The 127,825-nt window shown below is 37.8% G+C and overlaps 2 protein-coding genes and 1 pseudogene across 10 annotated transcripts; 2 read left to right on the forward strand and 1 right to left on the reverse strand.

Annotated features, from left to right (window-relative positions):
- Positions 1-17,274: 17,274 nt before the first annotated feature.
- CISD1 (CDGSH iron sulfur domain 1) lies at positions 17,275-38,098 on the reverse strand. 8 transcript variants are annotated; one of them, XM_017889905.1, is made up of 4 exons: positions 37,853-38,037; positions 31,011-31,218; positions 29,917-30,122; positions 17,275-19,291 (listed from the first exon to the last, which is right to left on the reverse strand). In XM_017889905.1, exons 2-4 carry the CDS (start codon positions 31,048-31,050, stop codon positions 19,202-19,204), a joined length of 336 nt encoding a protein of 111 aa, XP_017745394.1. In that variant the 5' UTR covers positions 31,051-31,218; positions 37,853-38,037; the 3' UTR covers positions 17,275-19,201. The 8 variants fall into 8 exon arrangements, with proteins under 8 accessions (XP_017745394.1, XP_017745392.1, XP_017745399.1 ...); XM_017889903.1 differs by lacking the exon at positions 37,853-38,037 and adding an exon at positions 33,970-34,052 and having other exon boundaries at positions 31,011-31,105; XM_017889910.1 differs by lacking the exon at positions 37,853-38,037 and adding an exon at positions 33,970-34,046 and having other exon boundaries at positions 30,944-31,105.
- Positions 38,099-39,157: 1,059 nt separating this feature from the next.
- Positions 39,158-116,595, forward strand: IPMK (inositol polyphosphate multikinase). Of its 2 annotated transcripts, none has more exons than XM_017889901.1 (6): positions 39,158-39,703; positions 64,962-65,056; positions 72,064-72,160; positions 89,058-89,230; positions 109,156-109,237; positions 111,410-116,595. In XM_017889901.1, exons 1-6 carry the CDS (start codon positions 39,514-39,516, stop codon positions 112,030-112,032), a joined length of 1,260 nt encoding a protein of 419 aa, XP_017745390.1. In that variant the 5' UTR covers positions 39,158-39,513; the 3' UTR covers positions 112,033-116,595. The 2 variants fall into 2 exon arrangements, with proteins under 2 accessions (XP_017745390.1, XP_017745391.1); XM_017889902.1 differs by having other exon boundaries at positions 64,962-65,047.
- LOC108540731 (translationally-controlled tumor protein pseudogene) lies at positions 91,861-92,954 on the forward strand (annotated as a pseudogene).
- Positions 116,596-127,825: the final 11,230 nt, after the last annotated feature.

The raw sequence follows: 127,825 nt of genomic DNA on the forward strand, positions 1-127,825 counted from the left end.
GTGATCTGCCCGTCTTGGCCTCCTAAAGTGTTGGAATTACAGGCGTGAGCCACCACGCCTGGCTGCTGTATGTTTTCTAAACATTTTAAAGTTTGCATTTTATATTTAGATCTTTAATTTATTTAAAATTTATTTTTGTATGGAATGATAGTTATGTGATTTTATCTTTTTCCATATGGTTAGACAATTGTCTTGCTACTGTTCATATTTATATGGAACTATTATGAACTCGCTATTCTTTTTCACTGGTATTTTTTGTGTCATATTGAAATATGCTGTTTCAATTATTCCGGCTTTATAATGAGGTTTGCTTTCCTTGTAAGATAAGCGTCCCTTTCTTATTTGCCTTGAAAATTATGTTGCCTTTCTTTATTCTTTGATATGAATTTTAAGATCAGCCTGTCAATGTGCATGAAAAGCCTTGAAGAGATTTCAGTTGTAATTGCATTAAGTGTAAAGATTAATTTGGGGAGAAACTGACATCATTATGATGACAGTTCTTACAATTTTTGTATACGCTGTGTTCTTCATTTACTGAGGTCTTCTTATGTGTTCTTTACTAAAATTGTATACTTTCTCCATAAAGATCTTCACATCTTTCATTAAATTTATTTCTTGGTATTTTCATAATTATTGGTTGTATACGAATATAATGGATTTTGATATCATGAACTTGTATTCAGCAACCTGTATGATTTTCTATGCTCCAATGATTCCAAGATGTCCATGTCAACAATCTTTAGGGCACCATATGTATCCCAAAGTCAAGAGTAATTGTAAGGTGACAGCTAAGACTCTGGAGATCATTAAGTGACAGACAGACCACCTACAATTGTATTCATCCTTATCAATCCTTTTATCTCTTATTTAAGTTTCTTGTTCTCCCTTGACCAACTTCCCCAATGACTGACTAGGACCTTCAGGGACTTGTCTGTATATAGTTTTTAAAATTTGCTTTTAAAGAGATGGGATCTTGCTCTGTTGCCCAGTCTGGCCTCAAACTCCTGGACTCAAGCAATCCTCCAGCCTCAGCCTTTGGAGTGGCTGGGGCTACAAGTGTGCACTACAATGCCTGGCTTGTACATAATTTTCATAGTCAAATAATACTACAAGGTTCTGAAGAGAAAACAGCTGTCCTCTCTTTGTTACCCAGTTTGGAGAAAATAAAATTTAATAGTTTAATTATTATAATCAGAAAAATAGTATTCACAGCAGAGCTACACACAACTTTTTATTGTCTTATACTTACTTGTCTTGGAGTTAATGCATCTATTAACTTTAAAATTTTTTCACTTTTTTTTTTTTTTTTTGCTTCAGTTTTCACATTAAAGGTTTACCTCACAGGTCAATCATGGTCTATTGGTTCACATTTAGGAGTGATGATGGGTATTACTTTAGGGTTATTTATTTGTGTTACAAATGTTAGTATTTTCGCTTGGCTACTCTGTCAGGCTACAGTGGAGAGGGGACATGGGAAGGAGTTATAAGCAAGCTGTCAGTAAAAGGGTTATAAAGCTCACCGTTTAATAGACAGATCTTAACTTTGCCCTTTGGTTTTTAATTCAGCTCTTCACTATATCTAGGGTGCTGGAATCCAGTGTCCCTCCATGACAACTTCTCCCCAGGGTAAACCTCAAATCGTCTTTCAGAAAATGTGCAGAGGGACAGCTATCTGCCCAAGTGAGTATGACAGGGTATTTATATAAGAGGTGTCTATACCTCCTTAGTCAGATGGTTAAGCTATCCTGTTTTCAGTGTCAAGCTTCTCCCACCATGTTCAAAGTTAATGCTCAGTTCCTGAATCTCCGTAGGGTTTATGTTCCTTCTTCATATTTTATATGAGATTTTGAATTAATTTTTTGTTAATACAGAAAAATTGAAAAGTAACATTATATATGTTTGTAATACTTGCACATATAACCCTCTCCTCCTCCCAATTTCTTATTCATCTTTTGACTTTATTTCTTGGGTGTTTGGTGTTTGTGATGCAGAAGGTTTTTTTTGTTTTGATTTTTAAAATGAACTCGAAAGTTATGGCTTCTGTATTTTGTGTTATAAAAGTCTTTACTACCTGAAGAGTTAAAGAATATTGCTCTATATTTTCTTCTGGAGCATTATAGTCCCTCTTTGTCTTCACAGTTTTGGGGAGGTACATGAATCTGAAATTTATTTTGCTGTAAGATATATCAGGTAGTGGTAGGTATCCAATATTATTTTTCTTTCCCAGCTGGCTATCTAGTTGTTTCAGCACAATACTTTGGATTTCTTATCATTTTTATGATGATTTGAAATGCTACTTTTATATTGAATTCTCATTTGAATTAAGGTCCTTTCTAAGTTTCTATTCTTTTTCACAGATTAAAAAAATTATGCTCCATTTATCACATCATTCCAATCATTATTGTAGTTTAAATATAGGTTTAACTATCCGGCTTGCTAATTTGGGGTTTAATAATAGGTTTTGCTATCCTCCTACAGCAATCTGGAGAACATCCCAGTAAATGCTCAGGTCAAAAGCCTTGCAGTAATCCTTTTCTCACACACTACATTTAATCCATCAGCAAATCTGGCCCATTCTACCTTCAAAATATATCCTGAATCTGACCAACTTTCTAGCACTCCATCCGAGACAAAGCCACCATCATTTCTGTCCTCTGGATTGTTGCAACAGCCTCCCAAATGATTTCCTTGCTTCTGTGTTGGTGTCTCTACTATTTAGTTTCCACATAGAAGCCTGGGTCAGAATAAAAGCCACCATCGCTAACACAGCTCTAATGACCTCTTGGACCTCATCTCCTCCCACTCCCTCTGTCACTCAGCTCCAGCCCCACGGGCATTTTAGCTATTTCTTAAGTGAATACATCAACAAACTAAGCATAATTTACCGCAGAATGCCTTTACACTTGTCATTCCCATTTCCTGGAACTTGCTTCCCTCTGCTATCCATTTAGGATGGTGGCAGAGACGCAAGACAGGGAGAAGGAAGTGTAAATACGCTATGCCATAATTTCTTAATAGGTAGTAGCTAAATATTATCTAAACAAATAGGGCCAGGCACAGTGGTTCATGCCTATAATCCCAGCACTGCAGGAGGCTGAGCACAGGCGGATTACCTGAGGTCAGGAGTTCTAGCCCAGCCTGGCCAATGTGGTGAAACTCCATCTCTACTAAAAATACAAAAAATTAGCCAGGTGTGGTGATGGTGCTTGTAATCCCAGCTACTCAGGAGGCTGGGGCAGGATAATCACTTGAATCCAGGAGGCAGAGGTTGCAGTGAGCGGAGAACACCCACTGCACTCCAGCCTGGGTGCCAGAGACTCCATCTAAAAACAAACAAACAAACAAACAAAAAACAAATAGAAGAGTATGTATATTTCACAATAAAGGTAAAACAAAAATACAAACTTCTCCAATTGTCAGAAAAAAATGTAACAACACAAAACAAGCATAGAACATACAGTGAAATATCATTAAAAATAAGCTAAAATAAGAAAGAAATCATTAAAAAATGATAGAACTAACACTCATCTGTTATATCCGTAAATGTAAATATGCTAAACCTATCTATTATAAAATAATCTGCTTGAATTATAAAGCGAAGAGCATTTACATGGTATACTCTGTATATAAAGAGAGCACTAAATTAAAATTACTTAGAAAACTTAAAAATAAAAGAATGAACAAAGACATTCTAAGAAAATATAAATAGTAGGAAAGTAGAGGTTGCAATATAAACATCAGGTGAGACTAAATTCTGGAAAATAATTACAAAGATGGCACCCTATAAAGGAAGCAATACACAATGATTTTACAGATATGTCCAACTTACGTATACATTTTGACTAAAATGTTGGAAGTTGGAATTGGGATAGGGTGGGCAGTGGTAGATAAACTGGAGGCCCATGTGCTGCTCTCTATGGCCTTGAACCATCATTGAAGAACCCCTTCACTTTTTAGGCCATATCCAAGGACTGCTTGTCTGGTTATTTACCTTTATTTTTCTTTAAAGTAATTCATCTCTTAACTGAAATAGGTTTATTTAAAATAAAACTGGTAAATGTGAGAGTTAGTACCTTATCTTTAAAAGACAGCTGTTTTTCCATTCTGAGATTACAGTCCCATGTTACCAGATTATTCAAAAGAAGCTGGAAATCCATCTTTTGGATAAAATCTTCTGATTTGTAAATGTTAGCTTCATGGGACAAACACAACTTGCCTATGATTCTTTTGAGCATGAGTCCAACAGCTTTCAGTCTTTATGTTGGTGGGTACTGGGGACACACAAAGGGAATCCTTCTCCTTGTCTTCTCTCTGCAGTCTCGGCCAGTGGCTCCCACAACTCAATGCCTCCTTCTCTCTTCTCCCTTCATCCTCAGCCACTGATACACCCCTTATGACATATCTGAGCTTTAAACTCCTTAAGGGCAAGAATTATGTCTTACTGCACTTTCCCTCCTAGGGCCTACCAGAATTTCTGGCACATAACAGGTGTCCATTCACTCATTCATTCATTCAAACATGTGTTAGATAGCAGGGAAATACATAAGACTTTATAGCTTAAGTAAAAAGGTTTATAGTCATTGTAAAACTATTGACAAAAACTATGCACAGTTCTGAGGGCTATAAGGAAGGGGCACCTAATCCTGACTGAAGGAGTAGGGATGGCTCTCCAGAGGAAGCAATATGCAGATTTACCCAGAAAAAAAAAAAAAAAAAAAAAAAAAAAAACCAGCCTGGGCAACACGGTGAAACCCTGTCTCTCCAAAAAAATATAAAAGTTAGTTGGGTGTGATGGCACATGCCTGTAGTACCAGCTTCTCATGAGGCTGAGGTGGGAGAACTGCTTGAACCCAGGGTGTTAAGGCTGCAGTGAGCTCAAGATCATGCCACTGCACACCAGCCTGAGTGACAGAGCAAGACTGTCAAGAAAGAAAAGAAAGAGAGAAAGAAAGAAAAGAGAGAAAGTAAAGAGAGAAAGGAAAGAAAGGAAAGAAGGAAGGAAGGAAGGAAGGAAGGAAGGAAGGAAGGAAGGAAGGAAGGAAGGAAAGAAAGAAAAAAGAAAGAAAGAAAGAAAGAAAGAAAGAAAGAAAGAAAGAAAGAAAGAAAGAAAGAAAGAAAGAAAGAAAAGAAAGAAAGAAAGAAAGAGAAAGAAAGAAAAAGATGGATGTGGGGAGGTGTTGCAAGAAAAAAGAGCAGCTTGGTGTGGGATCTAGATTAGATTGGAATCACTGATTTCTAGGGTATGGGTTGCAGATGAAGCACTACAGTGCCAGAAGGATAGTCAGGCTTGGTCTTGAAGAACTACACTGAATGACCTTGATCTACATTAGCATACTATGCAACCTAATGCCTCTTCTTTTCCCCAGTGGCTTCCCACCCCCTCAGCCCCTCTTAACTTCCTCTTATTCTTGGACTGGGCACATCTCATCTATTCTTTGTGTACCAGTTCCAGTGCCATTTTCTCTGGAAAGACAGTCAGTCCAACCACCCTGTAGCCCCCAAGAGCAGAATTCGAATAGACTGAACAACTGTACCTTGCACATACTATTATTTTAACACTAGTTATTCTGTTTTATAGGTATTATTATTAGTTTTCCCACTAGGCTGGAATTGTTTTAAATTTTAAAAATTAATCTTTGTATCCAAAGCATCAGTATGATACTTTGTATTTGTTCCCTGAATGAATAGATACCTGCATATGAGTGTTTCTGAAATGCAAAAGGAGTAAGATTGTCACTGATGTCAGAGGAGAGATAATTTGAAATGGACATTAAGAATAAGTAATGTTTAACATAAAAAAAGTATGAGAGAAGACATATGCAAATGGAATAGCATAAGCAAAGATACAGAGGCCAAAATGTGAAGGCAAATACTGCAAAATAATGAATAATGACAAGGGATGAAACGTAAGGCAGGCATTAGGGGGTATTTAATGATAAGAAAGTTAAGTTAGGGTTATATTATGAAGGGTCTTGAATGTCCAGTGAGGGGTTCAGATTTAATCCATTAGTTCATATGGACATTATTCATAAATGTCGATTTTCAGATTTTTAAAAAATTAAATCAAGTAATCAAAAGACAACGGGAAGACAAATGCAAATGTATCCTACTTTGGATATTTATTTGCGGATTGTCCAGGAATCGAAACGTGGGAGTTCCGGCTGTTTAAGAGCCCTTCTCTCTGAGCTCAGTTTGTATCTCTGAGGTCATGATGTCTAATATAGGACTAGACATTACAGTGAATATTCAATCAGTATTATTGGCATCCTGAATATTGATTGCTACTTTGGTAGAAGGTTAGATAGTAGTCCACTTTGAGAGGGAACAGAGTCCTTGAAAAATAATTGATGGAGAGTAAAAAGATTGTGCCATGAAGTAACTGGGAAGTAAGCACTGGGAAGAACTGAAATTGAGAAGAAGAAAAAAATAGTAATAATAAATAATAATATGGCAACTTAGCACTTATTATGTACCAGACATTGTGCTACGTGCTTTAGGTATATTATCTGCCTTGTTCCTGACAATAGCCTTTTGAAGTAGCTATCACCTTTCGTATGTTACACACACAGTCTGAGGTTCAGAGATTCAGAGGTTCATTTGCTGAGGGTCACACAGGTGATAAAGTGGGGTGGAGCCAAGATCTGCAGCCAGCTTTGTCTGATAATAGTCGCCTCAAAGAGTAGAAAGGTAGTAGAAAAAGAAGCAAAAGAAATGTTGTGATATCTTTTTTAAAAAAATGTATAAAGGATGGAACAGAAAAAAGGCAGGGAGAGAAATTCTGCCGTACCTTGAGGAGGGGAAAAGGCAAAAGGAATTTCTGATAGGGTTGGGACATCTGCTTATTCCTCTAAGGTCACTGGAATTAAAAAGGACTGCCAGCAATGTCTCAGGGAAAAAAACACTTTCTCAGAAATCTCTGCAAAGATTATCTGTTGCTAGGATTAGTTTCCAAGTCAGCTGGTCCTCAGGGATTATGTAGGTGAAACTTTGATGTGAAATCCCATTTTGCCCAGTTTTAGACAGACTGTGATGGAGTGTGATGTAAAGCTTACGGTTTATGTGTGAAGAAACATCTGAAGAAATAAGATCTGAAGAACAGTTTTTAAACAACATAGTATTAAGCAGCAAGCTAAAGATTTGTCTACGTACATTATTATTCAGGAATAAAATTGTTGGAGATCATATGATTAGGTGGAAGACATATTGTGGTAAAGCAGGATAATATTATAATCCAGGGCAGATATTTGGTATGTGGACCTGAGAATATAAAGGTTTGGTGGCACTGTGACCAGTAAGTCCTGAAACAAACACTCTGAAATCTGATATCCAGTTAGAGACTATTTTAGATGTTGTGGAAGCTAAAGTCTGTATAATGAATGGAAGTCTAGAGAGCATGTCAGTTTGGGCCAACTCATGCTTAAATGCCTCAGATAAGAAGAAAAGGGACCAATTCACATATAAAATCTATGCCAAACAGCCTATTGTCTCTAGAGTCAGAATAGAACAAACAGGAGGAGAACAAAATAATCAAAGGAAAGTAGACATTACCCATATCCTTGCAAAAGGTGTGTAGCCTGAGGGATCAGAGCTACATAAATAATAAAGAGATAAATAAGTGGGAAAAATTTGTAGGCTTCAGGAAAAAAAATTAAGGGAAGACCTTCAAACAGAAGCATGGAGATAGAGGAAGGGACAGAAGAGAAAGAATGAATTAAAGTGAGTTAAATTCACATTTGGGCATGATACAAGAGGTGATCTGTTGCTGCAGAAAACATATAGGACTTCGCGTCAACATTGTATACCTTCCTTGTTAATGGCGTGACCTTTGCAAGGCACCTAACTTTTCAGGCCATCTATAAAATGAGGACCAAGAAACCTTACCAACCTTACAGATTTGCTGTGAAGATCAACTGAGATGATATATGAGAAGCATTTTGCAATCGCTATCAAACCCTATGCAGAAATAATAGTATTCATTTGTAGGCAGGTTCTTATAAAATCTAGTTTAAACTGATGGTGCAAGTGATTAAGTGGGGTTGAAAATTTAATGGCATTTGCTTAGGAGGAAGGTTGTCATGGAATTCCATGTCACACTGAGCTCTGCTTTTATTGCTTTGGGCTGTGTTCAAACATTGAGAGTGAGCCTATTTGCTTATTTGTGTTAGTGCCATTGAACAGACAAGTATGACAGGTGTTTCCTTACAGGTCTCTTCCTTGTGTATACTATTATAAAGACCCAGTTCATGTTGGACTTTTTCCATGCAGTGTTTTCCAACTATTAAAACCTAAAGAGTTCCCACCTCTTTTCTGGATCTCTCTGAACTTTCTGCTTATACAATATCTTCCAATATAAATTATAATCAGGCTGGGTGCGGTGGCTCATGCCTGTAATCCCAGCACTTTGAGAGGCCGAGGCGGTGGATCACTTGAGGTCAGGAGTTTGAGACCAGCCTGGCCAACATGGTGAAACCCTCTCTCTACTAAAAACACAAAAATTAGCCAGGCATGGTGGTGTGCGCCTGTAATCCTAGCTACGCGGCAGGCTGAGGCACGAGAATCGCTTGAACCTGGGAGGCAGAGGTTGCAGTGAGCTGAAATCACACTACTGCACTCCAGCCTGGGTGACCAAGCAAGACTCGGTCTCAAAAATAAATAAATAAATAATAATCCCAAAGCCATGTTTACTTGTTTTCTAATTGCATACTTTACACCTTGATTTGTATCTGTAAAGTGACTTTTTAGCTTGCGGTTGGTATTTGTAAGACATAAATACTACAAATATATAAATACACAGAGAGAGATATACAGATAGAGAGTTGACTCTTCATTTTTTTTTGTAGTTAACATTTTTTTTTATACTTTAAGTTCTAGGGTACATGTGCACAACATGCAGCTTTGTTAAATATGTATACATGTGCCATGTTAGTGTGCTGCACCCATTAACTCATCATTTACATTAGGTATATCTCCTAATGCTATCCCCTTCCCCCTCCCCCGTCCCGAGTTGATTCTTCATTTTATCTGAGTGAGGAATTATGAATCCTTCTTACCCAGCAGGAAAACAAAACAAAACAAAAAAAACAACCCATTAAATTAGAAGAGTAAGGGTAGAGAAATGTGCTTCACCCCGGAAATGTACTAAACATTTCTGATAATTTAAGATGTATTTGAAGGCGATGTGAGATTAGAACTTTTATTTGATATTACATGTGGAATTTCTTAGATTTCTCTGCCAATGTGCATTTTTCTGTCCCACTGATAAAAGAACAGTCTAAGATCCCCTTGCTTTGATCAGCTTACAGTCTGCTTTTTGATTCTGCCCTTAGGGTTTATATTCGACTCTTTCTTAGCACACCAATAAAAACTTAGCTGGTTGAAATCAACTTGCGTCTTTGAAATCAAGTGGCACACTTGCATTCGTCAACAGTACCACTGATTTTCTAATCTTGATGAAGTGTTAATGAGAAACTTCTACAAAAAAGAGAGTTTGACCCACTCCCACCTATTACCTTGCCACAGAAAACTGTTGTCAGGCCTCCCCCTGGAGGACATGGTAACAAGTGCATAGAGGTCCCTAAAACTTGGATTTCTCGCTAGGCTTTCCTCCTATGGAGCAGATATTAATAGAGGAGGCTAAAGGACAAAATAGGACCTAGAAAAAAGGTAGAAATGTTTGAGCTACTTCTCTCAGTTCAGATTTCCAACCTCCTCACCTTTGTGTGGTGTGTTTATTGCTTCTGTCCTTCTCCAGTTTCTTCTTCTGGGTCTTCTAACAGTATTAATCAAAGGGTATAACAAAGAAAGCAACCTTAGTCCCCAAACCAACTGTAGTTGGTTGACTATAGTTACCACTAAGCTACAGTTTCTAATAAAGAAAATGGCTTCTTTGAATGGAAACATTCATGACTATGCAGTAGTCATGATTCCTACTTATTCTGATACACTGTTAAACAGCTGAACCAAAATGGACAGTAATGAATAATGGAACACACTTACCAGGTATTGTGCACAGTGTAAAGTGCTTCCTGTGCATTTCACCTTCATGACAGCTCTGTGAGATAAATCTTCTTATCCATGTTTTATAGGTTCTCAAAGAGGCTAAATGACCTGATCTAAAGTCCTTATCTCTTTGCTAGGGATTCCCCCAATGTGTTCAGTAATGAGCAGTGAATAATGAAAAGAATGGCTTTGATATACACACCCACTTAGCGTTCTTCTTCAAAAATCACATGGTGGTATAGCTTAATTTATTTATTTTTATTTTTAATATTTTTGAGATGGAGTCTTGTTCTGTTGCCCAGGCTGGAGTGCAGTAGTGTGATCTTGGCTCACTGCAACCTCCGCCTCCTGGGTTCAAGTGATTCTCCTGCCTCAGTCTCACGAGTAGCTGGGATTACAGGTGCCCACCATGACAACTGGCTAATTTTTTGTATTTTTAGTAGAGACAGGGTTTCACCATGTTGGCCAGGCTGGTCCTGAGTTTTTGACCCCAAGTGGTTCACCCACCTCAGTCTCCCAAAATGCAGGGACTACAGGTGTGAGCCACCACGTGTGGCCAGTATAGCTTAATTTAAAACATCAATATTTGTACTGAGATCATGAAACATTTGTATCCAGGTCAGGTATTTCTTCAATAGGAAATGAGAGTACGTAACCACCAGTGATTTAACATTTTAGCCTCTCTGGTGAGGTAATCATGTTTGTGTAAACCAAAAATTATCTAAGACAGGTCTCAATCAATTTAGAGATTTATTTTGCCAAGGTTAAGGATTGTGACCCATGACATACCCTCAGGAGGTCCTGAGAACATGTGTCCAAGGTAGTTGGGTTACAGCTTGGTTTTTGTGTGAAGTATACATTGGTTCCATCCAGAACATCAAGACAATTCAGGTCATAGGTGGATTCAAAGATTTTCTGATTGGCAATTTGTTGAAAGATCTAAGTTATTATTTACAAGCTGAGAATAAACAGAACAGAGTGTCTGAGTAAAGATAAGCAGTTGGGAAGATCAAGGTTATTATGCAGATAAAGCCTCAAAGGTGGCTGCTCTTAGAGGCAATAGATGGCAAATATTTCCTCTTCAGATATTTAAAAGATATTAGAGACTCTCAGCTAATCTCCTCAGGATCAGAAAAAGATCTGGAAAGGGAAGGGGATTCTCTATGGAATGTACATTTCCCCCACAAGAGGCAGCTTTGCAGGGCCATTTTAAAATATGTCAAAGAAATACATTTTGGGACAAAATACTTTCATTTCCTTCAGGGCCTGCTATTTGTCATGTAATGCTATACTAGTGTCAGGTTTCATCTTTTTTTTTTTTTTTTTTTTTTTTGAGACCGAGTCTTGCTGTGTTGCCCAGGCTGGAGTGCAATGGTATGGTCTTGGCTCACTGCAACCTCTGCCTCCTTGGCTCCTGAGTAGCTGGGATTACCATGACACCTGGCTAGTTTTTCTATTTTTAGTAGAGACAGGGTTTCACCATGCTGGCCAGGCTGGTCTCGAACTCCTGATCTCAAGGGATCCACCTGCTTTGGCCTCCCAAAGTGCTGGGATTACAGGCATGAGCCACTGCACCTGGCCAGAATTTCATGTCCTATTGCTACTAAGAGTCTGTCAGTCTTAAGATCTCTATTTTAATGTTAATGCTGGTTTGTTGTGTCTAAACCCCAAAAGAAAGAGACATAATGAGGCATATCTGAGCTCCCACTTCCCAACATGACCTGATCTAGTTTTTCACGTTTGTTTGGCATCCCTTTGGCTGAGAGGGGGTCCATTTAATTGGCTGGGAGGCTTGAAGTTTTATTTTTGGTTTACATTTGAATACAAGACCTTTTAAGTCTTGGCCAAGGCAATGTGAGCTGCCTCTTCTGTTTAATCCTGATATTGAGTCAGGAGTGACAATTAGATTTCATCTTGCATATTCAAAGTCAGGGGAAAAAATGCTATTAATGATATTCTACAGGAAGGCACACTGCAGACATAACAAGTGGTGGAACCAATCACATCCAGCTTGGAGAGGGCAAAGTGTATTGCTTTGAACTGGTCTCCAAGCTTTGAAACTTGCTGCCTCCATTTCCCTTCAAAAACATAACTCATTCTTTAGTTCTTATTACCCTGACCTGAGTGGTTCTAGATTTATGCCTCTTGTACTCATATAGCTTTTGTACTTCACTCTCCCACCTCATAGCTCTAATCATATTAAGAATGACCTTTTTATTTGTCTCTAACACTAGCCTTTTCTCCTACTAAGAGAAATGTGTGTATGTGTATTGATGAACTCCATGAGGGCAGAAATTGTTTCCGTCTTGTACTTATCGTCTGGCAAACAGTAGGTGCTTGATAATGTGAAAGAAAAGTAGCTCAGAGCAGTCTGAGCTATGTGAGGTATGCAGAATTAATCAGGTGAGAGACAGGAATAAGAGACTTCAATCACACCCTTACCCACTGTTATGGTCAGGCTTTGTGTCCCCACCCAAATCTCATCTTGAATTGTAAACCCCATAATCCCCATAAGTCAAGGGAGAGACCAGGTGGAGGTAATTGAATCATGGGGGTCATTTCCCCTATGCTGTTCTCGTGATAGTGAGTTCTCAGGAGAGCAGATGGTTTTATAAGGGGCTCTTCCCCCTTTGCTTGGCACTTTTCCTTCCTGCTGCCTTGTGAAGAAGGTTCCTTGCTTCCCCTTCACCTTTTGCCATGAGTTTGTTTCCTGAGGCCTCCCCAGCTGTGCTGAACTGTGAGTCAATTGAGCCTCTTTGCTTTATAAATTACCCAGTCTTGTGCAGTTCTTTATAGCAATATGGAAATGGACTAATAGACCCACCCACTCATGCCTTGGGGCAATTTTTAAAGGGCATTTTACTTTTCCTTTCCTTTCCTGTAATTTCCAGACTAGCTAATAAGTTACCTAAAATGTTATCACAAGTTGCACAATGTAACCCTCACCTGTTATCTTCATATTACTGGAATTTGTGATAGGAAGAATGATGTGTAGCCCATCAATAGCTTATTATGGTTAATGAACCAATGTAAGAAGTGCCCCCACCCCTGCCCCTACCACACACAATTTTTTTTCCTTTAAAAACCCACTTGTAACTGCTGCTAATCGGGGTATATATTCAGGGCAACTTGAATCTGTATCTCCTGGGTTGCAGTCCTCAAATAAACTTTTTGCCTATATTAATTTTGACTCAGTTTCTTTCTTTAGGCCAACAATAACTATTTGTAGAAATTACTATAAAATGGCCCTTTTTTTCTCTCATGCATAAAATTCTAAAATATTTTTTTCCAAAATTGTTTTAGGATGTTAACAAGTTTGCCAATGTTCAATCATTTCTCCATATTAAAATTATGTAGGAAACAACTCTGAATCATTGTACTACTTTTAGCAAGTGACATGATTTCAGGCTAAGGAGGCTAAGCTTGTCTATATTATGTGTGAGATACCATGATAGATATTTAAATTCATTATCTCTAATGCTTGAAGGGTAAGGACAATCTCCTTTTACATGATAAAAGGTAAATAGGATGGAGAGAGAGATTATTAGGAATTGGTTCACATGATTACGGAGGCTGACAAGATCTGCAGGGTGAGTCAGCAAGCTGGAGACACAAGAGAGCAGATGGTTTAGTTTTAGCCTGAAAGTAGGCAGGCTTGAGATCCAGAAGATTGCTTATTTCAGTTCAAAGCCATCAAGCAGGAAGAATTCTCTTCCTGGAGAAGGCACAGAATTTTTGCTTTATTGAAGCCTTAAAGGATTGAATGAGGCCCACCCACGTTAGGGACTGTAATCTGCTTTACTTAGTCTACTGATTTAAATGTTAATCTCATCCAAAACCACTCACAGAAACACCCAGAAGAATGTCTGAACCAATATCTGGGCACCTTGTAGCCCAGTCAAATTGCAACATAAAATTAACCATTAGAGAGAATAATTTCTTCAAGATCTCAAATAATGAGGGGCAGATCAGGGATCTGAATTTAAGTCTGACTTAGAATTCCATCATTGTTGCTCCCACATTGCCCCAAGGACAATCACCAGGACTTCCAAGCTGACAAACACCAGAAACTTCAGTCTTCTTCATAGCAGCTTTCTCCCACAGCATGGCCACAGATTTGAAATAACCAAGTACCATACCTCTCCCCAGTTATGATAGATGTATCATGTACACACTGGTTTAAAACAAGCTGACTTGGATAGTTGTTTTGTTGGTTGGTTGGTTTTTATACCACAAGTTTAGCCACAGAAGTGTTGATTAGGTAGACTACTTTATAGCCAATCATGTCAGAATAAGATAGCTATTCAGTACATTTTCCTAACAGGCATGTTCAAAAATTTAGAATACAGGATGTAGAGAAACAAATAAGAAAAAAAAAAAAAAAAGGTAATCAGGTTTGGGGACAGAACAAGACAAAATATTGACTTTTGGCAGCTACCTTTGTATCCTTTAAAATCTTGCATTCAAATCTATTAAACAAATATTTACTGAACATCTGCTGTGTACTTGTAACTGTTCTGGGTACTGAGACTACTGTAATAATCAAAATTTTAAAAATTATTTTATTTCTCAGGGATTAAAAAAGGTGAGTGCTCAAACATTATAGTTACTTTCCAAACCAGATGCCAAAAGCATAAGGGAGTCACAGAAACGTAAACTGCTGCAAGTGACCAAACTTTTTGGAGTACAAAGGTACTGCAAGATCAGGGACATATACCAAATGCATATACTGGATGGCATTGTTAAATTATGAAATGTAATTCATATTACATGGCTTCATATTTTCATTATCAGAGACTCAACACTAGGTGGCATCCAGGGTCAGGCTGAAAGCAGTAACTAGCAATGGAAAGCCAATCGTATTAACTTCTGTGCTCGATGCACCTTCCCTGTGGATTCTAAGAGAAACAGTTTTAAAAGAGAAAGGGGTGATGTTGCTTTAAGTAATGATCAAAATGTTCTTTGCCGGGAGGGATGTGAAAGTGAAGAGATATAGAAGGTACATGTGAAGGCTACAGGGCAGACTGCATTGGAAAAATGAAGGCTGAGACATTTTAAAAGTTTAAAATCATGGTATTCAAGGAAAACACACAGCATTATTGTTTAGAATAAAGAGAAGAAACCTGTTAAGAAAGTTCAGGATAAAAAAAAAAAAGATTACTGTGCAGATATGGATGACATAAGTGGAACTCTACTTTTCATAGTTGGGAGATTCTGAAATAAATTTAACAGACTTTGCTAAGTTTAACTGATGATAAAGCCATAAGAGACATAATCTCTTGTATCTCATGTCTATCTTGTATAATGAGTTAGATAAAGCACTGCTTATGAAATTGTTGGCAAGCAGTATCACCAGCAGAAAAATCATTTACCTCCCAGTAATGAGCATTCAGGCAGGTGGGCAATGCTCAAAATTATTTTAAATGAAAAAGCTGGGAATCTACATAACACTGCATATTTACAAATGAAAATGATGTCACAATTAAAGAATAAACTATTAACATGAATTGACTTCTGGTTATCTGTAAGGGACAGGTTGGAAGAACTAGAAATACATCATCCACAGAGATACAGGTATTAAAAAGAACATCTACTTTATACAATATCTAGCTGACAACATTCTAAACTCAGCATTTTTCTGTTCCATGCTTCGGGTTGAACTTTTTTGTTGTTCAGGGATGTAAGAGCTAACACCATAGCAACACTTCTAATTTATAATCTTATATTTCTTCACTGATTAGACATTTTTTCCCCTTTAGGGTGATCCTGGCAATTTCAGTTAACACATGTTAACAATCGATCTCCCTGTTGTGTATTTTATTTAATCATTTAATTAAAGTTATGGGTTGGGAAGACATTAGGATGTATATTGCCTTTACCCTTGGTTTGGATCCATGATGGTAAACCGAATGGAAGTAAAGACTTTTTTTTTTTTTTATAGTAACTTTCCATGAAGCGTCAACACATTGTGCTAATGAAAAATTCCATATAACACAAACTAAATCTCAAAATAAAACTGTTATTTTAATACCTTAATAAGTCTCAGAACTTTAGATAGGATGTTGGCTTAGTGGTTCCCAGACTTTTTTTTTTTTTTTTTTTGAGACGGAGTCTCGCTCTGTCGCCCAGGCTGGAGTGCAGTGGCCGGATCTCAGCCAAGCTCCGCCTCCCGGGTTTACGCCATTCTCCTGCCTCAGCCTCCCGAGTAGCTGGGACTACAGGCGCCCGCCAGGTCGCCCGGCTAGTTTTTTTTTTTGTATTTTAGTAGAGACGGGGTTTCACCATGTTAGCCAGGATGGTCTTGATCTCCTGACCTCGTGATCCGCCCGTCTCGGCCTCCCAAAGTGCTGGGATTACAGGCTTGAGCCACCGCGCCCGGCGGTTCCCAGACTTTTAAATTCCATGGAGCAGTGAAAAAAAAAAAGTAGGGACCAACATTGCGCTGCCACCTTATTATTTTGCCAAGCTACTACCATCAACATTTCATAAAAGACACTTCAATACCACAAGAGCTGAAATAATCATAATAAAAAATCAAATTTGAGCTTTCTATCAGTATTATTTACATTTTTCCTTTGAGGAGAGCTGAAAATTTAGTCTTGGTCTAGAATCTGGGAACAATTGCCTAAAATGCCATTTAGTCCATTCACTTCACAATTTAAAAGGCTGAGAGGTGAGTGGCTTTGCCTGAGGTCAGCTAGTATTAAAATCAAGGAGAAAAAGCACGGCTTTTGACAGCTAGAATTACACACCCTCACAGATACCCAAGCACAAAATACTGTACGTTGCTAATCAGGAGTCATAGTCAATGCCTATCTTAAAGCAAAATAAAATCAAAAACCTACCTAACGTAAAATCAAAAAATCTCACCTACTTTGTAGTAGAAATAGTAGGTATACATGGTTGTAGCTGTTTTTGTCAAGAGAATAAATCATAAATTACCATAATTACATAACCTATGCCATAAATAGTGTGAGCTTCTAATTCTCCAAAACGTTTCTCTGTCTCAATTATATGGTCTACAGATGCCTAATAAATGTCTGTTGCATGAACAGATGAACAAGATTTTTCACATTAGAAACTTCTCAACCTAGTAAAAACTCTTCAGAAGTAATCAGAATATAAATGACACAGAAAAAAAGGATGAAAGTCCCACTTGTCTTGCCTTAACGAAATGAAAAGCACTTAGAAGCATTAAGGTGCTTAGCTAGAACAGTAATTGCACACGATGATTTCTGTGTAAAAAAAATCTCATATTAACCTAACCACACTCACTTTGGTTTTTAGGTTAAATAACCTGAAAAGGTTTTCATCATAAATGAATGCTAGTTCAAGAGCATGTAAAAATTTTAACATGACCTTGAAAATACATTTACTTAATTATTTTGGCCTTTCAAAATGCTCAAGATCTATATTTCACAGTAAGGTGGTCATTTATAATTTTGCCATACATATACACACACTCATATAATCCTACAGTTTTGAGAACTGGTACCAGGTTCCCCCTGACATTACAAAAACGCATGACTAACAATATAATTTCAAATTCAAGATAAAGAACAGTCTGTTAAGTTAGAAGGATGTCCCTTTATCAGAAACATTGGGAGCTGATGCATTTAGTTTTCTATAAAACAATTCATCTTTAAAAGCATGATTGCTCTGTTTTGCTGACATGCATACTTATTTTAAAAAGGAGGTGGGCAAAGAAAAAACTTACCCTAAGAATCTAATAGAATCAGTTTGTAGGATTTTAGATTTTATGATGAATATGTGACTTAAAGACATGTCCAAGTTAGTTACACAGGCTTCTTAAAACCACTGTACAATTCTGTTACCATCTTTTATCTACAGTAATACACAAAACTATGTATTTAAAAATAGCCATGATGATATATTACAGAGGAATGTTGATGTCAGGTTTGATTCCTGTCAAGGTAAATGGATTTTATCAAGTACAAACCTGTGATCGACTACTACTGAGAATTCAGGTAAACTAAAATAAATAATGAAGATGTTTACCAGCTTAATCAATTTCAATTATGTTTGCCCGATTTTCTATATATTTTGCCATGATTTTCCTTCTAACCTATGAAATTCAAAAATCTAATCTCTCTTTAAAATATTATGAATTATTTGTCTTAACTCTTTTATTGCTAATTATTTTGTTTTTATATTTTCTTTTTTCTGAATCAACAATGAATGCAATGTTTCTGCTCTGAGTCTTTGAAGAATATTACATAAACAAACACTTGTCTTCAAACTTTTACTTTTAAGAAAAAGATCATACAATTTAAAAGCCATGTGCTTCATTAGCTAGAGTGGGAAAAAAAAATCTTCCCACGCCTTTGATCTAATCTTGTGACTACTATTTCTGTCAGGATATGTGGCTTAGTGATCAAAAGGCTTGACATTATGTGCTCCAATTCCTTCAAAGTCCTCAGTTCAAGTGCTTACCATTCCTTGGGCCAGAATTCTGGAACATTAGATTTTAAGACATTCTTCATGACTAATTTAAATATAATATCACTTTTAACTAAATTTTCACTATTAGCTCCTTTAATGGATCCATCTTCATTAAGTATCTATGAAGATGAATACGAAGAAGTTACCACCCCTTTATTATTGACCTTACTTGTGAAATTAAGCAGAATAACATTCATCAATCATTTTGATTGAAAACTGTGAAAAAGAGAAGCCATACTTTCTCAGTGTCATTACCAATGTCAAGAAAATCAAGGTCACAACAGGTCTTTCCTAGATTGTATTAAGAAATTTATATAGCTGAATTACATCATATTTAGTTTCTAGGTTAATATGAAAAGATGGTAATTTTTCTTTGAAACTTACAAGTACAATCTGCAAATACATAATTTTGAGAATAATTTAATATGTTGACTTCAAGATACAACTATATTCTATGTAAGATACAACTCTATATGTCAATATTTTAAAGAAACGGATCCTTACAAGACCAAAATAACCCACAGGCCACGAGGTTGGTTTTTCCTTTTTTTTTTTTTGTTTAAACAAATGTGCACCACGATGTTTCATCAAGACAAATGCCATGAATGTGAAAGCTGCAGTTTGCAATACACCACATTTAGAACCCAGCGAAGATGAATTAGACAGAGGTGGTAGTCATTCTAATTAAACAATCAGGTAACTTCACAACAAGCTGATTTGCAGCATCAAAAGTGTCCATTTAAGTTTCTTTTTTCTTGATGATCAGAGGGCCCACATTGTCTCCAGTCTCTTCGTTATGTTTTGTGTGAGCCCCATCACAGAATGGGAACTAGGAAGAGAAAGAATGAATGTGAAACATCTAATCTCAAAATCAGTATTATGGTTGGCAGAGTGGAAGGTGATGCTTAATTCACATAACATCACATAAAAGATTTTCTTGGCTGTCTTATATAGGCTTTCTTAAACATCATATGTAAACTATACTACTTAGTAGGAGGAAGAAATTGACTTGAGCATAATACACCCATCATTTATTGAATTTCACTGTGATTTTGATGAGTGTTGAAGGCCTTTTTTATGTTTATATATTAGTTACATTCCTTTCTAGTGAATAGGTCTATTGCCTATTTACTTCTAAGAGTTTAAGTTCATTTATTTAAAATCAATTTGTGGTCAGGCGCAATGGCTCATGCCTGTAGTCTTAACACTTGGGGAGGCTGAGATGGGTGGATCGTTTGAGGTCAGGAGTTCAAGACCAGCCTGGCCAACATGGTGAAACTCTGTCTCTACTAAAAATACAAAAATCAGCCAGGCATGGTGGCGAGTGCCTGTAATCCCAGCTTCTCGGGAGGCTGAAGCTTGAACCTGGGAGGTGGAAGTTGCGCTGAGCCAAGATTGCGCCACTGCACTCCAGTCTTGGTCTCAAAAAATATTAAAAAAAAAAAAAAATCAATTTGCATATTATCCCTTTGTTATTTTTGCAGCCATCTTTCCCAAATCTTTTCATTTTGCTTTTTTTTCATATTCTCAATTTCTCCACTTTCATACAAATATGTCAATATCTCCCTTTTTAACATCATTCATGGAGACAGCTTTCTTCTAGAGATGTGACAAATACAAATTTCCGTTCATTTTCATGATTTCACATTTTAGATATAACTGACATTTTGGTGTCCAGTGGGAGGGAAAGGGACAAAACTAAATCTCTAACACAGTATTTTGCAGAGTGTGGTCCAAAGAAGCTGAATTCTGCAAGACACTCTGATTTGGTTTCATTCTGTGTTTAAAAAACGTATCATATAGCCCATTTGAATCACAGCACACATTATTTTAATTTTGCTATAAAAAACACAATTTTATCCCAGAGTTTCTCAAGGTGACTGGACTATGGACACTTTAAATTTTGATTTCTATTATCATAGCTTTCTGTAGAACACACTTTGCAAATGCTGTTCTAAGATCCTGTTGCTTCAGTATTACTGGAAAGTGTTGCTTCCCACACTAATACCTTTATTCATAATTTTATCAAAATAAATTATACATGTAAAAGCACCTATTTATAGGTTCTATATTATGTTGATCAGCCTACTACACTGGGATATTTGTATTTTAAACATTTCAGTGTTTTGTAGGGCTAGTTTTCCTTCATTATTCATCTCTGTTAACTTTATTAAACTTTATCACTTTATTCCTCTAGATAAGCTTGAGAATGTTTTTTGCCAAGTCTTAATTTCTTTTGTAGTTTTCATTCTTAGATCTCATGTATATTCTGTTAAGACTATTTCTGTCATATTTTTAAACACTATTATAATTAGTTATTTTCATATCTGAGCTCTTGCTATATAAAATCATTTTTGACAAGTGTATCCTTCTCTATTATAAAATGAAAAAATAAGAATTTAATAATATTTTACTTAACTCCTCAGGATTTTACACTTAGAAGGTATAATCATCAGTAATTTTTTTGTTTCTCTATATTTGTATCTTTTATTTCTATTTCATGTCAAATGACTAGAGCTAGCAACTTTACATTAATCTTGGTGTTTTGAATGTATCTGCAATCTAGAATCTAGAGTTTCACTGTTTAGTCTAAGGTACGCTGTTGCTGTTGCTTTGAAGAAGGCTACTCAGAAGAGTAAAGTAAGAGGAGTCTTAGCCTTATGAGTAACAAGTACCTCATTATGTGCAGTGAAGGGAATATAATAGATCAGTGAAACTCGACGATGGTATTTAATCTTAAACTTTGATATCCAAAAGTCTACTCCATGTTAAAGTAATCAAATTTTAATCTATCTGTAAATAATTGCAAGAGGCACTAAATTAGCTAAAAATTACAGAAAAACTCAAGTCATTGGCATATCTTATATTTCCAGATATAAATTCTATCCTGTCATAGAGGGCAGTGTAAATGTAATATATGTAAAGTTTACATTATTTCTCTTTTTGAGGTCAATAAGATGTGGTACACAGTATATTCATATTAGAAACAACCCCTTGATGCAAAAACATATAGTTAAGCTTTCAGTTTTTTCTTGGCATGGATGAGGAAAGAGGCTATAAAAATTAAACTAAAATGTATCCCACAGCAAAATTTCAAAGTGACATATGTTTAATAAACAAACACAGATGATTTTACAGTGAGTATAAAAGTTTACATTGTAAAGATTCTATTTTTATAAATAGCACACACAAAACACTTCACTGTAAATCCACACAGGCTACATTTCTGAAAAATGAAATATTTCTAAATGACTTACTGAAATGGCATGTTTAACTTTTCTTTTTTAATCTTATGTTGAAAATATTAGAAACTAACATTTTCTCAAACTATTTTCTTCCATACACAGAGTAGGAGAGAAATCTATAGAAAAATATCCAAAGAAAATCTTACAAAATATTAAGAAGGTCATATATTGAAAGTGAGAATACACTTTTCTAATCACCCAATTCTGCCTAAAACTGAAATTAGCCTGTTTCTTCATATTCTTAAAAGCAAACACATAAACAAATAAACATTTCTTTAAAAAGCAAGTTTATCCTGGTTATTAGTTAATAAACTTTCATGTGATTAAAGTGTATAAAGCTTTTATGCCTTTAAAATGTAAACTAGGCATATAATTTTGTTCAGAGACATATTTTTTAATGGTACTTTTTATACCACTTAACCCCAGTTACTGCATTATGTGTCTTGCTTTATTTCTGACCTAAGCAGAAAAAGATAATGTGTGGCGGATATACACTTTTTTTAAAGAGATTAAATTAGATTGCACAGTGGTGCAATTGCAGCTCACTGAAGCCTCAATCTCCCAGGCTCAAGTGAGCCTTCCATCTCAGCCTCCTGAGTAGCTAGGACTATAGGTGCATGCCATCCCACTCAATTGATTTCTACATTTTTTTGTGGAGACAATGTTTCACTACATTGCCCGTTACATTCCCAATGTGTTGGAATTACAGGCCTAAGCCACTGTGCCTGGCATTATATACTTTCAAATACAATGTAGGAAGTACAGTAATTTTTACATTAAATAATGTACAAAATGAGAATTTTAGTAACCCTTTTCATTAAAATTTTGAAATTTGTTAAATTGTTTTAAATTATGAAAAAAACACACAAAGAATATTAAATTCAGTTCATGTAGTATTGACACTTAATTTGTTCTAAGATGTCAGTGTTTGTTTATTAACAAATCCTGGAAAAAGTCTATAAACTAAATTTCCTTTATGTCCAGAAAACATCCTTTTATGTTTTTAACCTAATTTGAACACTACAAATCCCAAATATCTTTAAAAGTGGGGAAGAAAAGGTTAGAAGAAGAAGCTGGAATAAAGGTTTAGTAGAAAAAACACTGGAGATCCTTGCTCTCCACCTGGAAAGCTAGCAATGCTGTTTGGATCTTCATAAAAACACAAGATTTCTTTTTAATGGTCCCACATCTCAAGTTACATCTCTGTTTTGAGGGTAATTCAAGGTAGAAATAAATGCTCCTCTTTGACTTATCTCTTCCACCTGAAACAATTTTCTTTTAAAGACTATCTTCCTTCTCTGAACTTTGTACTTTGTATTAGTTTTGATTTTCTGTCCTAAGGAAGTTGCCTGGCACCATTTTGGCTCATTACCATAAACTGTCCAGAAAAATATGCTTGTTTTGGTTGAGAAAGAAAACTGAAGTAATGAGATTTTTTGAGACTACCCTAGAGATTATGACATTTTATACCATTCTTATGTACCTACTTCAGTAAACCTAAGACAGTAACTATAATATGAAATTAAGATTTTTGTAAGACTGTCTTTATGTGGATTGGCCAAGGAATGTCACCAACATTCAGAATATCGTTTTTATGAAGAAAGACTCAGTAAAACCCACTTCTAAGCCATTAACAGGATGATTTCTCTTTTCCCCAATATCCGCCCCTCCCCAACAACAACAACAACAACAACAACAACAAAACAACCCAGGATCAAGCCTACTACCAACGACAAAAGTATCAAACTCAGATCTTACACTGTAAATGAAAGAAAATGAGTCTAAATATGTCCGGTTCCATTTCATTTCAATTTCAGTTGAGCTCCTGATGTTAACTGGGAAGTCTTTCCTCTCTTTCTTCTTAGTCCGTATTCTTTTGCTGTCCTTGTTTGAACTGCCTCCTAGGTGGCCATAATACAACTCAGCAAATGATGTAACCAACCTGAAGTTGCAGGGAGAGGAATCTAGCAATACTACATCCCATAACCTTCCCTCTTACATCAGAGTCCTTTCATCTTTTTGTTTCGAAAGCAAGACTCTCTCTTCCTTTTTAAGGCTGAGTTTCACATCTGTGTTCTTACTCTCATTTCCTTCCAGCCTTTGTCAAGATACCACAGTCTCAAATAGTATTTTTCCCTGTAGTCATTTTAATCATTTCCTCTATACTGGCTCATTTCATTCTCACTTCAAATATGGACAGCCCTTTTGTGAAATACAGTCGGCCCCATCTGTATCTGTGGGTTCCACATCCATGGATTCAACCAACTGCTGATAGAAAATACTCGCTAAAATAATTGTATGGGTAATGAGTATGTACACCTTTTTCCTTGTCATTATTTTCTAAACAATACAGTATAACAACTATTTACATTCACACTGTATTAGATATTATGTGTAATCAAGAGATGATGTAATAATTTAAAGTATACAGGATTATGTGCATAGCTTATAGGCAAATACTGTCATTTTAAATCAGGGGCTTGAGCATTCTTATATTTTGGTATCCATGGGAGGTCCTGGAACCAATCCACGGACACTGAGGGAAGACTGTACTATAAAATAAACCAATTTCTGGTCTGGACACAGTGGCTGACACCTGTAATCCCACCACTCTGGGAGGCCAAGGTGGGTGGATCACTTGAGGTCAGGAGTTCAAGACCAGCCTGGCCAACATGGTGAAACCTCATCTCTACTAAAAATACAAAATTTAGCCAGGCATGGTTGTGCATGCCTGTAATCACAGCTACTCAGGAGGTTGAAGCACGAGGATTGCTTGAAACCAGAAGGTGGAGGCTGCAGTGAGCTGAGATTATGCCACTGTACTCCAGCCTGGGTGACAGAGCGAGACTCTGTCTCAAGAAAAAGAAAAAAAAAGCCAAGCCAATTTCTGAAATATCAGATGACATACCAATGCTGGCAAGAGAAGCACTGGACAAAAGGGAGGGATATGTTTTTAAAAAAAGTAATTTCTGTACATTACTAAGAAATCTGATTCATTGGGATTGAGAAACCTGCTCAAAATGTTACAGACACGTAACAGGTTACTAGTGATTGCACCTTAAGAATGAATTAGAATTGAAGTTTGTATCGCATATAACATTTTTTCCATTGGTAAAATGATGTTTAAATTTTGTCATAAATACAACTGGTTTGTATGAGGGTAAAATTACTGACTATAAACTAAAGGTAGCCACTTAATCAAAGGTATTTATTAGCCTTTGTGAACTGGCATGCAAGTGTGTGACTTGGCACCTGTGTGATAACCTTAGAACCACAGGAATGTGGGGAGTTTCCAAAAGTGTCTGAAGAATATTAACATTTATTGCCGGGCGCGGTGGTTCAAGCCTGTAATCCCAGCACTTTGGGAGGCCGAGACGAGCGGATCACAAGGTCAGGAGATCGAGACCATCCTGGCTAACCCGGTGAAACCCCGTCTCTACTAAAAAAATACAAAAAAAAACTAGCCGGGCGAGGTGGCGGGCGCCTATAGTCCCAGCTACTCGGTGAGGCTGAGGCAGGAGAAAGGCATGAACCCGAAAGGCGGAGCTTGCAGTGAGCTGAGATCTGGCCACTGCACTCCAGTTTGGGTGACAGAGCGAGACTCCGTCTCAAAAAAAAAAAAAAAAAAAGAACATTTGTTAACTTGGATAATATTCAAAGCAAACTGTTAATTGATTAATGCAGGAATAAGTGCCCAAGATGCAATGAAAATTCAGAACTGACAAATTCAAGACACAAAGAGGATCACTAAATGGCATGAAAGATAAGCCAGAGGGGAAAAAAAAGGCATGAGAAAACTGGAAATAAAATGACTGGTCTCATTCCCTCTCCTGAAGTTCACCTACAGGAAATGGCAGTCTCTGGCCTAACCATCTGGAAACTCTAAATTGTAAAATGAAAGAATAATCCTGGAATGTTTTGAATTATAAAGTCTAATAAACATTTACACCACTAGTTTGTGTCCATGGGTGATTCTTCCCAAAATATTTGAGATCTTAGTTCATGAAAGCCCACATTTACTTCATTGGATTCTTTGCCCTCTGGGAAAACCGAATCAAAGCAAACACGCTTTACTTGATCTCAAAGCCAAGTTGTAGTGTTCACTCAAGCAATTATCTTACTTTTCCTTCCATTCACTGTTGCATCTACTGAAAATCTGACATAGACTTCTGTCATTTCTTTGTTAGTTAATTCACACTTTAACTCACTTGGACATAGCTTCTATTCTAATTACTCTGTTGAAATGACACCAAAAGGGCAATTGCTTAATCTGATAGTCTTGTCTATTCACATAGTTGTCTTTGCATAGGCCAATGTTCAGTACTAAATCTTTGAAACTTTTCCCTCTTCTACTTTGAAGCTATGGTATTTTTAGTTTTATTCTAACCTCTCTGGCCCATTCCATCTCCTTAAATGGCTCTTGTGCCCTTTCCAAAATGCAGAAAATTCCCCAAGATTTCATATTTAGCCCTTGATTTTTATCCATATCAAAGATCAGTTGCATTCCTACACTTGACTCATCAGTTTGCTGATCTCTGTCTCCAACCCTGATGTCTCACATTTCACGTTGTCTGCTGTGTATTTCCATTCAACTACCACCTCAAATTTGCTCTCTGAAACAGAACTTATAGCTGTCCTGGAAAATTAGCCTTTCACCTCGAATCTCTTATTTCTGTTAATGGCATAACCCTCTTCTAATCCTACATGCTTAGATCCTTCAATGAGCTTTAGTTTTTCTCCCCTAGTCTTTCACACAGAAGTCAGTGCATTTCGCTGATCCTTTCCCCGAAATGTTTCATGTCTGCTCATTTTTCGCCATTTCCATAGCTAGCACCCTGGTAAAAGTATCATAATTCTATGTTTGAAACCCCTGTCAAGGAGCTCCCATGTCTGGAGTCACAAACTCCTCACACTGTCCTCAAGACTCTCCTTAATTTAGATTTATTCCTTGGGGGGAGGGCAGTACAAGAACCAGACTAGATTCTTTATCCATTTCACCTTTGTTCACAAGTCCTTTCTTGCAGATTTTGAGAGTCTCCAATATATGCAGTTTATTCAAATGCTACCAGTTTTTCTCAGAGCAATTTGACTCCCAAGTATATGACTATGCTTTACCAGAAGATGTGGTCTATTTTTAATTAACACACAAACAAACAAACAAACAAACAAAAGAGACTGGGTCTCACCATGTTGCCCAGGCTGGTCCTGAACTCCGGGCCTCAAGTGATCCTCCTGCCTTGGCCTCTCAAAGTATTAGGATTACAGGTGTGAGCCACTGGATCCAGCCTCATGGTGTAATTTCTTCCTCTTAGCTTCCATTTATTTAGACCACTTACACTGCATGTACTATATACATCTGTGACATCTGTTTTACTCTTTAATGTTTCTCACGCATGCACATATAGTAGATAGCAAATGAACTACTGAAGATCACTGACTAAAGAACTATAAAACTCCAACTTAGAAATTCCACAATTTCTAGATGTATTACTAGATGTATTTATTATTTTCTAGTAACCTCACTAGTACTTATCAACAATTCCAAATTCCAAATGAATAGTGCTCTTCATAATTTGTTGTAATGGGCCTATTAATTTTTGGTTTATATTCAATATACTCATCAAGGAGTTTTTGAACAAAATGGCATAACCTAAGTACTTTATCACTGGATTGTACAACAGCAAACCTATTGGGAGAAAGGAGTGAAATATGCTTTCTACTGTGCGTTCAGTAACCCTTATCTGAAATACTTGGTCATAAGAAAATGAAAAGAAAATGTTTAGGACCAGAAGTTTTGGATTTCAGATTTTTTCAACTTTTGAAATGTTTGCATATGCCTAATGAGGTTATCTCTGGGGATGGGATCCAAGCCTAAACACAAAATTTACTTATGTTTTATATATACCTTATACACGTAGCCTGAAAGTAATTTTTTTTTTTTTGAGATGGAGTCTTGCTCTGTCGCCCAGGCTGGAGTACAGTGGCTAGATCTCGGCTCACGGCAAGCTCCGCCTCCCGGGTTCACGCCTTTCTCCCGCCTCTGCTTCCCAAGTAGCTGGGACTACAGGTGTCTGCCACCACACCCAGCTAACCTTTTGTATTTTTAGTGGAGATGGGGTTTCACCGTGTTAGCCAGGAGCCGATCTCCTGACCCTCGTGATCCACCCGTCTCAGCCTCCCAAAGTGCTGGGATTACAGATGCGAGCCACCACGCCCAGCCGCTTGAAAGTAATTTCATACACTATTTTACACAGTTTTGTGAATGAAACAAAGTTTGTATACAATGAACCATCAGAAAGCAAAGGTGTCACTATCTTAGTCACACATGTGGACAATCTCTGGTTATCTTGCATCACCATCATTCCCGACTACGAATTTATATGCTACTGATAAGCAAACATTTTCTCGCATGTATTCACATGTGAGTACTTAACAGTAAAAAACATACCATACCATTAATTCAGTTAAAAAAAAAAAAGTGCTCCGGGAAATTCAGCAGCATAGTAGCACCACCAGAATACCAACATCAGCAGCTGGGGGGCCTTTTTTCCCTTTGGGTCACTGAATTAACTGTGTCTTGTGTGCCTGTGTTTTGACTTCAACTGGTGAACTGTCACATGAGGTGAGGTGTGGAATTTTCCACTTGTGGTATCATGTCAGTGTTCAAAACATTTCAAATTTTTGAGCCTTTCAGATTTCAAATTTTTGGATTATTTGGATTAGAGAAATCCAAATAAGAAGGTATAGCTTAACCTGTATCTAGTATGTGGCTTCTTCCATATTTGTGACAAGTTATTTGTGAAAATGACCCTCTACTATGGGAAGAGATCCCAAACATAACGTGCTTTCAGAAACAGATACATCATTTTTATTGATTTTTTTGAGGGCCCTTAAACGTCATTTTTTTTTTTTTTGTAAAATCCATTGTATTTTATTTTTTGAGACAGGGTCTCACTCTGTTGCTGGAATGCAGTGTGGTGCAATCACAGCTAACTGCAGCCTCAATCTCCTGGGCTCAAGTGATCTTCCTGCTTCAGTTTCCTGAATAGGTGGGACTACAGATGCATGCCACCATGCCTGGCTATTTTTTTTTTTTAAGAGATGGTCTCACTATGTTGCCCAGGCTGCTCTTGAACTAATGGGCTGAAGTGATCTGCCTCAGCCACCCAAAGTGCTGGGATTACAGGTGTGAGACACCACGCCCTGCTGAAATCCATTTTATTTGAATGCTAAGAGTGGTAGTACAGTGTTTATACCATATTTCTCACAACACACCAGAAATCCCGAAGTCATTCGGTGTACAAATCCTTTTGAGATGCTTGATACAGTATTTTATCAACTGTGGATCACTAGCTGCTATCATGTCTAAAACCTGCAGGTTTCATAGATGACATTTCCAAAAGGGACTTGATAAAACACAATTCTCATATAAGAAAATAAGATTTTAGGATCCTATATTGTTAGATATTTAACTGGAGGAGTTGCAGCTGAAAGAAGGTATAGGACATTTACCAGGTAAGTTTTTACAGGTAATTTTAAAGAAGTTTCTTTTCAAATTTCTAACACTTGTCTTAGTATCTGGTGTTTGAAAGCTCAAAAAAATATTTTACTTCTTTTGCTTCTCTTTGTGATTAGGCTGTATACTTCACTTTCTGAGACAGTGGAAGCTAAGAAATCCTAAGAGCAAATTAAAGGGATTTTTCTCTTTTCTTTGGCCAAGAGTATAGTTAAATCTGCCTGAACTCGATGAAGGTACAATGTAATTCTACTGCATACTGGTTAGATATTTTAGAAAATATATTCCTTTAAGAGTGTATGGAAGACAAAGAAGAATAGGATTCAAAAAAAAAGAAAAGAAAAGAAAAGAAAAGAAAAGAAAAGAAAGAAAGAAAGAAAGAAAGAAAGAAAGAAAGAAAGAAAGAAAGAAAGAGAAAAGGGACATTATAACAGGTTAGGTGTGGTGGCTTATGCCTGTAATCCCAGCTACTCGGTGGTTGAGGCACAAGAATCGCTTGAACCCAGAGGTGGAGGTTGCAGTGAGCCGAGATCCCACCACTGCACTCCAACCTGGATGACAGAATAGACTCTGTCTCAACAACAACAAAAAAGGGATATCATAACAATATCTGGTGATACAAGTCTGATAGAATAATTTAAAAAGAAATATAACATTTAAAATGGTACTGTATGAAGAAATGGCTTTCCTCACCTTTTTGGACCTCCAACAACGGCAGTACACAGCTTTATCTCCCAAATCCTCCATGTCAAAAGCATGTACTATCTTGGGGTTGTCTTTCTGGATGTGAAGGTTTATCATAGCTTTATTTCGATGATCTTTAACATAAAATCTTTTGTAAGCTAGATAACCAATTGCAGCTGTCCCAGCAGCAATGGTAACTGCTGCGATCCATTCAACTAGAGCAGGGAAGGAAAAAAATAATTATCAAAACCAAAATATACACTAATAATATCACATGAATGTTCAGAAAATCCAGTTTTTGAGTATTAAGCATCCTAATAGTCCAAGGTTTTTAATGTTAACAAAATGACCAGAAAACACTGGTATAATAGTCCTTTGTTATGACTTTCCCTGGCCCTTACTGAAGCAATTGTGTATTTTCTGCTGAGTGATGACAGCTACATTAAGAAGAAGAAACTTAAAACTATTATTTTAGAGCCGGAGTTAAAAAAAACCCAAAGCTCAATAATCATTTAAAAAGTGTTTATAAGTAGATTTTAAATAACATGTGAACTTGCAGGTACTTATTGCTTAAAAAAAAGAAAAAGCCCTGAAACATAAAAATTCAGATTACAAATAACATTTTGTTATGTTAACAAAATGACTCATTTGAGTTTAAATAGTAAGATCCCTTAGTGATTTTAAATGATTTAATATTACCAAAACTCACTTGCAACTATTGGCAGAAATTATAGAGAAATGATACCCAAGCACAACAAAACAAAACACCTTAATGCTTAAACACTCAAAGAAATATATGTAGCAGTGAGTTCCAGTTCAAATTCATTCTTTCATTCAAAGTCCTTTAAATTTCAAAGGTTTTTCTCATTAAATAAAAATCAGATGTTCTAACTCATTTTGTAGAAAACATGATTAATATAAGTATAGTATATTCTCTTAAATAAATCTCAAATTATCTTAATTTCTAAAACATTCATTTTTAAATTTAATGGCATTTGTTCTGCTTTCTAATAATAAAAAAAACTGTTTGACTAACAAGCCATCTAGTTATTCTTTTCAAGCAGCTTTTCAAGTCTTTAGAAACCCAAGGGCTTAACAACTACCCCAGCTCCAGGCAATGTTGGAGAGAAGAAAGTTCTGCATAATCTGGTTAGCCTCAGCCTCAGAGGAGAGTTGTCTATTCCCAGCATGGAGTGGGCTGCAGGAAGAAGTTGAACAGGGGTCAGGATAAACACACTGGACTCCTTCCCAGCACTTCCTGAGTCAGATCTTCAGTGTTTCAAATAAGTTCCCAGACTATCAAATAAAACCCTAGAGAGATAAGTACAAAAAAACACATTCCAAGGCCAAATAAAAACACATAATGAATAATTAGTTGTATAGTTTACTTGCACTATTGAGTCAAATTTCTTATTTCACCATACCTAATAGTGCATTACATAAAACTGGAGCTCAGTCTTCTAAAACTGTAATAGAAAGGATCATTCTCAGTCTCTTGTATATTTGGTCTTCTTTTCTAGTTTATTTAATAATTTAGACTTTATCTAAATTATTCCTGCATTTTGCTCATCTCGTAAGAGAGCATAATTTCCGTCTCTTCTGGTTTATCCTCACTTTCTAATTAACGTGTTCCTTGGATTTTATTTTCAACCACGGTAGTACTTTTCTTAACAAATTAATTTATACTGTTGTCCTTGCCATAACATTTCCATTCTTTCTTGCTATAATTCCCTAATAGACATTAACATTTCGTCTTTCCCAGGTCCTGCATGACTGAGAAGACAAGTTAATATATCATCTGACAGCTTCAAACCTTTGGCTTCATCAGAAGACGTTTTTTAAGTAGGTACACATTATGTGTAGATTTATCTCAAATTTTAGTGCCACTTCATGGCATTACCCTGTGGTTATTCCAAGCAGATCTGCAACTTTGCTATGACTTCTAGCTAGATTCATGATCTTCCTTTCTAATGTTATTTACCATGGAACTTTCTTGAGAAAACATTCCCTCTGCCAGGAGCTGCAGCAATCCACTTCTTAGCTAATGGAAAGCCACTCTGAATAGCTAATGTATCTATCACAAAATGGGCTAAAATGATGCTTTGCATACTATATGCACCGTAACATTTGCTGAACATCGTCTTTAGTACAAACCTAAAGGGGGGCAATATCCTAAAAGACTAAAATAACTTCCTTAATGCCGTCGATTTTAGTTACACTTTACTTTTTAGGTGAATTATAAAGTACTTCATGACATATTTGTTGGGATGGCACCCGCATATTGCAGAAAGTCCTGAGAGATCCAAAGAACTACATTGGCTAGTATTAATTTGTTTCATGATCTAAAAAGAGAATACTATAGGAATTTCTACTTGAAACCCATCATGATAAGTGAAAACAATCTCTCCTAGTCATTAAAACATTCTTCTTGCATTTTTTTTCTCATATAATTTACCAACTGCACCCACAGGTGACTTTTCTTTTTAAGCTTCACCTCCCTTGGATTTTGTGATGGTGGGAGAGATGACAGAATAACTGACATGGAAAAGGGGTAACACCAAAGGCATCATTGAAAGAAATGGAAACTGACTCCAGATCCCCAAGATTAGCTGCCCCATGGGGGCATCAAAACACACATGGGGAATCAAAACACACACTTTGTGCTCTACCCCCTACTCCCCAGCAAGGGTCACTTATGACCCTGTGCAAATGTCACAGTACCATGTGCTCGAGCAAAATAGCTTTGTATTTGCTCTGAGGTCTTGAGAAAACAATTCCCATTTCTTTTTTTTCCCTTCCCAAATTCTAATTCTCTAATCTCATTAGGGACAAATGCAATAGTTCTCAGAAGTTTAAAAAAAAAAAAAAGTTGCTATTTTATCATTTCATGACTGCAGCCTGAATCAGTCTTTTCTGGCAAAAAGCTGTGGATGCCACTGACAACTCTAAAGGAAAAGGAAATTATACATAGATGGATATTTCTGTTGGCACCTTTCAGATACTGGTTCAGACTTGGGATCTAGAAAAATCCTGAGCATTCTTTGTTTTTCTCTTTTTTTGGAGACAGAGTTTCTACTGCCCAACCTAGGGTATAGTGGCGTGATCCCGGCTAAACCTCCAACTCCCAGGTTCAAGCGATTCTCCTGCCTCAGCCTCCTGAGTAGCTGGGATAACAGGTATGCACCACTACGCCTGGCTAATTTTTTGTAATTTTTTTTTTTTTTTTTTTTTTTAGTAGAGACGGGGTTTTACCATGTTGGCCAGGCTGGTCTTGAACTCTTGGCCGCAAGTGATCCACCAACTTCGGCCTCCCAAAGTGCTGGGATTACAGGTGTGAGCCATGACACCCAGCCCCTGAGCATTATTTCTCCCTCTTCTGGATCTCCCTCACGTTTTTTTTTTTTTTTTTGAGATGGAGTCTTGCTTTGTTGCCCAGGCTGGAGTGCAATGGCACAATCTCAGCTCACTGCAACCTCCGCCTCCCGGGTTCAAGCAATTCTCCTCCCTCAGCCTCCCGAATAGCTGGGATTATAGGCGCCCACCACCACGCTGGCTAATTTTTGAATTTTTAGTAGAGACGGGGTTTCACCATGTTGGCCAGGCTGGTCTTGAACTCCTGACCTCAGGTGATCCGCCTGCCTTGGACTCCCAAAGTGCTGGGATTACAGGCATGAGCCACCATGCCTGGCCCTCACTTTTCTTTTCTATAGACATTTCTCAAGGAACAGTTAATTCCTGTAGTTAGGTCAAACCCCACCCTACCAGACCTTGTGTAACCTGCTTTGTATCTACACAAATACCATTAAAGATCACAAATGTTGAGAAAGGTAACACTTCTAATAATTTCTAAATAATCCTCCCATTTGCTTATTCTTCCATTGGCGTACTATTGTATAATACTTGGTTTTCTCTTTAAAATTATTCAGAGAGAGAGAAAACATGGACTTGTTCCCAAACTCAACAGCCTTGTTTATAACCCAATCTTTGGCTTTTTTTGTTTTTTCTTTTTTACCGTGAGCATTATTTTGCTTTAACTCAGAAATCTCTCTCAGCTTCTTTTACCTTAGCCCCTTTTCTGCTCTAAACTGCCCTCTCCAGCCAACCATCAACTGCCATAGAATCATGTTTCTCCTCTTCTGTCAGGAGAGGGGGAGGGGAGCTGTGTTTAAACTCTTCCTTCCCTTAGATCTCCCATAGGCTGGCAGGCTGTGCCTGGTAATTTTTTTTTTTTTCTCAAGGCCTGGCATATAAGTGGTATTCAATAATGTTGGTTGAGTCAAAAGAAATAATGGATGACTACTTTAAATTTGCAATTACTATGTGCAATTTTTCTGTCCTTACACTGCATTGCTCTTACACTAAATGACTTATCTTTACCTTCGTCTTAACCTGCTGTATTAGGGTGTGGAATTTACTCTCTGATACATATATTAAAAACAAACAAACAAACAAAAAACTTCGGGCAAATGTAAGAAGCTATGTTTAAAAAAACTTTATTATGGACCATTTCAGACACACACAGGGAATACTATAATGAACCCCATTTACCCTCAACTAGCTCTAACAACCATCAATTTGGCCAATCTATAGCTCCAAACTCCCCCCTTATTTTTCTTTCTTTTTTTTTTTTTTTTTGAGACAGAGTCTTACATCGTTGCCCAGGCTAGAGTGCAGTGGCGTGATCTCAGCTCACCGCAACCTCTGCCTCCCAGGTTCAAGCAATTCTCGTGCCTCAGCCACCCGAGTAGCTGGGACTACAGGTATGTGCCACCATGCCTGGCTAATTTTTTGTATTTTTAGTAGAGATGGGGTTTCATCATGTTGTCCAGACTGATCTCAAACTTCTGACCTCATGATCTGCCTGTCTCGGCCTCCCAAAGTGCTGGGATTACAGGCGTGAGCCACCGCGCCCAGCCCTCTTATTTTTCATTTATTGTTTATAACTTACAGGAGCTATCCCCTTTATTTTCAGTATGATCCATACATTCCTTTTCAGACAAAAACAAACCCTTAAATAGTGACTTTAAATGACTTGGTGAATTTAGTGAACCAAAACAATATTCTCCTATGTTGAGGTTAAATTAATTAGAAAATTAGTTTCAATAAAATACACAAGAATATAAAAGAATAAGAATTTATGAAAGTAATTTTGGTTACAAGCATTGTAATGATCAGGGTTTGGGATAGATAATGAAATACAAGATGAAGAGACAAATCCCTATGTTGCAACTTGAGGGTAAATTAAAAAAAAGTGATTTCAGGGGAAGGCAGGTTAAGGAAGCCCTTTTAAAATTATCTAGTTTAGTTGGGTTTTTTTTTTTTTTTTTTAAGATGAGGGTGAATTATGATTGACTTTAGGCTGAAGAGAAGAAAATCTTCATGAGGCACTAAATATTTACGAGCAACAGGTATCATTGAGGCAAAGATTTAAGCAAAATAAAATGGCATCTGGAGGGCATGGAGAGAGAACAGCCTAAGAGTTAACATCTTCCTTGCAAACAGAAGGGAAAGGGTTAAGGGTGAAAGCAATCAGTGAGTGCTAGAATTATCAAGGAGCAGGATGATGTTCAGAAAGGTCATCTATTTGGATATGAGGAAGAATCATAAGAGACTGGACAAGTAGGCAGTGAAGGCCACTTAGTACTAGAAAATATAATAAACTAATGGTCTTATCGACCATACTGGTATCAAGAGCTATCTCAGTGATGAGGATCTTAAGAGTATTTCAGTTCCAATCATTCATTCTCATTGCCTCTGTGTAATTCCAGTCCTGGCCTGGTCCCCGTAAAATTTTATTTATAAACTACCTTTTATTTTTCTTCTGAAGATGAACAAGAGTTATGCATATATGTACACACTTTATATTTAACATATATTTATATAGTGCTTACCATTGTCACATACCATTCTAAGCCCTTTATAATTACAAATTCATTTAATTGAGAAGAGACATGATATCTTCCCCTCAATTAAAAGATCTAAATTGCTTTTCAATCTGTAGGAATAAATTTGGTTTAAAGTTTGAGAGTAGAACCAAACTTGTGTGATCTAAACATTAAAAGTTAAATCACTTTGACATTCTCTGTCCCTACCCTGCCTACCTATTACTATATTGAGGAGGGAAGTGTTGATAGAAGAGATTTACACAGGCCTCTCCCTACAGTCCTCATGACAACCTGTATGCTTTTTGGTGAAATAAAAAAGTAGTCATGGCAGGGTGTGGTGTCTCACATACGTAATCCCAGCACTTCGGGAAGCCAGGGGACCAAGGAGAAAGGACGGCTTGAGCCCAGGAGTTCAAAGTTGCAGTGAGCTATGATCACAACACTGTACTCCAGCTTGGGCCACTGAGTGAGACTCTGTCTCAAAAAATAGATAGTAGTCACTCCTCATAACAAAGCTGAATACTTCCAGTTGAAGCCAATAACCTACTTCAGTGATTTCCTATTCCTTAGGCAATGGAAAATGATTGGGAAAGTTGCCTTTGAATTCCTCTATGGTTAGACTTGAAAAACAAAACAAAACAAAAAAACTTGTTTAAAAAAGAAATCTTGCAGACTAGCCTGCAGATAGTGGTAAGTCCTAGAGGTTCACCTGTTTCACATTTCAATATGCAAACTAAATAACGTTTAGTGTTCATGTACATAAAATGATCCCACATTTTAAACACACATTGTGGAATCTTTTGGTCCACCTCAAACATGTGCAGTCTTCCTGTAAAATTAAAAATATCAGCGGCACAAGTCACACGAACATCTCATTTCACAAGTCTTACTCCCAAGAGAACATAGTTTTCCAAAAAACAAAAACAAAAATCACACCCTATTTTAAATGCACCAAGCTGCCTCTATTAAAAAAAGTCTCAAGATAAGTATCCTTTAAAATAATTTTTGCAAATAATAATCTCTGTATCATTAGTAACTTCGAAATGTCATGGAATATCACCCTTACTTAGCCAGGTAAATTTTGTCAACAGAAGTGGAACTCTTCAATTTTTGGAAACTACCTATTAAAAAAGTAGGGCTCAAGTTAGTAGGGACTTTACATTACCTGGCACTACAGATGCTCAATATTTACTGAACGTATTTTTAATTAACCTCTGGACAATCTCTTTGCCTTTACTCAAAACCTTGCGAAGTTGTGTTTTATAGAGGGGCAAAGATCACACATACCGTGTGTCTGGTACACAGTATTATATCAACAACTATAACATCACCAAGAATGGTTATAAAGTGAAACTCCACACTAAATGACTGCTTCTAAAGTCTCCTAATTTTATCATAAGGGACTTTCTGAGAAATACTGTTTCCAAACGCTAACTACTAGCATAGGGGAAAGAAGACTCAGAAACCTGAAGGTTCAACGAACGCGGGTTTCAATCCATTATCCTGGACTGCTGCCACCGAGTGCCAGATGCCAGGGGCATAACAAAAAACTGGGAAAACTGAAGACCTCGGATTGGGTTTCATCCCTGGAAAAAAAAATCTGCAAAACTAAGATGTGATTAGTCATGCAATGCTTCAGGATTCCAGGAAATCGACGTTGTGGCCCGACGCTGACTGAAACAGGAGAAGGGTAAACAGGTTTGCTGTTGTTTTCTCCCACCTTTCCTTCTTTTCCCGGCTCTGTGACTTAAGGATATGAAGGCGTCTTAGAAGAGAAGATGGAAAGCTAGCGGCGCGGTCATTAGGTGTTACGGTTTGGCTAGTTGGGGGAAACGTGGACTCTGGTCTGGCATGGCCCCAAACCATCAATCCATCCCTGACCTCGCCCCCTTTCCCTATCCGGGCCGGAGCTCGCAGTCGGGCCGAGCACTTGCCCTTCTGCATCTCAAGGTTATAGGACCAGCGGGCGCCTACGGCAGTGGTAAAACAACCCAGCTGAGCTGCGGGCGCAGCAAACGGTGAGCCTCACCAGCCTCACCCGCTCCCAGGCCCCACTTCACCTCGTACGCTGGAACTGGAAGTCAGACTCATGGCGCCGTCGCTTGCAAGGCGTGTGCACTAGGATACCGAGCACAAACGGGTTCGCGCGGCCGGCGAGACTAAAGGTGCCAGCGCCGTACTAAGGGCACCGACTTTGCGCTGCTACCGCGCAGGCGCCGCGGCGGGTCGTAAGCACGTGTGTGAGCTCGACCCTGGTAGGTGCTGAGCATGCGTGGAGCTGTGCCCTGGGCCTTAAGGAAGTCTGGACTCCAGATTTTGACAGCCACCGGAGCGGGGACGAGGAAAAGACTTAGGTAGCAACAGAGTTTGCGCAACGCCGAGGGGCGCGGCCCTGAAGCGGAGGGGCAGGGCCCTGGGATTAGGGAATCCAGGCCAGATTTTACGTCTCTTCCAGGTGTGTGGGCTTCTGGGGGCAGAGACAGGTGTTAATAGGACACTTACTTTAATCGGATACCTAAGATTTGACCCCAGTTTTTCTTGCTTGGGGCTTGTGACGATTTACCTTCAAGGCCAGGTCCAGCTTTTATATAACACGCCAGTGGCGGACATACAGCAATCAATGACTGAGTCCCATTCCAGAACCTCCCTTAGCTACCGGTGTCCATCCCTTTCTCCTGCTTTTGATATAATTATCTACTCAGGACCTTGGAACCTGCACTGTCTTAAAGGTCGAGTTGGAGAGAGAAAAAACTTGCTCCTTTCTTTAAACAACGTGTTCACTTAAAAAAAAATTAGGATTTTTCTCTTTTACAGTCTGAAATTAGTGTCGGTTCCAATTTTATTTTATTTTTATATGTTTTATTTTTTGGTAAGAGGGGTTTAGAGACAGCAATCCGGGGAGGGGGGCTGAGATTAACTAGAAGGGTATTTTGAAGGCGCATCTTCTAATAAGCTGCCTGCTTTAACTTCTGTTGTTTTTGTGCGGGGTGGGAGTTGAGTGCAGTTAGGGGTGGCCTTTAGAGCCACCCTTGGTAATGCTAGTGCCTTGCAATTCTAATGCCGCACTGCTCCGCACACTTGGAAGTCCCTGGCTTCTCTGAGCTGACGCGCTGAGAAGCGTGTTGAATGAATGAAGCCACAGCAGCACGCGTGACTTCGAAATGCCCGCGAGGTTGGGGTGAGAAGGAACACGAGTGCGCTCGCCCCATCCCTGCTCGCCGTCGCCAGGTCCCGGCAGCGCCGCGCGCCTTCCCATCTGATGGCCGGGGGGTGTCCTGTCGGACGACCTCTGGGCATGCTCAGTAGCGGCGGTGCGGGCGGCGCTGACGCGCGCGCGGCAGCTGAGGGGACTGGAGGACGGCGGGAGGGGGCGGGGGCGCAGGAGGTGGGGCCGCCGTCGCCGTCAGGGCCCCAGGGAGCGCGGGGCGCCGCTGCTGCTGCTCTTCGGCTCGGTTCTGTCTACCGGGCAGCGCCTGGGCCAGCGGCTGCGGCGGCAGAGAAGCAGGAGCGGGAGCCGCGCTCCGCCGAGAGTTGGGCAGAGGAGCGCCCGCGTCCCCACGGCGTCATGGGCCCCCTCCCCAGGCCTCAGCGGGCACCAGCCGCGGGAACCCCCGGGCCTCCTCGCGCCCTAGCCTGAGCGACCCCCGGGTTCTCCGGCGCTCCCTCCCTTGCCCTGTTTTTTTCCCTGCTCTCGCTGCCGCTACCGCTTCTGTTCTCCGTTATGGCAACAGAGCCACCATCCCCCCTCCGGGTCGAGGCGCCGGGTCCCCCAGAAATGCGGACCCCACCGGCGATCGAGGCCACCCCTGAGGGCACACCGCAGCCGGCGGGCGGCAGACTCCGCTTCCTCAACGGCTGCGTACCCCTCTCGCATCAGGTGGCCGGGCACATGTACGGGAAGGACAAAGTGGGTAAGTGGGGGTGGCACGGGGTTCGCCGCTCCCCTTCCGCCTCCGCGAACCCCCTGCCAGCCGAGGCAGCCTGGCGCTCCCGGGCCCCCCTGGTGTGCACGCCAAATCCCCGGCCTCTTCCGCTGTCCCCCGAAGCCTCGCCACTCGAGCACAAGGGGCTCGGAAAGTGGGACAATTCCTAGGGTGTGGGTCGTCAGGCTTGCAGCACTGGTGGCAGGGAGAGGCGTGCCTGGTCTCACCCACCCCCCGGGGAGGTTGGGTGTTGATTGGAGACCGCGTTGTTAGTGAAAATAAGGAACTTCATTTTTACTGGACGGGGAAGTAAATTCTCCCTTGAGCACAAGGTCTGTTTATTATAGGCGAGTAGCTATTGCAAAAGAAAAGGAATGAAATGCAGATGATGCTAATCTAGTACTTCTCTGCTGGGTGCAGCTGCATAGCTGGAGGGGAAGAAAAACACTGGGCTTTTTTGGGGGGGAGGTGAGAAGGAAAGAAAGCTTGTCTGTGATTTTTCCCTGTCCCTTGAGGAGGTTTTTCTGGTGTCTCCTTGATTTCTCTGGGAGGCGTGGTTCCAGTAGTGCAGAAACTCGGATTCCTGGTAGGAAATTCACACGGGTATGGTACTAGAATGATACACAAAATGTTCAACTATTCTTGTTCATTTTATAAGGCTGTACCATGGCTACTGTAATACATTTTCTGAGTTCACAAGTTTAAAGCTTATCTCAGCTTAGGAACGCTAATTCATCTAGCTTACTCGTAGTGGTTTCCTGGGCCATGATTACTTGGGTAATCTGATGGATGAGTATGTGAATATTGTGGATCTTTGACCCAGAAGAACCACTAGATACGATTTAGTTTATGCTGGTAAAATGATTCGGGTTTAGGTTGCTAATACTGACATTTTTAGACAAGGTGACTAAAACCAACCCTGGTTAAGAATGACGTGCCTAAAGTCACGTTACAATATGTTAAGAATTGTGAAACCAAGAGTTCTTCCTTGGAGTACTGTTTTTTTTCACCATGTATTGTGTTTGCTGAAACAACTCAAGACTTTTAGAAAATGGGTATTAATTTGAGTATATGCTGTTTCTCAAAGCGACGTTTTCCACTACTTTTATTTTTACCTACTTTGTTTAATTGTTTGTGTGCCTTTCTCCCCACTAAACTGTGAATTCATAGAGGTTAGAGAGGGAATCTGTATTCTCATAGCGTTGTGCACGGACTGGGTGGGACTCAGTAACAGTCGGGAAATATTGAATAGTGAAAATTGACGGTTCTTTTACTTCACTGAGGTAAAGAAACAGCCTCCTCAAGGTGCTCAGTATAGACATTTCCTCCTGTGTGTCGGTGTCTTGTAATGAGAATTTGAGAGTACTCATGGGGTTTCAGTTAATAGGGGAATGCCTATTGATTTATATTAATAAATTGTGATTTTAATATTCCTAATAATATTCTAAATGCCTGAAAAAGTAAATGTTTCCCTAAAGGTCCCTAGAGATTGACTTATATGCAAAGGAGAATAGATTTTAGAAATCTCAACATAAAAACAATCTAAATGATAATTGTCACTTAAGAGCATAACCACCGCTTTTCACAGTATGTAATAGTGATCCCATTCAGAGAGTTATTGCAAATAGTGGCTGAAAAGTTAATTTGTCACCCAAATTGCCTAATTAAATGAAAAGTTTAGATTCTGGAGTTAGTACTCCTTAGTTTTATTATTTCATTCCATGTAAAATAAACTTTTTTTTTGCAGTTTCAAAAGGGTCTTTTGAGTAGGGACAGTCTTTGTGTCACCATAGTAGAATGGATTGAACATACTGTGCTATCAACCTAATAAATTGTTGAATTTAATTCTCAGATAGTTATACAATCCTGCATGTATTGTTAAGTAAAAGGATACTTGAATGATGATTATCTTCCCTATTTGTAAAATGGATAAGATGGTCACTAATTCAAAGTTCAACAGTTTTATTACGTTTCTCCACTGTCATAAGTCATGTACAGTTTAAAGAATATAATTTAGATCATGCTTTGGTCTGTCAATTGAAGTAATTCTCAGGATAAGCTTAAGGACATTATGTTGGTATTTTTTTGTTTTTAAATTTGTGTTACCATCATTAAGTAACCAGAAATGTTCAATTTAGGACTATTTTACCTATTTCCAAAAGGAGTTGTTGGCTTTGCTAGTTTAAAAATTAAACTCATGGAACTTGATAGAACAAAGGTGCTTGAGCAGAAAAATAGATCTGGTTATATATGCTAAGTTACAAGCATATATTGGTAGTTCAGATATCAGTTATATTTTACATTCTTCACTAAAACCATATTTCATCAAAGTACATTTAAATCTTAGTTCTAAGAATACAAAGTATTTTGTTTTTTAAATTGTAAAAATTGTATAGTACACGGATCTTTTAGGAAAAAAATTCAGTTTGAGTAGTGCCCTTCCCCCTACTCGTTCTCCCAGGGGCAATCACTGGTAACTACTTCCTGTCTATCCTTTCAGGCCTTTGTTTCTGGGCACATACATAAACACATTAGCACAGTTCTGTTTTTTCATACAAATAAATCTATCAGCAACTTTTCTCACTCATTCTGTATTATATCATGTATTATACCTATATTTTTGTACTTACGATATACTTTATTCTTTCTAAAAATTGTGTTCTACAATGTGGATTTATCACTATTTATTTCTTTAATAGTAGATTTTTAGACTTTTCACCATTTGTTTGCTGTGATAAGTAATGTACTTATTAAACATACTTGTATATTATAGCATACCTTGCACATTGTGTACCTATCTCTGTAGGAAGTTTTCACAAAAAAAGATCCATATAATTTCCCAAAACTCACCAAAGTTAGCATAAATATTTTTCTGCGTAACATTCTTTTAATATCAATTTCTTTAAAAAGTCCTTAAAGTTTTAAACAAATGATGGAAATCTGATATTTATTTCTTGATCCGATATAGGATGTAGAAATGCGGCAGTCTGTAGGGAAAACAAGGATTTAAACTGGTAATTGTGGGGGAGAAAGACCTACAATTATCTTGGCTTAGTAGCCTCTTTTGATTAGATATCCTCTGAAACATTGACCTAAAATTATTTCAACCCTTCGGAAAGGTTGCAAGAACAATAGAAATTAACATTTTGCCAAATTTGTTTTATTATCTCTCAATGCAAATAATGTTTTCTTAACTATTTGCAAGTAGGTTTCATACATTATGTCACTTTACATGCTAATACTTCAGTGTGTCTTCCTTAAGAATGAGGATATTCTCTTCTGTAGCCACAGCACATTGATCAACTATGGGAAGTTTAACAGGGATATAATACTTCAATCTGTAGTCCATATTCTCACTTTGTCAACTGTTCCAATACTGTAATGTCTTTTGTCATATTTGTTTTTCTCAGTACAGGATCCGGTCCAGAATCATTTATTGCAATTAGTTGTTATGTCTTTTAGTGTCCTTTCATTTGTAACGGATCCCCAGCCTTTCCCTGTCTTTCATGACGTTGTCATTTTGAAGAGAACAGGCCAGTTATTTTATGAAATGTTCTTTAATTTGGGTTTCTGATAGTTCCTTATGATGGGATTCAGGTGATACATTTCCAGCTGGAACATTGTATAAGTGGAGGCTAACAATAGCTGCCCTTTAGTAGTGGATTAATTCTGGTTGTCTGATTCAAGTGGAGTCTGGCTTCTTCAGTATATAATTTTGTTTGTTTTTTGAGACAGGCTCTTGCTCTGTCACCTAGGCTGGAGTGCAGTGACATGATATAGTTCACTGCAGCCTCAAACTTTAGGGCTCAAGCAATCCTGCCTCAGCCTCCTGAGTAGCCAGGAGTATAGGTGCACACCACTAGGCTAGGCTAATTTTTTTTTGAACGGAGTCTCACTCTGTTGCCCAGGCTGGAGAACAGTGGTACAGTCTTGACTCACTGCAACCTCTGCCTCCCAGGTTCAGGTGATTCTCGTGCCTCAGCCTCCTAAGTAGCTGGGATTACAGGAGTGTGCCACCACACCCGGCTAGTTTTTGCATTTTTAGTAGAGACGGGGTTTTGCCATGTTGGCCAGGCTGGTCTCGAGCTCCTGGCCTTAGGTGATCTACCCACCTCCGCCTCTCAAAGTGCTGGGATTACAGATGTGAGCCACCGCTGGGCCAGGCTAATTTTTACGTTTTTTGTAGAGATGGGATCTGGCTTTGTTGCCCAGGCTGCTCTTGAACTACTGGCTTCAAGTGATCCTTCTGCTTCAGCCTCCCAAAGTGCTAGGATTACAGGAATGAGTCACCATGCCTGACTTCAGTATATAGTTAATGTTTTCTGTTCTACAATTAATAAACTGTATGTGAGGAGACACTTTACAGTTATGCAGCTATCTGTGTTCTCATCAACTTCACCCCTAGATTTGGCATCTGTTGATTCTTGCCTGAAGCTGTATTTATTCTGATAGTTACAAAATTGTGATTTTTTCCCCCATTCTTTCACTCCGTCTGCTTTAACAGCTAGCATTCTGAGAAATAGCTCTCCCTTTACCCCTAAGTATTTATGTCCTTATTTATAATCAGTTTGCATCATGGATTCCTATTTGATAACATGTATCATTACCCATTATGGAACTTATTTATTTGACTTTAATCACATCTCAATGTTTTTAAAAAAGGAACTTATTTATTTTGTTGCTCAAATTGTCCCAAATTTGACCATTGAGAGCACTTCCTTTCTGTCATAACAGGTTTTTTAGAATTATCTCATAACTATCGTCCCCAGCCCTAGAGTCAACCATTTCTCCAAGGAGGCCTGGTTTCTTTTTGGGTGGAAAATGGTATTTAGAAACCAAGATCTGTGTTGTAATAGCTGTTGGAGTATCATTTCTTCCAGGACTTTTCAATGGATATGATTTTTAAAGTATGTATAAATATTTTGGAAATTGTAATTTCATATTTCATTTAAACCCAAGTTCTTCCTTTCCCTTGATTCTAAATTTGTATTTCCCTTCTTCTCTAGTAAGAAACCTGGCTCCCAGTGTTATTAATATGTTTATTCTTTTGCTTAATTTTTTAATTTTCAGAATTTCTACACCCATACTACTTCAGAAAACAAGCCTAGAATAAAGAATTCAGGATGAGTTTTGTTTTGTTTTCTTTTATACTTTTAAGTTCTGGGGTACATGTGCACAAGGTTCAGGTTTGTTACATATGTATACATGTGCAGTGTTGGTTTGCTGCACCCGTTAACTCGTCATTTACATTAGGTATTTCTCCTAATGCTATCCCTCCCCCGCTTCCCCACCCCACGACAGGCCCCGGTGTGTGATGTTCCCCACCCTGTGTCCAAGTGTTCTCATTGTTCAATTCCCACCTATGAGTGAGAACATGCGGGTGTTTGGTTTTCTGTCCTTGCGATAGTTTGCTCAGAATGATAGTTTCCAGCTTCATCCATGTCGCTACAAGGGACATGAACTCATGAATTCAGGAAGAGATTTTCTTATACTGAGGGTATAAACTGTGTTCAAAAATTACCTGGGGCTTGGCGTGGTGGCTCATGCCTGTAATTCCAGCACTTTGGGAGGCCAAGGCAGGTGGATCACTTGAGGCCAGGAGATCGAGACCAGCCTGGCCAACATAGTGAAACCCTGTCTCTACAAAAAAATGCAAAAATTAGCTGAATGTGTTGGTGGCACCTATAGTCCCAGCTACTCAGGAGGCTGAGGCAGGAGAATCTCTTGAACCTGGGATCGGAGGTTGCAGTGAACCGAGACTGTGCCACTGCACTCCAGCCTGGGTGACAGAGCGAGACTGTCTAAAAAACAAACAAATAAACAAACAAAAGTTAGTTGGATTAGGTTTTTTGGTTTTGGTTGTTATTTCTTTTCTCTCTTTTGCAGTAGTAGTATTCATTTGAAATACAGTTGGGTTCATTTGTTTCTGTTTAAATTCATATCCCTGCCTCCTCAAATTTTGTTTGTTTAATTATATATTTGAAAGCTCGTAACATTAACATGCTTCCAAAAAACAAAACTTTACAGAAAAGTATAATTAAAATTGTCACTCCCTTATCACTCCACCACCCCATCCATTCCTCAGCATCTCTTGTAGGTAATCAAGTTGATTGTTTTCTGATTTATCCTTTTTGAGTTCCTTTTACAGATATGTAAGTTTTATCTCCCTTTCTTTCTGATACAAAAGCTAGGATGCTTTATATACTGTTTTCACCTGGTTTTAAGAGTTAAGACTAAATCCTAGAAATTGATATGTATCAGTTCTTAGAGTTCCCCCTCATTTTTTTTTACAGCTCAACTGTGCATATTCAATCAATTTCCTGGATTTGCTTTTTGCCTTTTATTTTCATTGGCTTGTTTATCCTACTTCACGATCTTGATTCAAGTTGTTTTGTAGTAAGTCTTCATGCATTCCACTTACTATTTCAAGATTGTCTTGGCTTTTTCTGGTCCTTTGCATTTACATACAGATTTTAAATCAACTCATTACTTTTCCCCAGAAACCCGATGAGATTTTATTTGGCATTGCCTTGAATCTGTAGATTGCTTTGGTGAGAATCGATTTCTTTACAATATTGAATCTTCCAATACTTGAACATGGTATATCTCTCTATTTAGTCCTTTAATTTCTCTCAGTGAGTCATAGTTTTCAGTGTACAGGACTTACATATTGTTTACTAGGCTTTTTCCTTAAGTATTTGCTTTTACTGTAAATTGTACTGCCTTAAGGTTTTTTTTTGAAAAAAATTTAAATTTATTAAAAATATGCCAGAATAGTACAGTGAACTAATGTATGCCATTCATCTGGATTTATCAATTGTTAATACTAATTTTGCCACATGTGCTTTATTACTCTCTGTATATGATGATTGTGCATAAACATTTAAGAATAAATTTTAGACATCATAACCTCTTTCCTCTAAATAATTGTATATATGCCTAAAAATAAGACAATTTTCTTACCTAACCATAATAAAATTACAAAATTCAGAGTATTTAGCATTTGGGTTTTGCCATTATTCCAGTAATATCACTTACAACACTTTCCCTCATCCAGGATCACACATTACATTTCGTTGTTATGATTCTTTCGTTTCCTGTTATTGGGAGCACTTCTTTCTGTATCTTTCATAACCATGGAATTTTTGAAGAGTATAGGTATATAACATTTTAGAATGTCCTTTAAATTCACTTTGTCTGAATGTTTTGTCATGATTATATTCAGATTATGCATTTTTGGTGAGAATATTATATGACTATGTCATGTCCTCAAAGCATATCATAAGACATAAGATGTCAGTTGCATTATTGGTGATGTAACTGATCACCTGGTTAAGTGATTTCTGCCAGGTTTTTCCACAGGAAAGTTATCATTTTTGCTGTTAAGTAATTTGAGAGGAATATTTTGAAACTGTTATATATTCTGTTCCTCATGAAACTGTACCTTGATTGATAATATTTGACAGACTCACGTAGTACTATGATAATTGCAAAACAGTAATATTCTAACTAGCATTCCTGTTACATTTGTTTTCGTTTTTGTTTTTTGAGACAGGTTCTTGCTCTGTTACCCAGGCTGGAGTGCAGTGGTACAATCATGGCTCACTGCAACCTCTGCCTTCCAGGCTCAAGTGATGCTCCACTTAAGCCTCCTGAGTAGCTGGGACTATATGCATGTACCACCATACCTGGCTAATTTTTTTTTTTTTTTTTCTTGTAGAGACGGGGTTTTACCACGTTGGCCAGGCTGGTCTTGAATTCCTCAGCTCATGCAATCCACCCGCCTCAGACTCTCAAAGTGTTGGCATTATAGGCCTTAGCCATTGTGCCCAGCCCTCATTTCTATTACATTTGTTAGTTGGCATTCTATATTAAGGAATAGATTTTCCTCCTGATTCATTCATTGATTGTTAAGGTGGATTTTTTTCAAACTTCAGTGGATAGATATTATCCATTGTTGCTGCTTGATGTTATGGTTGTCTCAGATTTGAGCAGTGGGAACTTCAAGCTGGCTCCTATGTGTTTTTGATATTTCCTGTTTTTTCTTTTAAAACATTTTTTAACTTTCTGGCATAAAAAGATATTCCACATTCCTTTTGTGTTTTCCCTGTCTTGGCCCTGAAATGAGCCATTTTTCTTCAAGAAACTCTTGTTCCTTTAGGGGTAAATGGTATTTAGAAACTATGGTCTGGCCACTAGGTGTGCTCATGGTTTCTTGGGTGTGATTGCTGTTTTTCCATTCACAGACTGGACTAAGAAATGTATAATTTCATATTCTTAAACATTTGAGTTAATCCCTCTACCTATAATTTAAATTCAACACCAGGAAGTTCTTTTTTGTCTCCCTCTATTCTGTATTTACATCTCCCTTCTTCCTCAGTGAGAACTCTGTCTTCTCAAAACATCAGTATATTTATTCATTTTGAAATATTTAAACCAACTTATGTTCCTGGAACGATCTAAAAGAACCATTTTTTAAAATTGCATTGATTTTCTTCATTGTCCATTTCTTAGTTCTTTGATTTTCCTTCCTATCTTTCTATTTATTTGGAATTAATACATTCTTTTTTCTGACATTTTAAATTGGAGACTTCCTTTTTCTTCTAATACAAGCATTTAAAACTGCACATTTCCCTTTAAGTACTAAGCAATACATTATCTGCATTTCACAAATTTTGATAGAGTTTTATTATAATTTATTTAAAAATACTTTCTAATTTCCCTTGTGAATTTTGATACATGAATAATTAGAAGGGTGTTGTTTACTTTCCAACTATTTGGTATTTTCCCAAGTATCTTATTGTTACTTCCATTGTGGTCAGAGAATATTTCCTATATGAATATTCTCTGTGATTCCAATCTTGTTAGATTTTAGACTTGTTTTATGGTCCAGCACTTAGTCAATCTTGGTGAATGCTCCATTTACATATTAAAAGCATGTATATTCGGTTGGATATAGCATTCATTCCACAGGTGTCAATTTGGTCAACTTGTTTGTTGCTGTTCAAGTTTTATATATCATTACTAATATTCTATTTGTTTTTTTTTTTGGAGATGGAGTCTCACTCTGTCTCCAGGCTGGAATGCAGTGGCATGGTCTTGGCTCACAGCAGCCTCCACCTCCTGGGTTCAAGCGATTCTCCTGCCTCAGCCTCCCAAGTAGCTGGGATTACAGGCACATGCCACCATGCCCGGCTAATTTTCGTATTTTTAGTAGATGGCGGTTTCACCGTGTTGGCCAGGCTGGTCTTGAACTCCTGACCTCGTGATCCACCTACCTTGGCCTCCCAAAGTTCTGGGATTACAGGTGTGAGCCACTGCACCCGGCCTATTCTATTTGTTTTATCAATTGTTGAGAAAGTAATTATGAATTTGTCCCTTGTGGATTTGTCTGCCCTTTCAGTTCTGTCAGTTTTTGCTTCATGTATTTTGAACCACCAAATAATTTTAATTTAGTACACACATATTTAGAATTTTTGTATCATCTTAATGAACTGACCTTTTTATTGTTATGAAATGTCTCTCTTTATATATAATGTTCTGTTTCTTGTAGTCTGCTGTCTCTAATACTATGTGGTCTGATATATAATATTACTATATCAAACATTCTTATGAGCAATAATTGCATGATATATCTTTTCCATTCTTTCACTTTTAACTCATCTGTGTCTTTAAAAAGTGTCTAGGGGTTTGATATTTTTCAGTCTGTTTCGGATTCTCTGAGCATCTTTGCTGTATGTTTTTATGTTTCTTAATACTTTTAGAACATTTCAGGCATTGCCTTGTCAGTATTTTCTCAGTCCCTTTCTCACATTTTAAAAATGTTCTTTATTTTATTATTTTATTTTTTTATTTATTATTGTTTTTGAGACAGAGTCTTGCACCATTGCCCACGCTGGAGTACAGTGTTGTAATCTCAGCTCACTACAACCTCTGCCTCCCAAGTTCAAGAGATTCTCATGTCTCAGCCTCCTAAGTTGCTGGGATCACAGGCGTGTGCCACCACGCCTGGCTAATCTTTGTGTTTTTAGTAGAGACAGGATTTCACCATGTTGGCCAGGCTGGTCTCGAACTCCTGACCTCAGGCTATCAACCTGCCTTGGAGTTCCAAAGTGCTGGGATTACAGGTGTTAGCCACTGGGCCTGGCTGTTAAAATACCTTGTGTTTAACTGAGATTAAACAAAATCTATTATTCTCTTAGTATGTATATAATGTATATACTTTCTTGTATCACAGGTTTTCTTTTCTAATAATAAAAGCAAAATATGTTGTTTTCATTTGTTTTATTCCGTTTGATTTTAGAAGCAGGGTCTTTTCCACTCAGACCAGAGTGCGGTGGTGTGATCACAGCTCACTAGCAGCCTCAACCTCTTGGGCTCAAGTGATCCTCCCATCTCTGCCCCTCAAGTAGCTGAGACTACAGGCATGTGCCAACATGCCTGGCTAATTTTCATTTATTTTTTATAGAGATGGGATCTCACTATGTTGCTGAGGCTGGTCTTGAACTCCTCAGCTCAAGTTTTCTTCCTGTCTTATCAGGGGAACCAACCCCTAGTATTTCAACATAAGTTCTTTTCTATTTTCCCTAAGTGTTGGCTGGTCTGAGAAATAAAGAGAAAGAGTACAAAGAGAGAAATTTTACAGCTGGGCCTCTGGGGGTGACATCACATGTCGGCAGGTTCTGTGATGTCCCCTGAACCACAAAACCAGCAAGTTTTTATTAGAGATTTCAAAAGGGGAGGGGGGTACGAACAGGGAGTAAATCACAAAGATCACATGCCTCAGGGGGCAATAAAAGATTACAAGGGCAGAAGGGCAGAGCGAGATCACAAGGCCAGGGCAAAATTAGAATTACTGATGAGGTTCCATGTCCTACTGGGCACGCATTGTCTTGATAAACATCTTAACAGGAAACAGAGTTCGAGAGCAGACAACTGGTCTGACTAGAATTTGCCAGGCTGCAATGTCCTAATCCTAGCAAGCCTGAGGGCACTGCAGGAGACAAAAGCATATGTCATCCATTATCTTCAACCACATAAGACAGACACTCCCAGAGCGGCCATTTTAGAGACCTCCCCTTGGGAATGCATTCCTTTCCCAGAGTTATTCCTTGCTGAGAAAAGAATTCAGCGATATTTCTCCTATTAGCTTCTGTAAGAAGAGAAATATGACTCTGTTCTGTCCGGCCCTGCAGGCAGTCAGACCTTATGGTTATCTCCCTAATTCCCTGAAAATCGCTGTTAACCTGTTCTTTTTAAGGTGCCCAGATTTCATATTGTTCGAACACACATGCTTTACAAACAATTTGTGCAGATAACGCAATCATCACAGGGTCCTGAGGTGACATACATCCTCAGCTTGTGAAGATGATGGGAGTAAGAGATTAAAGACAGATATCGGAAATTATAAGAGTATTGATTGGGGAAGTGATAAATGTCCATGAAATCTTCACAATTTATGTTCAGAGATTGCAGTAAAGACAGGCGTAAGAAATTATAAAGGTATTAATTTGGGGAACTAATAAATGTCCATGAAATCATCACAATTTGTGTTCTTCTGCTGTGGCTTCAGTCGATCCCTCTGGTCGAGGTCTCTGACTTCCCACATCACTGTCTCAGCTTTCCTAAGTGTTGGGATTATAGGTGTGAGCCACCACACCTGACCAATATATATTTATCATAGAAATTTCCAGGAGAAATTTACAAAAAAGAAAAAACAAAGAAATATAAATTACCTAGATGGTGATATCATCAAGACGGCAGAATAGAAGATCCCCTAGCATCACTGCTTTCATAAAAATACAATTAGAAACCATTCAAAGACAAGAGCACCAGCCTGAATACACCAGAACTCGGGAGAATCAGAGAAATCCCCTGTATCCACAGACCTGAGAGAAACCTTGGCTGATAAGAGAAATCATCATTTCAGATTGTGCCAACCCCTCCCCGAAGCTGGCATAACACCACTCAGAAAATTTCCCTAGACCCATGGTTTCTGAGGTGAGAGGAGAGAATTGGAGGTGGATGTTTGATCTTCTCACTGGTCTGGGAATCTTCATGGAAAGCCCACTCCAGCTCCATCTCATAGGTACCATTGGAAATGCCAGAAGGATTGAACCAAATGGAGTGTGTTGGGAACAAAAGTGGGTCAATGATTACAGTGACAGGTGTGTGGATCTTTGTGGCTACTCAGTACTCCAATCAGCTGGGAAACCGTGTTGAAGAGACTGGCTGATGCCATAGAGCTGTAGGGACATAGTATGTGGGATAGCCTGAATCCCAGGCTTTCCACAAAGCCCAGGTGCTTACATGGAACCTTCCCTATATAGAAACAACTAACAGTCATGCTTAAGTTCCAGTGCCCACTTAAGTTTTCTCCAGTTTAAGAAACAGTGGTAGGGCAGCAATGTAGTTCTGTGGCAGTGTTTAAGCTTTGGTGCTCACTTTAAGTCTTCCCTAGAGTGGGAAACAATGGCAGGGCAGTGATTTCATCCTGCAACAGCATTTATGCTTCAATGTTCATTATAAGTCTTCCCCAGAACAGGAAACAATGACAGGGCAATGAATTAGTTCTAATGCAGTGTTTTAGTTCCAGTACTTACTCTGAGTCATCCACCAAACAGGAAGAAACAACAGGCCATGTTTAAGTTCTGATACTAAAAAGTAAAGGTCTAACTAACAGCAATAAAGAACACCTGCAAAAACTAGACGAGTTAACTGTCTCTTCAAATGTGCAGGCATCAGCATAAAGATGCAAGGATTGTGAAAATCCAACAAAGTATGATACTACTAAAAGAAACCAACTCAACTCCAGAAATGAACTAGAAGAATTGAAGATCTACAATATTTTTGAAAGAGAATTTAGAATTACTTTTTGAAGAAGTTCAGGGAATCACAAGAAATATGGATAGAAATCTGAATGGAATTTGGAAAACACTCCCGAAATGAAATGAGAAGTTTGACAAAAATAGAAGTGTTTTTTAAAAAAGAGAGAGATCCCATAAATAAAGAGTACCATAACTGAATGAAAAAACTCATTAGAAAGTTTTGACAGCAGACTTGATCAAACAGAGAAAAGAATTATTGAGCTTGAGGGTAGAAGCTATGAATTTACCTAAACAGAGGAGCAAAAAGAAAAGAATAAAGAATGAAGAGGGCCTACAAGAATTATGAGACATCAATAAGGGAAGCAACCTCTGATAATTGGAATTTTTAAAGGAGATGAGAGTGAAAAAGGCCTAGAAGGCATATTTAAGGAAATAATGACTGAAAATTTCCAAAATCTGAGGAAAGATGACAACATCTAGGTAAAGGAAGCTGAGAGATTACCATTCAAATTCAACCTAGAGAGGGAATTCCCCAAGGCACATTATAATCAAATTAGCAAAAATCAAAGACAAAGAAAAAATACTAAAAACATCAAGAGAAAGGAAACATATCTCCGTCAGTGGAGCCCCAATATGGCTTTCAATGGATTCCTCAGCAGAAACCTTGAAGGCCAGGAGAGACTGGAATGCTATATTTGAAGGAAGGGAGGGAGGGAGAGAGGGAGGGAAATTGTCCACCAAGAATATTGTACCCAGTAAAGCTATTTTTCTTTTTCTTTTTTCTTTTGGAGATGGAGTTTTACTCTGTCACTCAGGCTGGAGTGCAGTGCGTGATGGCTCACTGCAGCCTTCACCTCCTGGGTTCAAGCATTCTCCTGCCTCAGCCTCCTGAGTATCTGGGACTACAGGCACATGCCACCATGCCCAGCTAATTTTTTGTATTTTAGTAGAGACAGGGTTTCACTGTGTTGCCCAGGCTGTTCTCGAACTCCTGAAACTCCTGAGCTCAGGCAGTCTGCCTGCCTTGTCCTCCCAAAGTGCTAGGATTATAGTCTTGAGCTACTGTGCCCGGCCCAGTAAAGCTATTTTTCAAACACAAAGGAAGGATAAAAACATTTCCAGACAAACAAATGTTGAGGGAGTTCATCAATGCCAGACCTGTTTTGCAAGAACTGTGTATTAGTCTGTTTTCACGCTGCTAATAAAGACATAACTAACACTGGATAATTTATAAAGGAAGGAGATTTAATTGACTCACAGTCCCACATGGCTTGGGAGGCCTCGCAATCATGGCAGAAGATGAATGAGGAGCAAAGTCACATCTTACATAGTGGCAGGCAAGACAGCTTGTGCAGGGGAACTTCCATTTATAAAACTATCAGAGACTTACTACCAAAAGAACAGTATGGGGGAAACCACCCCCGTTATTTAATTATCTCCATCTGACTTTGCCCTTGACATGTGAGGATTACTACAATTCAAGGTAAGATTTGGGTGGGGACACAGCCAAACCATATTAGACTGCTAGAGGGAGTTCTTCAGTCTGAAGGAAATGGATGCTAAGATGTAACAAGAAAACATCTGAAGTTAAAAAAACTCATGGATGAGACTGGGCACAGTGGCTCATGCCTGTAATCCTAGCACTTTGGGAGGCCGAGGTGGGTGGATTACCTGAGGTGAGGAGTTTGTGACCAGCCTCACCTGGTCACATGACCAGCTCATGACCGGCCAACATGGTGAAACCCCATCTCTACTAAAAATACAAAAATTACCCGGGCGGGTGATGGGTGCCTGTAATCCCAGCTATTCAGGAAGCCAAGGCAGGAGAATCACTTGAACCCAGAAGGCAAAGGTTGCAGTGAGCTGAGATCGCACCATTACACTGCAGCCTGGGTGATAGAAGGTGACTGCATCTCAAAAAAAAAAAAAAAAAAAAGAAAGAAAGAAAACTCTTGGATAAAAGTAGAACAACTGTTTGGTATTATGCTTATTATCTGTGTGATGAAATAATCTGTACAGCAGACTTTTGTGACATACAAATTACCTACAGAACAAACATGCACCTGGACCCCTGAGCCTAAAAGTAAACCTTAAAAAAAAAAAAAGTGAAACAATCAAATTCAGAATACTCTAATACTGTAGTTATGGTAAGTAAAACCACTTATATCTTAAATATGAAGACTAAAAGACAAAACTCTTAGTAACTCCAACAATTGGTTAAGAGGCAATATAAAAAGGTATAAATTGAAGCATGAAAGTCAAAGTACAGGGGGTGATATGGTGTTAAAATACAGAGTTTGTTTTTGATGCTTGTCAGTCCACATTGAGTTGTTACCAGTTTAAAATAACCTGTTGTAACTACAAAATATTTTTTATAAGCCTCGTGGTAACCACAAACCAAAAACCTGTAAGAGAGACACTAAAAATAAATGGCATAGAATCAGAACATACTACTAGAAAAAAATCCTTAACTATGACATTAAGTGGGAAAAAGGAAGAAAAGATCTACAAAACAACCACAAAACAACTTAACAAAATGACAGAAGTAAACCCTTACCTATCATACCTTGAGTGTATTAAATTCCCCAATTAAAAGACATAGAGTTGCTGAATGCATAATGAAACAAGACCCAACTATATGCTGTCTGCAAGAAACTCACTTTACCTTTAAAGACATGCACAGATTGAAGGTAAAGGGATGGAAAAATATTCCATGCAAATGCAAACCAAAAGAGCTGCAGTAGCTATGGTTGTATCAGATAAAATAAACTTTGTCAACAGTGTTACAGAGGACAGAGGAGGCCATTTTCTTACATAATGGTGAAGGAGTCAGTAGTATGGCAAGAGGATATAATCATTGTAAATATGTTTGTATGCAACACTGGAGCACCCAGGTATATAAAACATATTAATGGACCTAAAGGGAAAAACTGACTGTAATAGAATAATAGTAGGAGACTTCAACACCCCACTTCTGGCAATGGACATGTGATCCAGATAGAAAAATCAACAGTCTTCAGAGTTAAATTGGACTGTAAGCCAAATGGACCCAACAGATATTTACAGAATATTGCAGTAAACAGTTGCAGAATATACATTTTTTTCAATAATGCATGTGGCATTCTCCAGGACAAATCATATGTTAGATTCCAAAGCAAGTCTTAACAAATTTTTAAAAATAATACCAACTGGGGGCAGGGCACGGTGGCTCACACCTGTAATCCCAGCACTTTGGGAGGCCGAGATGGGCAGATCATGAGGTCAGGAGATCGAGACCATCCTGGCTAACATGGTGAAACCCCATCTCTACTAAAACTACAAAAAATTAGCCGGGGGTGGTGGCGGGCCCCTATAGTCCCAGCTACTTGGGAGGCTGAGGCAGGAGAATGGCGTGAACCTGGGAGGCAGAGCTTGCAGTGAGCCGAGATTGTGCCACTGCACTCCAGCCTGGGCAACAGAGCAAGACTCCATCTCAAAACAAACAAACAAACAAATAGTAATATCAACTATCCTTTCTGACCACACAGAATAAACCTAGAAACCAATAATAGAAGGAAAGATGGAAATGGTACAAATTTATGGAAATTAAACAACATGCTCCTGAACAATGAATGGAGTCAATTAAGAAATTAAATTATAATATTCCTTCAGACAAATGAAAATGGAAACAGCATACTAACACATGGGATGCAAGAAAAGCAGTTCTTTGAGGGAAGTTTATAGCAATAAACACTGATGTCAAAATGTAGAAAGACTTCAAGTAACCTAATGATGCATCTCAAGGAGTTAGAAGAGCAAGAACAAACCAAAACCAAAATTAGTAGAAGTGAAATAGACGAAAAGTTTCTGAGGATGGTTTGACATACTATGGCAAATGGTACATCACATTCACAGAATAAAAAACAGAAACTATATAATTATTTCAATAGATGCTGAAAAAGATGTAATAAAATTCAACATCGCTTCCTGATAAAAACTCTCACCAAACTGTGTGTAGAAGGAACGTACTTCAGAACAAATAAAGGCCATTTGTGAAAACTCACAGCTAATATAATACTGAATTGGGAAAAACTGAAGCCCTTCTGAGATCTTAGAAGAAGACAAAGATGCTCATTTTCACCACTTCTGTTTGACATACGAGTGGAAGTCCTGGTCAGAGCAGTTAGTCAAGAGAAGGAAATAAGAAAGGAGGAAGTCAAATTATCCTTGTTTGCAGACAACATGATCTTATATTTAGAAAAATCTAAAGACTCCAACGAAATACTGTTAGAGCTGATGAAAGAATTCAGCAAAGCTGCAAGATACAAAGTCAACATACAAAAATCGTCATTTCTACACATCAGCAGTGAACAATATGAAAAAGCAATCTCATTTACAATAGTTAACAACAACAACTTAACAACAACAACAAAAACCCTCAGAAAAAATTAAACCAGAAAGTGAAATAACTTTACAATGAAAACGATAAAACACTGCTGAAAGAATTGAAGAAGACACACAATATGAAAAGATATGTTATGGATTGGAAGAATTAATATCATTAAAATGTTCATACTACCCAAAGCAGTCTACAGAGTCAATGTAATCCCTATCAAATCACCAAAGACATTCGTCAGAGAAATAGAAAATTGTCCTAAATTTGTATGGAACCACAAAAGACCTCAAATACCCAAAGAAATCCTAAGCAAAAAGAATAAAGCTGGAGGTGTCATACTACCTGGCTTCAAAATTTACCACATAGGTCTAATGTCCAAAACACCATGGCACTGACACAAAAACAGACACATAGTCTAATGGAACATAATAGCGAACCTGTAAATAAATTCACACATTTCCAGCCAATTGATTTTTGGCAAAGGTGCCAAGCACATACATTGGGGAAGGAATGGTGTCTTCAATAAATGGGGTGGGAAAACTGGATATCCATAAGCAGAAAAATGAAACTAGATCTCTATCCCTTTCCATATATAAAAAATGAATATGTATTTGATTGGATTGGATGTAAAACATGAAACTACCAGAATAAAATACTGAAGAAATGCTTTAGGACAATGGTCTGGGCAAAGATTTTCTGGGCAAGACCTCAGAAGTACAGGCAACAAAAGCAAACATACAAATGGGGTTACATCAAGCCAAAAAGCTTATGCACTGCAAATGAAACAATCAACAGAGTGACAGCTTATAGAATGGGAGAAAATATTTGCAAACTATCCATGTGAGAACAGATTAATAAGCAGAATATATAAATAACCAACTCAACAGCAAAAATAATCCAATAAAAACTGGGCAAAGATTCTGAATAGACATCTCTCAAAAGTGGACATACAAATGACCAATTGGGGTATGAAAAAGTGCTCAACATCACTAATCATAAGAGAAATGCAAATCTAAGAACCAATAAGATATTATCTCATGCTAGTTAAAATGGTTATTATTAAAACGTCAAACTGAGCATGGTGGCTTATTTCTATAGTCCCAGCCCTGGGAGGCTGGGGTGGGAGGATTGCTTGAGCCCAGAGGTTGGAAGCTGCAGTGAGCTATGATTGTGCCACTGCACTCCAGCCTGTGTTACAGAGTGAGACCCTATCTCAAAAACAGTAACAGCATATACATTTTTTTTTTTAAAGTAAAAGAACAGCAGATGCTGGCAAGGATGTGGAGAAAGAGAACACTACTACACAGTTGTTAGGTATGTAAATTCGTGTAGCCACTTTGGGAAATAGTATGGAAATTCCTCAAAAAACTAAAAATAAATCAGCCATATGATCCAGCATTCCTACTTGTGAATATATATCCAAAAGAAATCAATATGTTGAAGAGGTATCTGTACTCCCATGTTTACTGTAGCTGTATTCACAATAGCCAGCATATGGAATCAACCTAAGTGTCCACAACAGATGAATAGATAAAGAAAGTGTGGTTCATAATGGAATATTATTCAGCCATAGAAAAGAATGAAATTCTGTTATTTGCAGCAACGTGGATGGAATTGGAGCTCATTATATGAAGCGAAATAAACCAGGCATGGAAAGACAAATAACACATGATCTTCTTCAGATGTGGGAGCTAAAAACATTGATCTCATGGTGGTAGAGAGTAGAATGATGGTTGCCAGAAGCTGGGAAAGGTTGTTGGGAGGAATGAAGAGAGATTGTTTAACGGGTGCAAAAATACACTTAGAAGGAGTAAGTTCTAGTGTTTAATAGCATGAGAGGGTGATTATAGTTCATAAAAATGTATGTTTCAAAATAGCTAGAAGAGAATATTTGAAATGTTCCCAACACAAATAAATTATGCATTTGAGGTGATGGATACGCTGATTGCCCTTATTTGATCATTACACATTGTAAGCACATATCAAAATACATATATGTGCACACACATAAGTATGTACAGTTATGTATCAAAAAACAAATATTTAGAAAGTGCCTTCCGCAGACAGAAATTTTAGCGTGCATTTATTTTGAATATTTGTAATCCTGCTGAATATACAACATTTTAATTTTGGTGAAAAGCACATGCAGTTTGCCACCTTAGCCATTTTAAATGTACAGTACTCTTAATTATGTGCACATTGATGTGCAACAGATCTCTGGGACTTTTCATCTTCTTTTTTTTTTTTTTGAGACAGACTCTTGCTCTGTCACCCAGGCTGGAGTGCAGTGACATGATCTCAGCTCACAGCAACCTCTGCCTCCTGGATTCAAGTGATTCTTCTGCCTCAGCCTCCCGAGTAGTTGGGTTTACAGGCATGTGCCACCACCACCACCTTTGGCTAATTTTTGTGTTTTTAGTAGAGACGGGGTTCCACCATGATGGCCAGGCTGGTTTCGAACTGCTGACCTCAAGTGATCTGGCTGCCTCAGTTTCCCAAAGTGCTGGGATTATAGGCATGAGCCACCGTTGCCTGGCCTACTTTTTCATCTTTTAAAACTCATGTCCACTGAACAACAACTCCTTTTTTCTCCCTTTTCCTGGCCCTTGGCAGCTAGCATTCTATTTTCTGTTTTCCAAGATTTTAACTGCTTTAAATATCTCATATAAGTGTAATCATGTAGTATTTATCTTTTTGTTACTGGTTTATTTCACTTAGCGTAATGTCTTTAAGTTTCATCCATGCGTTAGCATAAGACAGAATTTTTCTTTTTTTTAAAGGCAGTGACATTCTATTGTATGCATATACAATGCATATCCATACTTGCAATGCATATGCATGTATATATACAAAATAATGAATGACATTCTATTGTATGCCTATACAACTTTTTTTTTTTTTTACCCATTCATCTGTCAATGGACATAGAAGTTGCTTCCACTTCTCAGCTATTGTGAATAATGTTATAATCAACATGGGTGTGCCTTTCTCAGATTTTTTTCCTAGGATAGTGTATTAGTTCATTTTCACACTGCTATGAAGAACTACCTGAGACGTAATTTATGAAGAAAAGAGATTTAATTAACTCAGTCCCACAGACTGTACAGGCGGTATGGCTGGGAAAGCCTCAGGAAACTTCCACCAGTCGTGGTGGAAGGCAAAGGGGAAGCCCACACCTTCTTTACATGGCTGAGTAGGAGGGAGAGAGAGAGAAGGGGGAAGTGCTACACACTTTCAAACTACCAGATCTTATGAGAACTCACCATCATGAGAACAGCAAGGGGTATATCTGCCCCCATGATCCAGTCACCTCCCACCAAGTCCCTCCCCCAACACAGGGGATTACAATTCAACATGAGATTTGGGTGGGCACACAGAACCAAAACATATCAGATAGTTATCATTATCATATACTGTTTGATATTATTCTAAAGATCTGGGATGCTTTCTTCTGATTTCTCCTTCCTTTTTGTTTTTTCTCCCTTTGTGTTTCAATTTGTATAATTTCTATTGACCTGACATCAAATTTACTGATTCTCTCCTTGGTTGTTTTGAGTCTAGTGATGAACCTGTAGAAAGCTTGCTTCATGTCTGTTACCATGTATTTTATTTCTACTATTTCCATTAAACTCTTAAAGTTCCTGTCTGATGGAAGCACTTGTCTTTTCATACATGTTGTGTACTTTTTCTCTTACAGCTTTAACATATTAATTATGGTTAAGTTCCCCTGTCTGATAATGTTAGCATCACTGTCATTTCTGATACTGGTCTGTATTTTCCTGTATCTCTTGACAGTATTATTTTCCTTGCTTTTTTTATCTGTTGTAATTTTTATTAAATTCTAGTGGGCATCATGGGTAGGACTGTAGCAAACTGAAGGCAACAGTATTTGTTACTGAAATGAATATACCTCTTCTGCTTGACTGATAATGTTGGTGATTTGAACCAATCTAATGAGGAGTTTAGATAAATTTAAATGTTGTTGTTATAATTGGTTTCCGTTACGGACTGAGTGTTTGTGTCCTTCAAAATTCATATGTTGAAGCCCCCCTCCCCTGGAAATGTAAGCATATCTGGAGATTGCACCTTTCTGGAGGTAAGTAAGGTTAAATGAGGTCATAAGGGTGAAGTCTTGACCCAACAGAATGTGTCATTATAAGAAAAGGCACTAGAGAGTTAGCTCTCTGTCTGCCATATGAGAACACAGTGAGAAGGTGACCTTCTACAAGCTAAGAGAGCCCATACTAGGAACCAAATCTCCCAGCACCTTGGTCTGGGACTTCTAGCCTTCAGAAATATGGAAAAATAAATTTCTATGGTTTAAGCTGCTCAGTCTATGGCATTTTGTTATGCAAACTCCGGCTGACTAAAATACTGTCAGTGCACCACAGATTTGAAATTCTGCTAGTGTCATCTTTTGTTCAGGGTGGACCTGATTTGCCAGAGGATTTTTCTCAGTATTCCTGTTTAACCCTCTGCTTTAGGTCTTCTTTGTGCACGTAGGCCTCAGAGGCAGTTTTCTTTATGTTCATGCCCCTCCCGCAAATGTAGATTACTATTATTTTTTACTTGGTGATAGCTACCCTGGTGCTAGACTGAAGAGGTATCCTCTATTGTCTTGGCCCAGCTTCAATGTTAGGTATGCTCTGTGATCCTAAGTTTTGGGGAATGAGACTTGTTCAGGGATCCTGCCCCTCTTTCCTGTAGAAGTCAGACTGCCTTGTGTCTTCATCAGGTCCTTTGCATGAGTTTCCTTCTCACCCCCAGCAGTAGGAGACCTCTAAAGCTAGGACTGCATATGATTTCCTGTCTTCCTTCACCCTCCCAGGGTTGGAGAAATTTTTTCTTTATTCTTCTACCATCCTCAATGGCTTGTCACCTGTTTCTTGGGGCAACATGATTTGCTGCTCTTACCTCAACAACTTAAGACTTTTGGATCCAGAGAGGAATAGGGTCTTTTTTAGTAGTGGTGCCTCACTTCCTCCATGGCTGTACCTCTGATGGTCACTTTTTCTGGCTTTCTGCGTCTCTCCAGTCTTTTTCTTGACAGCCTGGAAGAAAATGTCGCAAGTGTTTACAACTTCTTGGAGTTTTATACCCTCACTCGAATCTACACTTTGCCATTAGCTGTTTGTTAAAAATTTTAGCTGTATTTTTCTAACCCCCCTGTAAGGTAACCCCACCTTCCCATTCCCCTCCATGGGTGAGCCAGCGCTCTCATTTGTCTTTTTTTTTTTTTCATGGTGTATGTCTTCCTTTAGATTTCAAGTTTGTTGGTTATTATCTCAACACTTTGATGGCTTCCTGAAAAATTATGATTTTGTAGATTATAAGTGGGAGCAATGCTTCTTCCAGCTTTCTGTATCCTAGGTGGAAACTTGAAAGCCCAGATTTTTTTCTCTGGCCCATTCTCTTTTCTTTTTATAGTACCCCAACTACACGTTTGTTAAAAACTCTTGGTATTACCTTACAGGTTTCTAATGCTGTATACATTTTTTTTTCTTTTTAGATACTTTTCTGTATTTGCTTTAATTTAGATATTTTGTATTGGTCTTTCTGAATGTTCTTTGCTCTTCTGTGATTGCTTATCTGTTGATTAAATCCCATTAATTAAATTTTTTATTTCAGATACTGTGCCTTTTCAGTTTTAAGAGTTTTTTTCATAGTTTATTTATCTCCTGAAGTACCTAATCTCTTTAGCATTTACGTTAATCTTTTTCTGTAGTTTCTTTGGCATATTTATACTTTTTGTTTTAAAATGTTTGCTTGCTAATTACAATGACTTGGTCATCTGTATGTCATCTCCTGTTAATGTTTCTCTTGATTGTGCTTTATGTTTTGCTGATATACTCGTGTCATAATTTTTTCTTGAATCTAGGGCATTTTGTTTAAAGAACAGTGGGAAGTGATGCATACTATTTTTTGTTTTGTTTTGATCCCCCATGGAGTACATGCCCTTTCTGGTGTTTAGGGTGAGGGACTGAGTTTAGTTGAGCTAGTGTTAGGCTGCAGTCTTAGATTCAGTGTATCTGTTAATTGGCTCAGCCCATTCCAAGGTGCCTCATTTTTTATCTTGACAGTTTTTGAGCTGGGGGTGGGTATTTGGTTGCAGGCTGAGAAACTGTTGGTTGACTTGGTTTATTTGGATCCTGGAATTCACTCACCCAGAGAATGCCAAGATTACCACCTTCTATCTTCTCAAACGTGAGGGGTTATGTTGCAGGGTGAGTAATATGGGAGACATATTGGATCAAGCAATTTCTTTTTGTGTTGGGATTATTACAGTCTCTAATCCATCCTGCTATCCCACACAGTTGTCTACGGCTTGGCTGATTACTGCTTGCCTGATAAAATGTATTTGTCTAATGGGAAGATCACCTGTATCTAGACTGAGGTGTTTGCTCCAAGGCAGGGAAGCTGTCATGGTTCTCTGCTTATTTATGAAAGTTCAATTTTTATTTTCCTCTGGAATACTATTCATCAAAGCTTCTTTACTCATTTTAAGCTCCACAGAAAATGTTATAACCATGGGAATAAAGGCCTTTCTTGTGCTCCATCCAAACCTTCAGGAACAGAATTATTCAGAAATTTTTAGTTATAGTGGACTACTCTTTGAAGTCTTTTAACTGTTTACCAACCAGTCTTATACAGAAAGATTAATATTTACCTTCCTTCTATTCTGTATCTAGGCCTTTTTAAAATTTTAAACAATTGTTTTTAGAGAAGGGCTCTTGCGCTGTCACCCAGGTTGAAGTGCAGTGGCCTGATCATAGCTAATTGCAGCCTCAAACTCCTGGGCTCAAGGCATCTTCCCACCTCATTCTCCTGAGTAGGTGGGACGATAGACACATGCCACCATGCCCAGTTAATTTTCTTTTTTAAATGTTTTGTGGAAACAGGGTCTACTATGTTGCCCAGACTCATCTCAGACTCTTCCAGCCATGGACTACCAAAGTGCTGGAATTACAGGTGTGAGCCAGCATGCCTGGCCTATTCTAAGTCTTAAGATTAAAAAAAAAAACTTGATTTCTGTATCTCTTGAGACTTTCTGCTTCTGTTGGCTGAATTCTGCATTTTTTGGCATTATTAAAAATTCTAGATCCTTTTGTAGTTCATAAGCACAATGATTGAGTTTTCATGCTTATGCGTGAGATATGCCTCACTCTAATCTTATTGCAGTGTTAGCACATTACCTATCTGACAGAAAGAAAAAAATTCCTAACACTTGCCAAAAAGAAAAGGAAACTCAAGTGGCATATTTTATCAAAATTCTAAATATGTTTATTTGAGCGATATTCTGACTAGCATGATTTTATAAAATCCCAATACATCAAAATTTAAGATTTTAACATATAAATTTGGAATGTGTCTTCATGGTATAGGGGTAGGACCATTGTTGGTGTATATATATGGCAACTTTATAAAAAGTCTCCCTCTTTGGACAGATTATAAAAAGTTGCCCCTTCCTGCTCTCGGCTTGTTGCCTGATTTCAGCCCTCACTTTACCCATTGGCTAGATGCCCTGGTACTATCTATACAATTGTATACAGTGCATTTGAATCAGCAAATGTTTTAGTTGCTGTTAGACAACAGAGACTTGTAAAAAATTGCCAAGTAGGAAATTCATATATTGCCACTGTTAACACAAATGTTCTTTTCTGGTTTTAAAAGTGGGGTCAATTTGTGCTATTGCTTTTAACTTGCTTCTTGTAACTATAAATTAACATCTTATAGAAAGCCTGTTACTGAGGTATTTTTATACAAATTTACACTTATGTTCTATGCATTATAAAGCCTGAGGGTGCCAAAAGAGGTAGTGGTTGGAGACACTAAAATGAAGATATTTGGAATTTATGTTCTGGTGCTTTGCATATAATAAGTACTGAAACATGTTGGTTGAATGTTAAAATTTCTGAAATAAGTAAAAGTAAACCCTTAAGTTTAATGGAAGTAGTTTACCTGTCACTTCAGGAATAAATCTATTTAATGAAGCAAGGTTTACTATTATTAAAGCATTAAACAATTTCTGATTTTTGTTCTGTAGGTATACTACAACATCCAGATGGCACAGTTTTGAAACAGTTACAACCACCTCCAAGGGGCCCAAGAGAGCTGGAATTCTATAATATGGTAAGTGAGGTAAGATTTGTTTTGTTGTCTTCAAAGTGTTTTTCAGAGTTTTCTGGTGGTGACTCACAGTTAGACACATATTTGACAGTATAGTCACTGTGTGTATGTAACGGAAACAAAAGCTTCATGGAAAGCAGTGCTTATCTTTACTGTATGTGATGCAGTCTAGTATTTTATATTCTATTTCAATTCTTAGATTCTTCTTCTGTGTAAATGGTAGATACTTCTTCTCAGGTTAAAGAAATTAAAATACCCTCTGTGTGAGGCAACGTTTTGTCAAGATACAAATAATATACTCTGTTGGTTTCATAAAGGGATATTTACAAAGGTAGGGTTAGAGCTTATGGCAACCTGCAAGAGATGTTATAATGTTATACCATCCCTGGGCCTGAAGTGGAGAGAGTGATTCCCGGAACCTAGGGAAGGTAACTTTATGATAAGACATGACCTGTTAAGGAGGGAGCTAGAAAAGTAAATAACTGACTTCAACTGTTCTCATACCCTCCAGTCTCTTGTTTATGTCTTCCAAGGGCAAGAGGGCAAGGAACCTCACTGATGCAGTTGATTCAAGTCAGCCTCTTGGGTAGAGAAGGGTGGAGTGGGAAAGGGACGATACATAGCATCTTTTCTGTTTTGATTTTTTCTTTTTTGAGATAGAGTCTGGCTCTGTTGCCCAGGCTGAAGTACAGTGGCATGATCTTGATTCATTGCAACCTCTGCCTCCCAGGCTCAAGCTATTCTCCCAGCTCAGCCTGTGCCTCCTAAGTAGTCGGAACTGCAGGCGTGTGCCACAAAGCCCGGCTAATTTTTGTATTTTTTTGTAGAGATGGGGCCTCACTTTGTTGTCCAGGCTGGTCTAAAACACTTAAGCTCAGGTGATCCTCTCACCTCAGCATCTCCCCACCCCACCCCACCCAACCTCCCCACAGTAGCTGGAACTACAGGCACAGGCCAGCAAGCCTGGCTAATTTTAAAACAGTTTTTTTTTTGTAGAGATGGGGTTTTACCATGTTGTCCAGGCTAGTCTTGAACTCCTGGGCTCAGGCAGTCCCCCTGCCTCTGCCTCCCAAAGTTCTGTGTTATTGGTCTATTCTGAGGTTCAACTTCTTCCTGGTTTAGTCTTGGCAGGGTGTATATGTCCAGGAATTTATGCACTTCTTCTAGATTTTGTAGTTTATTTGCATAGAGTTGTTTATAGTATTCTCTGATGGTAGTTTGTATTTCTGTGGGATCGGTGGTGATATCCTCTTTATCATTTTTTATTGAGTCTATTTGATTCTTCTCTCTTTTCTTCTTTATTAGTCTTGCTGGCGGTCTATCAGTTTTGTTGATCTTTTCAAAAAACCAGCTGCTGGATTCATCATTTGAAGGGTTTTTTGTGTCTTTCAGCTCTGCTCTGATCTTAGTTATTTTTTGCCTTCTGCTAGCTTTTGAATGTGTTTGCTCTTGCTTCTATAGTTCTTTTAATTGTGATATTAGGGTGTCAATTTTAGATCTTTCCTGTTTTCCTTGTGGGCATTTAGTGCTATAAATTTCCCTCTACACACTGCTTTAAATGTGTCCCTGAGATTCTGGTATGTGTGTCTTTGTTCTCATTGTTTTCAAAGAACATCTTTATTTCTGCCTTCATTTCATTATGTACCCAGTTGTCATTCAGGAGCAAGTTGTTCAGTTTCCATGTAGTTGTGTGGTTTTGAGTAAGTTTCTTAATTCTGAGTTCTAGTTTGATTGCACTGTGGTCTGAGAGATAGTTTGTTTTGATTTCTGTTCTTTTACATTTCCTGAGGAGTGCTTTACTTCCAATTATGTGGTCAATTTTAGAATAAGTGCGATGTGGTGCTAAGAAGAATGTATATTCTGTTGATTTGAGGTGGAGAGTTCTGTAGATGTCTATTAGGTCTGCTTGGTGCAGAGCTGAGCTCAATTCCTGGATATCCTTGTTAACCTTCTGTCTTGTTGATCTGTCTAATGTTGACAGTCAGGTGTAAAAGTCTCCGATTATTATTTTGTGGGATTCTCAGTCTCTTTGTAGGTCTCTCAGGACTTGCTTTATGAATCTGGGTGCTCCTGTGTTGGGTGCATATATATTTAGGATAGTTAGCTCTTGTTGAATTGAGTGATACCTTTACTATTGTGTAATGGACTTCTTTGTCTCTTTTGATCCTTGTTGGTTTAAAGTCTGTTTTATCAGAGACTAGGATTGCAACCTGTGCTTTTTTTTGCTTTCCATTTGCTTGGTAGATCTTCCTCCATCCCTTTATTTTGAACCTATGTGCATCTTTGCACATGAGATGGGTCTCCTGAATACAGCACACCAATGGGTTTTGATTTTTTTTGTCCAATTTTCCAGTCTGTGTCTTTTAATTGGAGCATTTAGCCCATTTACATTTAAGTTTAATATTTTTAAGTGTGAATTTGATCCTGTCTTTACGATGTTAGCTGGTTATTTTGCCCGTTAATTGATGCAGTTTTTTCATAACATCAGTGGTCTGTACAATTTGGCGTGTTTTTGCAGTGGTGGTACTGGTTGTTTCTTTACAGGTTTAGTGCTTACTTCAGGAGCTTTTGTAAGGCAGGCCTGGTGGTGACAAAGTCTCTCAGCGTTTACTTGTCTAAAGGATTCTATTTCTCCTCCACTTATGAAGCTTAGTTTGGCTGGATATGAAATTCTGGGTTGAAAATTCTTTTCTTTAAGAATGTTGAATATTGGCCCCCACTCTCTTCTGGCTTTAGGGTTTCTGCCAAGAGATCCACTGTTAGTCTGATGGGCTTCCCTTTGTGGGTAATGCAACCTTTCTCTCTGGCTGCCCTTAACACTTTTTCCTTCATTTCAACCTTGGTGAATCGGACTACTACGTGTCTTGGAGTTGCTCTTCTCGAGAAGTATCTTTGTGGCGTTCTCTGTATTTCCTGAATTTGAATGTTGGCCTGCTTCACTAGGTTGGGGAAGTTCTCCTGGATAATATCTTGAAGAGTGTTTTCTAACTTGGTTCCATTCTCCCCATTGCTTCCAGGTACACCAATCAAACGTAGATTTGGTCTTTTCACATAGTCCCATGTTTCTTGGAGGCTTTGTTCATTTCTTTTACTCTTTTTTCTCTAACCTTGTCTTCTCACTTTATTTCATTAATTTGATCTTCAATCACTGATACCCTTTCTTCCACTTGATCGAATTGGCTATTGAAGCTTGTGCATGCATCACAAAGTTCTCTTGCCATGGTTTTGAGCTCCATCAGGTCATTTAAGGACTTCTCTACACTGTTTATTCTAGTTAGCCACTCGTCTAATATTTTTTCAAGGTTTTTAGCTTCCTTATGATGGGTTTGAATATCCTCCTTTAGCTCAGAGAAGTGTGTTATTACCGATCTTGTGACGTCTACTTCTGTCAACTCGTCAAAGTCATTCTCCGTCCAGCTTTGTTCCATTGCTGGCAAGGAGATGTGATCCTTTGGAGGAGAAGAGACACTCTGATTTTTTAATTTTCAGCTTTTCTGCTCTCGTTTCTCCCCATCTTTGTGGTTTTATCTACCTTTTGTCCTTGATGTTGGTGACCTACACATGGGATTTTGGTGTAGATGAAGTTTTTGTTGATGTTGATGCTATTCCTTTCTGTTTGTTAGTTTTCCTTCTAACAGTCAGGTCCCTCAGCTCTAGGTATGTTGGAGTTTGCTGGAGGTCCACTCAAGACCCTGTTTGCCTGGGTATCACCAGTGGAGGCTGCAGAACAGCAAATGCTGCACAACAGCAAATACTGCTGCCTGATCCTTCCTCTGGAAGCTTTGTCCCAGAGGAGCAGCCGCCTATATGAGCTGTCTGTTGGCCCCTACTGGGATGTGTCTCCCAGTTAGGGTATATGGGGGTCAGGAACACACTTGAGGAGGCAGTCTGTCTATTCTCAGAGCTCAAACGCCATGCTTGGAGAACCACTGCTCTCTTCAGAGCTATCAGACAGGGATGTTTAAGTCTGCAGAAGTTGTCTGCTGCCTTTTGTTCAGCTATGCCCTACCCACAGAGTTGGAGTCTAGAGGCGTTAGGCCTTGTTGAGCTGTGGTGGCCTCCACCCCTTCAAGCTTCCCAGCTTCTTTGTTTACCTACTCAAGCCTCAGTAATGGTGGTCTCCCCTCCCCCAGCCAGGCTGCCGCCTCACAGTTCGATCTCAGACTGCTGTGCTAGCAGTGAGCAAGGCTCCATTGGCATGGGACCCAGCGAGCCATGCATGGGAGAGAATCTCCTTACCTGCCGGTTGTTAAGACCTTGGGAAAAGTGCAGTATTTGGCAGCAGTGTCCCGTTTTTCCAGGTAGTCTGTCACGGCTTCCCTTGGCTAGGAAAGGGAAATCCCCCGACCCCCTGTGCTTCCCTGGTGAGGCAAGCATGGATCACGCTGGGAGCTGCTACTGGAGCTGTTTCTATTCGGCCATCTTGGCATGTCCCCCTCTTTCTTTTTCTTTCTTTCCTCTTTTTTGTGCTTTCTTTCTTTCATTTTTTCCTGGGAAGGGATATATTTTTAACCAGTGATTCAGTTTCTTAAAGTTCTTCAGATTTTTATTTGTTAGTGTGATAGTACAATATATTTAGATTACTTTTTTTCTTTTGAGAGATGGTCTTGCTATTGCCCAGGCTGCAGTCCAGTGGCGTGATCTCTGCTCATTGCAACCTCCACCTCCTGGGTTCAAGTGATTCTCCTGCCTCAGCTTCCTGAGTAGCTGGGATTACAAGTGCATGCCACCATGCCTGGCTAATTTTTGTATTTTTGGTAGAGATGGGGGTTTTGCCATGTTGGCCAGGCTGGTCTGGAACTCCTGACCTCAGGTTATCCACCTACCTCAGCCTCCCAAAGTGCTGGCATTACAGGCGTTAGCCGCCGCGCCTGGCCTAGATTGCTTTTTTAATACAAATTGCCCTCTTGACAAAGCTTTTCCTAGTACTAAAAAAAAATTCTGTTCTATCAGTTGAGAGTCCCTTCTCATTCCTAATATTGTTTATTTGCTGCTTCTCTGTTTTTCTCTGTAAGCTTAGCTGCCAGCATTCTTGGAGTTCAATGGTTAGGGAAGGCAAAAGGAAGCCAAGATTTTTATTTTTCAGGATTTAGAATTTTATGTAGTCTCCATGTTTCAGTATAGTAACTCTGTCCTCAGCTCTGCCTCATCCCTGAGTTCTGAGATCCTTTGGTTCAGGTCTTGAGTGAACCTCTGTGAAGCCCAAACATCACTGCTTGTGTTAACACTTTTGTTTCATAGGCATGCAAAACTAAGAAGAATTCCCTTTTTTTTCCTTGAGAGCTCAGCTGTGCATTTAAGAAAATATTTGTTATATTTTATACTACATTTCAAGATAGAAAGGTTTTTAGGTTATCTTAGGCTGAGGCGGGTGGATCAGGAGGTCAGGAGATCGAGACCATCCTGGCTAACACGGTGAAACCTCGTCTCTACTAAAAATACAAAAAATTAGCCAGGCATGGTGGCGGATGCCTGTAGTCCCAGCTACCTGGGAGGCTGAGGCAGGAGAATGGTGTAAAACCAGGAGGCAGAGCTTGCAGTGAGCTGAGATCACGCCACTGCACTCCAGCCTGGGCGACAGAGCGAGACTCCATCTCAAAAAACAAAAAACAACAACAAAAAGAAAGGTTCTTACGTTATCTTGCCTGGCATGTTGCAGTAAACACCAGCCCCACTACTTTTAAAAAATATTCTAAATAAGAAGAGAAAATTTATCTTTCATTTCCGTTCCAGAATTAAACTATCAGTAGTTTCAAATGAATATTTATCATTTGTCCTGTGCCTTTGCAGAGATGATACCCACATATGTATCTTACTTAATTCCATAGATCTGCTATATATATTTGTATGTAATATGCCTTTTATCTTTTTTATTTATAAATATAGCATGGAGTTCTTTAGATAGTACACAGAGATCTACTTCATTCCTTCATCTTGTAATTAGCTCATCCTCAGCACTGCACCCATGGTCATTGTGCTAGGAATGGAAGGATGTTCAGGTACACTTGCTCTAAATTACCTTGGCCTGGAAGTGACTAATATAAATCACTTCTACTAACAATTCAACAGGTGAGTCTGGGAAATACAATGTACCACATGGATATTTGGTCTGCCAAGAGTCTGCCACACTTGAATTTATTCTGAAGAATTATGTTGCATACAACTACTTGACATAAATATGGTTTGGCATATATAATTAGATTCTAATACTAAGTTTTCATAAGCATTTTACACCAGTAAACTTCAATGATTTTAAATAATTAGGTAGGGAATATTTAGAGAAAGTTCATTAGATAAAATGTGTTACATGTCATTTTTTAAACAAAAAATATTATCTCTTTTCTTCTAGGAAAACTAGAATCTAGTTCTAGGATATTAGAATTTTCTAGTATCTTTTAGAATTATTAATGGTTACAAATCAAGGAATTAAATGAGCAGCAATTAGACTTACACTGTGTTAAAGGATTTTTTAAAAAAAGATAAAATCAAAATCACCTTATAGATATAAAATAAATATATGTTAAAGATTTGCTTTAACGTATTGTTTAATTAGGGAACCAGATAGATGTTAAAAGTTGTTCAAAAGAGAAGTTAAAGAAACACACATTTATCTGGAATAATGGAAGTTTGATGTGAATTATCATATTGCCACTACATTTCCTCCTCTCAGGGTGCATGGAGGAAAGTCAGAAGAACATCCTCTGGCCAGAATGTATTTACATGTCTATGGACAAGAGTTATTTTGCATTTGCTATCAGTATCTATAACTTACAAAGTTGTAAAATAGTTCAAGGATAGTAAAAGGCTAGAATCAGATAACCAACAAGAGTGTACTCTAAATAATACATAGTTACTCATTGGAGACACACAGTAATATTTTTTGCTTGTTCCAAATTTACTTGCAGTTGAAGCCATACCAGATGAATTATAATTCAACATAATATATTTTATTTGAGAAATGTGCAGGGCAGTTACAAAGCATTGTAAGAACCTAGCAATGTTATATTTCTCTGTTTCAGGTTTATGCTGCTGACTGTTTTGATGGTGTTCTTCTAGAGCTACGAAAATATTTGCCAAAATATTATGGCATCTGGTCACCTCCCACTGCACCAAACGGTAATCTTTTCATAAAAATTATCTTTCAGTTTTAATTCATGAGTGTACCTTCTTTAAAGACCTTATGTAAAATTAAAATTTAATATAGTATGTATTATAAAAACACAGAATATATATGTTCTGCTTTCTAATCTTTCTTTCACTAAATGAAACTTATTAATACTTTTGTTTTCATAATGATTTTTAAAGTGGCATATACAAGTAAATGGCCAATCTCTTATAGTTGAATGGAAGCATATATACTTAATACTATCTTAATTTGCAGATGTTCTGTCCTAATTTATCGTGTAGTTTATTTTCCCATTTTGAGTAATTTTACAAAATCAAGAAAATATTGTCTCTGCATGACTTCCTCCCTGTCTCTTATCCTATTCCTTCATCCCTCACCTCCAGGCTTTAAATTACAGTCTTTTGAAAAACACTGGTAAGTTTCATAGGGAATAAAATGACCTAAATAAGGACACAGAATTTCTCTTTTTTAAGATTAACTAATACCTGAAGCAGTATTTGCCCCCAGAAGGCATTTGCCAAAGCAGACACAATTTAATTAAATAAGCAGCTTGACTGACCATTGACAAAGGTGAATTGAAGGGAAAGGGCTTCAAACTTCAGTGGGTTTAAAAATAACCTATGGTCTTGTTAAAATGCAAATATAAAAGTCCAACTCCCAGACATTTTGTTTATACAGGTCTATGTTGGAGTATAGTGATAGACCTGTTAAAAGCCATGGGTGTTTCTGATGTGGATAGTTCTTGATCCATACTTGGAGGACAGAAAGAGAAGGGGATTCCAGTGTGAGTCTGCCTATTCCTTTGGTCAATTCTTGTCTTCCTTTAACTTACTGACTTTGTGTGCCAGGATTCACTAATAGGGAACCCTGGTATCTCTCTGTGAGTATCCTCAGCTAGCTAATAGTAAATCCGTATCTCCCTTGAGTATTTATGATTCCTCTGTACTTTAATTGTATAAAAAAAAAGAAAGTGAGCCGAAGCTCTATTAACTATCTTTTTTCCTCCCTCCCTTAATTCCTTCCTTCTTTTTTGTGGGTTTACAGGTCTTTTTAGTCCTAAATATATCTATGTGTCTATGATTCAGATCAACATTTTGCTTAAATTACTTTACAAGTCATTATGATTGCCCTTTGGTCATCATTCCCTATATAATCTCTCGCAAACTCATTTAATGCCTTCCTTTTTTTCCCCTTTTGCTGTAAGTGGAAGTTTTCAGGAATGCTATAAATGAGATAAAGGAAAGGAGAAAGTACAATATCTAGATTCCAATGAACTTTGCTACTGATTGCTGTTTAATTTAGAGTAAATCATTATTCCTCAGTAAAGTGACGCTGAAAAATTAATGAAGGTTGCTGAGGTTGGTGTTTGATTAAAAATCTAGATAATTAAACGCTTAGTTTAAAGGATTGTTTGGAAAGAGTAGAATAACAGCAAACATAGCATAATTACTATGAATAGAGTATACAGAAAGAATTTGGATAAGAGAAGAAATATTTTAATTAAAGATAGCATTTTTAGTTTAGGATTACTAGCATATAATTTAAATAATCAAGGGATTGCTGGTAATCAACCTTTTTGGTCTTCAGTACTATATAATCTTGAAGTTCAGCTATGCTAATATAGAAGGAGCAGTAACTTTGAAGTAAAAATATTTGTCCTCTGTCTTGGTTATTTACAAATTTTGTGAACTTGGCTAACTCAGTAATCTTTTTGAGCTCCACCTTTTCTTCTACAAATAGAAAGTAATACCACTGAGTTGTAAAGATGCATGTTATCTTATGTGAAAATATTTTATAAACTCTAATTCTCTCATTTGAAAATAAATGGAGATGTTTATTTTCAAATATCTCCATTTTTGGAGATATTGTGCTACTAAGATGAGAGGATGAAGTGAGGAAGCTGAGTAACGAGAGGAGAAAACATAAACTGAAGGGAAAAAAGGACAAGAAATAAAGTATATATGATAACACAGTGGTCCAGTAGTAGCAACAGTTGCTTCAAGGGATTTTCTACTTCTTTCCTACTTTGTTAGCTCTGGAAGAAGTGGGGCAAAACTGTTGAACCATGCAGATTGTTTTCTTTTGATTTTACTGGCAACTTCATAGAATCATCTTTCTGTTTTTATCCTTTGGATTGCAAATGAAAGAAATAGAAGATGGCAAACGTATGTACATGTTTAGCTCACAGGATCATGAAAACATATTTGCTTGAGTTTTAGTAGAATACTACAGTTTGCATTACTGTGTTTTATGTAGTCTTAAATTAATGACATTATTTCATGTTGGTTTTTGTTCTTGTTGTTGGGGTATCTTTTCTTATGTGTTCAGGGTAGAATTTTATAAAGCTGGTACTGTTTTTAATAATCCAAAGTAGTAAAATGCTGAAAGCCAACTTGTTCAACAAACTATCATATAATAATTTGAACAATAAGAATGTTTTGACCAATGAGGTTTTTTCTTTTAATTTTATTATGATAGTTTTATTGAGATGTAATTTACATACCATAAAACTGATCCATTTAAAGTATACTACTCAGTGGTTTCTTGTGTATTCACAGAATTGTACAATCATCACAATTACCTACTTTTAGCACATCAGCAGTGGAATTTTATTTTATTTTATTTATTTATTATACTTTAAGTTCTAGGGTACACGTGCACAACATACAGGTTTGTTACATATGTATACATCTGCCATGTTGGTGTGCTGCACCCATTAACTCGTCATTTACATTAGGTATATCTCCTAATGCTATCCCTCCCCACTCCCCCAACCCCACGACAGGCCCTGGTGTGTGATGTTCCCCTTCCTGTGTCCAAGTGTTCTCATTGTTCAATTCCCACCTGTGATTGAGAACATGTGGTGTTTGGTGTTTTGTCCTCGCGATAGTTTGCTGAGAATGATGGCTTCCAGCTTCATCCATGTCCCTACAAAGGACATGAAGTCATTCTTTTTTATGGCTGCATAGTATTCCATAGTGTATGTGTGCCACATTTTCTTAATCCAGTCTATCATTGATGGACATTTGGGTTGGTTCCAAGTCTTTGCTATTGTGAATAGTGCCGCAATAAACATATGTATGCATGTGTCTATAGCAGCATGATTTATAATCCTTTGGGTATATACCTAGTAATGGGATTGCTGGGTCAAATGGTATTTCTAGTTCTAGATCCTTGAGGAATCGCCACACTGTCTTCCACAATGGTTGAACTAGTTTACAGTCCCAGCAACAGTGTAAAAGTGTTCCTATTTCTCCACATCCTCTCCAACACCTGTTGTTTCCTGACTTTTTAATGATTGCCATTCTAACTGGTGTGAGATGGTATCTCATTGTGGTTTTGATTTGCATTTCTCTGATGGCGAGTGATGATGAGCATTTTTTCATGTGTCTGTTGGCTGTATGAATGTCTTCTTTTGAGAAATGTCTGTTCATATCCTTTGCCCACTTTTTGATGGGGTTGTTTGTTTTTTTCTTGTATATTTGTTTGAGTTCTTTGTAGATTCTGGATATTAGCCCTTTGTCAGATGAGTAGATTGCAAAAATTTTCTCCCATTCTGTAGGTTGCCTGTTCACTCTGATGGTAGTTTCTTTTGCTGTGCAGAAGCTCTTTAGTTTAATTAGATCCCATTTGTCAATTTTGGCTTTTGTTGCCATTGCTTTTGGTGTTTTAGACATGAAGTCCTTGCCCATGCCTATGTCCTGAATGGTATTGCCTAGCTTTTCTTCTAGGGTTTTTATGGTTTTAGGTCTAACATTTAAGTCTTTAATCCATCTTGAATTAATTTTTGTATAAGATGTAAGGAAGGGATCCAGTTTCAGCTTTCTACATATGGCTAGCCAGTTTTCCAAGCACCATTTATTAAATAGGGAATCCTTTCCCCATTTCTTGTTTTTGTCAGGTTTGTCAAAGATCAGATGGTTGTAGATGTGTGGTATTATTTCTGAGGCCTCTGTTCTGTTCCATTGGTTGATCTCTCTGTTTTGATACCAGTACCATGCTGTTTTGGTTACTGTAGCCTTGTAATATAGTTTGAAGTCAGGTAGCTTGATGCCTCCAGCTTTGTTCTTTTGGGTTAGGATTGACTTGGCAGTGCAGGCTATTTTTTGGTACCATATGGACTTTAAAGTGGTTTTTTCCAATTCTGTGAAGAAAGTCATTGGTAGCTTGATGGGGATGGCATACATTACCATGAGCAGTATGGGCCATTTTCATGATATTGATTCTTCCTAGCCATGAGCATGGAATGTTCGTTCTTCCATTTGTTTGTGACCTCTTTTATTTCATTGAGCAGTGATTTGTAATTCCCCTTGAAGAGGTCCTTTCACATCCCTTGTAAGTTAGATTCCTGGGTATTTTATTCTCTTTGAAGCAATTGTGAATGGGAGTTCACTCATGATTTGGCTCTCTGTTTGTCTGTTATTGGTGTATAAGAATGCTTGTGATTTTTGCACATTGATTTTTGTATCCTGAGACTTTGCTGAAGTTGCTTATCAGCTTAAGGAGCTTTTAGGCTAAGACGATGGGGTTTTCTAAGTATACAATCATGTCATCTGCATACAAGGACAATCTGACTTCCTCTTTTCCTAATTGAATACACTTTATGTCTTTCTCTTGCCTGATTGCCCTGGCCAGAAGTTCCAACACTATGTTGAGGAGTGGTAAGAGAGGGCATCCCTGTGTCATTCCAGTTTTCAAAGGGAATGCTTCTAGTTTTTGCCCATTCAGTATCATATTGGCTGTGGGTTTGTCATAAATAGCTCTTGGTATTTTGAGATACGTCGCGTCGATACCTAATTTATTGAGAGTTTTTAGCATGAAGGGCTGTTGAATTTTGTCAAAGGCCTTTTCTGCATCTGTTGACATAATCATGTGGTTTTTGTCTTTGGTTCTGTTTATATGCTGGATTACATTTATTGATTTGTGTATGTTGAACCAGCCTTGCATCCCAGGGATGAAGCCGACTTGATCATGGTGGATAAACTTTTTGATGTGCTGCTGGATTCGGTTTGCCAGTATTTCATTGAGGATTTTTGCATGGATGTTCATCAGGGATATTGGTCTAAAATGCTCTTTTTTTGTTGTGTCTCTGCTAGCCTTTGGTGTCAGGATGATGCTGGCCTCATAAAATGAGTTAGGGAGGATTCCCTCTTTTTCTATTCATTGTAATAGTTTCAGAAGGAATGGTACCAGCTCCTCCTCGTACCTCTGGTAGAATTTGTCTGTGAATACGTCTGGTCCTGGACTTTTCTTGGTTGGTAGGCTATTAATTATTGCCTCAATTTCAGAGCCTATTACTGGTCTATTCAGGGATTCAACTTCTTCCTGGTTTAGTCTTGGGAGGGTGTATGTGTCCTGGAATTTATCCATTTCTTCTAGATTTTGTAGTTTATTTGTGTAGAGTTGTTTATAGTATCCTCTGATGGTAGTTTGTATTTCTGTGGGATCGGTGGTGATATCACCTTTATCATTTTTTATTGCACCTGTTTGATTCTTCTCTCTTTTCTTCTTTATTAGTCTTGCTAGCGGTCTATCAATTTTGTTGATCTTTTCAAAACACCAGCTCTTGGATTCATTGATTTTTTTTAAGGGTTTTTTTTGTGTCTGTCTCCTTCAGTTCTGCTCTGATCTTAGTTATTTCTGGCCTTCTGCTAGCTTTTGAATGTGTTTGCTCTTGCTTCTCTGGTTCTTTCAATTGTGATGTTAGGGTGTCAATTTTAGATCTTTCCTGCTTTCTCTTGTGGGATTTAGTGCTATAAATTTCCCTCTACACACTGCTTTAAATGTGTCCCCAAGATTCTGGTACATGTGTCTTTATTCTCATTGGTTTCAAAGAACATCTTTATTTCTGTCTTCATTTCGTTATGTACCCAGTTGTCATTCAGGAGCAAGTTGTTCGGTTTCCATGTAGTTACCCAGTTTTGAGTGAGTTTCTTAATCCTGAGTTCTAGTTTGATTGCACTGTGGTCTGAGAGACAATTTGTTATAATTTCTGTTCTTTTACATTTGCTGAGGAGTGCTTTACTTCCAACTATGTGGTCAATTTTGGAATAAGTGTGATGTGGTGCTGAAAAGAATGTATATTCTGTTGCTTTGGGGTGGAGAGTTCTGTAGATGTCTATTACATCTGCTTGGTGCAGAGCTGAGTTCAATTCCTGGATATCCTTGTTAACCTTCTGACTTGTTGATCTGTCTAATGTTGACAGTCGGGTGTAAAAGTCTCCGATTATTATTGTGTGGGATTCTCAGTCTCTTTGTAGGTCTCTCAGGACTTGCTTTATGAATCTGGGTGCTCCTGTGTTGGGTGCATATATATTTAGGATAGTTTGCTCTACTTGTTGAATTGAGTGATCCCTTTACTATTGTGTAATGGCCTTCTTTGTCTCCTTTGATCTTTTGTTGGTTTAAAGTCTGTTTTATCAGAGACTAGGATTGCAACCTCTGCTTTGTTTTTGCTTTCCATTTGCTTGGTAGATCTTCCTCCATCCCTTTATTTTGAGCCTATGTGTGTCTCTGCATGTGAGATGGGTCTCCTGAATATAGCACACTGATGGGTCTTGACTCTTTATCCAGTTTGCCAGTCTGTGTCTTTTAATTGGAGCTTTAGCCCATTTACATTTAAGTTTAATATTATTATATGTGAATTTGATCTTGTCATTATGATGTTAGCTGGTTATTTTGCTCGTTAGTTGATGCAGTTTCTTCCTGGCATCGATGGTCTTTACAATTTGGCATGTTTTAGAAGTGGCTTGTTCCGGTTTTTCCTTTCCATGTTTAGTGCTTCCTTCAGGAGCTCTTGTAGGGCATGCTTGGTGGTGACAAAATCTCTCAACATTTGCTTGTCTGTAAAGGATTTTATTTCTCCTTCACTTATGAAGCTTAGTTTGGCTGTATATGAAATTCTGGGTTGAAAATTCTTATCTTTAAGAATGTTGATATTGGCCCCCACTCTTTTCTGACTTGTAGAGTTTCTGCTGAGAGATCTGCTCTTAGTCTGATGGGCTTCACTTTGTGGGTAACCTGACCTTTCTCTCTGGCTGCCCTTAACATTTTTTCCTTCATTTCAACTTTGGTGAATCTGACAATTATGCATCTTGGAGTTGCCCTTCTCGAGGAGTATCTTTGTGGTGTTCTCTGTATTTCCTGAATTTGAATATTGGCCTGCCTTGCTAGATTGGGGAAGTTCTCCTGGATAATATCCTGCAGAGTGTTTTCCAACTTGGTTCCATTCTCCCTGTCACTTTCAGGTACATCAATCAAACATAGATTTGGTCTTTTCTTATAGTCCCATATTTCTTGGAGGATTTTTTGTTTCTGTTTACTCTTTTTTCTCTAAACTTCTCTTCTTGCTTCATTTCATTCATTTGATCTTCGGTCACTGCTACCCTTTCTTCCAGTTGATCGAATCAGCTCCTGAAGCTTGTGCATTCGTCATGTAGTTCTCATGCCATGGTTTTTAGCTTCTATTTAAGGTTTTTTAGGTTATTTAGCTTCTATTTAAGGACTTCTCTACATTGTTTATTCTAGTTAGCCATTTGTCTAATCTTTTTTCAAGGTTTTTATCTTCTTTGCCATGGGTTCAAACTTCCTCCTTTATCTTGGAGAAGTTTGATCATCTGAAGCCTACTCTCAACTTGTCAAAGTTATTCTCTGTCCAGCTTTGTTCTGTTGCTGGCGAGCAGCTGAATTCCTTTGGAGGGGGAGAGGTGCTCTGATTTTTAGAATTTTCAGCTTTTCTGCTCTTTTTTTTCCCCATCTTTGTGGTTTTATCTACTTTTGGTCTTTGATGATGGTGACGTACAGATGGGGTTTCGGTGTGGATGTCCTTTCTGTTTGTTAGTTTTCCTTCTAACAGTCAGGACCCTCAGCTGCAGGTCTGTTGGAGTTTGCTGGAGGTCCCACTCCAGACCCTGTTTACCTGGGTATCAACAGTGGGGGCTGCAGAACAGCGAATATTGCTGAACAGCAAATGTTGTTGCCTGATCTTTCCTCTGGAAGCTTCGTCTCAGAGAGATACCCAGCTGTGTGAGGTGTCAGTCTGCCCCTACTGGGGGGTGCCTCCCGGTTAGGCTGCTTGGGGGTCAAGGACCCACTTGAGGAAGCAGTCTGTCCCTTCTCAGATCTCAACCTCCATTTTGGGAGAACCACTAGTCTCTTCAAAGCTGTCAGACAGGGACATTTAAATCTGCAGAGGTTTCTACTGCCTTTTGTTTGGCTTTGTCCTGCCCCCAGAGGTGGAGTCTACAGAGGCAGGCAGGCCTCCTTGAGCTGTAGTGGGCTCCACCCAGTTCAAGCTTCCTGGCTGCTTTGTTTACCTACTGAAGGCTCAGTAATGGCGGGCGCCCCTCCCCCAACCTTGCTGCCACCTTGCAGTTCCATCTCAGATGACTGTGCTAGCAATGAGCAAGGCTCCGTGGGTGTGGGACCCTCTATGCCAGGCCTGGGATATGATCTTCTGCTGTGCCATTTGCTAAGACCCTTGGAAAAGCACAGTATTAGGGTGGGAGTGACCCAGTTTTGCAGGTGCCATCTGTCACAGCTTCCCTTGGCTAGGAACGGGAATTCCCTGACCTCTTGGACTTCCTGGGTGAGTCGATGCCTCACCCTGCTTCAGCTCATGCTCAGTGGGCTGCACCCACTGTCCGACAAGCCCCAGTGAGATGAACCCGGTACCTCAGTTGGAAATGCAGAAATCACCCGTCTTGTGCATCTCTCATGCTGGGAGCTGTAGACTGGAGCTGTTCCTATTTGGCCATCTTGGAACTGCCCTGGAATTTAAAAATATAACATTTGTTGGCAATTATCTTTGAGCATTTCGTGCTATTCATACAAATAAATATCATTTGTACCTGTGTATAAACATGTAAGAGGCTAATACATGTAGCATCAAAAACCTTTGGATATAATTATTTGGAGGGATAGAAAAGTATAACATTTAGTAGGTTTGAAAAAATTGAGAGTTTTCCAAATGTAATCTCTAGCCTGTTTGGTAGTTTTCTGGAGCTAGCTACTAGTCATGTTGCAGGAGGCATGAACTGAAACAAGCTGACATACATGTCTGTTGCATCCCTCTTCCTTCACCCCTAATCTGTGGACCCAAATTCTCTACTTATTATTCTTTCTGCTTTTAACTTGTATTGTTCTCAGGAATAGCTGGAGATTGATGTAGCAAAGAAAGGTCTTATTGTATTAGTCCATTTTCATACTGCTTTAAAGATACTACCTGAGACTGGATAATTTATAAAGAAAAGAGATTTTGTTGACTCGTAGTTCTGCATGGCTGAGGAGGCCTCAGGAAACTTAGAATCATGGGGAAGGTGAAGGAAAACAAGGCAGGTCTTACATGGCTGCAGGAGAGAGAAAGTGCAGGGGGAACTGCCACTTTTAAAACTATCAGATCTCATGAGAACTCCCTCACTGTCATGAGAACAATTTGGGGGAAAACGCTCCCGTAAGCCAATCACCTCCCAACAGGTTCCTCCCTCAGTACATGGGGATTCCAATTAGAGGTGACATTTGGTTGGGGACAGAGAGCCAAACCATATCATCTGTTTTTCCAGTTGGCTTCATAATTGAGCAGTGGTTCTTCCTCTGGCTTTTCCTCCTTTTTGTGAGGTTTAGAAATCAAACTAGTAGCTAATACCTAGTAGATTTTCCAGATAGGGTGAGGAAAAACTTAATGCAATTTGAAACCTGTATTTTCATAATTTATGAAATCAACAATATTGATTAAGGGGCTATAAATAAGTATTCCTTCAATTCCCTAAATGCCCTCCCTATTTTCTTCCCTTTAAAGGAACTGGTTATTTCAGCTTTACTATTTAGTTATCTCTAGATTTTCTGAGATTTTTCTGTAGGGCACTTTTGCCTCTTTTCTTAGGATATCAAGAATAGCAGTAGAAAATTAGCTAAAGGAATTTTTTTATACCTAACGCTTATAAAACCATATGTATATTTAACTTATGTTTAAGATAATTATATTTAATTATATATGTTTAGCAAGATAGAAAAGTTCCATTCATAGTAACCTGGTGTAATCTTTATTTTTAAATTTTTTAAAATTTCAGTAGGTTTTTGGGGAACAGGTGGTGTTTGGTTACATGAATAAGTTCTTTCGTGGTGATTTCTGAGATTTTGGTGCACCCATTGCCGGAGCACTGTACACTGTACCCAGTGTGTAGTCTTTTATCCCTCACCCACCTTCTGCCCTTTCCCTGGAATCCCCAAAGTCCATTGTATTATTCTTATGCCTTTGCATCCTCATAGTTTTGCTCCGACTTATGAGTGAGAACATACAATGTTTGGTTTTCCATTCCTGAGTTACTTCACTTAACCAAACATAATCTCATACTGTCATCAGCATCATAAAATATATAAATATTTTGAGCATGAAAACAATGTCCTTGGTAAAGCCACAGAGGGATCTTATGTAGTCTGCTTAAAACAGCAGGAAGTGTTATATTTCTGAACACGTGATATTTTTATAATCTTTACCTCAGAAAAATTAAGGGACTATAGAAATTCTTTATATACTTTCTATAAATTAATAAGTGATAAGTTATTGACCATAGCCTCTTAAACGTAGCTTATTTCTAAACATTGTTACCTGTTGAAATGAACTCCACGTATTTATGAAGAGTAGATATCCTTTTATTTATTTTACAAGTACCAGCACTAAACTTTACAGACTCTCTCTCTTAGATCTGGGGTTTACAAGTGCCCATCCTTAGTCTTCTGCAGGACTCACTTCATAAGAGTCCTAAATAGAGTTTTCAGAGTTATAAAAGTAAATCTAGTTAATTGTGCTATCTATCTTTATGATACACACATGTCTATGTATATAGATATGTAAAAATAATCTCTATTCTAATATTCAGAATTCTGCCTTATAAACTACATCATATGAAATAGTCATATTATAATTATTTTACAAGATACTTTTCAAACATCATATTAATATAGTCTAATTTATATTCTTGACCTTGAACAGAGTGAACTTAAACTATTCCAGATAGAACACGTCTATCTTGCCAGGCACAGTGGCTCTCACCTGTAATCCTAGCACTTTGGGAGGCCAAGGTAGGAGGATTGCTTAAGGCAGGAGTTCAAGACCAGCCTGGGCAACATAACAAGACTCTGTATCTACAACAAATTTTAAAAATTAGGCCAGGTGCGGTGGCTAATGGCTGTAATCCCAGCACTTTGGGAGGCTGAGGCGGGTGGATCACCTGAGGCCAGGAGTTCAAGACCAGCCCGGCAAACATGGTGAAACCCTGTCTCTACTAAAAATACAAAAATTAGCTGGGCATGGTGATGGGTGCCTATAGTCCCAGCTACTCAGGAGGCTGAGGCAACAGAATTGGCTTGAACTCAGGAGGCAGAGGTTGCAGTGAGCCAAGATCAACCACTACACTGCAGCCTGGGTGACAGAGAGAGACCCTGTTTCAAAAATAAAATAAAATAAAATAAAATAAAGAGAAAAGAAAAGAAAAAAATAAAAATTAGCTGGGTGTGGTGACATGCACCTGTAGTCCCAGCTACTCAGGAGGCTGCAGTGAGAGGATGACTTTAGCCCAGGAGTTCGAGGCTGCGGTGAGCCATGACTGTACTGCTGTACTCCATCCTGGGTGACAGAGTGAGACCCTGTCTCAAACAACAACAACAAAAATCTATCTTATTTTTAGTTCATTAGATTTTTTTGGATCAGTCTTAGAACAAATTTCTTACTGTCATCTTTTTTTATGTTACTATTGCATCAAAGAAAACCTAGCTGTCATATTTATTGTAGTAATGTTTACCATCTATAACCTTGACTAAGTTGTACCTTTTTCTTTAGAATTAAAAAAAAAAAAAATAGGCAAGCTGATCTTATGGATGATGGGGGAAGGAAGGATGAAATAGTAGTCTCAGAAGATGGAAAAGTGAGGAGATTTGGGAAACAGATCATGATAGTTGAGCAACTTTAAGGGCATACTTGAGGTTAGTGGTCAGATTGAGTGTGTTTTGCAGTCATGACACATGCAAAAAAGAGTTACTTTAACTTGAGATGAAATCAATATGTAATAAGTAGGTTTATTATATATAGCTATTATTTTTAACATTTAACTAAAGGCTAAGGCTTGATATTAGCTTGAGGGTTGGAGAATATCCATTATCAAGTGCATAACTGAGTTGTGAATACATCTTTTAATTTTGTGTTTATTATGCTTGTCTCATCTGGAAGGATAAGAATAGACTCCAGGGAATCATCTTATATTTTTATTTATACTGAATATCGAAGTTAGACCTGGACTCGTTGGTGACCTAACATGGTTAGCAGGTTTTAATATTTATCAGTGACTTGCATGTTTAATATTTATATATACTGATAAAATTAATATTCAGTGAGTACCAAATACGTAGCAGCAATTATGCTAAGCGTAATGCGATTTCAACTCTTCAAAAGCAGCTCTATGAAGGCAGGTTTTTATCTGTTTTCTTCACCTGTGTGCCTTGACAGTAATTATATATGGAATGTATGAAATTTTATTTTGGAGGGGATGTGGGAATGTGTAACCTGCATGTATGGGGCGAGGACTGACACTATGCTAAGTGCTTTACTGTATTTTATCTCATTTAGTCTTCTAAATATCCGTGTGGTAGAGTCTATTAATTATCTGCATTTTACATACAGTTGAGGTTTTGGTAAGTGCTCCTGAGGTCACAGGCTAGCAAATTGTGGAGTTGAAATTTGAGCCTCCTTTTTCTTCTTCTAAAGCATTTACTTTAAACTGTATTATCTCAGTTAAGATTCTTTGGGCACAAGTTATACAAATGAACTTGAACTTGATTAAGCAACAAGGAAAAGTTCTTATAAGGATATGAGGGGTCTTATGAAAGCCAAGGGCCATGCATCTGAGTCTCAGATGGGACTGGAAGTAGAACCTGAACCCAAAGCCCAGGGAGATCTCTCTCTGCATATTTTGTTAGCCCTTTTTGTTCCCTCCTCTGCCTTCCTTGCTATCCACACCTCTCCCCTCCCTACCAAGGGACTTACATGTTATAGTATCAGTCACCTACAGAGGTTAGCAACAGGTTTTCTCTGCATTCCAGTTCCAAATTGGCAAGGCTGGCCAAGCTTGTATCAGGTATTTGCTCCTGCCCCAGTCAGTGACGACGGCCCATGGGCTGGATTCCCAAAGTATGATGGTGTTGGCAAAGGGACCACTTCTGTAGGTCTGAGGATAGTTCTTGAGCTGGGCAGACATACTAATGACGTAGTGACATTCTATCTAGTCAGATGTTTTTAAAACTTCTTTGTCTAAAAGGAAAAAAAAAACACTGGGCCTTTAGGGCATGGGGGGAATAAACTTCTTAGTCTATGATACATAATAAATACATTCTTACATTGCAACTCAATGTTTATAAGACTGAGACCAACCCAGACAACAATACTTAGTCTTACTCTGTGTGAGATAGTCTCATATATTCTCTTTTCTCTTTCATTAAGGAAACTTTTGGTTACAACCTATTAAGTTGAATTCATAATCCAATGATGGGTTGTGACCTAGAAATGGAAAAATACTGCTCCACTCTACACCCAGAGGGGCCTAGCTGAAAAGGTGTCCTTTGTTAATCCAGAATTTGATATTGCTTTGTAAGTGAGGCTCCCTGTAGTAAAATGTCTTTGGTCATTTAAGTAATTGAGTCTCAGGATTGACCTACCTTGAATTAAGCTCTATTCTAGGGAAAGAATTTGCTAATAGCATTTTTCAGGGTGAATTAATACTTAGATTTATTTCTATTAATGACAGCCTGTAAAAAATCAGTAAAATCTCAATGCTCAGATCATACCCTATTTTCTATTTACCTTTTCAAAAGCACTTGCAGTAAGTGGTGAAATACATGGTATCGCATTCTTTTGTAAGAATTCTGCATCTCTAAAGCAGGTTTTGATGTTTATTTTTTAACTCAGAGGGAAACATAGAAATGAGAATCTCAAGTTCTTATTTTCACTTAAAAAAATGTAAGATTAGAGAACAGAAAGAAAACACCAAACCAGTCTTCAATAGGCTTAACTTACAGTTTTATTTCTGAAGGCTAATAAGAAATAATTTAGCAGTTATTTGGTAATTCCAACCATATGAAACATAATAAGGACCTGAAAGTAAAGTAAAGAAAAACACATTTGGATAGTGTAACTAAACATCAAATAAAACCCGTGGTATTCATCCCTATTTACTGAAGGGGTACCTCAATTTATTATAGCATGAGGAAGGCCACGTCTAAAGTTTCACTAGATAATAGGAATGGGAAGGGCAAACACTCATTCATTCAGCAAACATTTATTGTATTTCCACTATATATAGTTTGCATTTGTACTTTACTCCTTTCAAAGAGTAAAAGGAAGAGATAGGGGATTTTATTTCAGATTTGCAAAGCCTTTACTCTAGGTTCTGTTATCTTTATCTTATCATAAAAAGTTTGTTGTTTGTTTTTAATCACTATCAAGTTGACAGGTAGAAGATACTAACCCTACAGTGCGATATAGATGCTATGACAGTTAGCTATGTTCTCTCACTATCTTTATACTCCCATATACAACTTTACCCCAGTAAGATTTCTGGAGTCCCTTGAGTCTAAATTAATGATAATAAATTGGTGAATGCCAAGGATCTGCTCTACTATGTATTACTATCTAATTAGTTTTATTCTGATATTTGAAATTCAAGTCTTTTTACTGAAATTATTATGCAGCCCTAGAGAGGGGCTGGATCTGTTTTCTTCCTTTTTGCTTAAGGTAGTTGGAGATGGGAGGAGAAAATCTGAAGGTAACTGTTCTGTGCTGCTTTCTTCTCTCATACCATCCGTGGTTATCTTTTAAACTCAGAAGCTTAGGTGTGTTCCAACTCCTTGATCAGGATATTTCCACTTGTCCCATTAGTTTTCACAGACAGCAGTTTCATGTCTCTGTCAAGATCTTTTGTTTTATCTTATCCTGAAGGTGTCTGTCTGGGAGAACCTTTCTTTCAAGTGTGGAGGGCTCCTTGGGTATGTCACTGCTGCTCCCTTGGACTGCAATAACTTTTTTGTTATATTTGGGCTTAACTTCACTTAGTTCTACAGAGTTATAACCCTGCTCTCATCTTCTTTGACTAAAGAATAAAAAGTATCTCTTATCCTTTGAAGGAGAAGATTTATGCCTTTTAAACCTGAGGGGCTTAAAACTTTTCAAGCCTTAACTGGGTTCTCACTTTTGTTTGAGCACAAACTTTATTGTAATTCAGTAACTATGCTAGTCTTGGTGGGATGGGGATAATGAAAGGGCATCAGAGAGTAAGGCTTCTCTTACCCCGGTACTCTTTCATTTATTTCAGAAAAAATACACACCTTCTCTAACCTTATTTGTCACCTTGGTTGAAAGTAATCTTTTCTGTCTTTGAGGACAAATACTTTTTATTGCATTCCTAACTAAAAAATGAGTCATGATCTCATTCGGAACTTTGAGATGATTCTTTTTTTTTTTTGAAATGGAATTTTGCTCTTGTTGCCCAGGCTGGGGTACAATGGCGCGATCTCGGCTCACCACAACCTCTGCCTCCCAGATTCAAGCCATTCTCCTGCCTCAGCCTCCCAAGTAGCTGGGATTACAGGCGCCTGCCACCATGCCTGGCTAATTTTGTATTTTTAGAAGAGATGGGGTTTCTCCATGTTGGTCAGGCTGGTCTCGAACTCTCACCCTCAGGTGATCCATCTGCCTTGGCCTCCTAAAGTGCTGGGATTACAGGCATGAGGTACCTGGCTCGGCCGAGACAATTCTTTAACCCAGGAAAGGAGGGAAGAATTTCTTTCCTTACTGTTTCCTGACTCAGGGGACCTGGACCCTTGCTTTCAAACTAAAACTATAAGGTCAGCCGTGTATGATAACTGGGGCTTTTATAATACTATATTTGAATCTCTATTTAATTTTTTTGTGGAAAGATGTATGTAGGATGCCAGCAAGATATACAGAGCAACTTTTGGGAAATTCCTGTGTTCTTAAAAAAAAAAAAAAAAAAAGGCTAGAGGGGCTGAGCGTGGTGACTCAAATCTGTAATCTTAGCAGTTTGGGAGGCTGAGACAGGCAGATCACTTGAGGCCAGAAGTTCGAGACCAGGCTGGCCAACATGGTGAAACACCATCTCTACTGAAAATATAAAAATTAGCCAGGCGGTGGTACATGCCTGTCATCCCAGTTATTTGACAGCCTGAGGCACCCAAGAATTGCTTGATCCCGGGAGGCAGAGGTTACACTGAGCCAAGCTTGGCCTCTGCAGTCTAGCCCAGGCAACAAAGCAAGCCTCTAGCTCAAAAAAATGAAAAGCAAGATACGTGTTTCTCCTTTGAAACTAGTAAGACTAAAATGTATATTTGACAATGATCATCATTTGGATTGGTTTACCCTTTCTTAATCTGTACTTCTGTTGTATTGCTCTGTGGGAAGGATTTATTCTGATTAGTAACTTTAAATGAATAAATTTTTAAAAATTATTAAAATACTAAGAGATCTGTTGAAATATATGGCTTAAATTGTATTCATAAGGGGAATGCATTCTGGAAAAACTTTTGAAATGATCCCATTGCCTTTTTAATATTGTTGGAAACCTTGTATCTGCTGTCTTTTGCTTATGGTTGAATTTATTTAATTCACCTCCTGCAGGAGTTTCTCTGTGATGTTTATACTTGTTACAAATTTGTTGTTTAGGGTTTTTTTTTTTTTTTTAAGGTAGAGTAAGAATAATTATTGACTCTACATTTATTTTAACTTTTTTCTCTGTTTTAGGATTTTCTCATTTTGTTTTTTCCTGGTAAGTACTTGAGTAGTAATATGTTTGCCTATTACTAACTAATATTTTTCTTTAATAACAGATTTATACCTAAAACTGGAAGATGTGACCCATAAATTTAATAAGCCCTGTATAATGGATGTAAAGATAGGGCAAAAAAGTTATGATCCTTTTGCCTCATCTGAGAAGATTCAGCAACAGGTCAGCAAGTACCCATTAATGGAAGAGATTGGGTTCTTGGTGCTTGGCATGAGGGTAAGAGTGCTTATTAGTGTAATATGCACATTTCTCTGTACATGTTCTTCCCTTGAAAATTATGGATGTCATTGTAGTACTAATATATCAGAAAATAATGTATTCTGGAATTGAGTTGTCTGTAACTCCCCAATGTGAAAAGCGAGGGCAAGGATTTAAAAAAATTTTTTTTGTTTGTTCACTGATACACGATCAGTTTCTCTGGTTCGGCAACATAGTAGGGTGATTAATAAATAAATGGATGGTGGCTGAATCTCAAGACTATAATTCTGGTAATTTTGTTTTAAAGAAGTCTTAAATTTAGGTGCAAGCAAATATTAAATGTAAATGTCATATTGTTTATGATTGTCCCATGAGAAAAGTGCTAAATTTATATATTCAGTCATTTTTCTGCATTTTCAAAATAGAAAATAAATTAAATTTTGGTAATTATGTGGCTGGGCACAGTGGCTCACACCTATAATCACACTTTGGGAGGCCAATGTGGGTGGATTACTTGAGCTCAGGAGTTTCAGACCAGCCTGGGCAACATGGTAAACCCCATCTCTACAAAAATGCAAAAACTGGCTGGTTGAGAGGTAGCATGTGCCTATAGTCTGAGCTACTCAAGAGGCTGAGGTGGTACTCCTTGAGCCCAGGAGGTCAAGGCTGAAGTGAGCCGTGATCATGCCACTGCACTCCAGCCTGGGTGACAAAGTGAGAGCCTGTCTCAAAAAAAAAAACACCCCCCCAAAAAAAATAGGTCATTGTTTCAGACTTTTTGGGTTAAAACAGTTGTTTTATTTTCTCACAATTCTGTGAATTTGCAATTTGAGCTAGTCTCAAATGTGTAGTTCTTTTCCTGATCTTATCTAGGGTTCCTTCTACAGTCATCTGATGGTTCAGCTGGGTATAGATGGTCTAAAATGACTCTCTCTCATTTATTTGGTTTGTATATAAAACCAGAGAAATTGTTCTTGTGTCAGGAAGTTGGTACTGTTGGCTGGGACTTTTTCTTTGTGGTATTATCTGTCAGAAGGCTAGCTTGGGCTTTTTTATTTTGAAGTACCACATTCCAAGAAGGTAACAGCAGGAGCTATAAGGGTTCTTAAACTCTAGGTTAGGAAGTTATTTGCTGTCACTTCTATGAAATTCTGTAGGGCAAAATCTAGCCCAGATTTCTAGGGTGAGGAAACAGACTCCACCTCTGATGGTAGGAAAAGCAAAGTCACAGCATGAATAGCAATGTGCACAGGATAAGGAGAATTGTTGAGGCCATTTTGAAAAAAAGAAGTAATGTGGTGTAAAGTCCTCTGAACAAATGCTGCATCTTCTAGATGCATGAAGGTAAAATTTGTGGATATACCAAATACTTGTTTACCTACATGTAAGCATGATGGGTAGTTCTGAAATTCCTGTAAAATGATATATGGATCTTCCTTTTTGAGTTTTAAACAGAAGAGCTAATAGGAAGCATTATGGATAAATTGTCATTGTGATGGAAATAGCAAAATTGAATTTGATATTTGGGTTGTGTATAAAACCAGAGAAATTGTTCAAGCAGTTATTTCATTTTAGAAAACTATAATTAAATATGAGTGTATAGAAAAAGAAAAAACGGTAATGGAATGAAGTTAAAACAAACAAGAAATAAACATCCCACAGGAATCTGACTGGGCAACTATTTAGGCCTCCACTGTTTTCAGATCTCTCACCCTCCCTCTTTCCTTCTGACTTTTAGCAGATGACAAAGCTTCAGAAAAAATAAAAATCATCAGACAGGATTTCCCTTAATTTCCTGCTAACAGATGCACATGCCAGACCTGCAGTTGCTTTTATTCCCTCATTGTTCTTTCCTGTCACATTGAAGAATTTTCTGTCCTCCTATCTAAGGACTGCTCCTCTGTATACCCTCTGAATCTCATTCCTTCTTACGTCTTCAAGAACCTTATACTATTGATTTTCTCTTATCTTTCTTATATTTTCAACTTCTGCCTCTCTTTACTGGCTTTTATCGTTTTGCTTTAAATATCTTCAAATCACTGTCAAGTTTTTTAAAAAACAAAACATCAAAACCCCACCTTTAACCTGCTTTGCTTTCCAACTGCAGATTTAGCTTGTCTTCGCTTTACAACCAAACTCATTTCTATTTCCCTGTTTCCCATTCAATATTCAGCTCATTCTAATCTGGCTTCTGCCCCATCATGCTAATGGATTAGCTCTTCATTAAGCACCACCATGCCACTACTTCCAAATGACATTTTTCATTACCTTACTTTACTTTGAAAAGTAGCTTTCAATGCCAACCACGTCCTCCTTGAAACATTCTTCTTTGAATCTATGACACCCACCCCTCTCCTGGTTTCTGCTTAAGGCCACTTTGCAGTCTTCTTTGCCAGCCCATTTCTGTTTATTCTCTCTCTTTTTTTTTTTTTTGAGATGGAGTCTGACTCTGTCACCCAGGCTGGAGTGCAGTGGTGCATTTCCGCTTACTGCAAGCTCCACCTCCCGGGTTCACCCCATTCTCCTACCTCAGCCTCCCGAGTAGCTGGGACGATAGGCGCCCGCCACCACACCCAGCTAATTTTTTGTATTTTTTTTTTTAGTATAGATGGGGTTTCACCGTGTTAGCCAGGATGGTCTTGATCTCCTGACCTCGTGATCCGCCCACTTTGGCTTCCCAAAGTGCTGGGATTACAGGCGTGAGCCACCACGCCTGGCCTCTCTTTATTCTTTAAATCTGAGGTATTCCTCTTGGTTCCATTTTAATGTCTACCTTTCTTTTCTATTTCTTCCTAAGCAGGACTCTCTAGTCTCATTAGTTCAGTATTAGTTACACAGATAACTCATGAATGTTTATCAGCAGGCTCTGCTTTTTCTTTAATCTCCTGATATGTACATTTAACAACTTACTGGACACCTTACTTAAATATTTTAAGTGCTTAAAGACGTCTTGAACTCAGTACATAAAAAACTGACATAGCTTTTTCCGTGGTTCCCCTTTCCTGGAGCGCTCTGGCTCCACTACCCTGGCCCAGAGCTCCCGGCTCCTGCTAAGCTAGCACCGCTGTCCTCTGTCTCCCTTCAGCTGCCATCATGATTGTTTACCAACATCTCATCAGCTATGATGAGATAGGTGTTCTTCCATATTTATGAGATTTGGGAGATTGCAGATGGGCTGTGCCTGGTGGTGGAGGGCAAGATGGTCAGTAAGACACAGGGTAACATTGATGACTTCCTCATTAGTGGAAATGCCTCTGCTGAAGGTCTGGAGGGCAAAGGTATCAAAACCACAGTTATCACTGTTGTTGTTGCTGTCACAAACTATCACTTGTAAGAAACCAGCTTCACTAAAAACACCTACAAGAACTACATCAAAGATTACATGGTAGCAATCAAAGGCAAACTTGAAGAACAGAGACCAGAAAGAGTAAAACCTTTTGCGACAGAGGCTGCACATCCTTGCTAATTGCAAAAACTACTAGTTCTTTATTTGTGAAAACATGAATCCAGATGGTATGGTTGCTCTATTGGACTATCATGAGGATAGTGTGACCGCATAAATGATTTTCTTTAAGGGTGGTTCAGAAATGGAAAAATGTTAAAAAAAATTCGGCAATTACTTTGTATCTATCACTTATCATCGTAACTGGCTGCTGCTTGTCATCCATACAACACCAGGACTTAAGACAAATGGGACTGATGTCATCTTGAGCTCTTCATTTATTTTGACTGTGGATGCGTGGAGTGGATGCATTGTTTTAAGAAAATGTGCCATGTAAAAAATAAAATGCATTTAAACTCATTTGAGAGAATACCTTTTATTTTAATACATATTTAAACTAAATCCATCTTGTAATGTTCCTGGAGAAGCTAGAGCCTGGCAGTAAGCCACTACTAGAAAGAATAAGACTGTCATTAGATAACTTTTATGGTGGAAACTATTTCTGGAACTGAAATATAAAAAATGAGAAGCAAAATTTTAATTCTGAGTTGCAGTAAAAGGGAGAGACCATGCTCATAGCAGTGCCAGCATCTGAAGTGGAGCCTTACACATTTTAGCACCTACAATGAAAGTAGTTGACTCTGGAAGAGATTACTAAGAGAATAAAAGATTCTAATTTAGTTGGGGAAAAAAACCCCACAACACTGACACATGTTATCCCTCTTGGAAACCAACCACCACAGCAATAAAAACAAGTATCTGTGTGTGTGTGTGTGTGTGTGTGTGTGAAATGTCACCCAGGCTGGAGTGCAGTGGCAAGATCATGGCTCTCTGCAGCCTCAATCCCTGGGTTCAAGGGATCCTCCTGCCTCAGCCTCCTTCCGAGTAGCTGGGACTACAGGCATGTGCCACTACACTTGGCTGACTTTTTTTTTTTTTGAGTGTAGATGAGGTTTTACTGTGTTGCCCAGACTGGTCTTGAACTCCTGGGCTCAAGTGATCCTGGGCAATCCCAAGCAGTGCTGGGATTGCAAGCATGAGCCACTGTGCCCAACCTAAAAACAAATCTCTATTATTCCCTGTCTCAGTAAATGGCATCACCATATATCCAGTGTTACACAGTAGATACCAGGTAGTCAGTTGGGCGTGGTGGCTCATGCCTGTAATCCCAGCACTTTGCAAGGCCAAGGTGGGTAGATCACCTGAGGTCAGGAGTTCGAGAGCAGCCTGGCCAACATGACAAAACCCTGTCTCTAATAAAAAATATTAAAATTAGCTGGACATGGTGGCACACACCTGTAGTCCCAGCTACTCGAGAGACTGAGGCAGGAGAATCGCTTGAACCCAGGAAAGTGAGGTTGTAGTGAGCTGGAGATTGCACTACTGCAACTCCCAGCCTGGGTGACAGAGCAAGGACCGTCTCATAAAAAACAAAAAAAAAAAAAAGCGGCAAGCGCGGTGGCTCAAGCACTGTAAATCCCAGCACTTTGGGAAGCCGGATGGCGGGAAACGGAGTCAGCAGATCGAGGACCTAACCCGGTGAAATCCCATCTCTACTAAAAAAAAAACTGCAAAAAACTAGCTGGGCGAGGTGGTGAGCGCCTGTAGTCCCAGCTACTCAGGAGGCTGAGGCAGGAGAATGGCATAATCCCGGGAGGCGGAGCTTCCAGTGAGCTGAGATCAGGCCACTGCACTCCAGCCTGGGCAACAGAGCGAGACTCCGTCTCAAAAAAAAAAAAAAAAAAAAGAAGGAAACGGGGTAATCACTGTTACCTGTCAGCCATCCATCAATCCTACTGATCTTGATTCCTAAACTTCTCAAGTTCCATTATCACTATTATCCCTCTCCAGACTCTAGTCTCTCAAGTTCAGTTATTTTATAATCTTTTCTCTAAACATTGTAGAATGTATATCTAATCATGATATTCCCTATTCAAAAACTCTTCTGTCAGATGGGAGGAAGATAGTGGATGGCAGGCGGGGCTAATGTGCATCTTCCATGTGGACAGACAGAACAGTGTGTGGAGATTCACAAAGTGAGCTATCATTCTGAAAACCACCACAGGAAAGTACCAGGAAAACCAAACGAATTCACAGATCTTTTGAAAGGATCCCTGCAAACTCTGTGAGTCAGGTGAAAAACTGTGAGTTCCCAAAGTGTGAGGGGGGAAAACCTGCCTCTGAACACATACCCCCTGGGTGAATCTGAGAATCCAGATCACAGTAGAAGGATTTAACCTTACCTAGAGGTGGAATGGATTTAGGGAGCCACGTAAAATGTAAAAGTATAAGCAACAGCAGGAACAACCTTGTAGGTACTCCCAGTCTCCAGCGCAAGCCCAGGGAAGTCATCCCTGACTATATCTCACATGAGATCTCAGGGAAGGTAGCCAGCAGAATTAGGGAGTAGTCATAGGGTGAAAGAAGCTTGCAGCTGAATTTTTTGGCAATTTCAAGTAGGCACGAACTTCCTTGAGCAGAATCCAGGGGCAAATGGGAACTGCTGCAGATAGGAGCACAGGAGCCACCATCATTGTTGGTAGACAAGGAGGGATGTGGCCTGAAAGCTATGCTTGTTTTCTCAGTGGGGAAGCTTATGGCCCAGGGCAGGTCTATGTTTCACATGCAGGCTGCATGTGATCTAAACTTGGAGCTGTTAACATGCACTGCTGGAGCAACACCGGCCTCGCCAACTACATGGAAGCTGGGTGAGGCCTTTTGCTACTGGCTATTCCCCACTTCTCTGGCAAACTGTGTAGCACAGCAGAGACAGCAATACGTCCCTCTGGAATATAACCCCATTGGCCTGAGAGAACCATCCCCCATCCCCGACAGTGGCTCCAGCAAGCCCTACCCGAGGAGAGTCTGAGCTCAGATCTGCCTAACCCTGCCCCCACCTGATGGTTTTTCTCTACCTGCTGTGATAAGACATAAACTCTTGGGAGCTTTATGGCAATGCCCATCATGTGAGAAACCAGAATACTTCCCGCTTGCCGACTTAGGGCAAGCTCAAATCCTACTGCCAATACTGCAAGTATTGCAATACTCTCTTGAAAGTGCTATCTCCTGGCTGGAGGCCGACCAACTCAGGCCATTACAGCAACTCATGACGGAATAACTCTGCTCCCAGGAAGGAGAAAACAACCGCCAAAGCTACTGCCTCCAACACCCTGGCTAACCAGTGGTCCTCAGTCTGTCCATGTGACAACTTCGCTGCTAGCATAACCAGCATTCGAGAAAGCCAGCACACTAAACCTACCTACACTGAAGGAGTCTCACAGAGTCGACATCACTCCCTTATCACCTCCACAAGAGCAGGTGCTGTTATCCATGACTGGGAGACCTGAAGACTGATCGCATCACAGGCAGACGTTCCTCAGCACAAACCGAAGCCTGGTAGCCCTGCTGAGTGGCTAGACCCAGAAGAACAATAACAATCACTACTGTCTGGCTCTCAGGAAGCCCCATCGCCGGGGAATGGGGAGAGCACCACATCAGAGGATCACCCTGTGGGACAAAAGAATCTGAACAGCAGGCCTTGAGTTCCAGATCTTTTCACTGGTGGGTAGTTTCTCACAGCGGAGACACAATTGCAGTGCTAGGCATAGCTGGGAAAGTCTGCACATACACCGCAACAGGCAGGCAGCCACTGTGATCATGAAGGACCTTGGAGTAAAGGTCCTTGTTCTCCCCGGCACTCCACTGTAGATATAGCTGGGGCATCCCCCACAGCAATGCAGCATGGAGGCACCTACAGACAGCCCTCCTGGAATAATCCAGGGTGAGTGCAGCCTGACAGGAGGAGCATCCCCCAGATTCACGCCTGCGCGAGAGGCACAGTCACAATCATTCCCTGTTTGGAATACAACATTCCTATAGATGAAAAGAGGTGCCTGTCTGATCTGAATAGCTGAAACACTAGTATAGGAATGAGGCTGCGAGGTAAATAGTTTTCCTGCTGACTTAGCGGGGGAGCTGTGGTAGTTTCCACTCTTCACTCTGATAAGTCCTCAGCACATCTAATTGAGAGCCGCCCCAGCTACCCTCATCAAGGCTGGGACCTTGGCCCACCATTGGGTATTACATCTACTCACCTGCCTTAGCCACACCTGGTGCCTATCCAGGGATACCTCCTCTGTGGGCCTGAAACTGGAATCATCAACTTAGGAAATAAAACACCAGGAAAAAATTAAATAAATGAAGCATGCACCACGAGAGAACAAGATAAGCTTCAGGAGATCCCTGCCATTCCAACTCTATAGGAGACAGTGAACTCACCCACCCACCAATAATATAACTACTATAGCCAGCATTGGGGAAAGCCAGCACACAAAGACTCTCTATAACTAAGGAAATCATACAGAGTCTTTACCCCTACAAGTACCAAGAATCAGTTTAGAGTAAAATAAAAATTAAAGCCTAATCCTTAAGAGAGAGAGAAAAAAAGTAAATAAATTTTTTAAAGTCCAATCAAAAATGTATTCAAGAACAATTTGAAGAAGCAGTCTACCCAAACGAGAAGGAATTAGAAAAGTAATTCTGGTAATATGATGAAAACAGGGCTCTATAACACCCCCGAAGATCACAGTAGCTCCCTAGCAATGGTTCCAAACCTAGAAGAAATCTCTGAATTGCCATATAAATAATTCTGAAGGCTGATTATTAAGCTACTCAAGGAGATACCAGAGAAAGGTGAAAAGCAACTTAAATTTAAAAAACAGAGCCAGGTGTGGTGGCTCATGCCTGTAATCCCAGCACTTTGGGAGGCTAAGGCGGGTGGATCACAAGGTCAGGAGATCGAGACCATCCTGGCTAACACGATGAAACCCCATCTCTACTAAAAATACAAAAAATTAGCCGCATGTGGTGGCGGGTGCCTGTAGTCCCAGCTACGTGGGAGACTGAGGCAGGAGAATGGCATGAACCCAAGAGGCGGAACTTGCAGTGAGCCAAGATCGCGCCACTGCACTCCAGCCTGGCTGACAAAGCAAAACTCCATCTCAAAAAAAAAAAAAAGAAAGAAAGAACAAAACCTCCAAGAAATTTGGGTTTATGTTAAATGGCCAAACCTAAGAATAATTGGTCTTCCTAAAGAAGAGAAATCTAAAAGTTTGGAAAACTTATCTGAGGGAATAATTGAGGAAAACTTCTCTGGCCTTGCTAGAGATCTAGACATCAATTACAGGAAGCTCAAAGAAGTCCTAGGAAATTCATTGCAAAAAGATCATCACAATCCTAAATATATATGCATCTAACGCTGGAGCTCCTAAATTCATAAAGTAATTACTGCTAGACCTAAGAAACGATATAACACACAGTAATAGTGGGGGACTTCAGTACTCCACTGACAGCACTCGACAGGTTATCAAGACAGAAAGTCAACGAAGAAACAATGGACTTAAAGTATACCCTAGAACAAATGGACTTTAACAGATATTTACAGAACATTCTACCCAACAACTGCAGAATAAACATTCAAAACATCCTCCAAGATAGACCATATGATAGGCCACAAAACAAGTCTCAATAAATTTAAGAAAATCAAAATCATAACAAGTATCTTCTGAGACCACAGTGGAATAAAACTGGAAATTAACTCCAAAAGAAACCTCAAAGCCATACAAATACATGGAAATTAAATAATCTGCCCTTGAATTCTTTTGTGAATGATTTTGTGTAAACAATGAAATCAAGATGGAAATGTAAAAATTCTTTAATCTGAACGGTAATAGTGACACAACTTATCAAAACCTCTGGGATACAGCAAAAGCAGTGCCAAGAGTAAAGTTCATAGCCTTAAATGCCTACATCAAAAAGTCTGAAAGAGCACAAATGGACAATCTAATGTCACATCTCAAGGAACTAGGGAAGTAAGAACAAACCAAAGCCAAACCCAGCAGAATAAAAGAAATAACAAAGATCAGAGCAGAACTAAATGAAATTGAAACAACAAAAAATAATGCAAAATATAAATGAAACAAAAAGCTGGTTCTTTGAAAAGATCAACAAAATCGATAGACCATTAGCTAGATTAACCAAGAAGAGAGAAGATCCAAATAAGCTGAATTAGAAGCAAAACTGGTGACATTACAACTGATACCACAGAAATACAAGAGATCATTCAAGGCTACTATGAACACCTTCATGTGCACAAACTAGAAAATCTAGAGGAGATGAATAAATTCCTGGAAATATACAACTCACCTAGATTAAATCAGGAAAAAGTAGAAACTCTGAACAGACCAATAATAAGTAGCGAGACTGAAACAGTAATAAAGAAATTACCAAGAAAAAAAGTCCAAGACCTGATGGATTCACAGCTGAGTTCTAGCAGATATTCAAAGAAGAATTGGTACCAATCTTACTGAAATTCCATAAGATAAAGAGGGAATCCTCACTAAATCATTCTGTGCAGCCAATATTTCCCTAATACCAAAACCAGGAAAGGACATAACAAAGAAGGAAAACTATGGACCAATGTCCCTGATGAACATAGATGCAAAAATCCTCAATAAAATACTAGCTAACCAAATCCAACAGCATAGCAAAAACATAATACACCATGATCAAGTGGATTTCATACCAGAGATGCAGGGATGGTTTAACATACACAAGTCTATAAATGTGATATATCACATAAACAGAATTAAAAATAAAAATCATATAATCACCTCAACAGATGCAGAAAATCATTTGACAGAATCCTGCATGCCTTTATGGTAAAAACCCTGAGCAAAATTGGCATCGGAGGGACATACTTCAAAATAATAAAAGCTGTCTATGACAAACCCACAGCCATCATCATACTGAATAGGGAAAAGTTGAAAGCATTTCCCCTGAGTACTGGAACAAGACAAGGATGCCCACTTTCACCACTTCTATTCAACATAGTACTGGAGGTCCTTGCCAGAGGAGTCAGACAAGAGAAAGAAATAAAGGGCATCCAGATCAGTAAAGAGGAAATCAAACTGTCACTGTTCACCAGTGACATGGTTGAATACCTAGAAAATCCTAGAGACTTATCCAGAAAGTTCCTAGATCTGAGAAATGAATTCAGTAAAGTTTCAGGATACAAAATCTGTATACACAAACTGCTATACACCAACAACTACCAAGCTGAGAATCAAATCAAAAACTTAAATCTCTTTTGCAACAGCCACAAAACAAAAAATAAAAGTACTTAGGAATATACTTAACCGAGGAGGTGAAAGATTTCTATAAGAAAAACTACAACACACTGCTGAAAGAAATCATAGATAACACATAGATAACATAAAGAAATTGAAACACATCCCATGCTCATGAATGAGTAGAGTCAATATTGTGAAAATGACCATACTGCCAAAAGCAATCTACAGATTCAATGCAGTGCCCATCAAAATACCATCATCATTCTTCTCAGAACTACAAAAAAAAAAAAAAAAAAAAAAAGCTAAAATTTATATGGAACCAAAAAAGAGTCCATATAGCCAAAGAAATACTAAGCAAAAAGAACAAATCTCTAGGCATCACATTACCCGACTACAAACTACACTGCAAGGGTATAGTTACCAAAACAGCATGGTACTGGTATAAAAATAGACATATAGACCAGTAGAACAGAATAGAGAATCCAGAAATAAAGCCAAATACTTACAATCAACTGATCTTCAAAAAAGCATGCAAAAACATAAATTGGGTAAAGGCACCGTGTCTAACAAATGGTTCTGGCATAATTGGCAAGTCACATGTAGAAGAATGAAACTGAATCCTCATCTCTCACTTTATACAAAAATCTATTCAAGATGGATCAAAGACTTAAATCTAATACCTGAAACTATAAAAATTCTAGATGATAACTTTGGAAATACTCTTCTACAATTGGCTTAGGCAAGGAATTTATGACCAAGAATCCAAAAGCAAATGCAACAATAACAAAAATAAATAAGTGGGACCTAATTAAACTTAAAAGCTTCTGCACAGCAAAAGAAATAATCAGCAGAGTAAACAGACAACCCACAGAGTTGGAGAAAATGTTTGCAAACTATGCATCTGACAGAGGACTACTATCTAGAATCTACAAGGAATTCAAAGAAATCTGCAAGCGAGAAGCAAATAATCCCTTCAAAAAGTGAGCAAAGGACATAAATAGACAACTCTGAAAAGAAGATATACAAATGGCCAACACACATGAACAAATGCCCAACATCACTAATAGAGAAATGCAAATTAAAACTGCAAGGGAATACCACCTTACTCCTGTAGGAATGGCAATAATTAAAAAATAAAAAAATAACAGATGTTGGCATGGATGTGTTGAAAAGGGAACACTTTTATAACTGCTGGTGGGAATGTAAACTAATATAACCACTATGGAAAACAGTATGGAGATCCCTTAAAGAACCGGCCGCGGTGGCTCACGCCTGTAATCCCAGCACCTTGGGAGGCCAGGGCAGGCGGATCACGAGGTCAGGAGATCGAGATCGTCCTGGCTAACACGGTGAAATCCCGTCTCTACTAAAAATACAAAAAATTAGCCGGGCGTGGTGGCGGGTGCCTGTAGTCCCAGCTACTCAGGAGGCTGAGGCAGGAGAATGGGGTGAACCCAAGAGGCAGAGCTTGCAGTGAGTCGACATTGCGCCACTGCACTCCAGCCTGGGCGAGAGCGAGACTTCGTCTCAAAAAAAAAAAAAAAAAAAAAAAAGAACTAAAAGTAGAACTACCATTCGACCTAGCAATCCCACTGCTGGGTATCTACCCAAAGAAAAGAAGTTGTTATATGAAAAAGACACTTGCATACGCATGTTTGTAGTGGTAGAATTGGCAGTTGCAAAAATATGGAACCCATCTAAATGCCCGTCAACCAATGAATGGATAAAGAAATATACACGATGGAATATTACTCAGCCATAAAAAGGAATGAAATAATGGCATTTGCAGCAACTTGAATGGAGTTGGAGACAATTATTCTAAGTGAACTCAAGAATGGAAAACCAAATACTGTAAGCTTTCACAAGTGGGAGCTAAGCTTTGAGGATGCAAAAGCATAAGAATGAGATTAATGGACTTTGGGAACTTGAGGAAGAGTAGGACGCGGGTGAGGGATAAGACTACACATTCAGTAAAATGTACACTGCTTGGGTGACAGGTGCACCAAGATCTCAGAAATCACCACTGAAGAACTTATTCATGTAACAAAAAACCACCTGTTCCCAAAAGCTATTGAAATAAAATAATAATAATAGTAAACTCTTCTTTGGGTTTGCATTACCTTTAGGGTACATAAACAGGATAAGCAAATAAGGTATTGTATGATTTCGCTCTGCTGGGATATATTGTTTCCCTAGACATAAATAGAAGTTTGTTTACTTCTTAAAGAGGTTTATTTTTTTAAGATGGCTTTAGTGAGAGATGTCATTTACATACCATTCTGTTAATTATTTAAAGTATACAGTTCACTGGTTTTAGTCAATTCATAGACTTGGGCAACTGTCACCACATTCAACTTACAATATTTTATCACTTCTGCAAAAAACTTCATATGCATTAGCAGTCCCTACCAATTTCCTTCCAAACTCCCTTTCCCTAGGGAACCACTAATCTATTTTCTATCTCTACGGATTTGCCGCTTCTGGACAATTCATGTAAATCGAATTGTACAGTACAATGTGTGGTATTTTGTGACTGTCTTCTTTCATTTAGTTTCATGTTTTTAAAGTTCACCCACGTCATATAAGTCAGTACTTTGTTTTTTATTGCCAAATAACATTTTATTATATGGATATACCACATTTTGTTTATCCATTCGTTCATTGATGGACTTTGGGTTGTTTCTACTTTTTGGCTACTAATAACTGTTATGAACATTTGTATACACATTTCTGTGCAGGTATATGTTTTATTTCTGTCAGGTAGATTCCTATGTGTGAAATTGGTAGGTCCTAGGGTTAAGTTTATGTTTAACTTTTTGAGAAACTGCCAAAGTGTTTTTCCAAAGTGACTTCACCCTTTTCTTTAGTTATTTAATTTTTCAAAAAATTATTTAAGTAGGTTTTGGGGTACAGTTTTTTTGTTGTTATTGTTACATGGATGAATTATATAGTGGTAAATTCTAAGATTTTAGTGTATTCATCACCTGAGTAGCGTACAGTGTACCTAATATGTAGGTTTTTTAATCCCTAGCCACCCTTCCCACTCTTTTCCTTCCGGGTGTCTAAAGTCCATTATATTACTCTGTATGCCTTTGTTTAGTCATAACTTAGTTCCCACTTGTAAGTAAGAACATATCGTGTCTTCACCATTCATTTTACACTCCCACCAGCAATTCATGATGGTTCCATTTTCTCCACATTCTTGAAACCTTTGTTCCTTTTTGTTTTTCTGCTATAAGCCATCCTAGTAGGTGGCAAGTAGCATCTCCTTGTGGTTTGATTTGCCTTTCTCTAATGATTAATGATGTTGAGCATCTTTTCGTGTGCAATATTATTGACTACATATGTTTTATTTGGGAAAATGTCTATTCCGTCATTTTGTTTTTAATTATTGAGTTGTATATAAATCCATCAAACTTTTGATTTGCAAATATTTTTTCTAATCTGATTGTCTTTACGTGATAGTATTCGTTGAAGCCTCCAAATTTTTAGTTTTGAAGTCCAATTTGCTTTTTTTGTTGTTGTTGTTGTTGTTACCTAGGCTTTTGGTGTAAACCATTGCCTAACCCAAACTCATCAATATTTACTCCTCTTTTTTTTGTAAGAATGTTGTAATTTTATCTCTTGCATTGAGATTTATGATACATTTTAAGTAAATTTTTTGTATGCTTTAAGGAAGGAGTCAAACTTCACTCTTTTGCATATGGATATCCAGTTGTCCCAGCACCATTTGTTGATAAGACTGTTATTCCCCCAGTGAATATCTTGATACCCTTGTTGAAAATAAATTGACCATAAATGTTTTCCATTGTTTCATATTGTCTATCCTTATGCCAAGTACTACACTGCTTTGATTAATGTTGCTTTGGAGTAAGTTTTGAATTATGAGTCCTCCAATTTTGTTTTTTAAATTTTATTTTATTTTGAGACTGGGTCTTTGCTCTGTCATCCAGGCTAGAGTGCAGTAGCATGATCATGTCTTACTGCAGCCTCAAATTGCTGGGCTCAAGCAGTCCTCCTACTTAAGCCTCCCAAGTAACTGAGACTACAAGTGTACACCATTCACACCCAACTAGTTTTTAAGTTATTTCGTGAAGACTGTGTCTCACTTTGTTGCCCAGGCTAGTCTTGAACTCCTGGGCTCAAGTGATCCTCCTGCCTTGGCCTCCCGAAGTGGTGGGATTGCAGGTGTGAGCCACTGCACCTGGCCTCAACTTTGTTCTTCTTTTTCAAATTTGTTTTGGCTATTCTGGGTCCCTTTTGTTTCCACATGAATTTTAAGATCAGCTTGTCAGTTTCTGCAAAGAAGTCACAAAATGAGCAACTAATACGGTGATTTACAATCCAGGAAAAGCAGGAGCTTGCTTTTGCTTATCATTCTGTCCTCCTACACCTGTTTCTTAGTTTTCTTTACATTAAAAAAAAATTGGATACTGTTTTGCTACATATTTACATGTTTTTAGGTTGAGAATGTTAACTTTTTATTACAAATATCTTTGCTACCACACCTGGCTTATTTTTTATTTCTTATAGAGATGGGGTCTTGCCATATTGCCCAGGCTGGTCTTAAACTCCTAGGCTCAAGCAATCTTCCTGCCTCAGCCTCCCAGAGCACTATTATTAAAGGCATGAGGCACTGTGTCTGGCTGCATTGTGTTTTTTAAAAAACGATATGTATGCTTTAATTAAAAAATACTTACTGCTAAAGAATACTAATGATCATCTGAGCGTTCAGTGAGTTGTTTCCTTTTGCTAATAGAGGCTCTTGCCTGTGGCTGCTGATTGATCAAGGTAGTGGCTGCTGAAGGTTGGAGTACCTGCAGCAATTTCTTAAAATAAGACAGCAATGAAGTTTGCCACATTAATTTACTCTTTTTTAAATGAAAGGTTTCTCTGGAGCATGTGATGCTCTTTGATAGAATTTTACCCACAGTAGAACTTTCAAAATTGGAGTCACTCCTCTCAGATCCTGCCTCTGCTTTATCAAGTAAGTTTATGTAATATTCTAAATCGTTCATTCTCATTTCAACAGTGCTTACAGCATCTTTACTAGGGGTAGATTCCATCTCAAGAAACCACTTTCTTTGCTCATCCATAAGAAGCCACTCTGAAGCCAGGGGCAGTGACTTTTGCCAGTAATCCCAACACTTTGGGAGGCCAGGGTGGGTGGATCGCTAGAGCTCAGGAGTTTGAGACCAGCCTGGGCAACATGGCGAAACCCCGTCTACAAAAGAATACAAAAATTAGCCAGACTTGGTGGCGCACACCTGTAGTCCCAGATACTCAGGAGGCTGAGGTGGGAAGGATTGCTTGAGTACAAGAATGAGCCATGATTGTGCCACTGCCCTCCAGCCTGGGTGACAGAGCGAGACTCTATCTCAGTCAGCCAATCAGTAAAACAAGCAAGCAAGCTACTGTTCATCCGTTCAAGGTTTATGTTTGCAGCAATTCAGTCACCTCTTCAGCCTTCAGTCTTAATTCTAGTTCACTTGCTCTTTCCACCACATCTGCAGTTACCTCCTCCACTGAAGTCTTGAATTGAACTCCTCAGAGTCATCCATGAGCGTTGGAATTAACTTCTTCCAAACTCCTGTTAATGTTGATATTTTGACCTCCTCCCAGGAATCTCGAATTTTCTTTATGCTATCTAGAATGGTGAATTCTTTCCAAAAGCTTTTCAATTTACATTGCCCCAGTCCATCAGAGGAATTACTATCAATGGCAGCTGTATGTAGCCTTGCAAAATATATTTCTTAAATAATACAACTTAAAAGTTGAAATTACTCCTTGATCCATAGAACTGCAAAAAGGAATGTTGTTAGCAGGCATGCAAACAACATTAATCTCCTTGTACATCATCAGTGCTCTTGTTAGGTGACCAGGTGAACTGTCAGTGAGCAGTAATATTTTGGAAGGAATCTTTTTTTCTGAGTAGTAGTTCTCAATGGTGGGCTGAAAATATTCAGTAAACCATGCTATAAACAGATGTGCTGTCATCCAGGCTTTGAGCCCAGGCAGAGTAGATTCAGCACTTTTTTTTTTTTTTTTTTTTTTTAGACAGGGTCTTGGCCTGGGCTGGAGTCCAGTGGCATAATCATAGCTCATTGCAGCCCCCAACTCCTGGGCTCAAACAATCCTCCCACCTCAGCCTCTCGAGTAGCTGGGACTACAGGCATGTTCCACCACACCCAACTAATTTTTAAATTTTTTGTAGAGACAGGGTCTCACTATGGTGCTCAGGCTGTTCTTGAGCTCCTTGCCAAAAGTTGTCCTCTGGTCTCAAGCAATCCTCCCATCTCAGCCTCTGAAAGGGCTGGGAGATTCAGCGTAATTCTTAAGGACTCTAGGACAGATGAGTGAGTATTGGCTTCAACTTAAAGTCACCAGCTGCATTTGCCCCTAACAAGAGAGTTAGCCTGTCCTTTGAAGCTTTGAAGCCAGATACTGACTTCTTACCTCTAGCTATGAAAACCCTAGGTAGCATTTTTTTCAGTAGAGGGCTGTTTCATCTACATTGAGAATCTGTTGTTTGGGGTAGATACCTTCATCAGTTATCTTCTGGATAAGTTGTTGTAGCTTCTACAACAGCACTTTCTGCTTCACCTTGCATTTTAGGTTAAAAACAACATCTTTCCATAAACTTCTGTTAGGGTCTATGAACCAGCCTTTGCTAGCTTTGCATTTTTCTTCTGCAGCTTCCTCATGGTGATGCTCAGCCTTAATACAATTGAAAAGAGTCTTATCCTGGATTAGGCTTTGGCCTGAGGTAATGTTGTGGCTGATTTGGTCTTCTATCCAGACCACTAAAACTTTGTTCATATTAGCAGTCAGGCTGTTTCACTTTCTTATCATTTGTGTGTTTACTGTAGTTAGCACTCTGAATTTCCTTCAAGAGCTTTTTCTTTGCATTCATAGCTTGGCTGTTTGGCACAAGAGACCTAGTTTTAGGCCTGTCTTTGCTTTCAAGATGCCTTCCTTACTAAGTTAATCACTTTATAGCTTTTGATTTAAAGTGAGACACGTGACATTTCCTTTCATTGAACATTTAGAGGCCGTTGGAGGGTTATTAATTGTTCATTGGAGGGTTATTAATTATTAATTGGCCTAATTTCAATATTATTGTGTCTCAGGGATAGGGAGGCCTGAGGAGAGGAATAGAGATGGGGGAACAGCTGGTCAGTGGAGCAGTCAAGACACACATATTTATCCAATTTGCCATCTTATGTGGGCATGCTTCATGACATCCCAAAATAATCACAGGAGTAACATCAAAGATCACTAATCACAGATCACCGTAACAGATATGATAAGTATGAAAAATTTCAAAAATTACCAAGTTGTAATACAGAGACATGAAGTGAGCACATGCTGTTGGAGAAGTGGTGCCAATAGATTTGCTCAAGCTGCCACAGACCTTCAATTTGTAAATAATGCAGTATATTTGTAAAGCACAATGAAGTGAAACACAATAAAATGAGGTATACCTGTGCAGTTGCATAGTCTGCCTCCATACAAGATATCATATTATAGTTATTTTTCTCTATATGTCCTTCCAGAGATATTTTAAACATGCAAATACTGTATATATGTTTATTACAAAATCGACCTTAAACACTTTCTGTTTCTTGTTTTTTCCCCCATAAGTGTAAACCTGCCCTTTGTTCATCAAATACATTTCAAATGATTTTTTAAATATTTTTTTCTTTTGATTTCTGCATGGGAAAAACACTGTGAACACATAGAAATGATAAATATTTGTAGTGGTGAATACCCTAAATACTCTCACTTGATCATTACACATTCTATGCCTGTAAGAAAATATCACATGTACCCCGTAAGTATGTACAAATATTATCTACCAAAAAAAAAAAACAACTGTGACATTTCTGAGTTTTAGTTGAAAATGCCGTCCCTAGTTATTATCAGTTACTCAAGAATTGCTACATGTTTTCGGGGACCCTTTTATCATTTCAATCTTTGATACATTTGGAATTTATCCTGACATACGATATCAGGTATGAATACAACTTATTTTTTCCTGATCACTGTTTAATCAGAATAACACCATTTAATAAATAATCCTTCCCATTGATTTAAAATCCCATTATCATATAATAAGTTCTCACATATGTTCCATTCTAAAATATGTTTTAATATCTGGTAGGATGGCAAGGTTAGTTCCACCTTATTCTTATTTTAACTTTCTTTCTTTTTTTTTTTTTTTTTTTACATATGTGAACTTTAGAGTTGGCTTATGGTTAAAAACAATTTTTGAGGCCGGGCATGGTGGCTTACTCCGGTAATCCCAGCACTTTGGGAGGCTGAGGCGGGTGGATCGCTTGAGGCCAGGAGTTTGAGACCAGCCTGGCCAACGTGGTGAAACCTCACCTCTACTAAAAATACAAAAATTAGCTGGCCGTGTTGTCACGCACCTGTAATCCCAGGTACTTGGAGGCTGAGGCACAAGAATCACTTGAATCCTAGAGGCGGGGGTTGCAGTGAGCTGAGATCACACCACTGCACTCCAGCCTGGGCAACAGAGAGAGACTCTGTCTCTCCCTACCTCCCAAAAAAAGAGATGGTATTTTTATTATAATCGCACTTTAGCTGTAGATTAAGGAAAATTGATGTAGTTTATTATGTTGAATCTTTTTTGAGAACATAGGTGTGTGTCTTAGGAATGTTTTAAAGATACCTTCTTATACATCTTTTACTTATCTAGATTATTTTCATGTTTTGGGGGGGTTACATTTTATAAATGGGGTCTTGTCTTTCATTACATTTTCTAATGAGTTGTTTGTGTTTAGAAAGCTTATTTTCTGTTTACTAATTTGTATTCAAATGCCATGTCATATATTTTATTATTTGAATTTGTCTTTAATTTTATTTTCCAGTGTACAACTATTATCTTCAGAGTATTTATCTCCACCTTTCCAAATTATTATACCTCTAATTTCTTCCTCTCTAATTGCATTTACTAGGAACTCCAGAATATTAGATGATAATAATATAAAAGACATCGTGATAAAATATTTTTGTGAAAGCTTCTTATATTTTAAAAGAAGTGCTTTTTCAGTTCTGTCCTTTAAACTTGAGACTAACTCCTGGTAGGTTGAGGTAGATAGTTTTATCATATTGGAAATATTCATCTATCCTTATATTACAAAGAGTTTTCATCAGTAGTGGATGTTAAATTTGTAAAGTGCCTTTTCAGCATCCATTGATATGACTGCGATTTTTTTTTTCTTCTCAAATCTATTAGAATGAATTACCTGAGTAGATTTCATCTTTTGCCACCCTTGTAGCTGGGATAAGCCCCACATGGTCAAGGAGTATTAGCTTTTTAATATTCACTGATTTTTTTTTGACAGGTTTATCATGTTCATTCCGATAGCTATGAGACACAAAATCAGCATTATGGAAGAAGCTTAACAAAAGAAACTATAAAGGATGGTAAGGATTAAAAAATTAATGCTTTTATGATTGAACAGTTAAATAATTCTAAAGTTATTTCAGTTTTAGTTATCATTTGGAAAAGTGATTTGATTCTTAATAAATTTTTTTTAAAAAAAATGAAACTTAGACTTACAGAATTGGATTAATCATAAGCCCTGGTTCATAATACATCAAGACCATGGGACTATGAATGGCCCTGTTACATTTTCATTTATTTCTTATTAATATAATTTAAAAAAATAATGAACAGCTGTGTACCAACCATCTAGCTCAATACTGGAACTAGAGGTTGTCTGTAAAATTATTTTGTAAGTAAACATTATAGATCATAGTATATTAAAACTGCTTGTTACATGAGAGACTTTAAAATATGTGTTATAGCATGTAATGTATTTTATTGAATTTTCCATGTGTAGTTGAACTATGTAAGTTTCTAGAGCTCTACATAATGAATAATTAAGTGGCATTAAACTGATTTAAATAAAATCTGTTAACATACATATATGCTTCTAAAATATTTATGGCCAAGATATTACAAAAACAACAATATTCTAGATTCCTGGAAATAACATTATATTACACGTTTATTCTTAGCTCTGCTAAGATAGTTAGAGAAGAACTTATGCATAGTGTAAAAAGTTTGTAGAAGAATTCTTATTTTGTGTATAGAAAGCAAACATCCATAGCATGAGCTTAACAATTAGTGTTTGCCTTGGAGTACTTAGTCAACAGCAAAATAACTTTCAGATGGGCTATTTAAAAAATATTTTCCCATGCTACTAATTCAGTCATACCTGAACGTATCTTTTAATAGTTTCTGTCCCAAATTGGGGGAACAAGTTATTAAAAAGTAGAAATCAAATTATATATACCTATAAATTCCCAAGTATGATAAACTAGGCCTAGTTTTGAAAAAGTCCTAATAATCTGATAGGTTAAAACATTTAAAGGTCTCAATTTTCAATAATATACCTAACCTGGAAAAGCACTATTCCCAAAAATGAGCTGAACTTTTTGGAACAATTGACTTAATCAATATTATTAAGAGCAAATGAAAATTAGTAGAGTTATGGTTTGGTATTTGGTAATGGTACCATTAAAAAAATAATTAAATTTGACTCTAGGTTTTAGTTAGCTCTAAATGAGATTCTAACAAACAAGTTTTTTTGTGTTTTTTTTTGTTTTTTTTTCCAAGACAATCTTGCTCTATTGCCCAGGCTGGAGCACAGTGGCACGATCTCGGGTCACTGCAACCTCTACCTCCCAGGTTCAGGTGATTCTTGTGCCTCAGCCTCCCAAGTAGCTGGGAGTACAGGCATACGTCACCATGCCTAATTTTTGTATTTTTAGTAGAGACAAGGTTTTACCATGTTGGCCAGGCTGGTTTTGAACTCCTGACCTCAGGTGATCTACCCACCTCTGCCTCCAAAAGTGCTGGGATTACAGGCGTGAGCCACTGCGCCCAGCCCGAACAAGTAATTTTACTGTAAAATTTCTCACAATAGCAAATAGAGCAAGTCTTGGAATCCTATTTCTTTCTTTTTTTTTTTTTTTAGATGGAGTCTAGCTCTGTCACCCAGGTGGGAGTGCAGTGGCATGATCTCGGCTCACTGCAAGCTCCGCCTCCCGCGTTCACGCAATTCTCCTGCTCAGCCTCCCGAGTAGCTGGGATTACAGGCACCCGCCACCATGCCTGGCTAATTTTCTTTTTTTTTTTTTTTTGTATTTTTAGTAGAGATGGGGTTTCACCGTGTTAGCCAGGACGGTCTCGATCTCCTGACCTCGTGATCCGCCCGTCTCGGCCTCCCAAAGTGCTGGGATTACACGCGTGAGCCACCACACCCGGCCTGGAATCCTATTTCTTAAGAGAATATAGTGAGAGAAGTAAACTATCAGTCTACGTGTAATAAATTTCCTTTTGTCTAAATAGGACATTTCATATTATGTTAGTGTAATTTAAATGTTTTCTAATAAGAGCATCTTCACCAAAAATTAAGCTGAGGTCAGATTTCTATATCAGACTAGAATTCTTAGAATTCTAGGATTAACTGTTCACTTAATTATAAGGGATGATGGGGAAAATATTGGAGAATTCTGTGATGAGTTTACTTCCCAAATAATAGTTATTTCATAATTTGATTATAATGCTCATATTTTTCTTTTTTATAGGAGTCTCCAGATTTTTTCATAATGGGTATTGCTTAAGAAAAGATGCTGTTGCTGCCAGTATTCAGAAGATTGAGAAAATTCTGCAGTGGTTTGAAAACCAGAAGCAGCTTAACTTTTATGCAAGTTCATTACTATTTGTTTATGAAGGTTCATCTCAGCCAACCACTACAAAATTGAATGACAGAACTTTGGCAGAAAAGCTTTTGTCCAAAGGACAACTGTCAGACACAGAAGTACTAGAGTACAATAATAACTTTCATGTGTTAAGTTCCACAGCTAATAGAAAAATAGAGGCTTCAGTGGGCAAAAGCTTGTCCAAAATGTATGCTCGTCACAGGAAAATGTATACAAAAAAGCATCACAGTCAGACTTCATTGAAAGTTGAAAATCTGGAGCAAGACAATGGATGGAAAAGCATGTCACAGGAACATTTAAATGGAAATGTACTTTCCCAACTGGAAAAAGTTTTCTACCATCTTCCCACTGGTTGCCAAGAGATCGCTGAAGTAGAAGTGCGAATGATAGATTTTGCTCATGTGTTCCCTAGCAACACAATAGATGAGGGATATGTTTATGGGCTAAAGCATTTAATTTCTGTACTTCGAAGTATTTTAGACAATTGAATTCTCTGTTACAGTCTTTTTAAAGGGTGGGCCAATCATAATGAAGAGGAGCAGTCAGTATCTCTGCACCTGTAATGCTGTGTAAAAAATTTGTATTGTGAGTTGACATTTTATTTGTCTTTATACTTTTGGAAGAAAGGTTAACTTTTTTATAATCTTACTCAGGAAAACTAATTATTTGTTCATTAGAAAACTATGAAGAATAAAGAAACTTAGGAATGTTAAGCAGGGAATGTGGTGGTACGTGGCTTAAACATCTTTTTTGGCTCAAGCAAAATGCAAACCATTATTCAGTCATTAAGAGTTTAGTTAGCTTTCTGTAGCCAGTTCATGAAATCTCTGTCCACCCAGCCTTGACAATGAGCCATATCTAAAATATTACGTTATTAGAACACCTATCAAAATCTCAAAAGCACAGGTTGATGTCCTTAGTATTGCTATGTATGAAGTTATTAAAACTGGAGAAAATTCTACTTCAGAAATAAGTACTGTTTAGGTTTTATATTAAAAGTTCAGACCAGCGTATCAAAGGGTGCTTCTTAGTGAAATGATTTAGAATCGTTGCATTCCAAAAGCAGATTTTCTCTTTAATTTTTACATCTCTCTCTCAAAATATTATACTTCATGAAAAAGACAATTGATGTGGATGACAACAACAAAGTCTTGAAATTAAGGGCACACTAATTGTTCTTACCCGGGTTAGGGGAAGAGAGATGTTATTTTCAAGGAACAAAATATTTTCTTTTACAATCTTTCATTCATGAGAAAATTGGAATATAAATTTATTACATTGTGAAAAGTATCATAAACCATATACCTTTTTATCTAAATGCAGCTTCAAAAAAGTAAATAGTTGAAGTTTTATTTCTCCTCTAAATAACTTGAATTTTTTTCTTTAAAAATATATGTATTTTTATGTCCCCATTTAGTTAAGCAGTAGTGTAAATGTTGAAAGCAGTTTCTCAGAATTATAGTAAGCAATGAAAGACAGTATCTAATTAGGTTGTTATCAAAAATACCATGTGTAAATTAGTCCCTAGTATAGGGTTTGGTGCGTATCTCTATTCATGCTTCTATTTCACTCTTATTCAAAACAGTTTTATATTATGTTGAATGGTGAAATTATAACTTAATTTCATGGGGACGGGGCAGTGCTACTGTTCCTGGAAAAATTAGATTTGTATTATTTTTGTTTCACACCCACCACCTTAAAAAAAATCAACTAGTTGTTTGTCATTGAAAACATTTAAAACTTTGAGTCTTCAAATACATTTGATGTTAATGCTGTCATTACTTGCACTTCGATTCACTAATAACATTTCTAGGTAGTTATCAGTTTTGTCATAGTTCTGGAAAATATTTTGGGGTTGTAAATTGTTTCTCCTCTTTTCCTTCTAGAGTTACAAATTGAATTTTTAAATCCGAGCGCCTTTGTTGTGGTGTGGAGAAAATTTCACAATTTTATGTTTATTTTACCTTCTCAGCCTTCTCTGGGGGTACTTTGCAAATACCTGAGTCCAAACAGAAGTACCAACTAAATGCTCTATGAACTCTATCCTTAGTAAATCTATTAAACCTGAATAACTTAAAAGATCACGTGCATTTTGTAATAGCAAAATTTGATTTTAATTTTTTATTTAGAATTGGTGTAATTATCACAGGGACTTCCAATTTTTCTTCACTTTTCAAATGGATATTGGCTATAGTTTTATGTTTTAATGGGAATGAATTTCAAGTGATAATCAGAAAATTTTTAGTTTTACTTTTTTCTTTTACAATATGGATTTTGTTGTTATTTGGATAGTGGTTCAATAAATCTTAAGTTCAGATAATTAAACACTATTTTGAATCTTAACAAGATACTGAGGCTTTTTTTGTATGGGATTATATCAACCTATGTACAATGAATTTAATAAACTTAAGTATTATCAGATTTTTGCACATTTTAGCTCAATAAAATCTGAAGTAACTTCAAGATTTTTTTTATCTGTATTTGGAAATATAATTTTGTAAAATCAATGTCTTACCCTTTTGATAAAATAGATCAAGTTTTGTTTTTAATAAAGCAAGAAGCCCTCTTATCTGTTGTTTTTCAGGGAAGGGATTAACATTTAATTCTGTTTGTTTACATTTGTTATTGTTATCCAATGCTCATTTTGTGTTGCTTTATAAGAAAGCTTAGGTCTAACAGAATAAGTATCTGTTTATCTAATCTACATGTGACTATTTTAGTCTCTCTCAGTCACTTAATGTTATGCTGAAATTTACCACTGTGGGGATGAATGATCACTATTCACCAAGCATATTTGAACATGTAAAGGCTTAAGAAATAAGCATATTAGGGATATAGTTTGGGTAAATAGGATTCTCATAGTTTTTTTCCCCTATGAAACAAAAGTAATGATTTTAGTGTATTTCTTATGAAATATACTCATTTAAAAAGGACTTTAAGAAATTGTGGATATGAATAATACCTTTCTCTAATAAAAATTTAAATTGTATAATAGTTTTGTAATAAAGTATTTACATGAATTGATATTTTAATATGGATGGACATTGCATAGATTCAAGTAAATTAAAATCAATGATAAATGCTAAATATTTTATCTAAATAGTTTTTCAAGAAACAGTTATGAAAATGTGTATATTAAATGGCTCTAATGTGGAGCTTGTGGTATTTCAACTCAGTACTCATTATTCTTTGTTTCGTGTGTCTGGAAAGATTGTACTTACTTTTCCTCTTTACACTACAATTTGCTCTTAATGGGGCTCTAAACTGTTCAACTGAAGAACCTTTGTCTGTATTTTGATTGAGCATAATTTAGTATTTTATGATTTCCAAGATGATGTTCTTATGTCTATCAAGTCTGTGTATCAAATTTATAACATCATTTAAGAAAAAGGAATTTCCGTAGACCCTTCAGTTGAAATTTTTTGTTTCACGCAACTGAAAATACATTTGTTTCTAGGGGTTGGAATATTGTAGAAGATGTAGGATGAAAGAAAACGATAGAACAACGGAAGAATTCTGTTTGTGAAATTACAGGAATTGTGTCTACTATGGTAAAGCATTGTCATCATTTTAGTACATTTTCTCTTACTAGTTTGACATTTTACACGTTAAAACTTGTTTTGCTTTAAAAAATGTTTACAATGCTTACCTTTTTTCTCCGGTGCCTTTAGTCTTGATTTGATATGTTTGTACCCTCAGTTATCCTTTCTATTACATGTTTTTGATGTTTTCATAGCCTAGGAAACATCTATTCCTTTTGAATAATTGTCAGTCTGATTATCTAAAGAGGTAACAATTATCTGTTACTGCTTTGGAAAAACAAGTAGGGTTGTCTTTGGAGGCCAGGCTTCTTAGTTCATTCAAAAATATTTCTTGGATTAATGCCATGTGTTAATAAGCATTTTAGCCCCAGTATTACAACTGTGAACCAAACAGATAAAAGGCCCTAACCATTTTCAGCATTCTCTTTGGATGAGGTGGGATTGGGGACTTAATTAAAATAGACATATAGAAAAATAAGCATCTAAATATTAAGTATGGGGTTGAAATGAAGCAACTAACAATAGTTGAAGTGAGAAGTAATATTTTGCAGTATTGTAACCTCTATTTAAGTTTGGGTAGTAGTTACAGATAGCATAAAAAAGCCTTAATTTTTCACTTTCCTTGCTGGCAAAGGTACATTTATTTAGACTGTCCATTTAAAGTAATGAACATTGCTCTGAGAAACATTCCATTACATATTCCCAAGCAAATGAGCTGCATCTTTACTGTATTTTACAATTTAGTACAACAGTTTTAGCCCTCAATCTTAACATCACTGTTATTTTAAATTTGGCAATGAATATGAAATTACTTTTGACTTACAGACTGATTATATTACTACTTTGAAAACACATTAATTTCTTGGAAAAGTTTGGAGCCTCTATCTTTTTTTGAGTTAATATTTAAGTTCTCATTACTTATATTAATAGCCTGTACTAAGTGAAAATATTATTCATGCAAGTAAACAAGTCACTATAGGCTTTCAAGACTTTTCTTTAATTTTAGATTTTGTCATCATTGAGGTTTAAATTTTTTACCTATTGTCCACTTAAAATATATATTAACAGTTTGTGAAGTGAAATAGTTTTAAGTATGATGTATGATGCACCTGCATATAAATGAAAATGGCGTGCACAAAGACACTTTACTATGGGAACTGTACTGGAAGATTTATGAAAGCATGTGAAATTGCACCTAAAATTGTGTTATTAGTGACTATGAGCAGCAATGCTAAATTTATTGTACTTGATGAATGAATGTATTTAGTCTAGTCACGGTTGCTTTGGTTTAAATGTATAAATGTCTTTAGGGTTTTTTTTTTTTTTAATGTGTTTGTAATTTGTACTATTGTGGGAGTATACTTGGACTGCAGGGGTTATTGTCAATGTGTGATTTGTGTTTTTATTTTATAGAATCATCTAATGTGATATACCAATTTTTATAAGTGATATTTACATAATTCTAATAACTGTATATTTGACAACCTATTAAAATGTTTTGCATTGGAACTTTTTTCATTAATTGTAACATGCTAACATGGTGGTTTGAAAATAACTCATTCATTCAACAGATATTTGAATGTTATGTATCAGAAACTACAGGAATCATTGGGGGATCAAAGATGACAAAGTGCATCAGTAGAAATTCCATAATTTCAGACAAATTGGAGAAGAGATTTTTTTTTAAGTGTACACATTGGAAATGATAAAGTATTTAAAGTTTTTCATGGATATTTATTTTTTCTATCACATAAACTAAAATCTTTAGAATCAACCTAGAAGGAGAAGTGGGCCATAGGAGAAACAAATTGATATGGCTATGAAAATGCAATAACTTAAGCTTAAGTAGGTAAGTTTTTTGTTTTTGTTTTTGCATGTATTTGAAATTTCAGGAATTAGTGACCAAATTATTCTTTTCATTATTAGTTAAAAAGAGGGTACTGTTGAACACCTACTGGTTTTCCAGGCACTATATCTTGCTTTGGAGATTTTAAAAAGTTAAAAAGGATTCAGTACCTATTATCAAGACATATACTGACTGAAAGAGAAAAAAAATGTTGATGTGGGATAAAGTAGTGGAATTATGATTGACTTCTCAATATCCAGCAGGGTTGTGAAGATAGAGAAGTCATTCTAATAGCATGCAAGAGGAAGAAGAGAGTGTGATTTATAATATCGTAGTGCTAAAGAAGTTTGTATTGAATTCCACCTTAATGCCTGCTTCTTTGTGAATGCTATGAGGAGGAGCAATACTATGTGATGTAGTAGTTTTTTCCCTCCTGATTAAGATAGGCTGCTTAACTGCTTTAAAAAAAAAAAAAAAAAAAACCCATGGAACCCACTGCCACAGTCCCCAAGTTATAGCTAAGTGTAAAGACTAAATAAAAGCTAAAGAGAAAGAATAAAAAGTGAAAATAATTGTAAGTAAAAATAATCACGTGAGGATTTTGTTTAAATGCAGATTCTGATTAAGTAGACTGGACTGGACTCTGATGCTGGTCCATGGAGCACACTTTTGACTAACAAGATTTGCAACAAGTTCCTTGGAGGTAGGGTGTGCACTACCACTTGAACAGAGGCCCAACTAGAGTTGTTTGAAGGCCAAGAGAGAGTGCTGGCAACAGAAAAGGAAATGGGCTTAGAATGTGAAGAAAATACAGCTAGAAATGGCTTAAGATAACGCTGGCCACTCAATTGGAAGAAAAAGTTCATTGAGTTCATTGGAAAGTTAATGTCAAGGACATTAAACCATGCCTCCTGCAACAAGTTTTGGGAGTCCTGTAATGATAGACTTGTTATTTTCTATTATTTGTGCCTTTGGCCTTTTTTTTTTTTTTTGTGTGAATAATTACTACTTTGCCAACCTAAGAAAATATCTGCATATGCTTGTTAATTACATTGTTCTTGTCATCTGACAATATTCTAGATGTGCTTTGGGCGTAAATGACATGGTACCATTGGCTCAAATGCCAAGAAATGTTGAAAACCAAGTCTTTCTAAGAGGAGTTAGGAAAGTCTTTAAAATTATTATTTAATGAAAGTTAAATTTTTAAAGTGCCTTGGAATGGGCTCTAGGAAAATGATGAGTGTGGAAGCATCGTGTGGAGATAGTGCACAGAGGAATAACCAGTCTCACCTCATACACTTTAAAGATCATACACTTAAGGTAAATAGACCTAGTTTATAGTTTTTGAGGCTTGAATGCAGTTCAAATGACATCCTCATATTTATAAATTTATAAAGAAACTGTAATACCATAACTTTTAATTCTTACTCATTTTAACTCCCAGTTTCCACTCTTCATAGTGGTTGGCCCTGACCCACCCAAGTTATGTCAGAGGTGGAGGGGATAATCAGTCCAACTCGTGGACTAGCCTGACCACTCTGTCCGCAATTATTGCTGCATGACACCCCAAAGTGTCAGCGTAAGTCTTAACTCCCTTTATTATTTGGATGGATCTGCAAGTGGGCTGAGCAGTTCTGCTGATCTTGGCTAGACTTATGTCTCTAGAATCAGCTGGCAGGTCATCTGGGGGTAGGGGTGGGACTATGTGTCTCATATTTCAGCAGACTAGTCCAGGCATTTCTTTTAGTTGTAGTTAGGAGTTCAGGAGAAGGTGAAAACATGCAAACAGTTTTCAAGTTTCTGTGTAAGTTTGCTACTGTTGCTGAATGCAGAGTCAGAGTGGGAGGACGCTGAAGAAGGGTGTGGATATCGGAAGCCACAGTACAATCAACTACATGCTCCAACCTCAGATGAACTCACACAGGGCACCAAGAAAGTGTGTCTTGTCATCCATGACTTTCTGGGGCAGCAATGTCAGAACAAGTTAGACATTTAACTTGGATATTTAATTCTGTGGATCAGAACAGAGGCAGCAGGACAGGCAGCATATGTGAATTTTAAAATCCCTTTTCTTGTTTCTTTTTTTTTTTTCTTTCATCCGTTACCTCTTCTAGGTAGAGCCCACTGGGCAGTCCTAGAGTATTGCCATCTTCCACTTTAAATTATGATGTTATAGTTTGGAGAGTGGTTTGGTGTCCTAAGCAATCTTGTCTTATTCATGAGTTTCCTTGGTAATCAATGTCAACTGATTTTATTTCTAGTGTAGGCAAACTGTTCACTTCTATGACAGAAATGATGCAAAATAATGCATACCTTCTATTGTGTGTTATAAACACCAGTTCACTAGTTAATGTTGAAACTCTTTTCACAAATCTAGTAGTTTTAGTTCAGCTTTTAGATGCAGGGGCTACTTAGTTTTAAAATACTGTTTGAACTTGAATATGCTGTTTTATTTCAGTTTAGTTGGATTTTCATCATCCTAAATCAGAATTTCACATTAATTCATTGTCATTTTCTCCCTGCTATTTTTTTTTCTTTTTAATGTACCAAAGAGAGTGAAAAGTCTTAGGAGGAATGCCTATTTACTTTATAATTTCCCTTTCCCATGCATTTCCCATTCATTTTTTCCCCAGAGGGGATACTATTAGGTTTTTACTCTGTTATTGGTAATAATATGTACATTTACATATGTAATAATTAGTTTTGAATCTATTTATTGGGGATAATAAAATTAGTAAATCTTCTTTGAAAAATGGCAACATCTAGCACTCTGGCCTTATCCAAATGTATCAGTGTGTTTATCCCTAATTTCTAGTTTCTAGATTTAAGTAAATTTGCCTAATCTTAAGTAGAAGGGTTAATCAGACCTGTGCTCAGTTACTACACAAATACGTACTATGTAGCTTTTCCAGGCTAATTTTTACTTTTTCCATATAGCTTTTGTAGAGACCTTACTTTCATGAAAGTGCTCAAGGATCTGAGTTTTTGAAATATGATATCATCCATTTGAGATGAAGCCATAAATAGCAGATAACATATTAGAAGCTTCCACATAACATCTGCAAATAACTGAAGTGCATTTCTTCAAGTATTACAGTGTTCTCAAACTGTTTATAATAATCCTTCCAAAAGATATTGCACAATTCTTTATATTTTCAGAAGGAGATATTTAAGGTAAACAGTGGCTATTTTTTCACCATATTTAAATAAGGTCAGGCCAGGAGGTGGTAGATGTTCTGTAGCCACTTTCAGAATCATCGTTATTCCTGCTCCTTCCTTTAATAAAACAAGGCAAGTGCCTTTGAAGTACCTGCTGTCCCTCCTTATTTCAGTTATCTATCCATAGCTCCTCCAATGATGTCAAAACACAGTACCTGGCTCACATTCATACTCCACATTACAGTTTCTGAAGTTATTTTTGATGATTTTTTGTACACATAGGTGATTTTTCCGATACCTTGACCTCTCAGTCCCTGACCTCCTCACTTCCAGTGATTTTATTTTCTACCCCAACTTCAGCCATTCATTCTCATGGGCACTCTAGACATTACTGATTAATATCCCACCCTATCACTGATTAATATCCCACCCTATCTCCTCCTATACTTTCATCTTCCTCTTTCTACTATTTTCACCCACAAGGATCCAGTGCGTTGATTCTAACCTTTGCATTGTCCATCATCTTCATGTTCTTACTTTAAGCCTTATACAACTTGGATTCAAAAGTCCTTCATTACAGTCACTCCCATATACAGTTACAGATTTTCTAGCCCTATTCCTTTCATTGTATTTCCCTGGGAAACTCAAACCCTGGTTTTCTTTATTTTCTACCAACTCAGTACCTGTACCTTAGAGATGAAAAAAGTTGGCATGTTCTCACTTAAAAGAGGGAGCTAAACAAAGGATACTGATGGACATAAAGATGGCAACAACAGACACTGGGAACTACTGGGGGTGGGGTGGGTCAAGGAATGAAAAACTATTAGGTACTGTGCTTAGTACCTAAGTAATGGAATCAATCATACTCTAAACCTCAGCATCACACAATATAACATACCCAGGTAATATAATATATATTATAAATATATTAATATAATCTATATAATATAATATGTATAATATAATACAAACCTGCAAAAGTATGACCTGAATCTAAAATAAAAGTTGAAATTATTTTAATAAAAATAGCTAGATGAAAATGTTTGGAGAAAAACACAGCAATCTTCCTGGTGTCTCTTGAAATTTATTACTTCAAACTCCAAGTGCTTTGAAGATTGCCTTCACTACTGTCAAGGCAATCTTACTACGCCTTCAAAGCCAATTACCCCACCATTCTTCCAGAGGGCTGTTTCACCATGCCTCCTCCCTCAGCCTCCCTTAGTCCATGTTTTTACCTTTTCATTAAGAAAATTGTTGTAATCGAAATGTTAGCACATCTTCAAACCTACATATCCACCTCCTTCTAGATCCATATATATATTTTTTTCTTTTCTGCTGTTGTAATGGATGAACACTGCCATTTTTCTATGTGAATTTAACTCGTCTCCTGTTGCCCTTAGATCCAATACTCTCTCTCATATTAAAAACCATCACTGGGCCAAGTGTGGTGGCTCATGCCTGTAATCCTAGCACTTTGGGAGGTCAAGGAGGGATGCTCTCTTGAGCCCAGAAGTCCGAGACCAGCCTGGGCAACACAGTGGGATCCTGCCTCTAAAAGAGCAACAAACAAACAAAAAGCCATTTGTGGTAGTATGCGCCAGTAGTCCCAGCTACTCAGAAGGCTGAGGTGGGAGGATCACTTGAACCCACGAGGTGGAGGATGCAGTGAGTTGCAATGGTGCCACTACACTTCAGCCTGGGCAACTGAGTGAGACCTGTCTCAAAAACAACAGCAAAACATTACTACTGCTATGCTCACTCCTTTCTTCTGCAACTGGAATGTTTCTCTATCTACTGTGGCATTCCCATTAGTATACAGGTAAGATTTTCCATATCTATGATATTCCCCCCTTTAAGCATCTATTATTGACTTTTCCTTTACTCCTACACCTACCACCCTATTTCTTTGCTCCCTTTTCAGCAAAATGCCTCAACTTATTTCCAATTCTCCTTCTTTTCTCTGTTGACTCACTCCAATCAGGCTTTCTCACCATCCCAGCCCTGACACCCCCATAAATTGAAACAGTTCTTGACAAGAACAACTTCTATATTATTAAATCTGAAGTTCAGTTCTCCTCATTTTACATGACATAATAGCATTGGAGACAGTTGAATGTATTCTCCATTATAAATGTTCTCTTTCTTCATTTGGCCTTATTGACATTTCGTTCTCCGTATTTTTCTCCCACCTTTTATCTTCTCAGCACCTTTCATTGAATCATTGTCTTTTCACCAACCCTTGAGTCTTGGTGTATTCTGAAAGTCAGTCTTCTCTTTTATGTAATACTTCTTTAGGTCAGGTTCTGAAACCTATTAGACTTAATAGGTTTCAATAATGACTACTTTATAAAACCATATTTGCTATCCTGAACTGAAACTTATAGGTAATATAATCTATTCACACATATGATTTTTAAAAATCAATACACAGAACACTGATAAAAGTCAAGGAAGACCTAAATAAATTGAAGATATGGCATAGTTATGGATTGAAAACTCAGTTTTAAGATGTCAATTATTATCAAAATGATCTATAGATTTGAAACAACCCTGATTTAAATCCTAGCAGAATATTTTTCCCTTAAAAAAATCTACACTCTAAAATATGTATGGAAAGGCAAAGGGAATAAAACAGCCAAAACTATTTTGAAAAAGAATGAAGTTGTATGGCCGGGTGTGGTGGCTCACGCCTGTAATCCCAGCACTTTGGGAGGCCAAGAAGGATGGATCACCTGAGGTCAGGAGTTCGAGACCATCCTGGCCAACATGGTGAAACCCCATCTTTACTAAAAATACAAAAATTAGCCGGGCGTGGTGGTGCATGCCTGTGGTCTCAGCTACTCATGAGGCTGAGGCAGGAAAACTGCTTGAACCCAGGAGGCAGAGGTTGCAGTGAGCTGAGATCGCGGCACTGCACTGCAGCGTGGATGACAGAGGGAGGCTCCATCTAAAAAAAAAAAGAAAAAGTGAAGTTGTATAATTCACACTACCAAATTCCAGGGTTCACTCTAAAGCTGCAAAAAACAAAGACACTGTGGTATTGAGAGATAGATACATAGATAAATGGAACAGAAAATAAAATTCAAAAGTAGACACAAACAAATATGATCAATTGGTTTTTTAACAGCTTTATTATATAATATACAATAAATTGCACATATATAAAATATACAATCTGATAATTTTGATATATGTATATACCCTTGAAACCAGGAAAATGAACATATCAATCAATTGTAAAAATTTCCTTATGCCCATTGGTAATCCTGTTTGTAGGCCCTCCTCATCATCCCTCCTTCCTTTCTCCATTCCCAGGCAAATAATGATCTGCTTTCAAGTACCTACAGTTATTTGAATTTTTGTTATTTCTATACTTTTTATTTATTGATTTACTTGGTGTGGCTTCTTGCTTTCAGAATAATTGTTTTAAAATTTATTCTCATAGTTTCATATATCAATAGTTCATTTCTTTTTAATTGCTACATAGTATTCATATATATACAGAGAGAGAGAGCACAATTTTCTTGTCTGTTGACCTGTTGATAGAAATTTAGATTATTTCTGGTTTTTGACTATTACCATAATAAAGCTACTACGAACTTTTGTATACAAATCTTTGTAAGAACATATGCTTTGGTTTTTCTTGGATAAATACCTAGAAGTAAACTGGCTGGGTCATTTAGTGGTGTAACAGTTTAAGAAATTGCTGAACTGTTTTCCATAGTGATTTGACTATTTCACATTTTTACCATTCTGGTTGCTCCTCACCAACACTGATATGGTCAGGTTTTTTTTTTTTTTTTTTTTCCCCCAATTTGAGGCATTCTAATAGATTTATAGTAGTATCTCATTGTGGTTTTAATTTGCATGTCACTGATGGCTAATGATGTCATTTTATGTGTTTATTTACCATCTATACATCTTCTTTGGGGAAGTATCTGTTTAACTTTTTAAGCATTCCTTTCTTATAGGCTTTCCCACCCATATCATTATTGCACATTGGGAGTTAATGATACATCCTGGATACAAGTTATTTAACAGATATAATTTGCAAGTATTTTCTCTCAGTCTGCGAATTGTGTTTCATTCTCATTACAGAGAAAACATTCTTTTTGAAAACCAGAAATTTTTAAATTTGCAGAAGTTAATTCATCAATGTTTTTTCTTTTTTATGTATGGTACATTCGATACTGGCTCTAAGAAGTATTTACTTAACCCAAGGTCACAAAGATTTTTACATTATGGATAAGTCATGAATTATGATTCGAGATTCTTAGTACATATGTATTGAATGAACAAAAGAAATTACACTTCTTACATTTTAAAATCACATAGCTTCATCTTGCAGTGCTTTTGTGTGTGTGTATAAAACATTTTTAGGCTACAATTTATTTTCACTACAATCCCCATTGGGTTGATGAGAGAGTTTGGGCCCCCAGTGGTTTAACAGCTCTGTCCACAGTATCAGGAACTTGGGTACAAACCCAAACACACCACACCACAATTCAAAGAGAGTCAAGCTCTAGCCACAAGTTAGGTGTATTTCATTATTAGGAACACACTAAAGCATGCTAGTAATTTTTTCTAAACTAGGAGTGGGTATTAATTAGATTGTGAGAAAAGTTTAAGTAGAGTTTCTGCAGTTCAGTGGCCTCTCCTCTAGTGAAAATACTTTGACCTTGTGTAATAAATCATCCCATGTGTTCTCATAAAACAGTGGCATTATTTTTAAAAAGACCTTAAATAGTAAATGAACAAAAATAGAAAATGTAGGTTGTATTTTCGTATCTGTAAATGTCTTTCTTAATGAAGAAATGAGCCTCTTCCACATAAAAATTTGCAACTTGATTATTTCAGGCATTTTCAGCCTTTTCTACTCTTGATTCTTTTCCTGTCTTCATTATGTTCATTCCGTGAAAATGGGCCACAAAGGAGTGTGCCACAAAGAATATCACAAGAATCAGGTTCTTTAAAAAGAATCTATCTGAGGGAACCAAAGTTGAGGTGAGGCCAAAAGATTTAGAAGACACTTAGAGATACACTGTGGGCTCCACAGCCTGGATCAGCTCCTTCCTCTGGGCCAGGCCTGTGAAGCAGTGATGGTGAGTGTTGCAGCAGAAGCAGGTCCTGCCTTACCCTCCAGGACACAAACTGATCCAGTCCGTACATGAGGCCACTATTGTCCATTTTACAAATGAGGGAACTGAGGCCCATGTCTAATGTCATGCAGTTAATTGGTGTTAAAGCTAAGATTTGGGCCCAGGGCTGGGGGGCACTTGTCTTTCTCCCTTGGTACCTATCATTTCTCCACACTTTAGGTACACAATTTGTTCATTTGCATCAGTACGAAGTTAGAAAAGTCCCACCCAAAGACAGACAGACAGACTGACAGACAGACATACTTTTATCTAGTAGCACTTGAGGAAAAGAACACAGTTGGCTCTATGTATCTGCAGGTTCCTCATTTGCAGATCCAACCAATCAGAGATAGGAAATACTCAGGAAAAAAAAAAAACTCCAACAAAAATAACAATACAACAATTAGAAATAATACAAATTTTAAAATACAGTACAACAACTATATAGCTTTTACATTGTATTATGTATAATACATAATCTAGAGATGATTTAAAATATACAGTAGGATATGGGTAGGCAACCTACCCATATAAAATGATATTTTATATCAGAGACTTGAGTATCTGTAGATTTTGGAATCCATCTGGAACCAATCCTCCACAGATACCAAAGGATGACTGAATTAGATAAAATTCAGCAAGTATGTCACTAACACCACCCTCTCTTTCCCACTATACCAGGGAGTGTCACTGTGAGGTGGAATTCCCTCCTTCTCCCCGAAAGGAGAAAAACCACTGAACTCATAGGCTTCATTTTCCCTGGCTGGACAGAGATTGGTGACTTGGAGTTAATAATTTTTAACAATAAATAGAAGAGGTGATCTCCAGAAGAGATGAGGGGTTCTGGGAAAGCACTGATGGCAATATTGTTTACCTCGATTGTGACAGTGGTTATACAAATGTTATCTATTTGTCAAGACTTGAGAAACTTACGAATGGTTGCATTTTGTTACATGTAAATTATAATTAAATAGAGTTATGAAAATAAGCAATAGGCAATGTAAGGCCTGCACATGCTCTGCCAACTGTTCTTGTTCTAAAACACATTGTTTGTTTTCATGAAAATTAAGCAGTAAAGCACAGAGCAGAACACAATCTGACTGAAAGAAAAACACATTTTCTGGTTTATAAAGGTTAAATGTCCTTCCCCCAGCAACATCTCTTAGCAGACCACTAATTATTTTAATCTCTAGCTCTTAAACTTGTATTCCAAAAGAACAAATCAGAGATCTATGCATTCAAGTTTAGTTTCTTCTGAGTGTTCACACACTTGAACACCCTTCGTTTACTTAGATGGATAAGTCACCAAGTCGGAAAACATTGGGTTGCTTTCTCATGAACTATTCTAATTTTTGGTCTCGTTATTCCGGATATTTTACTGAAGTTAAACTGTGATCTAAAGTATAGTAACTAGAAGTTAAATTGTGGTCTAAAGTGTAGTAACAGTAGCTAGTATTCACTGAGTTCGTAGTCAGTCCCAGCACTGTGCTTTACATGAATTAAGCCATTAGCCATTTAGCAGCCAAAGTAATTAGAAATAGTCACAGTGTAATTTAGCTACATCAGAGCAGTAACAATACCAAAAAGTCTTAGAAAAATATAGATTCCTTTCTAGTGAACCTTAGCTCCATCTTTGGAGTCAACGCCATCTTTCCAGTTGTCTCTGCAACAAAACAAAAAAAGAGTCATCTTTGACTTTTTCTTCCAAATCCATTCTATTAGTAAGGTTTGTTGGTTCTACCTTCAAAAATACACCCAGAGTCCGACTCCCTCTCACCACCTCCAGTGTTAGTCCCCATCATCTCTTTCCAGGGTTGCCCAGTGGCCTTTTAGATTCTTGCATGCTTTCCCTTTTGTCACCCTATCCTTTTTCTCCTTTAGCAGTGAGAATGAGGATGTTAAAATCTGAGTCAAATCATTTCACTCTCCCACTCAAGATCCTCCAATAGTATCCCATCTCACTTGAATAAAATCCAAAATACGGTTTTCCAGAGCCTTATATTCTCGAAACTGTGGCTGCCTCTCTGATCTCATTTCCTTACATTTCTATCATACTTAGCCCTCTGGCTAAGCTGGCACTGCCTTCATGCAGTTCTTCCTCCTACGCCTGGAATTTGAACTTGCCTTTACCTGGAACTTTGAATTCTCACATTTAAATAGACCACTCCCCAACGCTTTCCTCGCTTTGCCTGTATCATTGCCCTAGAAGGCTTTTTGCTGGATAAGAACAGCCAGTGCCTCATGACTCAGGCATTTTACACTGTCAAATGTTTCTTCATAGCACTTATTAGTATCTGACATATATTATAAAAACATATATTATGTTTTTCTGTCTCTCCCATTCCGTGCCCCAACGCCACCCGCTCCCCCACCATATTCTCCCTCTGTAGAAGGGAAGCTCAAGGAGAGCAAAAGCTTTGTCATTTTTGTTCCTGGTTGCTTCTGTAGCATCTAGAACACTGTTTGGAACAGAGTAGGTGTTCATTATATGAAAAAGAAAGAAAGAAAGAGAGCGAAAGAAAGAGAAAGAAAGAAAGAAAGAAAGAAAGAAAGAAAGAAAGAAAGAAAGAAAGAAAGAAAGAAAGAAAGAAAGAAA

This window comes from Rhinopithecus bieti, unplaced genomic scaffold, assembly GCF_001698545.2.
Source record: "Rhinopithecus bieti isolate Rb0 unplaced genomic scaffold, ASM169854v2 scaffold_18620, whole genome shotgun sequence".
Lineage (NCBI taxonomy): Eukaryota > Metazoa > Chordata > Mammalia > Primates > Cercopithecidae > Rhinopithecus > Rhinopithecus bieti.

Excerpts from the sequence above, each read along its gene's own strand:
- IPMK (XM_017889901.1), top strand. The coding sequence starts at position 39,514 with ATGGCAACAGAGCCACCATCCCCCCTCCGGGTCGAGGCGCCGGGTCCC. Across the intron at positions 65,057-72,063 it reads TCTATAATATGGTAAGTGAG|GTTTATGCTGCTGACTGTTT; the intron begins GTAAGATTTGTT and ends TCTCTGTTTCAG. Across the intron at positions 72,161-89,057 it reads ACCTCCCACTGCACCAAACG|ATTTATACCTAAAACTGGAA; the intron begins GTAATCTTTTCA and ends CTTTAATAACAG.
- CISD1 (XM_017889903.1), bottom strand. The coding sequence starts at position 34,031 with ATGATTCTATGGCAGTTGATGGTTGGCTGGAGAGGGCAGTTTAGAGCA. Across the intron at positions 31,106-33,969 it reads AGAGCAGAAAAGGGGCTAAG|CCCACTCCATGCTGGGAATA; the intron begins GTAAAAGAAGCT and ends TTCTTCCTGCAG. Across the intron at positions 19,292-29,916 it reads GTTGTTGGAGGTCCAAAAAG|TTCCCATTCTGTGATGGGGC; the intron begins GTGAGGAAAGCC and ends TTCTCTTCCTAG.